The 110,460-nt window shown below is 43.5% G+C and overlaps 1 protein-coding gene across 5 annotated transcripts; it reads left to right on the top strand.

Moving 5' to 3' along the window:
* The first annotated feature begins 5,752 nt into the window (after positions 1-5,752).
* On the top strand, positions 5,753-108,967 carry GAREM1 (GRB2 associated regulator of MAPK1 subtype 1). 5 transcript variants are annotated; one of them, XM_040550300.1, is made up of 7 exons: positions 5,755-6,181; positions 14,928-15,111; positions 29,666-29,806; positions 84,485-84,615; positions 92,666-93,844; positions 99,304-99,470; positions 102,664-108,967. In XM_040550300.1, the coding sequence occupies exons 4-7, from the start codon at positions 84,589-84,591 to the stop codon at positions 103,577-103,579; spliced, it is 2,289 nt and encodes a 762-aa protein (XP_040406234.1). In that variant the 5' UTR covers positions 5,755-6,181; positions 14,928-15,111; positions 29,666-29,806; positions 84,485-84,588; the 3' UTR covers positions 103,580-108,967. The 5 variants fall into 5 exon arrangements, with proteins under 5 accessions (XP_040406235.1, XP_040406234.1, XP_040406232.1 ...); XM_040550301.1 differs by lacking the exon at positions 84,485-84,615 and having other exon boundaries at positions 5,753-6,181; XM_040550298.1 differs by lacking the exon at positions 14,928-15,111 and having other exon boundaries at positions 5,756-6,181.
* The last annotated feature ends 1,493 nt before the right edge of the window (positions 108,968-110,460 follow it).

Genomic DNA, 110,460 nt, shown 5'->3' with positions numbered 1-110,460 from the left:
TGGATCTGTTTTACACTGGCGTGTAATAGCTTTAATTTCAGGGGAGGATACCACATTTTAGTTAAATTTGAATGAGGGCAGAATCATGATGCCACTTTCTTTTTCTTTAATTAAAAGCAAACCGAACACAAATCAAACCTGCTGGAGACACACACACAAAGCATATGCAGGCTGGGAAATCTGAAGAATTGTTGTGATTATATTGTCTTTTTTTTTTTTTGGTCTGGGTGATGGGGCTCTTTTTCATTATTAAATGTAATTGTTCTACCACCATTTGTGAATGGATAATACTGCTGTGCAAGGTTGTGTGGTGAGCTATCCCAGTACATCCAGGATAACAAACTCCATCGGCTTACTGTTGTGGAATGCCACTACCCTGCTGAAATGGGCCTGCTTCTTTTTTGAGGGCTGTCTTCAGATTGTCTCTTCAATCAAATTTGGTATCGAGACAGGGAGCTTAACTGGAAATCGTTTTCTGAAGCACGTGGGATCTAGTATGCGTACTGTTAAGTTACTGTGCCACCAGGCAATTTAATATGCTTGCAGAAGGGGTGCGAAAGACAAGAAGGTTTACATATTTACACCTGCTCCTAAGACTACTCTTCATGGCCTGTCGCTAAACCTAGTATTTAGAGCAAAATCTGAAAACAAAGAACAAAGGATAATCCCTGCCTTAGTTACAGCCGGGGCAGATGAAGAAAATAGTGCTGGAAGGGATTTTGAAAGGCTGTCTAGTTCCTCCTCTTATCACATGTTCGGATCAGCTGTCCCTGCTGTATTGCAGGAAGATGTTTAAAGACCTGCAGTGACGGGGATTTTGGTCCCTCTGAGTAATGTACAATCCTTACTGAACTGGTTTTGCAAGCAGGAAGTTTCCTAATACCTAACCTAACTGGTAGGCATGGAAAGCAGGTTCTCTCTTTCCTCTTTATGTACGTGAAATACCTCTGCCTGCCCTCTCTCTCCTCTTCAGGCCAGCGAACACCAGTCCCTTGACCTTTCTTTGTAGGTTGGGTTTTCTAAATCTTTTGCCATTTTTGTTGCTCTCCTCATTATTTTTGAGTTGGTTCTCAACTATCCTGGAGTGTAGGACTGAAAACTGAGCAGACTATTCCAGTTTAAGTAACAATGGCTGGAGAGATCAAAATGATTTTATCTTTGATACTCCTACTTCTGCATTCCAGCATCAGCATAATGTAAGACAGCCTAACGTTGCTAACTGTTCAGCTTGTGATCCGTAATCTCGGAAGAACTGCTTTTCTATCCTGGTATTTGTGCGGTTGATTATTCCTCTGTATGTGTAGAACCTTCTGTTTCTCCGTATTCAGTGGCATTTCAGCTTCTCTAATTTGCCAGCATCCGTCTGAATTGTAATGCTGTACGCCAGCATAGCTGGAGCCTCTTCCTGTAGATACAGTCTTTGCATGTGAATAAGTATATTCTGTTTAGTCATCCGAGATATTGATGAAAATGCCGAGTAGCTCTGGATTCAAGATGGATCTCAGTGAAATCCCATTCAATACATCCTTTCAGCTTGGGAGTACCAATTATTTCCAAATCATTTTGCACTCAAATGATGTATCTCTCTAAACCATTTTTTTTTCCTTTCATTTAAGAGCAACTTATATGAAACCCTATGATGCTCACTTTTTCTAGGCTATCCATGGAGCCCGTTACCATCTGGTAGAAGTGGGCAAGATTGATCTGCTGTTGCTTGTTACTGACAAACCCATGCTGTTACTTCTCATATCTTTACTTTCAGTATGCTTAAAAATGGTTGGATTGCCGATCCAAATCATTTTTGTTTGTTTGTTTCTGGAACCTCACTCATTCTGTCTTTATTCTTGGAGATAAAGTGAGCTGCAGCTCTAACACTGCTTGAAACCTAAGAGAGTTTCATCAGGTCAAGTCTATCCAAAAATCTTTAACTTAACTAAGTATTTTCCAAGTAGTTTCTTCATTATTTTTTCCTAAGCTTTTAGTCCTTTGTCAATGGTGCTAGTAGTGAAATCACACCTGCTTTCTTAAATTGAAGACCAAGGTTAGAAAAGACATTAAGAATACCAGTGTCTCAGCATCATCAGTGATCAGGTGATGATGATTAAATAGATTTCCCCCTCTGTGGAATAACAGAACAGTTTTTTCCTTGGTCTTCTCACTATGCCATTTTCCAGCTTCCTTGCTATCTTTTAATTCCAGTTGTTTAACATTTTGGGACTTTATCTTTCTGTGTTGTCCGTACATGTTCTATATGTAATTTGACCTACTTTTTACTTCTTTCATGTCATTGAAGATTGTATGATTCAGCCAAGCTAGTCTGTTATTTCACTTCCTCTCCTTCCTCTGTGTTTACCAAATTCTGCAGTTTTGCCTTCAGCAGTGGACCTTTGAAAAAACTCTAAGCTGTCTTGAACTCACACAAAATTTGCTACTGGTTCTCTCAGTTTAGGTCTCTAGTTAATTCCTCCTCCTCTTCCTAGCAATGCAAACATATATATAGAAGGGGGTCAGATTGATCTGTAGAATTTTGTTTGTTTTTCTGTGTAATAGGAATTTCTTCTATACATTACTCCTTCTTACAGTGTTTTCTATTGCTCGTGGCTTAGGTACTATCCAGTCACTGGCCCACCTTAGGGAAGTGCAAATAGTTAGGTTCCCAGGCAACAAAAATGTTTCCAGGATGCTCAGATCTCCTTACTATACCCCGCACAAGCGAAGATTGTTTGGATGTTACCAGTAAGGCAGGAATTGCATTCTCTTTGAAAACATGAGATGCACAAATGTCAACTGTATCAAACATACTCTTCTCTTTCAACTTCCCCTCTCACCCCAGATAAAGGTGGATATTTAGGATCTGATTCTGAAATGATCACTGCATCTCCTGTTGTTTTCCACTGGACTTGTAAATATTTATTCTGAAAATTAAACCTTTCATATAAAGGCAAGTCACATGTGGGAAGAAGGAATGCCAATTCATGGGGGAGTTTAAAGAAATGCTGACTAAAATGGCTTCACACGAAGCTTACTGTATAAGGCTCCGAATTTTACTTGGTGTACGCATCCTGCAGTGTAAAGCAAACTAGCAGATTCATACTAAAATCAGTCTTTTTTTCATACAGATCCAATTCAAATGTTAGCATAGATATGAACTGATGATGATCTGAAATGCTTTAAAAATCATTTTATTAGCAATGCAATAAATATACTGGGGATTTTGCAGCCTGCTGCATAAATGTGTTGTTAAACCAACATGAGACCCAATCAATTCAAAATGCATTTAAGACTAGTTTTAGGAATTATTTCGAGTCCCCCTGACAATGCTTATGGTTTTATGGCTACAATTTCCTGTAGATATTAAAAAAAAATTGAATGCCACCTGAAACGCCCATGCAGAAAAATTATGATATTGCATAACTGAGGCCCTGATCCTGAAGCAGAGTTGCTAACATTAATTTCTCTAGAGGTCTGATGGCTTCATTAGTGTTTTGCACAGGAGGAGACTTTAGTAAGAGATCATACTAAAGGACTGAGGCAATGCTAAACATCAGAGAAATTATTATATCTAAAGTGTTAATTATACATAAGGTACAGTTAAAGTACGAAATAGTCTCAGATTCACATGTTCTTGTGATTTGAATACTGTGTGTGCAATAATATATTTCAAGAAGGTTCAGCTATGGTACAGATAGGACACATTACAAAGTCAATTTAAGAGCTCAAGTGAGACATTTAAATAATAATAGGCTTTGTGATGTCTCTTTGCCTGGAAATAACTAAATGAAATTTAGATAGTGTCTAGAAGTTGCACTTAAAAAAATGTATCCTGTTCCAGTGGAATGGGTTAGAGGGAGTTAGACTTCCACTGGTGAGGGAGAACACAAACAGGGTTATATTTGAAGACAGGCTTAAAAGACATGTGACTAAAGCGAAGAAGGAACGATTTTTTAATGAAAAATCAGTAATAACTGTTTCAGGTGTGAAAGACATATTTCTTCCCAGATAGCAGAATTGTATGATGCCTGGGAGCAGCATACGCCACGAGGCCGTATCTGTCCTGAAATTAATGCTGGCTAAGATTGCATTTAAAAACACATCTCGACAGACTAGTGCTCCAAGTCCTGGTGAATCCCAGTCTGATCTGATCTGCTTTACCGTACACACTGCGTCCAGTAACCTCATCAAACCTGAACAAGTTAAAACCATTCTTTGGCTTTCCATATTTCAACAGCAATGCTTTTAGCTATTATATCACTTTGCACTTCAATAGCTCAATTCACTGAAGTAGTTCAAAGCATTCTGCAAACTTCATAAAGAGGAATCGACTTTGAAAAAAAAATCCACATTGTCTTTTAAAGCTAGCAATTCTGGTAAGTAGGATCTAACAGCACCATGACTGAGTTCAGAGAATGAAGGTTTTTCATGGGGCTGGGAAATCCCAGAGCCAGACTGCGTAGCCGAAGTACGGGCCCACATCAGCATGCAGTTCAAAGCAACCCAGACCCATTTAAAGCAAGCTAACTTGGGCTTGTGTCATCCTCTCTGGCTTCCACTGTCTTTGTTTCATCCCACAAAGTGTGGATGAGGCCCGTTTGCAGCAGACCAGAACAAGAGCGGATCTGTCTCGGCCCTCCTCATGCCGGCACCAGCAGCCACAAAGCAGGCAGCGGCGGTTGGCCCCTCGCTAAGGAGCACGAGGAGGCACGGGCGGCTGGAGGGCTGCTTGCCACGGCTCCTCACGAGCTCACCCAGCCATCCCGGAGAGAGGTGCCACGGGAGATGGATCCCAGAGAAGACCTCAGCTGGGGATGCCTGCCGTCGTTTTGCAAATCACTGGGAGGTACTGTTTCTGGTCAACGGTACAGCCTTACCTAGAGCCATTAAATGTATACGTATATATAGTCTTAAATACAGTGTTTTACTGCAATGAAATAGCTTTGACACAAAAGTGAACAAAGTAAACTTGAACACAATGCCACGCAGCCACCTGTGAGTTATTTGCTCCTGTTGAAGTTCCCCTGGTTTCTGCTGGGGATCCTGGATGGCAATAAAAAATGGTGACAGAGAGCACTTTGTGAGACCTCCTCACGTAACCCATCTTGAAAGGAGAACCAGCAGCTGGTTTTCAGTTCTCCTGTGGCCTGAAGAGCATCAAATAGGGAATATATTTAATACTTGCACGCACAGCAATAGTGGTAAAGAGAAACCAAAGATCTCCCTTCCACTGCTCTTCATATTTGAAATATCCATTTGGTTCATGGGTGAGAACTACAACAACAATCAAAGTTGGCCTGTAATTTGATTTTTCTGAACATAGGATGAATCTCACAGGTAAACTTCTTGCGCCAGGCAGGAATTTCACAGGTAAATTTCCTTGGCAGCCAGGCGATGTGGGGCAGCGATCCGCACTGCCCGGATGAAATGAACTTTATCTGCTAACTGCGAGCGCACAGGGGGCTTTCTGTCAGCCCCTGTGCTCCAAGGAGGCCACAACCTGCACTCGGGGCGCCCTAGAACACCCCAAAAACACCCCAAAACCACCTCCCCACACACTCCCCGGGCTGCAGCGCCCGGTGCCCAACCCGGGCCCGGCGTGAGGCGTCCCCACCACCGGTGGCGGTGCGGGTCCCCACCCCCCCCCCGGCTGCGCGTCGGGGGAGCGCCCGGAGGGTGGAGCGAGAGGGCCGGGCTCGGCTTCGGCGGCGGCGATCCGCGCTCCCCGCCGTGCGGGCGGGCGGGCAGGCGAGCGGGCGGCCCGGCACTTTCCTTTTCGGAGCGGGGAGGAGCGGCAGCTGCGCAGGCGTTGCTCGCACCCTGTTGATTAGTCAGTGCTGGGATGGCGCTTCCTGGGCCAGGCGCGGCGGCGGCGGGCGGCCCCAGCCGGTGCCGAGGGGCGGCGGGAGCAGCGGCAGCCGCCCGGCGGGCCTCCCCCTCCGCCTAGCCCGGCATGTCCCGCGGCGGCCGGCGCTGAGCGAGGCGAGCTCCGTCCTTCCCTCCTTCCCTCCCTCCCTCCCTCCCTCCTTCCCGTCCCGCCGGCGCTGCCCGCCCTGCCCGGGTGGGAAGATGGACCCCGGCCCCTGTCCGGGCTTCAGCCTGAAGGACGTCAAGTGGAGCGCGGTGGCCGTGCCCCTGGACCTGCTCGTCAGCACCTACCGCCTCCCGCAGCTCGCCCGGCTGGACAGCGGTGCGTGGGGCGGCGGGGGGCGGCGGCGCGGGGCTGGGGCCGGGCACCGAAATGGCCGGGGGGCAGCGGTGCCCGGCAGCCGGTGTGCGGTGGGAGATGCTGCTTCAAGGCCGGGGTAGAGGAGGGAGAGGGAGGCAGCACGCCGGGCTACCCCGCAAATCCCCCTCTTCCCTCCTTCTAGGAAGGCTGTTAAAAAGCAGGGGTGGCGTGAGGAGCCCGCGCCGTCCCCCGATAACTTTTTGTTGCTGTTGGCGTGGGTGCCCACCTGCAGTTGCTAAGTGTGCGTGTGTCTCTCTACTCCAGGACGTAAGCGAGCAGCCCGGCAGGATAGCTGTGGAGCAGTGCTTCGCCGTGCCTGGATGCTTGCCTTAGGAAGTAACCTGCCGGCACAGACAGCCGGGGGACGGGGGCACTTTTTCCAAAAACTCGCGCGGCCGCTTCGCGGTAGCGTTGCGTGGTAGCTCCCTGAAACCCGTCCAGCCCTCCCGTCTCTGAGGGAATGCAGAGGACAACTCAAAATCGGGATTTTTGCCCGGGTTTTATAATTCGTTACCCGGTGAGGTGGCCCTGTAGGTGTGTGATGCCGTAGGTCGGTTCTCTGGCAAAGTTTCCTGTTTGTTTGCAAAGTGAAAAACGAGCATGGGCATTGTCCTCTGTCGCTCCCCGGTGTGCCAGCGAGACCAGGGCTGGTTTATTGCTTAACTGCAGCTCCCGTCATCCGGTGGCGATTCGAGCCAGGGCTTTCGTGACTTTGTCCCTGGGTTGTGCAGTACTAGTGTTTCCTCAGAGCTAGTGCTCAGGAGCAGGTTAAAGGAAAGCTTCTTTGCCATTTTAACTGCAGCCGGCTATTTTTCTTGCCGGTGAATGTGTATTGTCCTGTGATAATGGCCAAGCTGCTGTATCAAGGAGTTCCTCGTGGTAATACCTTCTGTCACGGGCAGCAGCTAAGATGGCCTCCAGTCACTGCACTTAAGGCTGTCAATTTGCTTGAGATTCCTGGCAGTGATTCAGGCTTTAACAGGGTATATATATTGATGACTTATTAATTTCCCTCTCTGTGTGTTAGACTTCTTCCCAGTCTCCCCACTCCTCTCGAATTGCTTCACTGGAAGGGACCTGAAAGAGCTTTGTGTGGGTTTTGAGGCAAGGAATTTTTCCCCTCCACCCATTTCACGGACTTTTTTTTTTCTGGGGTGGGGGGGCGGGTCTTGGGTCAGACCCAGTGAGAGGAATATCCCTGAACTGAGACAAGATGCTGCTGAGCTTGTGCATGGGCTGTTTGCTTCTGGTGTGCCACACTTAAAGCACGCTGAGCTCTCTTTGATCGTGTCCTGGGGTGGCCAGACGGGTGGCAGCTGTCGGTGTAGCCATCCTGTGAATAAAGTTTGACCCCATGCTAAGCCCTGCTAGGATAGAGCATGGAGCTAACATGGCAAAGGGGCTTTGGGCTGGAGCTGGCTGGGGTGCGGCCAGTTCAGAGCGCGGGCAGAGGCTCTCGGGTCTGCTTTTACCTCCTTGTACAGACATACCTTTTAACCCAAGGGACTACAGATGGCAGACAAATCAATACTTTGTAGAGAACATAGGCGCCGTGGTCTCGGTGGTGCGAAGGGGATGCTTTTCCCATTTCCAAAGGAGGTTGTCTTGCAATACAAGGAAGCAGCCACGAGTCAGCGCATAGTCTCCGAAAGGAGACAAGTGCGGTGTGCGTGCAAATGATGGGAGCACCTCCTGGCCCAGGGTGGATGCTCTGCATCTCCCGCCTTGCCTTGCAAAGCTGCTGAGTGGAGCTCTGTCAGGGAATTGCTTGGTGCAGTACTGAAGGAAATAAACATAAAATCCATTCCAGGTGCGTGTCATCCAATGCTTAGGCAGTTTAGGGCTACCCCTGTTAACAAAGTAGAGTCTTCTGCCGGTTTTATTGGGGTACAGCTCTGGTCTCCACACTGCTGAAGGCACAGCTTGCAGATAACCAACATGTCCAAGTTTTAGTTGTGTGGAAGTGGCCTTGTCTGTTCTTTAAGCATTGAATTCCTGCGGAGACCAGTGGAAACTGCAAGCATTCGGTGCTGTTGGAAGTCAAACCACCTGTAGATGTCTGTCTTCAGTCACCTTTCGGTTGCGTGGTTGGCTATGCTGTCTGCAGCAGCGGGTTGTTTTAAGACTGGTTGTTTCAGTCATGGTAAGGTTTTGTGACAGTCAGAACTCATTTCTTGTGGAGGACCAGGGTGTAATGGGGGACTGAAAAACTGGAGACTTACTTTCTTCGGAAGAGGGGCCAGCCTTACTGTGTTGTTTCCATGTTTCTTAATGGAATTTAGCACTGTATGCGTAATGTTCTTGTATGATATGCACACAATATCTCCATTTTTTCACTGTTGCCTCACCTTCAGGCCTTTCAGCTTGAAGGGGGAGGATGGGTGTGATGAATGCAGTTTCATACTTTGAGTCTGGATGTGCAGCTCCTGGAAGAATGCCCTTAAGTAGTTCAGTTTGGTTTCTTGACAGAATGAAGTTATGAAATATTTATGTGCACTAAATTTGGTCCTCTGCTAAGAAGGGAGGATTTTTCTTGATGATATGGGATAAGGGAGGAATGGGAGGAAGTAGTCTCTTGTGCTACATGAAGGTACAGTTGGAAGTAATTAGGCAGCAGTGCCTACCTTATCTGTCTATAAATGATAAATATGTGAACTGCTTTTCAGGTGAAATTTTAAGACTGTTTAGTTGGGTTCCAGGTTATGCTCTTGGATGCCAAGATAAGTTTTTAAGATGGCCATTTTGAAGGTGGCCTGACCCTCCAGGTTTGTTTTAATTGGCTTTGTGTTTCACTATTTTTCTGGTGAATATCGTTACGTTAATTGGGCAAATAGAGTGCAGAATAAAGATTCTGTCACTCCAGAGAGGAAACAAATGTTTTTCCAGCACATAAACTTAAATATTTCCAGAGGACAACTCAAATGCAAAGCTGCTGAAAGAGTACTAAGCACCATCCCAAAGAAAATGAATGAACTTTATGTAACACTGCATAATTCAGAGTGGGCTGTCGCAGATGAAAAGAAGCAAGATCCAAAGAGTGAGAGGCGAGCGAGCTTTGTGCTGTGTTTTTCCTGCCCTCTTCCCCCGGCCGCCCCAAGTTGCATTGTCACAGCAGAGTCCCACCCCAGTGACACAGAGGCTTGTGTCTGGGGTCAGCGGGAAAAGGATTTCACTCTAGGATCCCGCAGCAAAAAGAGCTCTTGTCCGAGCTCTTGGCCATTGCCATAGGGCAGAAGGTGCGCGTAGCTGGTCCCTTGCACATGCGTGCAAGCTTGGGCTGGCTGTCTTCAGGTTATCAGCAGGAAAGGCAAAAAGTGAAAACATGACTGTTTTTTGCTAATTTGTAATGCTGAAATGATGCTGGGTATGATTATCTCAAGGCTTTAAATTTCTGACGATTATTTTTCTAAGGATAATTTTGGAGGGTAAAAGAGAAATGCTATCAAAGATAAGATCTGGAAAAATGTCGTTTGCATAGAGCTGACCTTCAGGCCAAACTTTTCTTTGTAAGCTCACTGCTTCAGGCTCCAAAAGTCTGTTTTCTTGTACTTGGTGGGACTCCCCTTCACCCTGCCAACGCTGCTGTTTCCGCAAGCAGCTGAGAAGCAGACTTTGCTAGAAGCTAGTTTTGACCCACAGATTGGCTATGAAGAGTTCAGGCCTTGTGTATGAAGACTAAAGTTTATGGGATTAAGAGGTTATCCTCCGGTATTTTATTTTTTTCACAAAGAATAAACATATTTGTACATGCCCTAAAAACGTGTTTGGGAAACCAATGCTGTAAGGATCAAACATGGTACTTGGCCAGCTGGGGGAAGACCTCAGCTCATGGAGAAGCGATTCCCTGCTGTGCGCTATGAAAAAATGGTGGTGAATTTTTCCAGAAGGGAGTCTGAGGATCACTACGAGCCATTAAGACTCAGAAGGAAATTCTTTTCTCTGCGGCATACGTGTGTGGTTGCTTTAAGACGAGACGACAGAACTAGTGGCTAGAAAAAAAAAAAAAAAAGGAAAAATCTATACAATAGGTAACAATCTGTTTTTAAAAAGGCGGTTTCTTTTTCTTACCCCTCACTAAACTCTTGCGAAGAGCAGTGCTGGGGTGAATAGTGAGTTCGTGCTGCTTGGCACAAAGACATTTTATTTACCGTAGGTATTCGGGTTCCCTTTTTCTCCCTTTTCACGACCTTTCACTGTGACGTCTGTCTACTCCAGGCACCTTCAGTGTCCCGTTGTTCCCTGCAGCACGTTATTGTGGGGCTTATTCCAGTTCTAACTATCTCGAAAGTGAGCACCCTCGCAGCTTATCAAAGAACATCGTACTACAGAGAACAGCTTGGCCGCGCACATAATGAAAATTTCATATTGCGTCACTCCACAAACGCGGGTTATCAGCGCGGCTGAACAATGCTTGGAAACTACAAAGAATCTTATTCTTTTAAGGTCTGGGTGCTGCTGTCCGTGCTTTAATTGTCTTGAATGACCTCCTTCTTTCGAGAAGCTGTTGCCGAGTGTCTCAGTAAGCCTGCTGTTGATCCAAGGGGGTACGAATCACGCGGGGGTGGGACAAGGCTTTCGAGTAGACCAAAAGGAGGTTTCAGATATGCTCAGACTCGGGGCAAATGCCACGGTCTGACTTCGTGCTCCGGGTATGGTTGTCTGTTGCGCTTCATCTTGGTAGGTGACACTTCTCATATACTGTGCAGATAGGCAAAATACCCGTGTGGTGGTTTTTTGTTGGTGTTGTTTGGTTTTTTAACTTTCCAATCTCAGGGTATGTTTTATCCATAAGGCTCAATTTCATCCTTTTGTGCTGAGCAGCTTTGAAACTCCACCTGCTTGCACTGTATGTTCTGCCTTTAAAGCATCGTCTCAGACTCATCTTGCTTTCTCTTCTTTCCTACTTTACCTTGTTGTCTGCTGTGTCGCCGTCAGGACAATTGAATGAAAAAAACAATTGACAGGTTGCCACTAACCACTGCTACTGTTTTTTTGTTGTGTGTTTTTTTTTCTTCCCTTTTCCCCGGTTGGCAGAGATGTGTTCCAGAAACATTTTAGTGAAAAAGCTTTTAATTCATTTAAAATCTGCAGCTACCGAATGGTGTCTGTGAAAATTACAGTGCCCTCCTGGAGACGGAGTCCAGTAACTTGGCAACACCCATTCCCAGGAGTAACACTGGCTTCCAAATGAGGCAAACAACAGTTCAGCAGCATACCTGTTTTACACCTAAAAATCTGTGGGTTGTTTTTGAGATGCTTTCGTGTTTGGCAGTGGTTTCACGTGTACTCTATGCTCTCCAGCCAGTGTGCCATTTGCAGTACGCTGGATCTTTGGTTGTGCTGTAGGGCTGCTGAGATGCGAATAGTTGCCTTCCTCGTGTGGCAGACTTAATAAATGTTCAGATTTCTTGCTGATGTGCATGATGATCATGATTTTGGCTTCTAAATTTGTGACTCTATTAGACAAAGCCGCTGTGTATGTACCAGAGCAAACTCTTCCTGGACAGTTAAGTAGTTCAGGTATTGGATGGTGAAGTGTTATTCTTCTTTTCTTAACTAGAGTTCAAGACCTGTATCTTTAAATCCTTGGATAAAGTCCTAGGGGAAGCTTAGTGTCTTGGCTTTTTTTTTTTTTTTTTTTCAATTTAAATTACGTGTAGCTTTTAGATAAGGCACAAGATGTACATAAAATGAAAAGAATTAAAGTGTCCTAAATGGTTAGTAAAACCCTTAATCTTAAAACAAATGTGGTGCGATGAATCATACGCTGTTGTTACAAAATATGGAAGTGAGGAATGGTACACGTCTAGTGCAGGAGAGGAGGGCTTTGTTGGTTTTTTTTGCTTATGCTTTGTCTGTAAATGCTGTTCTGGGACTAGGTGTTCCTGCTTCAGTGATTACACAGGTTGGCACTCCCTGTAATGGCCCAGTGAAGGCAACCCGAGGGAGTATGCCAAGAAGCAGTGCTAGAGGATACTGGACAACGTGGGCTGGTGCTCCAGGATTCGATGCAAGCTGTGAGAAGAGCTGCGCCGTGTTCCAGTCATTCCTGCAGTGGTTTGTCAGCAGCAAAGGGCATGGGTGTTGCTGCATTTCCTCTTGGCATTAGGAGCAGTAAGTCGGCTGGATTAGGGAAGCTTAAGTCTCTCCCCTATAGGAAAATATTCATCATCGTAGTGTGCGTTGCATATGAGTCAAAAGCCAACCTGCATAAAACGCAGTGAGGCAATATTTCACGTCTGAAATTTGGGCTTGGAATGGTGCTCTCCTTTGGAATGAATTTTAGGTGGTGCGTTCAGCCTGCGTTCTTCATACCGTTTATAGTGGGAAAAGCCCGGGGAGCTGACTAGCTGACTTCGCTGCACCTTCACCTGTAAGCCAAGTCTGCTCCTTAGAACAGCTGATGCTGGGATTTGAAGGCCCGGTGCAGGAGCGTGAAATCGAGCTGGATGAGCAGATCGAAGAGTGCCTCTCTGCTGAGGACCAGCGCCACGTCTGCCTTGCAGTCTTTGTGGCGGTGCGTGCATGTCAGCATAAAACTTACAATGCCACAGCTCTGCCGGAGCGCCAGCATTCTTGGCTGAGGCGCGGCATCGGCCAGAAGAGCTGCTCTGCCTCCAGACCTGCGGCACCCCGCGAGTGGAGGTGTTACAGAGGCTGCAGGTGGCGGGGAAGAAATGCCGTATCCTACAGGATTTGGTTCTGGACTAGGTCCATTGGCTGAAAAGGGATGCTTCCAAGCCTTGCAAAACACGCTCAGCATCTTGACCGGGCCGCGGCACGGACCTGATGTGAGCCCCAAGAGCTGCTGCTGGGCAGTCTGGAGCTGCGTGCCGCTCTTAGGCAGCGTGCACACGCCCACCTGAGAGCTGCTCTGCTCTCAGCAAGAAACCCGTGGTGATTTCCCTGTGGAAAGCAGCAAGGCCTGCTGTCCTGGCAGGGAAGGTCAGGCACAAATTCCTGTGAAGAGTTTTGGTGTGGCAAGGTGTGTAGCAAAGACCTGTGCTCTTTGCTCTCCGGGTTTTCTGGTGTGGAAAGGCGTGTGCCGATTGCTCTTGTGGGGCTGCCTCTGCTCCCTTTTTTATTCCCCTGCACCCAGACCTTGCTTCTGGGTACGTAACCAAAAAGGGCGGGTTTGTTCTTGGAAGAACGGTAGGGAAGGTACTCTGATGGTAGCGTAGGGTTGCTTGGAGCCTCCTCAAAGTGCTCATCTTCAGGAAATGCAAAATAGGTTTAAAAGTGATTTTTGTTTGTTGGGTTTATCCTTCCTGTTCTAATTTGTGCAAGTTGTAATCACGAAGAACTTGGACTTGTGCGAGTTTCCTTGGCCCACGAACATGTCATTTGGGCTCCTAAAGAGAACCGAGGATTCGGTTCTGTTCTTGGAGAAGATTTAAACGCTGTCTCAGAGGCTGGAAGATGCCCGAGAGCTCACTTGGTTGCTGAAGTTGATCCTGGAATTGCCTCATGCCGGGGCTGAATCTCAGTGACACGAACGTAGATGCTATCTAAAACACAGCATGCTGCAAGAATATCTGCAAAGCGAGCGGGGGAAGCCTTAGTGGCTGCCGCGAGGAAGCTGGGGGTTTTTCTTTGCAGCCCAAATGGGGGAACCCAAGCGAAGCCAGGGACCGAGATCCCTCGTTGATGGGGCAGCCTGCACCACGTACTGCTCCGCTTTGTGTCTGCGCAGTCATGACAAAACTTGCACCTGGTTTGGGTGAGGAAATAACTCACTAGGCTGCAATTCTTCCAAAAAGGACCCCAGGGCTGCGGCTGCTTGCTGGCTGGACAGCGGTCGCCTGCGCCAAGGTGCTGTGCAAGGGCATGCGGTGCTGGGTCGTGGCTCCGCTCTGCAACTCAGGCAACTGGGATATTTCGGGGAGGATGGGGGCTGATCGGAGAGCAGTGGGCTGGTCAGACAACCGGGGGAGTAACAACCCTGAGCTGTTCATTCACAAGATGTTTTCTGCACTGCTGGTACAGGAAAAAATGAATAAACTGGTCATTGTAGGATGGCGCGGGGAACTGGGAGGGCTTTAGCTATATTCAGGTTTAGGTTGAACGTTAACCACTTCCAGAAATTCTTTCGAAGTGCTAAAAGGCTGAGTCCTGCCGTGCTGGGATGGTGCTCAGAGCACACATGGCGTGCCTCTCCTCCCTCTTCCACGGAGGGGCCGAGCGCCCAGGTTGAGTCTCTGGGTGCGCCCTGGGGTCCTGCTCTCCCCTGGCCTCTGCCTCGGTGTTGTGAGGCCTTGAGAGTCCCCAAAAGAGAAAAGAACGTGTTCGACCACATTGGGTTTTGTTTCTTTTTTAGGGTTTTAGGTCGCTGTTCGAGCAGCGCGTGATAGGTACCTCTCAAATATGTGACATTTAAAGGGTCATCTGCCAAACTAAGCGGGTGAGAAAGTTGCCTGTGGCTTTCTGGACAAGTTCTCTGCTTTAAAAAAAAATAATATTAATAAAAAAAAAAAGAAAAAAAATAAGACACTCCATAACTGCACAATAGTTCTCATCCTTCAGGGCAGTTCAAGAACACTTTCTCAAGGAGAGTGGAAAGTGACTGGCTAAGTGACTGGCTTCCCTGGATAATGAGTACAGTAAATTAAACTATGCTCGTTGTGGGTCATTGTGGTCCCGGATCAGATCTTTTTTTTTTTTTTTTTGTTGATGTGCCATAGTTTAGCATGTGCTGGCCTCTTTACAGGATGGTATGTCCAGAGCTCACTGGGAATGGAATGAAGAAGTGTTCAGCCTCCGTGAACTGGAAAATCTCCTTGAAGTATGAGTCCGCCTTTCAAGAACAATTGCTTTGAAACTTTATTGGCCTCTTTCCTGAGGAGAAAGACCGTGCGTGCCCAAAACTGACCTGAGAGTACAAGTGGAGAAAGGTAGCTGTGTGTACCTTAGGCAGTCATTTCCAAGTTGTGCCTGCTGGCCTTGTCTGAGAGTCTGTGCCCCTCACTCGGTTACTGAGTCTGGTGCTGGGCTGTTGGACCCAAACAGAGCGTGGTCTCCTTACGTCTAGGTTTGTAAAAATCATACAGTCTAAATACTTAATTACAAATTGCTTCCAGGAACTACTTTAAAGTAATCCGTAAGTCCTCAGATATCCCGTGCCATGCATTTGTTTTTCTGTTTAGCAGCTTTTTTTTTTTTTTTTTGCTTTTTTCCCCCCCAATGGCAATTTTTACATAATCGTCCCAATAAAAGCAAGCACTGAATATTTGTGTTGCTTTCTGGCACTTCACCATTTTGAGGATGAAAGAGGGAAGGTTGTGTTTGTGGGAAGATGCATAAAGGAAACCTTTTATCTGCAAGCAAGAACTTTTTTTCCTTAATATATATAAAATAAAATAATAATAAAAAAAAAAAAAAAGCCACGTGCGCAGATCGTTCCTTCTTGTCCAGAAATCCTGTTGCCTCTTCTGATGGCTCCCTCTCAGGGCATGGTTGGGTTCCAGGAGCTGTTGGCTTTCCCATCAGCACCATTCAGCCTATGCCCCGCACTCCTGTCCTGCACTGGTGGGCTTCCAGTAGGTGTTAGGAGTTATCCGCAGGCATTTCCAGGGTTGCTGCAAGACAAAACATCCAGTACAGTGTAGCAGTAGCAGAATGGAGCAGTGCAAGGAGCTTCTGTAGGTTTTCTGTTGTCCTCTCTTGCTTTCAGATAGGACATTCCTCCTTTTCACCTCTTCCAGCATTACTGGTACGTTGCTGTTGGTCCTGTCCTGTCCTCCAGCTTCTTACAGCTCCTGTGCAAACTCTGCTTCTTATTCCCTCCGTGCCTTCTTCTCTTCCCTCAGCTTGTTAAAATCAGGGATGGGAATCCAGGACTTGTTTCTTGGCCCAGACGGCAGCGTGGTGTTTGGCTGTGGGTGTACCAGGAGCGATAGCTGTGCCTGTGCTACCACAAGTGAGAAAGCGTGCAGGGAAAGTCCTTTCAGACATTGCTAGAGACTTGAAGGTTTCTAGTCACTCTGACCAGAAATTCAACCTTCAACTAGTTGCTGTGGGAAGGAAACAAGTATTCTGGACTTTGCAGCAGAGAGGTGGTATATATCAGTGCAGATAACGTGGGATCTCCCTCGGCTTCTACTCTTTTTCATATGTTGACCTGCTGTTTGGTGTAACGTAGTAAAGACGGTTTTGCTGGCAGGACTCAAGCACAAATTGGAAGGTTTTGCATGTTGTGTTTCCTTTTCTCAGCCAGCACTGGCCGCTTGCTTGACCTGCAGCGAGCGAGTGGAGATAACTGTGTGTTTGTAAGAGCAGTAATAATCCCTGTCCATTTGTTATGTGGTGCAACTGACTGGAAGGAGAATTTGGTGTGTGTAAGCCACCGCTTGTCGTTGCTGAGAGGCCTGTTACTAAAACATGAGATTATTCCTGCTTCTTTCTTAACAGTTCTGCTCAGGCATCTATTTAGCAAAAGGTCAAAACGCCCCTTTTGCTCTCTGCAAGAGGCTATCAACACACAGACTGGCGAATTCCCGTGCTCCTATCTGAGATGTTTATGTCATTTTTTTTTATGGTCAGATTATTTCTGCCCTAGTCTCCAAATAAGGATCTGCATTATACTGATGCTTCCTGTATTTTCCTACTGTATTTGTGAATCGGAGAGGTGTCAGGGCTATGTATGAAAATACAAAACGTGACCGGTTACGTATGCATGTTGTTGCAGTCAGTGAACCCAGGATGCGGCTGCAGATGAATAGCAAAGCTGCAATACCACTGCAGCTGAATGTAGGGCAATCCAGAGGAAAAGATCATCTTTGTTGTGTGCTTTATGGGTTGTATTGTCAAATATCATTTGTGTTCCTGTCAATACGTAACGAAATATCTTAAGACCGAATAGCCTGTGGGCAAAGATAAATTTATCCTCAAGGGGAAAGCGAGGCATGATGGGGTTTTCTTTGCTGTCATTTCTGTATGCTGCTCGCCAAACCTAGAAGCTTTCCCTCTTCACGGGAGGTGCATTTTTTCTTTTCGTGCATTGTGAAAACGATAAAGGTATTACCAAAGGGACCGCGTTCTCTTATCTCTTATGTTTTATTAAAAACAAAGCCATTCTTTTTATACCTTAGAGTTGGTGTAGATTTCTCTGAAACAATAAGAATTAATCGTGCTTGGGATTAGGACCGCTCTTGACCAGGAAAGAGCGAGGTGCAGCTCTGGCTGCGTTTCTCACGTTAGTGTTCCCATCTTGCTGAGATACTCCTCCTGTACCCGCACGTAACGAAAGCGAGCGGGTACCTAATTACCCTTGAACACCTACAATCTCCGCACACGTATGCGGTCAGTCCAGATTTGAAGAGGAGGCATTGCCCTGCCATTTCTGACGCTTGTGTTTTACCAGGAGGAGCGGGACTGATGGAGCTGAAGCATGGAGAGACGGAGAGCAGCCCCCAGCAAGCAGGCGCCACGTCCGTGCCCTCGATCGATGCCCGCGCCGTCCCTGGCAGCCCGGGCAGACGGGGTGGGCGGCTTGGAGAGCAGCCAGCGGGCAGCCCGGCTTCGGCACGGAGCTGAACTTCTCCTTGCTTTCTTCCAGCTGGTTTTATTCCCGTCCCTAGCCCGGCTGCAGAAATCGGAGGCAAATTGAAGATGAGTTCTTTCAAAGCCAAAGCAAACTACGCTTGAGCAGCTCCTGCGTTTTGGCTATTTTATTTTTAATTGGGAGTTTGTCCAAGATGCCCGAAGTTCAAACAGGGATCACTGCCGTGCAGCACAAAGAAGCACAGTGTCTCTTTAGGACTTGGATAGATAATGAGAGGACTGAGCATGCTTACTTGGCTAGTATTTTAAAATATCATCTAATTATAAATAACTGACAATAGGCAGCTCCCCGGCTCTCATGCTGTGCCCAGGAAAAGCCTGAATGAATAGGCTGCTTTTCTGTCTGCCAGGGCAATCTAGAATCGTATTCTAGATCTTAAAGCCATGAGGTTGGCAGGGTTAAAGGTTTCTTCCTGGGTACCCTGAATCTAGGGAGCTCTAGCCAGACTTCCCTGACCAGGCTCCAACCATCCCACCTGGGGAGAGACAGCTTCTGCAGCCGCAAAGTTGTGCAGCTGCCGTCGGTTTCTCAATTAAAGCAACCATTTTGTTGCTGTACTCAGAAGTAAATAGGAAGCCAATGAAAGCACGTAGTGCAATGCTAAATGCTGACCTCCCACCTCTAAGTATTAAGCTTCTCCAACTCGGCAGCCGATGTTAAACAGGCACTTGGAAGTGTATCCTCCAGTGGCCCTCACAATATTTATAGATGCTTCTGAGCAGGAGCTTTCTAGCATGAGGAATGCTTGCCTCTAGTAAAGGAAAACCTCAGCTCTCTTAATGAGGTATTTAAAAGAGCTGCTTTGGATGGCAGCATGCTGCTCAGAAGTCCCATTACTGCCATACTTTGCTTTTGGTAAGGTAGTTCTGTCATTCTCTTAACCATGCTGATCAGATTGCTTGTGAAAGTTACTGGTTGGGGTCTTAGTTTCTAGATGTGGTGCCCTGGTTGCAAGGCAAATGTTTTAAATCTCCTTTCCTTGCCTTTGCCAATGAGAATTAAAAATGGAAAATAAACTAAACATTAGATCTACATTTAAATTCCTGTCTCCCTCTCTCTACACTAGCACTAAACTAGGCTGGAGGCTGCCTTGCATGCAATGAAAAGTTGTTCAGCTTTTTTGTTCTATTAACCTGTGAACATTTTAAATGTAGTTGATACGGGATTCTCTGCTCTTACTCTTACAGCTTCAGATTTATCTTAGGTAACTTCAGAAACAGAAAACTTTCTTCGATAAGAATCTTAGTTTTCAATTAATTGGGTAATTCTCAGATCATTTTTTCCCTTCAAGTCTAAAGTACAATGATAAATAGTTAGCACTATTCCCCATGTTGTGGAGCATTAGAGTATTTTAAAGAATTGCTGAGACTTTCTTCGGTAGTTTGTAAGTAACCAGGGTAATGGACTGCTCCGTTGGATCAATCTTACAGCTAAATCTGTAATGCAGATACAACAAACATACAGTTACGTTTGATGTTCAGCATTAATAAGAGTAATTACGATAGTGACAGAAAGTTACTGTGTTTTGGAATGCACATGTTAAGAAGCTGTTGTTCTGAGTGTTGTTTTGTTGTTATTTTTTTTTCCCCCGTGTGGGGGTGGAGAGCAGGCTGTGTTGAAAGATGTGCTTTGGCTTGCTTGGCTGGAGTTCATACAAAGTAAGGTTTCTCATTCTGGGATGTTTGCTCTGAAGGCTTGAAACAAACGCAAACAAAACTCAGTGCAATCTGTGGTGTTACCCTTACTCTTTTTTTCCACTGGTTCTTTATGAACACAAAGAAAGCAAGATGCCAAGGTTCAATCTGTGGGAGTGATGAAGGCGGTGGAGCATTCCCAACCGATGGCAGTGCCACCAGCATTCAGCTTTGGGTTTATTTGAAGTATTTGTGCTCCTCTTCCCCACAGTAGGTCGAACAGGTTTTTGGAGACTCTCTGAGATGATGTCTCTCTGCATTCGCAGCTAGAGGAAAGCTTGTATTGGAACAAACTGGATTTTTCAGTGGATTAATCTGTCCCATAGCCTTATAACAAGATTATGGTTTATGCTGATTTGTTGCAACAGTACTGGTATATCTAGTTGTTCCAGTAGCAAAATGGTAATCCTGAAGAAATAAATCTGTCTTCTTGCTGGCAGGCATAAAAAGAATAGGGGGATGGGAGTCTCTGCTCTCTTTTTGGGTATTAGTGGATGATAGCCCGAGTTCAGCATCAGTTGGATTGAAGCAATTTGATTGTATCTGTCTTTTGAAGAGGGATTGGAAATTGCAGAAGCAAAGCCTTATCTCCTTTCTCTTGATTGTGAAATATTTAATGGTCACCCAAAGCAGTGTTTGATCACAGTGCTGTGAGGCTGAGGGATTACAGAAGCGCAGGAAGCGCTGCAAGAAGTGGTCGGGCAGTCTGAGGGCAAGGCTCTCCTTGCCCCTAGCTTGCAGGTAGGGTCAGTGAGGCAAACTGGATGCCCTGTGGTTGGGACACCACTGAAAATTGTTGCAATGTGGCCAGCTGTAGCCAGCAACAGTTGTTCCAGCCAAAGCAAAACTCTTGGGGAGCTTGTCCTGAAGATGCAGGAAGATGCGGCAGGAAGAGAAGCGGTGCTGTGCGGTGTGCGTTCAGCTTGATGCTGTGTGCTGTGGTGCTTGAAGCTGGGTTGATCCAGCATTAAGAGAGAGATGGAGTGACTTTTGTGGCCTGTTCCCAGCCGTGCTGGGGGTGCAGCCTGCCATGGACAGCTTCGGAGCTGTCTGACCATGCCGCAGGGGATCAGTGTGCTGGGAGCACTGACTGACTGCAGGCCGGGCCTTGGCCTGCTGCGCCCCCTCCATTGCCTTCCTGGCAGCGAGCGCAGTGTTTGAGCTTTGTGGCCTTTGCTAAAATCAGGTTTGGGATTATGGATACTGGGCACTGCTTAGCATTCGGCTTGTTGAGCTCTTGGCTTATTTGTGCCTTGCCTGTGAAACTAACACGGGTTCCCTCCCTCCGCCACCCGAGGCTGAGGGAAGCGTGATTGCCGGTACCGGGCCGTGCTGCGGAAGAGCAGTTTGGGTGCTGCTCGTGTGCTGTCAGACGAGGCCTTTCATCTGCTGGAAGATGTGGATCTGTTCAGTTGATGACACTTCAAATCAGCATTGTATTTCTTTTGAGAGAGAGGGGTTTGTTAGGAATTTGAATCATGACAAATACTGCTTGATCCAGGTAATAGGAACCAGCACAAACGAATGTGCTGCTGGAATGAAACAGTTAAACAGAGACATATTTAAAACTACTCTGCAAATTAAGAAAGGAAGCTGAAAAGTGAGGTTGATTATCAACAGTCCTTGATAAAACTGCAATTTTTATTCCAGATCTTTGTGTTGCTAGCTCAGAAGGTTGTGCAGCTGGGGACAGAGACCTCTACTCCCATCCACTGTGCTCAGACACAGATGAGACCACAGTCAGGCTTTCCTAATGAATTGGCCCTCTTTAAATTAAAAATTTAGTATACTACGCTTTATATCCCAGAGATGATTAAATGTTAATTTTTTTTTTCCACCTTGCTCCCAGAATCACAGAATTGGAGGGGTTGGAAGGGACCTCGGAAGATCATTGGGTCCAACCCCCCTGTCAAAGCAGGCTCCTTAGAGCAGGCTGCCCAGGTAGGCGTCCAGACGGGCCTTGAATATCTCCAGAGAGGGAGACTCCACCACCTCCCTGGGCAGCCTGTTCCAGTGCTCTGTCGCCCTCACTGTGAAGAAGTTCTTTCGCATGCTGGTGCGGAACTTCCTGTGCTCTATCTTGTGGCCATTGCCCCTTGTCCTATCCCCACAAACCACTGAGAAGAGGTTGGCCAAATCCCTCTGTTTCCCACACCTCAGGTATTTATACAGATTGATAAGATCCCCTCTCAGTCTTCTCTTCTCCAGGCTGAACAGACCCAGGTCTCGCAGCCTTTCCTCATAGGGAAGATGCTCCAGGCCCCGTATCATCTTTGTGGCCCTCCGCTGAAACTACAATATTTACCCATCTAGCTCACTGGCAGTCTGCATTTAGATTACACATGATCCACCCCCATGCACATTGTTTTGCTTTTCTTTAAACAAAGAAGTTTATCTGATCAGCTAGATAATTCTTACCTTTTTTTTTTTTGTTGTTTTTAATGTCTGTATGGAATGACAAAGTGAGACTGATAACATGGAGAGGCTTTCAAGGAAGGTGTGTTTTGTTTTGTTTTTCCCCAGCAGTAGTGTTTTCTACAATTTAGTGCTCTTTTACTTCTCTTCCATTATACATTTTATGCAACAGTAACTCTTCCAAGCTTCTGTTCAGTCATAGTGACAAAAAAAGTAACGTTTTCAATCCTTGTAGATTTCCTGTTCGCTACTGTTGTTAAAAGTGGGGTTCTTCATGTACCAAAATAGCTGTGAGGTTTTCTTTCATTCCTTTGTTAAGAAAAATTACAAGGATGTGAAATTTTTCCATACAAAACCCTATTGCTACTTCAAAATGGAAAGTTCAGACGTTGTTCTCATCCTATTGAACTTTTTTCTCTGACCTACATTTCGACAAGTTTTATGTTTGCGGAAAGAATAGCACTGGCAGGCTGAACAGCTCATTGAGATTTGACTCAGTAACCAAATACACTGCCAAAGTTAAAGCAAGCAAACCACCCTAACTTAACACTTACTGCTCTTTGACATTGAGATATGTCCCTATAGGAGTATTCCCAACAGATACACTGGAGTATGATGCAGCATGCGGAAAACAAAATGTTTGATTTCCTTCCTCCACCCTCCTTTAGAGTTCAGATAGAAGTTATTTGCCATGAGGAGTACTTTGGTGAGCAGGTTGCATGATCTAGTATTTAAAATAAATAGATATATATATGTCATTATCCTAATTTGAATATTCAGAGTTAACAAGAAGTCTCTGTTTCTTCCCCATAAATGTAAAGTCCAAACTCAGCATTATAAAAGAAGAGAGCCTTAACTGTAGGAAAAGAGATGCTTGTTCTGCTAAGGTAATATGACTGAGAGTTGGGGATGAACGATTATATGCTGTGATAGCATTGTGGTAGGTTGCAGGTTGGATGAATCTGTCCCATGTGCTGGTACAGCTTCAGCCTGTCTAAAACAGCATGACCATGAGATGACTTTAGGTGAAGTCAGTGCTTCTGAAGGAAAGAGGGTATTTGCTCATTTGTTTCTTTCCTTACTTTGATGGTCTGATGACCAGCTGCCTTCAGATGGTCACATACCACAGCACTGCAGGTATTTGAATAACCAGTAGCGTGTAGTCCAGTTCATCTTCCGAGTTGCCATGTCTCATTTCTTTTATTTTTCCTCTACTACATGTATTTAAACCATCTTTGGAACGGGAAACGCTGTGCTTGTGTGCTGGGAGGAGCTGCAGCTTTTACTTGCTGTGAATCTGCCAATGACTTAAAAAGAAACCAAGTTCATCTTAGGATGATACATCTGTGGGAGCTATGTGACTAGCAAATACTTGCAGTAACACAAGTTGGCCTTTTCAAAAAACAAGACAACTTTTACTAGTTGACTGCCGTACAGTATTGTAGATTCTTTCTTTTGGAGTGGAAAAGCAGGGCTGGCATTTCTATTTGTGCTAGCAGTGTGACCTCCCTCTGACCTGAAACATCTCTGCACAGAGCCATGAAGTCAATAATGGTCTTTTTTTTTTTTTTTTAATAACAATGGATTATAATTTCATTTCATCCTGGCTGGAGCTATGCTTTGTGTTTTTGTGGTGCTGTAGGATAATGTTGAGGTGTATATTAACACATGGCTTGTTTGGCGCTCAGCCAGGGAAGGAGTCCCTTCTGCTTGTCCAGTGCAGCAGATACCGTGCAAGTAAGGCTCCTCAGTGCTATAATAGCATGATAAATAAATAAGCACCTGACTTCTTTCTTCTTTTTTTTTTTTTCCAGTTTCTAATCATTCTGTTTTCTGTTAGCTTCCAATTATTGCAAAATAAACCTTATTTTCTAGTCTCTCATGAAATTAGCCACGTGCTGACAGGTATTCCTAGTGATTTCATGGAATCATTTGGGTTGGAAAAGACCTCTAAGATCATCGAGTCCAAACGTTAACCACATTTCACAGTGGAAGTGCTCATCTGACCAGGCAGCCACCTCTTTGCTTTCTTCAGATTAACCCTTCAGTCCTAGCAAGTGCTGGTACAAGCTCCAGCGGGGGACAGTTGAAGCTACTCATCTGCTTGTCTTTTTGTAGTTACCTGGCTGAGCACCCACTGAAGTGATTTTTAATGTTGCTGAGGTTTTCCTGTATAATGTTATGTTATGTGATTGTGGAACATTAGATGGGGTAATTAAAACCCACCACCTACTTAACTGACCAAGGCAGCCTGGGTGATGCACTTAATTGTACAGCAGCTGTTACCTGGATGCAGATGGAGTTCAGACTTAATGAAAACACATGGCACAAAGTCTTGATGAATTTTCCCTGGGGTTTAGCAGGCATCTTCTTCACCAGCTATTTCACAGAAGTGATCTTAAGATTGTCACGAGCTATTTTCTGTAAGCCTTTTTGTTCTAGGAAGAGCAAATTCTGCATGCTTGAACTAATGTGCAAGGGGCAGCATTAAGCTTGCTTTACAGTCCTCTGTGATGAATGAGATGAGAGGAATGTCTCTGTAACCATCTTCCTGGCAGGAGCTGACAGTATCCAGTTCATCTGGCACGTGTAAATGCTATCTGTTAGGTTGCTGGAACCTTGCATGGACTTCCTCTTTCTTTGAATTGCTCTTTACCTACTATTCTCATGTCTCCAGACGAAAAGCTTGTGTGTTAAAGGGAGTGATGTCAACTCTCAGCCAGGATGGCAGCATGTGGCATTATAAAAATGTTTATATTCGTGTAGATTTCTGCTTATTTTTAGAAGTGTAGTTTCTGTGAGTGAATGAGTCATGTTATTCTGCACATTCTGCAGTGACTTGAATATCAGCTTCTCAATACTAGAATGAGAACCCTAAAAGGTGTTTTTTTCTGATGTTTTTTGTTTGATGTTTTTCATTTGATGTTTTTCATTTGTTTCATTATTTTTCTTTAGTGGTTAGTGTTGAAAAGTCACTGCTATCTTTGGCAAATGAGCATATGTGAAACGAGGGTGAATTTTCTTTCATGGGACTTGGCCCATTGTTGATCCAGAGGGAGGTGAAGAAGAGATGGAGATGCTCAGACTCTTCAAAACTGAAAGGTCTTCAGCTCTACCTCAGAGTCTTTACCCTAAACATTTAGAAATTGGGAAATGCCAAAGGAAATAAAAGTACACATCCTCAGAAAGTAAGTGGTTGCTACAGCTTGCAGGGAGGTCAGTGCTTCCTTCAAAAGAGACGTGCTTCCGTGTGTGCCGCAGCATTGCCGTGTATAAGGTCAGGCCCGACACGTAGCCAGGTACTGTTTCCTCATCTGGTTCTGAAAAACTGCAGGTGAGAACAGAAATTCGTCTCTGAACTTGTAGATTGATCTATCCTGCTCCCAGTCTTGCTACAGTTTTTAACTGTTGATCTGAGATCGGAGTGTTTACGGTGACAGAGCCAAGGTTTGGCAAACGCGGGTGATACCGTTTTGGAACTGGAAAGAATTATGAAAGATGTATTGGCATTTAATGTAGGTGGTATTTAATAAGCATGGGAATCTAGATTAAGCAATTATCTTTTTTTTTATTTTGTTTTTTTAACTGTACCAACATGTGAACAATTTTCCTTTCGTGGTCAGCATTCCCTCTGCAATAGCCTTTGAACAGCAGCGTGCTTTGCAATATTTATGGTTTTTAGGAATTGTGTGGAAATGAAGTTTTGCCAATTATATAACTAAAAATGGCAATACGTCTGATTCAGAATGAATAAACGAGCAGCTGTTACGATGCTGCTTAGGTGATCTGTGATGAAATAGCCCACATCCTGGTCTTGGTCACAGTGCTTATAGGATGACAGCTTGTTTAGGAACACCGGCTAACTTCTCAGCTCAGAGGTGTGAGGCTTTTATTGCGAGGCACGGTTGGGTGTCGATGCTTTATTTAGGATTTACACGCTGTTAGCGAATCATGAGTTTCTTAGTCTCGGGCATTATTATGAATAAAGTTGATTCATGTTTTGGAAAGGTAGGGAACTTGAGGAGGGGTGGGGAAATGCATGTGATAATTCATTGCTTCTGACTTTTATTTAGGAGAAAAAAAGCACTTAGGTATTTGCCTGTAGATTCTTTGTAGTGGTTTAATTATATTGCAGGCATTCAGGGTGGGGAGGAGAGGATGAGGAGATACAGCTAATCCATATTCGATCATAAGAGACAAAACTGTTACTAAAGATGAGTGGCCTGTGCTCTGTTTTCTCACGGCGTCTGGCTTTATGTAAGCAGTCGTGTAGGAGTATGTTGAATAGGTGAGAACCGAGTTGCATAGTTTGTGGATGTGAAGGCTGCTGACTTCTCTCCCACATAGCTGAAATGTGATTAATGAAAGGCTTGCATAACCTGTGTTACTGAGACGGGGGAAAATCAGATTGGATGCGTGTGGCTGTTTTGCAAGGTACGGTTTGCTGAGAGAAGTGTAAAGGGCGAAGCCTGGGCTGTGCTTGGGCCGGGACCTGAGCAGTACAGCCTGCTTCAGAGATGTCTCCTGCCTGAAAGGTTCATCTCTCCAGGAGGAGACTGCTCTAAAGGCACTGAGCAAGTCAACGGAAGAAAACAGAAGAGCGTGCACCACCATGTTCTGTTGTCTCATTCATGTTTGACTCTTCCTTGTACTTGTGTTTTTGCTAGTCCATTAAGGCCTACAAGGAGCATCTTCCTATAAAGCCACAGCAGGCAGCCGGTCCACCCACAACGACAGGAGACCAGGACATGGTACCGACAGACCTGCCCTTGTGCAGGAGGCTTACATCCACCTCTCTCTGCTCCAGCTCCATGGAGAAGTGCAGAATTCGTTTCCGACTTAATCAGCGTGAGCGAATGATTGTTGTAACAGGAATTGTGGTTTCCAAGGTTCAAACAGGAAAAAAAAAATGCAGCTACTTCCAGCTGCAGACTTAATTGGGTAGTCACTCTTGGGCCTGCCTTGGTAATATCTTTTTACACTCACCTGTCCCACCCAGTTTTAAGAGTAACCACTTAAACAGATCATGGCTTGTGAGCCGCGGCTGGAAGCTCCTTTTCATAATGGGTATTTTTTTGTTGTTGTTTTTCCTGAGAACGTCTTTCTCAGACTCTCGGAGGATGACCCATACTATAATTATTTCCCTGCAATCCTGGCTGGTACAATTCAGCCTTTCTTTAGGTAATGGCCTGAAATTATAACTACAAATTGTAAGGCGTAGAAAAGCATACCAGAGATGCTTTGTATTTTCTTCAAAATTTGTTTACCATTGTCAGTGAAACTAGTAAAATACTAGTTCTTCCCTTAGGTGTCATTGTTTTTGTTTTGTTGTGGGATGGAATAATTACTTGTTGCCATGGATTATAGAAAGCAGGACTGTAAGTCTCTGAACTGAAACAGGAGTTTCAAGTAACACCGTATATTATTATCATTGTGTTTTCCCTGAAAATTTCAACTGTCTGCTGCAGTAAGATGAGGAGACTTTTTATATCTATTAGGAGTTGCCTTGTAAGCAGAGAGCAGAAGATCACAGAATTGTAGGGGTTGGAAGGGACCTCAAGAGATCATCGGGTCCAACCCCCCTGCCAAAGCAGGCTCCTTAGAGCAGGTTGCCCAGGTAGGCGCCCAGATGGGCCTTGAATATCTCCAGAGAAGGAGATGTGTGCAAGATGCTCAAAGGCAGATGATTTGGTGAAATATAGTGGGTGCATGACTCCTCTAACAAATACCTGAAGGTCCTTCAAGATACGGAAGGGACTGCAGAGCTTTCCCGTGCTGCTTGGCCCTTTTGTCACTCTGCCCTAGGCCTTCTGAGGTCCCTTCTCCTGTGCTCCCAGTGCATTGAGGGTGCAGGTGTGGAGACACAGTCCAAGTAGCTCTTGGAAACCATCTCTTGAAATACTGTGCTTGCATGGTTGGAAGCTGCTCTCTCCGCTGTCAAAAAGGAGTAAAACTGGAAATGGGACCTCCACAGGGCAGAGTAACTGGTACTGATGAGCTCCATATGCCTTGGGGTTGCCCACCCACTCCTTTAAGTTGAAGCCCCGCATGTGCAAAATCGGAACTTGTTTTAAGGTGTAGCAGAGCCTGGGAAGCCCTGGGACATGTCTGCCCCTTGATGAGCCACATCCACGTTGCTGTAGAGATCAGCCAGAGTCCGTCGGTCCGCGGGTGGCAGAGCAGTCGGTGGCAGTGGTCTCTCCTGACTTAAAATCCAGCAGTTCTCACACCCGCCAGTTGCTGTATTTTGATTCGTGTAGGAGGGTGATTCTTGATAGAATGAGAGCATGAAATCAGGCAGGAATGGAGTGTGCAGTAAGCACTGTACGCCGTGGAAAAGATTGCCTGGCGTGGGCAGAAGGAGCACAATGGGAAGTCTCTCTCCTTTGTCGAGCCTGAGCAGGGAAACGTCTGCTGCTTGAGACAGAAAGTCTGATGCTTCCTCTGCCTTAAAAACATGGGAAGACAGTGAGGAGGAAGTGTAGTTTGCTGTAGTAGCTGAAGGGAATGGGTTTCGTCCAAATGTGATTCCAGGGCTAAACTGCTTGCTTTATTTCTGGCTGCAACAGCAGAGGGTGGGAGGGAGAGAGCAAAATGAAACTTAAAGCTTTGTTATTCTTGGTCTGTGGTTAGCGTCTACTAAGTGTTTCTGAAAGTTCATGTGACTGCTTCCAAGACACCTTGAGAAAGGTGTCTTGTAGTCTGTATGTGTAAGACCAGGAATGTAGGAGAGCATTATGCTATGGTATCCCCTGCTGTATAAAATCTTGTTCATATGTCATCCTTGGTATGGATATCTAGTACTTTGAGTAGTCTAATGTGGCTCTTGCAATCACTGGAAAACCAAGCGAAGCGGTGTTGTCCAGGTCAGGCACTGCAGTCAGTGGAGGAGGAGGGAAGGGTGCTTGTGGAAATGCAAAAGATTTGGGACAGATGGGAATAAAGGAGAGCCCTCTGTCTGGTGGTACTTGGGATGAACTTGGCAGGCACCAGAGCATGAGAAAGGGCATTGCAGAGGTGGGGTAGACATGATCTGTGGGGGCTTCGGGTTGCATTTCTCTCTCAGAGAAGACTTTGGTGCATGTTAACATTTCCCCCTCTGCCCCTCCTTGTCCTATCATTATCTGACAGAGCAAAAAGTTGCCTTCCATCTTTTTTATAAGCCCTCCTAATTAATTTTAGATATCTAGGAACGGCTGACTACCTAGTGACTTGCAAAGGGATAGAGTGACAGAGCTGAGATCTCTGTATCTGCAAGTGAGGTACCCAGTTACTTAATAGCGATGAACAAGGTTTGGCTTCAGGTGACTACAGATTATTGTGGTGCTGATCTTTTAACATATGAAAATGTACTTTTCTCTTGATACCTCCAAAACCTCATAACTGACATGTTTATTTATTTATATATATTTATATTTCCTTTGTTTAAAAGTTAAGAAGTCTCAAGCATACGTATTAAGCGAGATAGGCAGACATAAACAGGGATATGAAGTCTGTTCATGCAGAAAACTGAAAAAGTAGCCTGAGAGCCACTGCTGAGTAATCTAGAGTACATCTCTGTGGTACTTGTAGGCAGGCACTGTGTTGTTTTATGTTTGTTTCCTTGAAGATAAAGTGCTTACATTGCAAAATGAATACTGTTTAGAATTAAAACTTAATTGGATTTTTAAATATCAAAACGTCTGAAAAATATGCAGTAATAAGAATAAAATGCTTATTGTGAAGTTTTCCTAATTCTATATGCAATTAATTAAAAAAAATACATTTGTTTTGCAGGAGAAACTGTAGAAGGCCTTCGAGAGAGTGATTACCTTCTGATTCATTCATGTCGGCAGTGGACAACAATTACAGCTCACAGTCTGGAGGAGGGCCACTACGTCATAGGGCCAAAGATAGAAATCCCTGTACATTATGCAGGTAAAGTTGTTGTTAACCTGAAATACAAATTCAAAGAGGATGAATCACCTACCACTTACATTGGTGACTTTAATTGATGGAGTGAAGCTAAGTCACTGATGTTGGTGACCATGACCTTTTGATAATGCTACCAAGTGCAAGAAAAACTGATGTACTCCCAGGGGTACTAAATAGATGATTGGGTAGCATGCTTAGAGAACACACAGTGATGTAGAGGAATCGGGTTTAATTTGAGCTTAATGAATTGCCAGCCTTTTTCACCTGTGAACATGGTAGCAAAAGTATGGAAGTTTGAAAATGCCCTGAAATGATCAAAGATGGAATGGGGTTTACTTAAATAAATGGGGTTTATTTAAAAATATTTTCAAAATATTTCTGTGTTAAAAGCTAGGGAGCATTCATAACAATACTGAGGTTTTACACTGCTGCTCCTTGACATTTCTTTGTTGCTGCCTGCCTCTTTGGATGATGCAGTAATACCGTTGTTCCCAGTAGGTAGGTATGGCACAACTAATCAATATTTATTTTACAATTGCAAATTAGTTTTGCTTTCCTAAGAAATTATTTTACTAACTTCCCACTGCTTAATGTCCTTATTGACAAGCTGAATAGAGCAGTATTGTCTGATTAAGATGCAAAAATGTAGAAGGCTGGGAAGTGTAAACTCAAAGAGCTATGGCTACAGAGCAAAGGTGTGTGCTTAGTACTGTGCTTTCTCTTTGTCTTTCATATAGTCAGTCGTCGATTGATTAATCAATTCAGCTGTCTTACTGCCTCTTTTTTTAAATGTTGGTGTAATGAGGGTGGGATGAGTTGTACGAGAGCTGACTGAGATTTGCTTTAATCGCACCAGTGCTGCCACTGCAGTGATGCACTGCATTTCAGTGATGGAACTTAAGCTGTTTCTCCTTGGAGCTGGCTTCTGGCAGGTTAATTTTTTTTAAGACATGTTTAAAAGCTTCGGTCTGTTAGCACATAGTATCATAATACACATGGCATTAAAATTCTTTGAATTTAACTTTTTTAGTATAAGCAGTTTCTAGTGCATGTGCTTAATAACCGTTCTTTTTTCACACCTCCTGACTCCATAAGCTTCAGTGCCGTGGCCAGATAAACACTTCACTTCTTTCAGGCTGAATGGTGCATTTTAAAATTCTCACTGATTCCTGGAAGAACAGAAAATAAACTGTTTATTGGTGTAAAAGAAGTTCGGACTCCTAAGGGGTTTACTAAAGCTTGGTTCTTAATTTGTAAAGAACATAACAAAGATCTGCGAGGCAGGGTTTCCTGGTTCTTCATGTTTCGTTCATGCTTGGCTTGATTTTGCTGATATCTATGTAAACTCAAAGTCTGTTCCCTAGGATATTGCAAAAACCATTGATGTGGTTTTCTTCCTGGCTTGTGTTAATGCAGGAAGAGTGTGTTTAGTTGACAGAACACATTTTGCTGTCAAACAACCTCCAGAAAGTTCCCTGCTGTAAACTCCTCATTTATGAGACAAAAATACAGGAAAGTTCAGAAATTGCCACATAGTAAAGGCACATGCTAAACAAGTGGTGCGATCCAGTGCTGCCAAGGAACCTCACAGAAATGGTCAGCGCTAACTTGCGGTATCAGATTGTGCAATGTAAGTTTGCCTCTGAGAAAGGAGAGGTGTGTCTAAGGACGTGAAGGCGTAGCTAGAAAAGCACTGCAACCAGGTGCTTGGGTGCTAACCTCCAAAAGCATTTAGAGATATCTTCTATACCCTAAAAATAAATTTGTGCTGCCATGGAATATGATACAGGGCTCTGTAAGGTAACACTAAGTGAGTTGTCAGGGCTGCATTGTACAGTGCATGGGATCCAGAACCCCACGTGAAAGTGGCTGTGCTTAATGTTGCTGCTGCAGAAGGCTTGTTGGGCTGGGTACTGCCCTGATGCATTTATGCTTCTAGCTCAAGAGCCAGGTTGGGTATCTGCTCTGTGGTAAGCCATGAGAAGGCTGGGCAGTGGGAGTGCTCCAGAATCATGAACTTCTCTGAGCAGGATGTGTTGCTACCAAAAGGTAGGGTGTTCAGCTGGCCTTGTGAGCTTGCTTGTACAGCTCTCCATTTACATGCAAGAACTTCCCATCTTTGCAGAAAACACAACTGGAACAGGTGGCAGGCTGTTTTTATGGGGTTCAGCCATTAGTTTTTGGTTTTAGAGGTGGGATTTTGTCTTCATACAACAATACAGTTCACGTACGTTTGCCTGTAAGTTTTGGGTTATGACTGCTGATTTTTTTTTTGCACGCTTTCACTTTAAACTTCTGTCAAGTAAGACATCAACTACAAATATGCAGTTGGCATGGTTGCTTATACTGCCTACCAGAAAGGCCCTTAGACATTGAATATAAACATTTATTAAAATGACCTTCCAGATTTCTTTCATATTTAATGCTATAATTTCATTCTTCTCCCCTCCCCCCCCCCCCCCCCCAAGGGAAGTTGAAATTGATTTTATTCCCCTGAGATTATGGGTTTAAGTACCACAAAGTCATTGCTCGCATATATAAATACTAGTATAACGTAAATCTTATTTTGTTATTTGCTAAATCAGGTTTTGATACACTTATTAGACCTAAATGTAATAAAGCCTTGTTAAAGAAAGAAAATCTGTATTTTACATTTATGTGAAATTTCGTTAACAGATCCTCTGTTCTGCAGTCCTGTTACTGGGAAGCTACTACCCCAGTTGTTTTGTTTGGGGGTGTCTGACATAGTTAATTGTTGCTGTTGCTGTCAGAGAAGACTCATATATGACAGCTGTTAGTCTAAGCATTCCCTCTTGAATACTCTTTCCAGTCTGCTTCTCTTTAGAGTAGAAGCTAAAATTAATGTAGCGTCAAGTTCGATTCTCATGTAATTAAAAACAAATGGCCAATGTGTTTCTGACTCCTAAAACAAAGGAGGTCTTCACGTGCGTGTAGAATGAAGAGTGGATCAAAATTACTGTCCTGGTAGTCTCCTGTCTTGCTGTAAGAGAGCAGACTTCACAGGACTCCTGGGCAAACCACTGCAGCATACAGGCATTGCTTGGGTGTCCTTTCCCCTCCTCAAGTTCCCATAATTCACACTTGATACTTCTAACAAGGCCTTACCTGCTCTCTGTTTGAGCTAGCTTTATACTGTTCCTGCTACTATATCCCTAATATTAAATTTCTACTCCAGAAATGAATGTGCATCACCTATACCCTACAGCTGACAACAAATGTTACCCCTAGTTCAGGCTGAGGCAGCGCTGTGTATCTTCACCTTGATAAACGTCTCCAGTAGTAACCTCTGAAAAATGCTGTTGTACGATCTGAATTTGGTATCCTGCAGAATTAAACTTCGCTGTGCTGCTTCTTGTCAAGACACATGCCTCTTGTTCTCTGTTCAGAGGTAGCTCTGTGGGGAGCTGCAGGCGTTCGTGGCTGCTTCTTGCACGTATTCTGTGATAACTGAAAGTGATCGAAGCCACGGTCAGAGGGCTTGAACACCATGGGCCTCAGATGATGTCTGATCCTTCTTGTGTCAGGTTCTGGGGCTATAGAGGTCAAACCAAAAGCGCTATTGAGGTTTTATCAGCTCAAGACCCAGAGGTACCCTGCTCTGACTCTAACGAGCCCGGGTTCAGGCTGTTGTACATGCCTGCGCTACGTGGCCATGGTTTGTTCTGGGTGCAGATCGCTGCTTCGGAGTTGGATGGAGCTGGATGTGGTTACCTAAACTTGCTGTACAGGTAAAGCAGCACGGAGGGCCGTGGAACGAGACACGAGTGTGTGCGTACTCTTGCCTACACAGCACGGCCTTTTCTTTCAGAGGCCAGAGTAGTATTGGTGAGCATACGCAGTGAAAGAAGAAATACTGTGGGATGAGCCGGCGGCATCGAGGTTACTTTGCCCCAGATACTCCCTCCCATGTTTAATCAAATCGTAACAGGGCCTTTACTGTTGTTTTCTAGTGCCTTATCTCTGTTGTTGTAACTGATGGTTCATTTGCTCCCTTGTCCTGTCTGTTAGTGGGTTTTCCCTTCTGACAGCAAAGATGTTCCCTCAAAATGATGACTTTATTTAAAAAATCAGCCTTCCTACCACTTATTTTTCTTCTAATCAGCTTTGTCCAGAGGTTGGAGGGAAATAGCTCTTGCATCAGTGCTGCCATCTGTGTGTTCGTACAAGGCAAGTAATAAAGAAAATACTTCTATTAAGACACTAGAAAGTAACACCCTATTCCAGGGTGTGCCGTGTTGTAACATATCCGGGGTGTTGGAAATACTCTTCCTGTGACCTCATGCCTCCCAGCCACAAAGTGAAGGTGTACAATTACTAATACAGAGTAATCACTTGTGCCCTGTCCGGCTGCTTACCTAAGAATACCGATAGCTTTCTTAATGTCTTTTACATGAAGAAATACACAGCCTCATCGTGTGAGCCTTCCCCAGGTGGGGCAGCTGGTGGGAATGAGTCAGAAATCCCTTCTCTGGTTTTTGAACCAGTGTAAATGAACATCCTACTGAAACCTGTTTCTACTAGTTTGATTTGTTAATCATGGCCGTGCCTCACTGCATCCTGTTAACACGGAGGAAGGCTCTCTCTGCAGGTCTTCTCAGGAGTGAACTTGCCTTTGCAGCTGCGGAGCTGGAGAACTCCCTGAGACGCTGCAACGTGCAGCAGCAGTTCCTGTCTCCTGTCCGAAGGAAGGCACGCCCGCCTCTAAGGCAGTTGTGCAGTGCCACCAAGCCTCCTGCTGCCCGCTCTGGGATGGTCAGGATGTGGACACAGAGAGGAGAGTGCTGAAGTGTGGTGTGAGTTAGGCATCTCCTAGTTGTCTCGAGATGTTGACAACAGGTCAACCCTTGAATCTCTTCAATCCCAGATGTGAAAGTGTGGTGATGCCAAACACTGTTAGGTGTTTAGTGGCAGGTTAGCTCTGTTGTAAGTGTGCTCTGTGGCTCTCTTCATGGCTTTGGAGAGAAGAGCAGACTCTAGACTGCTGAATGTTCGTCGATTAATGACTTTTAGGGCAGCTATTGCCAGCCTGAATCACTCTGGGGATAGATGGGGAGCTTTGCTGGCCTAAGTTCAGTTCAGGTAGTGGTGGACAAAGGGCCCTTTTACTCACCCTTGCCTCACTGCAAACAGAAGATGGTGTCAGGAAGAGGTAAGCTTGTTCTTTTGTGTAAGTGGGGGAGTACAGCTCTGATGGAGTAACTTTTAAGTTCAAAGAAGTGGGTGAGATCTGGAACAGGGAGGGACACTGCTTTGGAGTAGGGAACTTACTTAGGTGAGTCCTCTCCAGCAAACAGGTACACCACTCCCTGATACGAAATGTGTTTTGCAGTTTAATTTGTGTTTTGCTTTGAACTTAACCTGGCACCCAACTATCACATAGTTCTGGGGCTTTTATGCTGTACAACTGCATACAGCTTCTAGAGAACAGGGCTTGAATTCAGTGGTTCTGAAAGAGGCTGTCATGTGTGTATGGGCTGGTAAATGATTAATGAGCATATGTCCTCAGAAGAAAACCAAGACAAAAAAACAACCCCCACGTTTAACCCCCCGGTACTCAAGTTTTGTTTTCGTTTTGTTTTCGTTTTGTTTTCTTCAAAAAGGTTGTTTGATCTTAAAAGCAGTCAGAGGTATGAAAGCTTTTTTCACAGGTACTGCTAATAAAAACACTGCCACCAGCATATGGTCTTCATGGGTTTAAAACAGAAATAGGAGGCTTGTAACACTAAATATTTGATTTTTGTGAACTTTTCCTGAGAACTGCAACCCTTTTCTCCCCATAACTGAAGAGAAAAATGTATCTTCAGTATTCATTTATAAGTGTCATTGTAGAACAGTGCCTGGGTATTGCAGAGTTTGTATCTTCAGTTGGGAAGTCTGAGAACAGCAATCTCCAAAACACATCACATTGCTCACAGAGCACCATTCCATGTTTTCTCTGTCAGGACAATAACTGTCTTAATCTGTATTTATCTACTTAGTTTTCTTGTTTGGTTTTTCTCTTCTTTTTCCTTGCCAAAGACTCTGTTTTTCTATTCTAGGGAATCGAGGCCCTGTGGTCTGTCAACTGTCTTCATATTCCTGGATTTTATAAATCTGTCATTGAGGAATAATGGGTGAATTGCTCTTCCATACATGAACAAATCTCTATATTCTTAATTTTTATGGTGTTATTTTTTTCTTCCATAGACTTACCATAAAGTTAAGCTGATGTCAGACTTGCCATGATTCACCACGGCCCTATCTGTTTGTTATTCCACATTTCTGTGCCTTTTAGCCTTTGGCAGATGTCTCTCCATTGACCAGCAGTGCAATGTCAAGTCACCGGATAAAAAATGCAGGCACAGAAAATGCTGGCAAAAATTTCCCATTTCTTTCACACCTCCAGGATCATATTCTTCCTGTTCTTTCATCCTTCCCGGGCCCACCAAGCACCCAGTCAGATGAAGTAGCAGTATTTTACATAAGTTTTAATGAAACATTCCACTTTTGTCTGACCACCTGTATTGGAGAATCTCTTCTACTTTGTGTTGTTAGTTTTTTTAACCTATTAAGGAATATGTGCATGTACATATTAAGGAATATGTACAGTACTAGCTTTCTAGTATTGTGTGCTGGCAGCTTCCCAGGATGCACGCTATGGATCAGAAATACCTCTTCTGTGTGGGGAGATGATTCAAATGCAGCTTCTGGTGAAACAGCAGTGTACCATTCTTCATCAGGCTGAACTGCTGATAATCTTTTGAAGTACTTTCAACTTTGTATCTCTGAAATCAGCCAGCCTTTTTTTGCAGCGTCCCGTTTCTTTGAAATTATCATCCTTATTAAAATCAGCAGACCGTGAGACAGACTGCTTTTCTCTTTGTATATATACGATCTTATGTCTATGAGAGACTTGTGGAGTCTCCCATCTACGGAATTTGTAGAATTTACTTGAATTCCAGGGTGGTTGATGGAAGCATCAATGTTCATAGTCAGCATACCGGTGAAACCCCATTCAACTCTGTCTGAGCTCCCATCTACCTCCAGTCCTGCTGCCTGGCCTGGCTGAAACATCTGAAACTGATGTGGAGTCTGCAGCCATCACAGCCTGCTGCTCTGCGGTGCAGTCGGAAAGGTAGGGTTAGTTCACAGGGTGGGATTTCTGCCAGGGATAGAGGAAGAGAGATTATGTCCCAGAAGCTCACAGAGAGAGAACACCTGATTTTTCTGTCTTCCTTTCCAACCTGGGAGAAGAGTTTGTGATTTGTAGACTCAAGTTTGTATCAAATTTGATTTGTTTCAAGGGATTTGCTTGGTGCCTTGAAAGAAACAAAAACTTGTGACAATAGAGATATTTTTCTATACTGTTTCAGTGACATGTTAGTCAGAAAGAGGTGTTTGTCTTTAGATGCAGCCGTTTTCCTTTTCTCTACTTTGTCTTCTGAGTGCAACCTTACCCTTGTTAAAAAGCCTAAGGTTTGCCTCAGCACTGAACTTCATGTTTTCTTGGTGAGAGGGAAAGGGAGTAGGAGGAGAGAGGAAAACTTGCAGCTTTTACAACTGCTGATTTGAAGTATCACATGTTCTTCTCAGACTTCCACACTTCTTGGCTGTTACTCCAAGTCTGCAAACTTGCAGCTTGCTGAAATTCAGCTGTGACCTTAGAAGCATTCACTGTAAGGTTTTTGTTTGTTTGCTTCAGATCTCTGGGGGCAGCGAAGAAGCTGATAGGAGCTGCATCAATTAGGAGAGAACTCTAGAGGCTTATACAAAAGAAATTAACTGGGGAGGATGACTTCTTAAAAGATTGCAATTGAGGGAAGGTTAGAACAGCAGCCGGGAAACTGGTTCCCAGAAGGCAGTGAGATGGGCGAAGTCACACAGGATTTGCTCAGCATTGCTTGAATTACTTTGCCCTAGCTCTTGGCTGGTACGGTGGAGCACTGGGCTCATCTGCATGACAGCAGAAAGGCTGAAGTGCTCTTAAAAGTTGCCTAACACAACTGCTAGGAAGCTCAGGGGAAAAGGCTAATCCACCCTGGAATTTGGCGTATATTTAGGGCTACGCTCGAGGTTCCGGTCTGCTCCCACGTTTCCAGCCGCTTGAGACTGCCCTAAGTACTGGCTACGAGGAAGCTGGGAATGTGGCTCCTGAGTTCCCAAGAGGAAGCCGTTCTCTTCTTCCTTGAGCTGTAAATTAAGGCTTTAAAAGGGAGGAGGTACATGAGCACTGCAGCATACCTGGTTGTTAACCTCCTGCCGGTTAAGCTGGGGAGGGACAAGCATTTCTGTACGTGCATAGGTTTCCAGATAGGACAGCTGGAGATGGAGATACACCTGCAAAGCAGGACCATATGTTCTTTGCCATAATACCTCCCTCCTGCATGCTGGGAGTGGGATAGGTGGAAAAACTGCCTGTTTTAGGCATCATTTGGGAACTAGAAGTGAACTAAGTGTGAAGCTGTTTCATCCTTTCCTACCCTGAAGTAGATGTTTAGCCAGGTTTAACCATGCTGTTAGAAAACGTGAAGCATAATTAGAAGCTCAAAGAGAGAAGCTCTGTTAGCCCGTAGTCTGTAATTGCAAGTCTGTAATTCACACCTGTTTTCCTGAAGTAGAAGCGTGTGTGTGCATGTGTACATGCATATATATCACAGAATCACAGAGTGGTTGAGGTTGGAAGGGACCCCTGGAGACCACCCAGTCCAACCCCCCTGCTGAAGCAGGGTCATCTAGAGCACATTTCACAGGATCACGCCCAGGCGGCAGACTTTGAATATCTCCATTGAAAGAGGCTCCACAACCTCTCTGGGCAACCTGTGCCAGTGCCCTGTCACCCTCGCAGTGAAGTTTTTCCTCATGCCCGGCTGGAACTTCTCATGTTTCAGTTTGTGCCCATTGCCTCTTGTCCTGTCGCTGGGCACCACTGAAAAGAGTCTGGCCCCATCCCCTTGATACAATTCCTTAAGATATTTATATACATCAGTAAGACCCCCTCTCAGTCTACTCTTCTCCAGGCTAAACAGGCCCAGATTCCTCAGCATTTCCTCACGAGAGAGATGCTCCACTCCGCTGATCATCTTCGTAGCCTTCCGCTGGGCTCACTCCCGTAGCTCCACATCCCTCCTGTACTGGGGAGCCCAGAACTGGACACCTCACTCCAGGTGAGGCCTCACCAGGGCTGAGTGGAGGGGCAGGATCACCTGCCTCGACCTGCTGGCAACACTCTTCTGAATGCATCCCAGGATACTGTTGGCTGTCTTGGCCACAAGGGCACCTTTCTGACTCATATAACCACCTGACTTTTCTAGGTTTAATACCATCTATCTGGCCTCAAAGTCGGCCCTTGATCAGAGAAGACAGTAAAGAAAAGTCTGTTGTAAAGGCACAGTCACAGTTTAATCTGTAAAATAATTTGCCTTCTCTTCTGTGAAAAACTTGAACTTTTGTTTTAAAAAAAAGACTGTTTCAGCTGGAAACTGGTATGTTTCGAGTTGATAGTTCATCTCGATAATGATGTCTTTTGCTAATCTCTTAGCTCCAGTGCATGAAGTTGGGTTTTGTGCTTTTGTATGAATAGAGCAGCAGGTGCAGAATGAAGAAATAAAGCATATGTGACCGCTATAAAATCCTTGCAAAGACTGTTGCGGTCACCAATTCGACTGTCCCATGACTCTTAATCTTACCTGGATCGTAGTGCGTGCTGGTAGCAGATGAAGATTTTTGCAGGGAAGTACAATCCTGAGTGTTTAGGGGATTGCAATATGGTTTATTGCATACTCTTTTTTTAAACAAACATAAAAAACTTTATTTGGCTGTCTCTTCTGCATATAGTTTTACTTTGCCTCAGGTTTGTCCCCTCTTTTTCTTTTGCTGATATTCTGACTTGTTGCACAGTCTAAATCTGCGTGGGAATTTGGGATGGAAGAAATTGCCATGAGGTTTTACGATTAGTCTAGGAGATCCTATAGACTGAGCGTCCCTTTGCTCCTCAGGCTTGGAGAGGAACTGTTGTAGCTGAGCTAACATGGCAAACGAGCAAGCCAGAAATTATGAATGTCTTTCCCTTCCTTAAATACACAACCCAGCTGGCAGGAATCTGCAGCAGGGTTCTCGATAGGTTGTGTGCACTTGGGGGGGAGCAGCAGAGAAATCTGCTGCGCAGGATGATGTCATCTCGTGAATTTTGGGATGCCAGAACAGACTTTTTTTCCCTGGAGCCAGTATTTGCCGCTCAAAACAACTGATAGGAAGTGTGGTAGGAATTCTTCAGTCAGCATCCTCCCCATGGAAACCAGCACACTTCACGTCTGGGAACGAAAGCCGGTCGCGTCAGCGCTGCCTATTAAAGCAACTGACATCACGGACGGCTTGGGCTTCGGCTGAACTACTGTACCTATTGGTGCCAACAGTAAAATAAAACCGTGCTATTTAAGCCCTGTATAACTCTGTTTATATGGAGAATGTAATTTGTGTGTTTAATTTAGCCTGTGATCCAAGACGGTGATTCTGCTGTGTCAGGGAAAGGCACTTCTGTGAGCTTTGAAACTTCGAGGAGTGGAAGAGCTGGCTTTTTTCTCTGCCGTGAACTGTTGTGCAGAGACTCGCTCTTCTCAGGTGGCAGAGATGAACTTGTTCCAGTGTGTGCTGGGAGGGGGGAAGCTGTTAAAGCTAATAGTAAGGGTGACCATTTTTACCCGACTGGGAGCAGCAGAGGTAATTATCTTCTCCTTCTGAAGGACCTAAGCAACAGATGGAAACTGAAGCCTGTGCCTTATTTCCTCTGCAATGAGACTCAACTTTTCTTGTGAACCAGAGTGTGCGGTTTGATCCCAAAGGAAGGCAAAGCCAGGGCAAAGAAGGAAAGGCAGAGCACTTGTGTATACTGTATAATGCGGGCTTTCATGAGGGTCCTCTAACTCGGAACGATTGCCTGGTGAGCCTACATGGACTAAGAAGGGCCTTTTAAATCCAACTACCAGGAAGGTTACGTTTACAGGGGAGTCACCTTCACAGCAGTCTCTTTGTCACTGGCTCAACCTTTTCTGGTCCATCTCACATGAATTTCATACTGCAGTAGACTGGGAATAGCCAGCCAGGGCTGGCTGCCTTTGGGTGGCTGGAACAATTTGAGCCGGCCGTGGCTGTTCGCTGTTGCCTTGTAGCACTATGCTCACCTGATCCCTCTCCTAGCAGGTGTGTGGACCAGCTCACCACGTGAAAGGGCCCGTTTTTGTCACAGTGGCTGCACACGTGCAGAAGAAAGGAAGAGGAACAGGCCATTAGGATGCACGGTCATGCCTGAAGGTTTCTGAAGGTCTTCATCAACCTGATAGGAGCCACGGTTGTCATCTTCTGCCAGAAGAGAATTTTTTTTTACTTTATTTTTGCATTAATAAACTTTTAAGCAGAAGCGAGTACGGGATGTGTATCTGTGGGGGAGAAAGGGAGTGCAGGAGGAAGTAGCAACTGGGGAAACCATCTCTGATAAAATACCAACCATCTCTGATAAAATACTGCACAGGCCTCTGCTATGTAAATAAGGGCTGTGTAGGATCAGTGGGACTTCTGTGAAGCTGGATAGGAAAAATGAAATGTTGGTGAGACGGGTGTGCAGGGTAGCTTGCATAATCCAGTTCTGTAGCTGCTATGTTCCTGTTCATTGCTGGGGTTCAAAGGGGAGGGTGGGTGGGGAATTACGACACTGTGACGCTTGCTGTACAAATGGCATCACCAAAGAAAAATGAAGCAGTGCTTCGCTTGACCTTTGTGTCTGAGTTGAGAGATTCTTAGGAGTGTGACATAGAAACCCAAACCCAGATCCAGATACTAGGAAGGATGTGCTCCTCACACAGAGGAGGGGAAGGAGTACAGCATATCCTGTGGTGTGCGATGAGGAATACTATGAATTAAAGTCTCGGTGTGACAATAAATCAGCTCTCATCTTCTCTAGACATTGCTGAGATGTTAGATGGGTGAAGTGATGGTTTCTTGTAACTGTGCAGGGTATTGGTTTTCTTGTGAAGCGCTTTCAGATCCTCCAGGAGGACAGTTGCTATAGAAACATACCGGGAATTTAGACAAACTTGCTAACTGAAAATTGATGGAGAACCCGAATTTGACTTCAGACTGGCAGTGTCTTAAAACAGTATGTAAATAGAAGAGACTGACATTTATAATAAGATCTAGTGTGCATATGTTCCCATCTGAAAAACTGCCTTATCTTAATCTAAAAAAGAAGCTTAGAGATGTATTTGAAATCTTAGGGCGGATTTTCTCTGGTGTTTCTGTTGTTATTTCATTTTTTGACTTTTCTTTTTGACACTTATTTTTGTCAATTGACCGTTGCAGGAATCCTATGGGTGCCTCTGAGTTACTTCTGTTTCCCTGCTGGTGTGGTGTGCTGCTGAAGATGCACAGTGTGGACCTGAAGGCCCACCGGAGCTGCTCCGGGGGCACGGTTGGGAGCAGATGTGTTTGTGCTGCCTTCCCAAGCCGGGAGCACAGTGTGCAGGCTGCTCGGTGGCAGACAAGCTCAGCTGATCTCGTCGCCTTACCCTGCTGCAGTCGTCGTGCTGGGTGTGGGAAAGAGCAGGGGAAATGCTACAGCGGTACCGGGGAGGGAGAGGAATGAAAGGGAGGTGGTGGTGGTGGTGGAAAGAGACAATAGCAGCAGTCTGGGTGGCGATGGAGGACAGGAGCAGGAAGAGGTGGTGGGGCTGAAGCTCTTTTCTGGTACCGTTTTAACAAAAAGTGGCTTTGCTAATCTCTATTTCTGGTTGGAGCTCTAATGACTAGAATTAGTCTCGTCTAGAAGAAAGAGACATATGGCAAGCAAATGGCCCTTTTTAATGAGCCTCCCACTCAGCAGTTGGCTGCTCATCCAGTTTGTGTGTGGCACTGTTAGAGCAGCGTCTTATTGCCAGGAAAAAAAATCCTGCAACCTTTTGGTGGGTTTTCTTTTGGGAAGGGGGGGAACAGATCATAATACGTGTGTTAGAGAGAAACAAAGCCTCATACTAGCTTCTTCCACAATTTGTTACCCAAACTATAAAAAAAAAAAGACACAGCGTAGTTTAGAGAGCTGAAAAGCACCCATTCTTTACCTCTTACTGCTGGTTAGGTACCATATGTACCTTTTTACAGCACGTGGGGTTTTCTAATGACAAATAAGTAACATAATGCCTGACTTCTGAAAGTCACAGTAGTCCAAAAGGCCGTGTGATTGCAGCTGGTGTATCGAATCATACTAAATCAGTTCATGAAATACTTAATGGGAAATATGGTATTTGGTAGACAGCAGTGGGTGTGGAAGATTGATGGGACCATTGTTCCTAAACTGTAGGTGCCACCACTATGGGAGAATGAGATTTATGATGACCATTCTTTGCTTTTGGTAATAGCTGTGTGACTGAGCTAAGAGCAATCCACTGCCAAGGTGTAGCTGCATAAGGAGTCATGCGAGTACCAATGTATTTATTTATTTATGCCAAACTTCCTCATGCAGCCTTATGACTTCATCTGAACTTGTAGCAAGGTTAGGCTGTCCTTCAACGCTTAACCTTGCCTGGCGAGGAATATTCAGTAAGCCATACGCTATGGCAATGACTTTTAGTGTTAGGTCTGATGTTTGTTCTCCAAGTGCAGCAGGTTTTTGTGGAGCAAATGAGGAATGCTGTGCTCTGTCATTCTGCTGCTCACCTCCGAAGCACTGCTTCATCTGAGGTGCAGCAGTGCCCCTTTTCCTTCTGGTTGTGCTTTCCAACACATCTCCCTGCCACTCAGGGATTGCGTTGAAAGTGCAAAGTACTTTGCCACCTTCTGCTTGCAGCTGGGGGCTTCCCAGCCCTTGGCTACAGAGGGAGGGCTTGTTTTGCAGGCTGCGGCTTTGAGCAGTGCCACCACACGGCGGTTCTGTTGGGTCCTTTGTCACTGCTAGGCAGAGCCTGGGTGGGTATTTCTACAAGAAAACGAGAGTTATGGTTCAAACCTGTGTCAGTGGGACTGCCTGTGAGAAGAAGGGGAGGTATGGGAGGTATGGGTGACTGCGGAGTACGCGCCCTGCTTCCCTGGGTGCTGTTTGCTCTGTCATTTGGTGCCATGAGTAAAATTCTTTCTGTTCCTTCACGAGAAGATGTGAAGCAAGTAACAGCAGTGATTGTGCTCATCCAGCTCTCGATAAGATAGGCGCTAGCTGTTGCAACTCAAAATAACTTCTCCGAGTCCATCTTGTTAGCCGTGCGGTTGTTATCTGAGCAGCCTGCAAACGGAGCCATGCCGCTGGCCTCAGATGCTGCCAGGTCTAGCATCTGACAGACCGCTTGCAAAGCTGAGGACGAGATTTCAGCTGGCCAACACCGTCTGGGTATGTTTTGTTTTTTTTTTTTTTCTTGGAGGCTGTTAATCTGCAGTCTCGCGGGCTTTTCTTCTGGCTGCGTGTGACTCCTGCTCAGCTCTGCCTCCCCAGACCTTGCCTGGCCGCGGGCCAGCTGCGCGCGGTACTTGCAGCCCTCGCTGCTTCAAACTTCTGGGGACCGATTCCAGCAGGGCAGCAGGGAGGGGAGGGGGGGGGAAGGCATTTGACTCCGTCTATTTGCCAAGTCACATTATCATAGTAAGGTGTGAGTAATAGCCACTATATATACACACACACACAAATGCCAGATCGTGCTGTGATTTGATTTCCAAGGTATCTGTATGCCAGAAGGCGAACTGCTTCCAGATACCTTTTCTTCATGCATGAGCAGTAAAAACCATTCAGTGTCAGTGGGTTGAGTTCTGGGGGACTGAGGGGGGAGAGGTGTTTATAAAAAAAAAAAATAAATAATAATTTTGCTTTTAAGGAGGTTATGCACTTCCTTCATAGGGAAAATAACTGAAAAAGCAATACATAATTTTGCCAGTGTGGCTGAGGTGAACTGTGTTGTTTTTGCTGGGATGCATGTAAGGATTTTTTTAAATTTATTATTAAAAAAATGCTTCTTGTTCCATTGTAAAGCATAAAGGGAATGTACGCTTTGATAGCAAGATAAGTTAAGTAAGATCAAGGAGGAGTTGCTACATCCTTACTGTAGACTAAGTGGTAGAAAGTTTTAGTAGTGACTGATTCTTTCCTCTGTGGAATAAACTAATCAGGGAGCTAGTTTATTTCCACTGTCCTAAATTAATCTGAAAAGGGCAGGATAAACTTAATGCAACACAAAAACAGGCTTTTAAATTTTCTGTATCTGTGGTTACTCAAAAATAACCAAAAGAAATCTCTTTGATATCCAGTTTTCAATAAAACTACAGTTCCTCAGACTCTTGGAGCTAAATGAAATCCTAAAATACATTAATGTAAAAAAACCTTTAAGAACTTAATTGCTATGTTTGGGGGCTATGGGCATCATAGGAATCAAGTGTGTGCTGTCTGATACTCACTGTTGTCTGTGCTGATGATTAGTACTGATTGTTTGTAATAGTTCAACATACTGGATAATGTGGAGGAGAAAAATTACAAGTACTGATTGGGGTCTTACCTTGGAAAAAAAAGTCTTCAAAATCTGAATTGCAAGTTTCAGCTATTGCGTTTGGAAAGGCAGCACTAGAGTAATACTTGATCATGGTCACAGTTTAGTTGGATCAGGTTAAAGCAAACTTTTTAAAGGTGGATTTAGGTGTTTTCAAAGCTCAAAATCTTGCCTGGATAGCTGTTTGGAAGACTAAAATGTGGGATCTGATTGGTTAATGTTTGCCTTAGGCTGCAGCGTCATCGACTTCAAAAGAAATCAACAATAGAAATGACTTGGGCTGGTTTTGGCAGATGAAGTTTTTGTTTGTTGTTTTCCTTGGTTGGAGGGCTGATCTTGGGAGCTGAGAACAGTTTTGACTAGTGTTGCTCTAAGCGGTAGTCTCCCCTCCAGGAATTCTCTGTACCAAACAAACAAAAATGTTTTTTAAAGAAATGTGTCCTTTTATGTGAGGAACCATTAAAATGAATACAAACGTACGTTGTTACCTCTGTCCTCAAATGTTTTTGTTTGTGTTTTTTTTTGAGACTGATTTTAAAATAACCTTGTGTGCTGATTTCTTTTATTTGGGGTTTGTTCTCTGTGTGCAGCCACAGCCCTGTGTTATTGCATGATAGCACATGCCATATCGTGGTTCCTTAGACTAGACAAGTTTCACGAATGAATTGTGTCTACAATTAACAAATGCTGTAACTCAGAAATTGAATGATTGTTTTTGTACTTCTAGGGCTTACTAACCCTCATTGGGTAAGTCCTCATGAAGTATAGTCTTCATTTGAACAGTTCATATGGCTTTTATCCTGGTCATTCCTCTCTGGAGGAGAAAATCCTTCTTTTTTCTTTTATAGGAGGAGAGTGGTTATGGTTCATGCTTCATATCAGAACTTTTGGATAATATTCAGAGTAAGTGAAAAAATAAGCAGCATCAGGGAGTGATTAGATGAAGCTGGCTTCTCAGGTCAGAGGAAAGCTCTCTCTGTACTCTCTCTCTCGTAAGTAATTTTACAGAAGTATGTTATGTTTCCTGAGTTGAGCCATGGGTAATTTTTTTTTCAATAGGGTAATAAAAGTCCCTCTATTTTCCCTGGGAGCAGAGCTAGGTTACTGGTAAGGGCTCTCAAGACGAACCTGTTTCTGAGTATTTGAAAATACTTGAATTCTCTGGCATTCTGGTGATACTACTATAGTTCGGAAAGTGAGAAATATAAGGAAGCAATGTGGATGCCTTTCAGTTATTTGAATATGCTGCCCTGGATCTGGGGGCTCATTGCCATGAGAGAGGGGCAGAGGTTATGAATGGGAAGGTTTTCAAATCTTTTTGAGAAGCTGTTAAGATTTGAAACTTAATTGAAGTTTCAAATTAAACTGTCCTAAACTTTGAAATAGTAATCTAGGAGCTATAAAAGGATGTCCATCTGTATCTATGTAGAAATAAATTGTAGCTAATCAGCTTAATGCATAAGGATGGATGTAGCAAATACACGTATCCTTCAGCTGATTCCATGCTAAACGCATTTCAGATATAATGGCAACAACAAAAACGTGTACCTACAAACTCAGGACATATAAGTACAATTATTCATTTGAAATGCACTGAATCAGTCACTCCCCACAACCGCCAGTCACGGATTTGTGGGTGTTGCGTTCTGGAGCACCAAATCTAGGTTCCTTACTCTTAGCTCCTGCAGCTTGGAAATGCCTTAGGAGTGAAGAATAAATGTGTTTTCCACGGAAAAGAGCAGGTGCAACAGCATGTATAAAGGACTTGTATTATTTAATAAGAGCACCTCTTCTCATAAGGGTTGGGCTGCAGACTAAACCATATCCAATCAAATATTTAGAAACAGATGCACTCTCCTGTTGTGGCTCCTCTCTTCCAGTTGATGCAATTGCACTTATTAAAATGAGTTTATAACGATTAATTCTATGTATCTTTTTACCTGGGGGGGAGGGCCACACCTAGGCTGTTGTTTTACATAAGTAGTCAAATCTGTTTGTTTTCATGGCCATGTAAATTAATAAAAGTTTTTATCATGAATTGAATGTTTGATACAGAAGTCATTAGACAGTACATGTAAAATCCCACAGTACTGTTTCCATAGACCTCTTTCAATCTGATGATAGATCTTTGGATGGAGATTTTGGGTTTATATTTTCAGTTTCATTTATGAACTTTTATTATATTGGAAGCATTTTTTGGAGTTTCAATTTGTGGACACCTCATAAATACAATGCTTGACTATTCCAGAATGTCTGACTAATAAAGATGACAAATTTGTCTGCAAACAGTCGCAGATGCAGGGGTTCACACTAACATGGAAATCAAACTTTGGATGTCGACACCAGTATTCTTTTAAATAGTGTAAACAACCAGACAGATTATTCTTTGTAGTGATTTACAATCCCACCAGAAATTTGATTGCATCCAGATTATAATGCAACATACCCCCTTGAGCTGCAAAGTCAGAATTATTGTGTTGGTAGAGGTTGTTAAACTATCACTAATTTTTTACTGTCTTTTGAGCATGTGTGGTAGCATGTGAATGTTTTTGCCTGCACAACAAGCTCATGTTGACTAGCATAAAACTAAAGATGTGAAGAATGGCTAGAAGATTGCTAGGCTTTGTATAGAAATTTGGTAAAATATCTCAAAAGAAAGAAATAAAGCATTTCTTTTGTGTTTAGCAGACCCTTTTATTAGAATTTTTCCACCTTATGCTATCAGACTGATTTTTTTCATTTTTCTTCCTTTTTTTTTTTTTTTTCCTGCAGTTGTATTGCCTTCAGGCATCAGCGACTGACCCGAGTTATATTTGGGGAGTTGATGTCTGTATTGTATCGATTGTGCTACTCCTAAATATAGCAAAGTCACTTTTAGACTGTTCTCTCCCATTTGTTTTGAAATTATTCATGGATGTGTGTTCTGCTGTGATCTCTTAAGCACCACCATCCTGCACGTTCAATACGTTACTGGTTAGGTTTTAAGTAAAGGTATTGCTTACCTTGAGAACTGTGAAAGGTCATGGTTTAAAGAATATCTTTATGCTGTGGTTGATTAGAGAAAACTTTAATGATCTTTTTGAATAGCCATTAAACGTGAGAGTGGTTTCTAGGCCACTAGGCTTTATGTTTAAAAAGATTAAACACTTCCCCCTTTCACTGTGCAATTAACATGACCTGTAGGTTATTTGGGCAAAGGTCATTATTACTTCACTAATAAAAGTAAATAAATAAATAATACAGGGATATGGTCTTAAAGGCTGCTTTGTGTTAGAATAAAACCTGCTCAGGTCCAAAATGCTGTCAGTAGGTTTCCTGTGCCTTCTTCAGCTTTGTCAGGCTTTCCAGTAAGAGACTATTTGTTGGTGCAGCCTTGCAGGGATGGGACGGGGCAGTTCTCGATGCTCTTCGTCGGGTGCATTGCTTCCCTGACGGGGAGCCTGCCTTGGAGGTTTGGACATGGATGTTTCTCAACCATTAGGCCCAGTGGGAGGGGATGGAGAACTTCCGAGGGGAAGCAGGAGGGTGGACGAAACTGAAATCCCTCAAGGCTGGACTTGTAGCAAGGGAGGGTCATAGCCCACATCTAGTGATGAGGCTTCTTGAGGCTGAGAGGCTCTGTATTTTTGTACAGCAGGTGGGGGAAGACGAGAAGGAATTTCTGACTTCAAAGTGGAGTATTCATGGGCGCTTGTGCTGGAGAGACCCTGAATTAAGGACAGCAACTAAACTAGCCTGATCTGAATGGAGACCTGCTGTAAAAGTGCTTAGTCTAGAGGGGGGTATTTGTGAGAGCAGTTACAGTCTGGCACCGAGTCACAGAGCATTCATGGACACAGACGCAAAACTAGAAGAGCATCACGTAGCTGCGAAGGAAAATGTCTGTCCAGCCACCAACATCCTAACAGCAGCAGCAGCTTTTGGCTGCGCAGCCCCAGGGTCTAAATCTGAGCTCCGTTGGCGCGCCTCACCTCCATCGGCATCCTGCAGCAACTGGTCGGCAGAGGTGCCCGGAATAGGACACCTGTTACAAAACCTTCGTGTGCTATTTCTGCTTGGTAAACAGCATGTAAATCACTAGAGGAAGTAGTAAAGACAATAATTTATAATCTCGAATTCATGATGTAATCAGGACGCTTACAAGAGGGGATTTTGTAACCGTGCTTCCTGTTTTATTAGTATTATCTTGTATTGCAAAACTGTTCCTATTACAGCATCTGTTTGTAGGTGTGTTTATTCTTAAGGGTTGGAACTTTTCTTTCATCCACAAATTAAACTGTTAATGTCTGGTGTGTTTAGGTTACACCCATTTTGCCATTTCTGAGTTCTTGGAGGATTCCAGTCTGCTTTTTAACATTGTCCACCGACCATGTAGTGTCAGAACTGGTTTGAGTTTGATAGATACGACATTCTGCTTTCAGAATAACAAATAATCTGGACAGTCAATTTCCTCTAAAAATACTTAATTCCAGGCCCTTTTCCATCCCTTTCTTCCTCCTGCTGAAGCTGGCCGGTAAAAAGCCTTTGGGTCTGTATGGACCACTTGCAAAAATAATAAAAAACATAGGTTTGACTTAGCAGTTAGTTACAGCCTGCCTTATGCCAAACATGTTGACAGAGTTTTTAAGCAGTACTAAAATCTGGCCAACAAGGGCTTAAATCATACAGCTAAAGTATACAAATGTACAAGTTGTCAAGTTGTAGTCATAATTTCTAAATGGCCCTTTAAAAAATGTTGGTGATTTGATTGCAGGTTTTTCTTGAGGAACTTCTTACTCCTACAACAGAAAGTTCAGGATTTCTTTAACGGGAAAGTTGTTCGGGCTGGATTTTATTCCCCCCAGCTTGGAACCTAATACACCCAGAAGTACAAAAGTGTAATTCCAGCAACTGGTCTTCAAAAATATAATTTTTAAAACATTCTAACCTCGTGCTGCAGAAAATTAAGGCTACATGGAAAAATATGGTTATGTACCTTTAAAAACCTCTTTAATTAAACTGAGTGGTCTTAATTTATATGTAGTGGCAGCTTCCAAATTAAAATAGTACTTGCATGAGTGAGTTAGAAGATGGAGCTATGAAACCATTTTTAATGACATGTACGGACCCTTCGTGCTGTAATATGTAGTTATTCTTTTCAAAGAAAAGTGAGCATCTGTATCACATTCGATTTCAAACTGGATTTTAGTAGAGAGTTGGACAGTGCTTTATTATTTGTCTTCTCAGAGCAGTCATAACATCCTAAGGACCATTTGGATACATGGGCAAATAGTCCTTGTAGAGCAGCCGTATCTTGAGCACCACTCAGATACAGAGGCAAATAGTCCTTGTGAGAAATGTTCACCCTACTAAAGGCACATGACAGGGAAGAGGAGGTGGCAACAGAGCACATAAATGTAGTGCTCCGCGTGCTGCACAGATCTTGTTTGAGTGCCTGTATGATTTGATTAAAAAAAAAAAAAAATCTTTTTTTTTTTTTTTAAAGCTGGCAACCTCTTCAACAACTGAGTGATGCTTCCTGCCTCCCTTTCTTGGTAGGGAATCTGTGTGTTCTGCCAGAAAGCAGCTGTCATTTGACACAATCTGTTCTGTGCTCTGGCGTAGGCTGGGCGCTCAAAGGGGAGCTCTGTTGATTCTTACACATTAGGAGATTAGAGAGTGACTTCAACCTCCCTTGGTTATTAGGGCTTAACGACCAGCTGCAGAGTGAAATATTTGGAGCCTGTTTCACTAGCTTTCTGCAGTGAAGTGGGTCAGGGTTATGTGTTGAAGGAGGGAGGGATATGCTATTCCGACATCTACAGATGCGTTAAGTGTATCGCGGTGGGTGTGGAGGTGGGAAAAATTGGGGGGATTTTTTTTTAAGGGGTTTATGAAGTGGGATTATTAGTTGAAGGGCTAGGTCCGTGTTTTTTTAATATGTATATATAATATATGTATGTGTATATGCTTGTGCATATATAAAAATGTGTATGTGTATATATATATGCAGCTATGATTACTAATTACTGCCACCTCTTCTAGTGATCCTTAGCAGTTTGCAGTTGTGTGATGCTGCCACTGAAGACCAATTTTTTGTTACAGAGAACTGACAAATAACAGGGTAGCGATACCAAGCTTCCTTAATAATAACAAGTGAAGGAAAAAAGTATTTCTGTAGAACAATTAAAGCTGTTGGGAAGGTAATCAGCACCAGAATCACATGCTAAAGCCTCGTTGCAGGGAGTTTGAGTTATAAAAGACTCTTGTATATGAGCTTAATTCTCTAAAGCCTCAATTAATAATTAGCAGTATGCAGAATTTTGCCACCTACCAGAACTTCTGAGCGTTCTGTCTAAAGTGTTTTTTCAGCACTACTTTGGGAGAGCCATTAGTGCTTGCCCTATTTGTACATAATTAATTTAGTTAAAGGTTAAAGGCTGTACTTCTGTGACTCCTAGAAGAGTCACACCTACAAACAGATTTTCAAGTCTGATATGAAAGTAGCAATTTGGGGGTATATTAGCTACATTTCACTGAAAGGCAGCATAGCTGAATGATATAATGAGAACTGATTATTCTTTGGCACTTTTTCACTTCCACAGCTGACTGAAGAGGAATTATTTTTTGTAGTCTTTAGGCACCCTTACGTGTGCAGTGTATGTGGTCTTAAATTGAGGAAGTCTTGTGATGAAGACACCCTTTTATGCTTAACATTTATTTTTCTGTGCAGAGAGAACATAGGTTAAGTGTACTAGTTAAACTGAAGTGATTTGAGAAAGTAATGTGAAAAATCAAATGTTAGATTGTTTCAAGTTCTCCACCGGTCTTATAAGAAAGATGACTGTATAAAATTTGTCCATTTATTCCATTAGGAAAACTATAAAAGACAGTGAGTGAATGACTTTTAACTTGGAAAAAGATGGAAAATATGCCGAAGAATGCAAACAGCTTAACAAAATACAAGTGTTATCTTCATTGACATCCTCATGCCTAAATGACAAACTGTGGCACTTGCTTGATTTCTTTCAAAAGAAAAAAAAATCTTGGTAGTCTTCATCTCCAAGTTGTGAAATTGAAGTTTGTCACAATAATTCGGAAAACTCGTGAGTTCCACAGACATTGTCTGTGAATGGCTCAGCTGTTCAGCTTTGTTAGAGATCACGAGATCAAATCCTTCTTGCCTCTCTCCCACCCCCTTCCTTCTCTTCTGTCTGTAAAGACTGTTTTGTTTGTATAGTTTCTTGGAACAAAATCCACTGACAGCAGTCTATGCAGTAGATTTATTAAGCAAATACAGTAGCTCCTTCTGTAGCTTCCTTTCCTGTATCACGCCTGTGACCCTTGGAGTTTCTCCAAGATAATGTCAGTCCTAAGCATGATAGTTGGATACATTAATTATGCTTATGTGGAACCGGGTGTCTTAGACTTCATTCATTCATTGCTACTCTTCACAAATCTACCAAGTTAACTAGTTCTGGGAGGTGTTGGTTCCAGAGCAAAAGCTTTTTAAGTTACAGCCTGTGGGACCACTTACTTTGTGGTCTCTGGAGAATTACCAGGTTGGTGACACCATCCTGTTCCTCATTTCCAATCTTTACCTAACATTTGAAGGTTAATAGCAGTGCTATTGCCTTATTACCTGTAAGTGGCAGCTATGCTTGCTGTGTTCTACGAGGTAGCAATAGGAAACTGGTCTGGGATAATTTTCTTCATTCAGCAATTAACTGTTCTGTGTCATTGGCCTGTTTTACTGTTGTAAGACCATTTTGCACCATTGGCCCATGCAGCTATCGAATTGTTTGACTTTTTTGTACATAATTTTAATCCTGTGAATGGTAGTGCCTTCATGGATGGCCAGTCTTCCCTTCTAAGGAAAAGCATCTTTCATCAAACCCATGAGGGCCACCCAGGAGGCTGTCTCAGTACAGCAAACTCATTAAGTTGGCAGGCAGACATGTGGAGTTGGATATGGTTATTGTAACTTCACCAGCGTGGCCTGACCACTTACCTGCTGCTGAAGTTGTACAGGGTTCTCCCCTTAATGTTGTGTCTTTGTCGACCTACCTGAATATTTTTCAGCGGAGATCCTGGTATTTCTGTGGATAGTTTAGGCCTAATGACACTAAGAAACTGCTTTTCACAGTTGTGTTAAATGTAGTCGATGAACCAGTAAAAACCTTTGTTGCAAACAGTACAAACTTGGAAATCTTCCCCTTTCCTTGGAACTCGCTTGTGTATTGAACTGTTCATGCTCCCTTGAAGCATCTTCCCTACACCCCTGCAGCAGAATATAGGTAATTGGTAGAAAATTAAATACATAGCAAAAATTAAGGGTCACACCTCACTGATTAAGCATACTTGAAACAAGTACTTTATCTTTAAGGAACATGATACTCATCAGCCCATCCTCAAGCCAGTTGAGTAGGGTATTTCTACCCCCTGTTCTCCTGTAGTAGGTGTGAGCTATTTAGTGTTAGACAGTCCTGAAAATCATCCCCAGCTGTGTCCGTTGGGTATATTTTCACTACAGTACTGTAGCAAAGTGAGAATTTAAATGAAAATCGAGTTGAGATAGCGATGGAGATGGAGAAAACCTGGCAATACTAAATGTTAACATGGTGAGAATAGGAAGCCCGGCAGAGTAGGAGGACAGAACCAGGTTTCAGTTGCTAAATATGTTGTTTGCTGTCAAGTTCTCTGCTAGTCTGATTCTTCGTTTCTATGTGAGTAGGATTTAGAGTTCATTCTTCTTTAGAGTATTTAATATATTAAAACTGTAGCTGCTATACAGGCTGAAGTGTGCTTGCATCGAGAAAAGGATTACGCTAGTCTTGGATCATGAAACTTTTGTTTATGAGTATTCTTGATTGCATATTGACTCAGTTATGCCTAGCTGATTGAGATGACACTATACCAAATTAAAGTATTTGCATATTACTTCCGGACTAATCAAGAATAGCTTTAACTACCAAGTACTTGATTTTTGTCATGTCAGTACTCTGAAGCATAAAGTTTTTGTAGCGTGTGTGTTAGCTTTTACTTAACAAGAATGGAGAAGGGTACATTTCCTAGCTCAGAGTTTTTTCCGGAAAAATCGTTTGAGAGGGGTTTTAGCTGAAGGTGGTGCTTGTGGATACTGGATTGGCTTTATGACTTTCAAGGTGTAGTTGACAAGGCAGTCTGTGGTGTATGGTTATTGCTGCCAGTAAAAGGAATTGTTGGGGGCCAGCCAAAACACTGTTATCTAGCTTTTACCAGGTGTGTTGTTGTTTGTGAGTTCTCTTACTTTACTGAATGCTTGCTAAGGGCTTTGCTGGAGATTGAAATGGTGTCTGTAGTCTTATAAATCAGTTTATAAACACGTTTAATTAAAATCTGTCTAAGGACCTAAGGTTTGTGGATAATTACAACTGTTTTGCAGCAAATAAGAAAGATGTCTAACAATTTTGCATGGGTGGATAAATATAAGTAGGCTTGTTAGAGCATCCAAAAGAAGCTTAAATTCACTGATTGTCCTCAGTCTGAATTGAAACTAGGCGGTCATGGCTTGCAAGTGATGCATTGGTTCATGCACTTAGGCTGGAAATCCTGTCCAGGTGAGCCAGATTGAGGAATATGTGCCATAGTGTATGTTATTAACAGAAAAACTAGCTTTTGAGGGGTGGCCGCTACCTTGTTGGAAGAGGTGAGGTGGTCTTGGCCTGCTGTGGTCACAGGAGAGCCCTATGCGTAGGGCTGAGACTTCAGGATGGTGACAGACTACTCTTACTTGGCCTAGCTGTAGAACAAAAGTGATGGCAGTGTGAAAATAAGTCTCGGGGAAGTACATCTGGTCTGGCAGCAGTGGTAGACACCCTACTGTAAGGACCCAATAAACCTGGTCGGCTCCCCCTTCTGAAGGGTCACACAGTTTGGGTTGGCAGGCAGTCTGCTTGATGCACTGCACAGGTAGGCCGTGAAATCACTGAGGCTCTGCAGGGAGGGTGCTCCTCCTCTCTGGGAAGCAAAGAGATTCCTTGGGAGAACGTGGGGGAATACACTTCTGAAATTTGGATGCATAAACCTGAGCCACTTGCTTCCCTGCCAAGACTGTCCGAGACCTACATCCCTTAATTACCTTTGGAAAACAGAGGTTGGTAATGCTTTGCAATGAAATGAGCTCCTTTGTAGGAGAATCATTTGGGTCCTTCTGTAAACTATAGGGTAGTTCTCTGCTGGTCTCAGAGAAGCAGGTGCTCTGATGCTCTGCAGTTGCTGAAAGATCTGAACTTTTAGTGGCTCAGAGGTGACTCTTCCCAGTCCCGTGTTTCTGTGGATGCTGCGTCTAGCTGATGGATGCCTGAGGTAACAGCTGCCAGAAGACCTTTGGGTAGTGCTCTGAGCAGGTTTGGTCCATTCTCTCTAGTCAAATAACTGACAGATTTTTGCATAGCAGTCTGAGCCCTAATAAAGTTAGAACATGGATACCCTGGAACAACTTATTTCTTCTTTCTCTGTGGAAAGAGTGAGAAGGAAGGAAAAATTCAAGCAGGAGAGGGCTGGTAGCTGTAGTGTTTGTAGGTACGTTGTTTCTCTGCAATAACAAGTTATATAGTGAGGCAAAATATTTTTGTTAGGCCAGCTGGAATTGCATAAGATACAGTTGGAAAAAGCAGGCAGATTTTTGGGCACACAGTCCTTGGGGAGGAACAGCTATTTTTGCTGTGCATGGGTGGGATGAGGCACACAGAGTCCTTGGTGGAAGGAAGAAATGGAGGACGGAAGCATCGAAGTAGGCAGAAAAAGAGGTGCTTGTATGTAGCCTCTGATACATAGGGAAAAGGAGGGGTTAGGAAGATTAAGAGCTCCTTACAGCCTCTACTGCTTGGTGGGGGAGATGAGGAGTACATGGGGAACTCTGGAAATCTGGCAATGTGCATACAGAGAGCTGGTGTCAGATAGTGGAGGAATGCATGGTGGTGCCAGTGGGTACGTACAGCTTGCAGAGGCAATGAAACACATCTGCTGCCAATTCAGATACTTAAATTAAATCTCCATCTTAAAGGGTAAAACCTGACACTGTTTCTGTGTAACTGGTCATTGTTGTTACTCAACAGATAGCAGTTTGGAAAGAGCCCAGTTCAGTGCTCTGCACACCCCATTATTTTTGTAGCAGTGCTTTCTGCTACAAATTTCTCTGACTCTTGGTGCTCTGACCCCTGGGAATTTTTTCTTTTGTGGGAGGGGGCAAGAGAGAAGGGGAGGCTTCCTTTTTGTTATGGGCAGGAAAAAAAAGCCCTGTTAGAGACCTTCTTAGAGAGTAGCCAGCAGTGCTCACCTGAGCACAAGTCATCTCCGCTACAGTCCATGTTCTGGCAGGCTGGAAAAGTAGACCGCTTGTATTGCAGGTGTGCCTATTGACTGCCTGGTTTTTGAGGCATGGAAGAGGGACATAGCCTGTCGTCCCAAATCTAAGTACTGCGAGGAATGATGTGATAGGATCTGGGACCCAGTGGCTGCAGTAAAAACATCCAGTGAAGATTTCTTAGAAATAACCACGTTATCTTTTGGTTTTGAAGTTAGAGATATTTTTTTTAATGAATTCCAATAGTATTTGGGGGGGGAAAAAAACAACCATTAATGTATCTCTGTACTGTAATATGTCCCTGTCTAACTGGATGTGACTTCCTAACCTCTAATCTAAACCAGTTCCTGCTTCAGAAGACTGAAGATGGTTGTTTACAATGTAATTTTACACTTAACTGATTGAGAATGGGCTAAAGAGGACTTTTGTTCTGCAAGGACTTCTCAAAAGCATTCATTTACTAGCTACCAGTGAAAGAACGGTTCAGGGAGTGAGCTAGGTGCGTGATCTTACACTGCATGCATTCACCATCTCTTGATTAATCTGGATTAAAGAGGCCACAAATGCAAGATCTTAATTTAGGCACTTTAACCTTATGAAAAACCTTATTGGTGTCTTCTAATGAGTCTGAACTTAAATATACTGTAAGAAAATTTCAATTCTCTAAATAGCACCCTAGCACTGTTTTACTTGTGATTGAATTCAAATGCCAAACACTATAGTTGTGATAAGCATCAGGTGCAAGGGAATAGAGGAAAATATGATATATTGGGCATGCAGTAGAAGATGAGTGTGTAAAGATGCATTACAGGCGTATAGAGTTACTTAATGTATCCATACAGGGAAAAGCACAGCCATGAGTCTATTCCAGAAAGCAAGTATTTGACCTTTCTAGATTTCTTTCATTAGTCTTTACTGGGAGTCGTAGGTTTAGTCGTATTGAAGTTTAGGCAGCATCCTGAAACATAAGATGAGCCAAAAGCTTCTTAAAGATGCTTGTTGTTCATGGATTTTGAAGGGAAAGAAGGGGGGCTAATCGCTTGATTTACAAGAATATTGGCTAGTCATCTATAAATATTTATAACTCAGAGCACTTTATGTTGTTTCTAGAGAGGATTGCTGTTGAAATTAGTAAAGTGTTTCTCTTGGTATACTTAGTAAAATAACATTGCTTCCATGAAGGATTCTGAAACCTTAGCTAAAGTTAGGTCATTCCTGCCCTACAGCTGAGCATGGGAACACAAGAGGCAAACTGGAAAAATTATGTTTGTAGTAGAAAACGGTGTTTGGTAAAATGCAGAAAAAACATGTTTGAAGGAAAGGATAAACGATGTCCATTGACAGAAAGTGCAATTCATGTCTGCTGCTCTCACGGAAGATAGTAGCATCTTTCATTATGAATGAGTATGGTTTTAATGGGATTTACTACAGTTTAAAATTGCCCTTCCTTGCCCTGTCAGATTTGAATGCTGTTATGAAATACTCTATTTGGAGCTATTCAATAAAGTTTGCCTTAATTAGCCATTCAGAAATCAGCCGGGCTGAACTGTTTCTTAAATGCTGTACCTTTCTAGAATCAAGAGGACTACTACTCTAATTGCTAATATTTGAAAGCAGCTTTGAAGATGCAAGCTGTTTTAAGGATGGCCTCTGCGCTCAATGTGCCAAGTACAGGAGTTGGCTCACTTAAACTCCTTCCTGCTACTCTGGCTTACTGCTTTTAAAAGAGAAATCCAGGGATTTTATTTCTTTACAGAAAGAAGGCTACAGCGTGGCACAGAGCACCTTCCAAAACTTCTATAGATACATGAGGCAAGGAAGAGATTAATCATTACAGGGAGGCATCATTGAGATGTCACATTTTGCAGTTCTTAATTTTCTGGCTCATTTCTGCCTTTTATGGTATTACTTCAGTGTTTATTTCTATAAACTCTTACGTATTCTTAATGCTGCTTGTGACTTCTTCCCTTAGGAGGGGAAAAAAAAAACGTTTGCTTGACACCTTTCAGAAGGAGGATATTAACAGAGCCTTCTTTGTTTTCTTGATTTCTTCTATTAATTTACTTGGTGAAATTCAAGGCCTGTGTCAGACCTTTAAGTGTATCTTAGGAGGTGACAAGTAAAGACATATATTTCGTTACTTCAGGCAACAACAGATTGTCATTCGCTACCGGTCTGTCTGTCCAACTGCGTTCAGAAAAATCAGGAATCTTTTTATTAAAATTAAGATTTGCCTCCTAGATTTTGCTCATCTGTTCTTTAGGATTTTCAGGACCCTCGCACTTACATATGCATGATCTCTCTCCTGCCCAATTGCTTCACGTTTTTGGAACGTTTCCTCCTCAGCTCACTGCACATCTTGCGTTGCCCTCACTGCCCTTGCGTGTCGGCACCCCATTTGGAAAACTATTGTGCTGATATTCCTCAAGGACATCATCTATTCTACCAAATGGTTTTGGAGTGAATATTATTTATAAGTTTTTCTAAAAGATGGGCAGTATCTGTGTGATGAAGACAGTTGTTTTTCTATATAAGGAAGCTGTCTAAACTCAGGAATGTTTTAGAGTGTTGTAGTCTGAGTGCTCCCTGACTGGGTTTTTACAGTCTATTTTTGTATTGCTACAAAGATGGAAATCAGTGTGTGCAACTGAACCATTTGCTTGTTTACCAGAGCGATCATTGCAGGTGATTTTTTCCCAGTTATGGTCCAGTTCTCTAAAATGTTCGACCTCATTGAAACTTCAAAGAATAGGGCAAATAAAGAGCACGTTTCTTTTCCTGTTCCATACAGCAGTTGAGTTCATTTTCGTGTTTGTTTGTTTGTTTGTTTTAAGCTGTATTTGCCATCAGTTGCTGTGTTGTTGGGTTTGTTGGTTTTTTTTCCCCTCTTCTTTGGTGTTTTTTTTTTAATGGTAAATTTTCTTGTTTTTCTGAAGAAATGGCAAATAAAATGGCCATGCTGAGCTGGTTGGGGGTAACCAAAAATAAATCCTTCCCTTTCACCCATGCAGAGAATTGGGATTTGAGTAAGTACTATTAGTGGTGTGTGTCTACCACTATGCTATGCATTTATTCATTCAGAAAATGACCCTCTGATGTGTCTGAAAATCAGCCATTCCGGTCATTGATGGTTGCAGTTGGAACATTGTTGACAGCTGAAAGGGAATCCACTTTAGAACGAGAGCGTGAAAAAAGGTTGAAAGGCAGGCTTCAAGAACATTGCTGGCAGCAGACATCAAAGACCTTATTTTAAGCTGGATATTTAAGTACGGAAAACAAATTCAGTAATAGTTTACTTCTGTTTATAAATCTGAACATGAGTCAACAGTGTTGTGATGTTGCCTCAAGGAAAGGGGAGGGGTGACGTGTCTGAGATAAAACTTTTGGTTTGCGGGATGATATCATTCTTCTCTCTTTGCTCTTGGCAAGGCATCAGCTCAGTAGCGTGTTCACTGTCCACATTTAAGCTCCAGAAAAACTCAGAGAACTGAAAATCCAGAACACAGCAGCAAGGATAATCACAGACTAGGAAATGCAACCTCTGAAGGAGACTTTGGCTTGCCCCGTCTAGAGAAGGAGAAAGTTGTGAAGAGGTTTCAAGGATGTCAAAGGAATTACTCCCTCACCCCTCCCTTATGCTGTGTATAAGACAACACGGAGGACTTAAATTCTAGCAAGGGAGATGGAAGTGAGTTATTCCAGGTATTCCAAAAACTTTACCAAATGTGATGATGCAGCATACTGGCATGAATTGTCTAGACAGTTTGAGAAATGCTCCATACTGGATGTTTTTAAGAAGAGATCCAACATTTACTGGAATTAGTTTAGAGACAATAAATTCTGCATTGTAAGTGAGAGAAGGGAGGGAAATGAAAGGAGAGGGGAGAGAACCTGAAGACATCTGGTCTTGTGTTGTTTAAGAACTGGGGTTCTATACAGCTGCGTTTATATCCGTTCTTTCTCATCTTTGTGTTTTTAGTATTTTTTATGAATGAATTAAATGGCTGGGAAACAGGACGTCGGAAGTAAATGAAATCAGGTTACATATCGATCTGCACTCAAACAGTATTTATTTCAGTATAGACAAATATAAAAATTATATGTCCAGGAACAAAGAAATGCGAGTTATGCTTACACAATAGTGGAACGCTATTTTAAGAAGCACCAGTTCCAAAAATGGCTTGATTACCCACTGTGAGATTGTCTGATTTCTGTGGTAAGTGGCCCTAATGTAATCAATGGGTATATAAAACAGAGGCATACACAAATCTCCTTCTCTCTTTAGGACTGATGTGACTGCAACTGGAATACAATTTATGGCAGATTTTCACAGTGGAAGAGACACTGGGGGAAAAGCAGGGTTCCTAGAAGAGGCATAAACATGATAGGCTGGAAAATAATATATTGCTGGCAGGCTCCAGGGGGTTGGAAGGGAAGTTAGTTTTATTCAGCTGTGGTCTCCAAGTGCTTTCCCTTATCAAAGCTGTGAAATTAAGCTATGTAATGTAAGAGCTGAGTGCGCCTGTTAGACCAAGTCACGGCAGAACTAGTAGTGAAAGTGAACAAAATGTTAGCAACGACCTTGAAAAAAATGTGAATTTGAGGGTAGAACTTCCTTCCCTGGAAATATTTCAATCAGAATTGAAGAGGGAAATTTTTCTTCCCCTTGGAAAAAGAAAAAATCCATAAGCATTAACCCCAAAGAAATAATTCATTGCAATCCTATGGCTTCTGCTATCAAAGAGATTAGACTTAGATGATTACATTGGCTCCTTCTGGTTACATGATTTATTTTGCAAAATGGTGGGGGAGTTAAATGAGAGATTAGCAGCTCTCATGAGAGTAGAAAGAGGGTTTTCCCATGACTGGCATTCTGTAATGTCTCTCTACAAGTGTCTGTTTTAGTCTTTCTGCCTGTACTTTGAAGTTGTTGGTTTTTTTTTTTGATTGCGGTGTCAGAGGAACATCTTTAAGCTCTTTTCTTCTTAGAGCAAGGAGGGGATTGTTCAGCTACCATCAAAGAAATTCCTGTCAGCTCTTGTTTTATTTTTATTTTTGTTTTTATTTTTTTACTATTTTATTATTTTTATTATTTATTTTGTTTTTAATTTCAATAATTGTTTCATTTTTTGCTTTGTCTACCACCACAGTTTCTGGAGTCACATTACTACCAATACAAGTTTAAATCATTCTTAATGAAGAAAAGCAAGAAAATACTATACAAACGCATCCTGAAAGCTAAAAGAAAAAAAAAAAAAATTCTGTTGAGGAAAAACTGGAACCAAGCAGTTGGTGGTGTGGATATTTCTCATGTTAAATATATATCATGACTTATTTTGGGGTAGAGGAGGCTTGGCTTACATTTCCAGTGTTTGTTAGCCCTTTATAGATAGAAGCATGAAAGCATGTCCACTTCATCCTGAGGGAAATGGCAACAACATACTGTATAAAGGGAACCAGCTGATGTCAAGGAAGATTGTTGACTTCAAACCAATCTCGTTGGCAAACTTCTTTAGCCGTGAAGAGCTCTCCACAGATTTTAGTGTGCCTGGGATTAGTGACCTGGGATTAGTGACAGGAAATGGTCAGTCGGATAGCCAGGGGCTGTAGCTCATGATATTTGAGGAAAGCCAGAGGAAATTCAGCCTGGAGAAGAGGGACGTCGGGGGCGGTCTTCCACCAGCCAAAGGGGGGTTGTAGAGAAGCCAAGTCAGGCTCCTCTCAGAGGTGCGCAGTGAAGGGGCCGTGTATGAGAACGTGTCTGCATTCCGATTCGCTTTTTTTCTCTATTCCTGCTAGGAGCCTGGGGATTTGTGTGGGAGGTTTCTCTCCCCCTCCCTTCTTCTTCCTTGTATCCCTCCAAAATAGCGCTTTCTAAAGTTTACAAATGCTGCCAGGAGAAAATTTGGCATATGCGTATAATTTAACTGTTCACTTATTCCTAATTGACAGGAATATGCTTTTAAAAATACCAAGAATGTTCTCATTTTGCAGTTTGTTGTAAGGTTTATTTTGTATGTAATTTGTGACTAATTGGCTATTGCACATGGTGAAACTATTTTGAAATGAGATGCTTTGATTTTTAGTCACTTTTGTTGATGCAAAGGAATTTTTCTGCTTAGCTGTTGGTATTTTCCGGACATTTCTATTAATGTTTGAGCCTAGTATGGGCAGGTCTTGAGTTCATAGCTGAGGTTCACTCAACAGATGGCCTTCCTTGGCTAACTTCCTCTCCTCTCCTCTCCTCTCCGAATTTGGCGGTCTCAGTGCTCATGGCTGCTAACCTGTGAAAGCTGGATCCTGCTCCTTTACGTCCTCAGGCGCCCAAGTTGGGAACACTCACGCTCATCCGAGCGGTTGTCCCGATGCGCTCGATTTTCTTCCTCCTTCACCCTTCTTGTTTTCTTCCGTCCGGGAACTCTTCCCTGCCTCCGCGCTGGTTGCCTCTGAGGCTACTCAAACATCCGCTTGGTTTTTCAAGGGGTGACCAATTAAGAGGAGAAAGTAAGCTCTGTGGCCTAGGATTTTTTATAAATATCACCCTTTTGCCTATTTTTTATATCATCTCCCCCAAAATATCTGTGCACTCAAACTTTCCTGTCATCATATGTAGTAACCCTGATAAGTTTGAGCCACGTTGTGTCCTTTTCAGTATGTGCTGTTCTGTATTTCCCTTAAACAGGGACATTATGTCGTTCCTTGGGAGTCCGTCAGTGTGAGCTGCCAGACTTGGGGCTTCAGGCAGGCGTGGAAGGAGAAGGCTCAGTGGCCGCCTGGGGGAGATGCCAAATAGCGTCTTTCCTGAGTCCTCACCTCTCTTTTAGCCCCGTTCCTTGGAGTATGATAGATGTACTACCACCGGGCAGTGTAGACTTCCTTTTTGTAGCTAAAGGACTGTTATTTCGGAGCTTCATAGTAAAGGTTTTAGTTTGTGAACTTAATTCCTTGCTAGATATTACCAATAATACCCCCAATCTTCTTTTATCCCCTTTTTTATCTTCCACGAGTTCTTTGTTACAGTACTGGTAACACCACTTGCCAAAAGTTGTTAGAAAATGAAACAAAATCTCTCTGTGCAGAATTTCCCAGAAGAGTGAACTCTGGGTTGCTGCCCCATGTCTCGTGGCTATGGGGTCACTGAGACATACGTTCTCCTCGGAGGTGAGTGTGTGAAGTGCCAAAACCGTGCTCTGGCATATTTGAACTCTGAAACCTAGAGCTCACAAGTGCCACTTTAAGATGACAAGCTTCTTAAATGAAATCTTGGTGTTCTCGAGGCATTCATGGGACATTACTGCTTTAGCATGCTTGAACAGCTCTTCGCTGCGTCACACCTGCTTTTTGCACCAATATCCAGCTTTACAGCAAATGGCAAAACTTTTTTGTTGAGAAGGAGCTTCTGTCCTGTTTAATGAAGTACGAACAGAGATCTCCTGCTGATTATGGTTTTCTTTGCTTGAAATTAAGGTGTTCTTTTTTTTTTCCTGTTTACTGTATAGTACTTGAAAGCATTATCATTTTAGCGAGCTAGCAATCTAACAACTTTATCCTTTACCATCTAGAAGTGCTGTGAACTGTTTAATATTAACAGAACCATTTTACCAAAAGTCCCATCTCAAAACAGATTCAAATATAGCTTTACCCAGCAAAGCCATGGAAACATTTATTTTTTTGTTCTTCAGCTGGAGACAAATGTTCTGTTCTCATACCATGTGAAACTGGAATAGGTTCAGGTCAGGCAATGCATTTTCATTCTTGGAGGCTCCTTGACAATTTTAACTCCAGGCACTTCCCTCTCCAGCCCACTCCTTTCACTCCCAGCTCTGAGAATGAGAATTCCTTCATCATCTGGGAATTGCGTTCACATTTCTCTGGGCCTTGATGGATAAAAATCTGTTAAAACTTTATCGAAGTGGAACACATTTAGTATGTGAATTGTGTTCTTGGGCATTAGATATAAAACTATTGACGTGCACCAAAAATGGATTTTGGTGGGAATTTTCTTCTGGGATCCTGTGGGTGCTTTTACATTTCTGTCTGTATTACTGACTTTGTTATGGGAAATATTAATCTGTGTGAGTCATGGGAGATCAGCAAGTTTTCCTTGACTGTGATCTAAAAGGTCACTGATGAACCCTAAAACCTTGTGCTTAGACAAATGCAGCTATCCATTAGGTTGCAGTGGGTGCTAATGAGCCCTGTGAAGCAGACCCTTGGTGCCTTCCTCTCCAACCTTCACCCAACATCTGACTGGGAATCTGTTCGGTGTGCTGCTGTCTCTTTCCTGGAAAGCAAAGAAATACCCATACTGCACACTTGTATAAACTACCACGAGTAGAAAATATGACGTAAAAAGTTTTTACCATCCCTTAGCAGGGATGAGGCATTATGCCCCAATGGGACTAAAATCAGTTATTTGCTTTATTCATTTCAAAATTGTCCTTCCCTCGCCGGCGTACAACTTGACAGTTCAAGTGGCAGCGAAGGCCTCAGAAGGCTGTATTGTGCTGAACAAAATGAGGGCTGTTCTCCGGAGCCCGGTCCCTGCTACACAGGGTCCATCTATACTGAACGAAAAAGAATAAGTAACAACAGATTAGTTGTGCAGGGAACCACTAAATGCACTGCCTATATGGAAGATTTGGGCCTTTTCTCAACATTGAATTCATCCACTGCTGAAAAGCTCTCCCTTCCCCCTCCAGTAGTGCTCTGTGAACCCACACCTTATGTTTTCCCTTTATAATGTTTGTTACAGAGGCTTTCTGTGGTGGAGGTAGCTGGATATTTTTCTCATTAAAATTTATGTTTTGCATAGTTACCAGGTCAGCAAACGGGCTAAATAGAAGCAAGGAGGATTTAGCAGCGTCTGAGCCAGCCATTTACAAATAAATCTCTTGGGGTCTCTAATCGCTAGCAAATCTAGCCATCACTTTGATTTGAAGGGAGATTAAGGATTATAAATATTATATAAATCTATTTTTAGCTTCACTGCTATTACACAAAAGCGAAAGATTTGATGCTACTTTTTGGTCCTTTCCTACCTCCTGCAGCAAGGTAGGAAGATTCAGTCTGTAGCCCTGTGCTCTTCGGCAGGGGATGTTTGTTTGAGCAGCCTGATGTGAGTATTAACAGCCATCTTCTCCAAAGTCTCAACCTGCTGTTGTAAAGAAAATCACAAAATGAGGCAGTGGAAAGAGAGGGTTTGCCTGGTAAACTCTTAATTCATACAATTCCTGGATGGATATTTTCAACTTTCCTAGCTCTTTGTCTTAAAACAAGTCCACAGACTATTGAAAGCCCTTTACACATCTTTCTGGCTTGCTCTTGCACCTGGTATGGAAAAATGCCTTGCTGTGGTTTGTCATCATCTTCCTAGGCACAAGGCTTTCAAATGAGAATAGACATTGCCAGGGTGAGTTTATGTGGGAAGAATTAAGTGCTTGGATAAAAGGTGATGGACTTCATGGCTGGACATGCTTTCTCCTACTGGATGTGTTTTGCCTTTTGACAAATTGCGTGTAGCCTCTTCCTGGCAGCCAGGAACTTTGCAGGGACTCTGTGGAGCATTGTCACCCAGAAGCCCTGGGGATGCCCAGCAGCATCCTTTACTTCCACCTTTTACTCTGTTCCACTCTTCGTCTGTATTCCTGAATTGCTGCTTTTTTCCCTGCAGTTGGTATGCTCCCTGAACGTTTTTCCTCAACGTTTATTTACAAAAAGAAAAAAAAAAAAAAGAAAAAAAAAAGTGGCTCTCATTGTTTTGCTTTGCCAGGTAAATTTAATTCAGTCACAGAACAAAGTTGGCATGGGGGGGAACATAGCGGTCAGGCACAATGACCCGTGTTTCTCTGAAACCTTCATTATTTGGTGGTTTTAAATATCAGAAATAAAATTCTGAAAACGTATGTAAATGTTAATGAAACTTAGCTAGGGTAAAGGCATTGAGGTTTGCCTACAAATGCTCTCTGTCGGTGCAACGTTTGTTCTTTGTACTGTTCTTAGAGCCTGCTTTAAACTTTTTCAGTGGCTTCTGAATTTCCCCTTGATACACAAATAAATGTTCAGTGCCGATCCTCCCTTTGATTCTCCATATCAGTTCTGATGCCAAGTGAAAACAAAACTGGTGCGTGTAACAGCATAACTGTGTCTCTGCTCCTGCAGGACGAGTCCTGACAGGGTGGGAGATGCAGCCATAGCCCTCTCCTTGCCACCAGCCTTGGGGAGAGTTTGTCGTCCAGTCAGAAGAGCCCAGAAAGTCAAGGACGAGACCTGATCCTTGAAACCTGTCTCCAAGGCGTCAGCTCTGGCACCCAGGGCAAGGAGGAAGGCAGGGCTGAGGATGAATTGCAGCTTGCCCCTTCCACTGCTTTGTACAAGGCCTTTGAACCCTTGCCCCAAGGGGAGCCAGCGTGCCCCTGCGAGGCAGGGGGGTTCTAACAATGCACCCCTTGTGCTGGCTGCCTGCTCTTCACGCTGCAAAATCGAGGATTATCCTGTAAATTGCCTGGTGAGAAGGAACCCCCTTCTGGTTGAAGAGTGATCTCCTACTCAGGATGATGGATGGTGCTGGAATAAAGCAGTTTAATTTTTAGAAAACTGTCGACCCTGAAAGGATTGAGCTATTATTTTAATTACTGTAATGAGCAAACACTACTTGAAAGTCATTAAAAGAACATATACATAGCTCCAGATACTGCTGCCTGACATGTATTGATGAAACTTTTCTTTAACCAGAGGGATGCAGGTTAATTTTTTCTCTGCTAAATCGACAGCATGGTGGGTAAGACATTTTGCTGTTGCTTTGTTCTGCATTTCCATCACCAGGAAATTTGTAGTCAAATGCAGGCTATTAGTGTAAGTACGGGTGAACATTGCAAGTGAGCATACATAATGATCTCTTCATAGCAGTTTGAAATCGGAGTTGGCAGAATTAATTTCAGCCATACCATCTTTTTGGGGGCATGCTGACCTGTCCAAACTATTGCAGGAACATATTGAGTTCAATTTGAAGTTGGGTGTGGTTTTTTTTTTGTTGTTGATTTTTTTGTTTCCATTTTAATTGAAAGGCTTCTCGGATCCATAATGGAAATTCCACACAATAATCAGTGACTGCAAGCTGCATGTAACATGTAAGATGTCTATACTCAGGCATTTCCTGCCCTGCTGCGTTTGAAGCAGTGCCTTGAAATTTGCTTCCCACATTCATGGTTCCCTGGCCATAAGGTTGTGTAATCAGCTGCTCTGCCCCAAGGATCATTTGGAGCAGTTCTCCCTATTTCTGTATATACGGTTCTGACTGGGGCAGAAAGATCGGTTCTGTAGCTGGGATGGGAGAGACTGGATTCAAACCAGCTCAAAGGAAACAGTAGAGGTATAGTGCGAATGCAACTTGCTCGCCAGTTTTTAAGGTTATTTAGCCCGACTTGGGGCACCGAGCGCACGTGCAAGCGTGCATCTCTTCTGTGGGGACTGAGAAAGCATCTCAGAATAGTTCTGCTGGAGAAAACAAAGAAGTAACACTAAAACTTCACAGCTGTACGAGAGTCAGAAACATTTAACTGAGTTCCTGAATTTTGTGCCTTCACCAAAATATTTTTCATAGGAAGTTTAAGATCCTTTGCAAAGACACTGCTGTAAAAATGGACAAACAAATTGCCAGAGTAAAGTACAGATGAGATATGCAGGCTTGTTTTCTTCCTTCAGAAAAACACTGTTTTTATTGGTGTAGAAACTTTGTAAAAATAATACTTACAGAAAGAATTTTTTGGTTGAATCTGCTCATATGGTTCTCCTTAGTGTGGGTGTTCAGCTCATAGGAGCTGGCGTGCTGTGCATTGCCCAGACCTTCATGATGGGAAAGTTTCTAAAGCTGGTCAGTGACAGCAGACAACAGGTCTTGAGGATGATGGGTGAGCTGATCCAGCAGAAATTTTGTCTCTTTCTTGTCTTTACATTGCATATGTGCAGTCCTTCTACATGTTTTTCTCAAGGACGCAGCCCAAACTGATGAGCTAGCACTATATAGTGTTGGAGGAATTACTTAATGAGGAATGAGGTCCTAATTGTGAAGGAAGAAGCTGAAGAAAATTTAGGATATTGGGGGAAAGAAATTCAGATTATTCTTGCATCACCATAGTGCCTTCGCCTGTACAGAAAGAGTTGTCCTATTCTAACACATTTTTACTATTTAGAGGTTGAACTCTGCTGTAAGGATAGATCAAATGATCCAGCACTTGCTCATTTTCCCCCACGTAATTTCCATCAACACTGCCTGAGTTCAGCCGTGGAGGTGGAATCAGATTTCATAAGGGAAGTGAAAATCTCATTTTCGGACAGATGTTGGATATCAAAAGCAGAAACATCTTAGAAAGCTTGATCTTATGAGCTATACATATGGTTTAATTTTTCAGTAGAAAGTGTAATTAAATTATTTGGTGTTCCTGGATTAGCCCGTAGTGCTTCATGCTGTAATCTTGCATAAAGACTTTAATTGTGTGGTTTTGCTATTTCTGTTGTATGTAAGCTGCTAATTCTGTAGCTTTTCTGTTGTGAAGGATTAGTATCTGGCTTGGTTTATTTTTGTTGATCATTACGGGGTGATATGGTCATAGATAAACTCATGCTCTATTATTATCTGGGAACAATGCCTTTTAATTTTTATTGATCTCAATAGAAATAGTAACTCTAAAACTTTTTTAACAGTAGATGAGGAAAAAACATTTTAGTGGCATTGATTTGTTCACTGTAAGTTTCACACTTTTACTATGAAATTTTGGTCATACCAATTTCCAGGTATACTACTTTTAGAGGAGGATCACAGATGGTGTTTTCAACATATTCCTTTGTTTGCTTTTCATTTTCTTCAGAGGAAAATAATTCTGCAAGAGGGAGAGGGGGAACGGGGAATTGGGACATCCCATAATCTTTTTCAGGGAAGAAGTAGCATATAAAGGACGATGCTAAGCCTTTGGCTCCTCACAAAGATGTGTGCAGCTTTACAGATCAGCTTTCTGATGTGGCCTTAGACTTTCCCCCGGTAAATCCTGAAAGTGAGGTGTTTTGGGTCTGCCCACACAGCACAATGAACGTTTAAGATCACAGCATGTCCTGGCTTGCCTGGTTCACAATAGTGGGGAAGCAGGAGCAGCTCAGCGTGTGGTAGCAACCAAGGTTTGCGTGCCTGGAGTCCCTGGAAGACTGACTGCACTGCTGAGGATTAAAGCCCGTGCTGCTGTATCTGCGTTGCTGCTGTCAGGCATGCTCGTTCAAGGAAGCAGATGTCTGTGATAGCGTATGTGACGCTTATATGCCTTCAGTCTGTTGAGATACACCAGTCATCTCTGCTGTGGAAAATGGAAAATAGCCACCTTCCTATCACATTGCAGACGTTTGTCACTTTGTGGTGTTGGGCTATCATAAGGCTCGTTTAATGTGAATCAGATGGAAAGTACATAGAGTGGTTTCCTAACTCCTGTCCAAGACAAATCTTGGGTCAGCTGGCATGCAGCTTTGTGAAAGTTGGCTCAGCTGAGCCTTCTTGGAGCTGCCAACTGAGATGCATGGTCAGCCATGAAGAGCTTGTAGCCGGCAGGAGCACAGCACTAGGCTATGATGAAGAATAACCCATAAGTAAGATGTTAAGTAACTTCATAGGTATTTAGGCTCCCGATGATTTGGGCAATTCAGACTGAAGAGTCGCTGGGGAAGCTTACGTATTGTGCACAAAGAGCAAGCAATTGCGAGGAAGAAAGGTGAGGACCCTGGAATTACCCCCTTTGACTTCGCTTAGCCAGAAAGCATCCTGCTGGTAAGGTGACACGGGTCTGACTGTACCTGACTTAGCTGAGCTGGTCACTGTCTGTCCAGCGACTGACCTAAACGTGCTGTGTATCAGTTTAGTTAAATGGACATTGAAACTGCATGTCGATAATAAGCTTGTTAGTCATGGGTACAGGCAGAGCAATCCATGCCTCTGACTACTTTCTGTGAACCCAGCAGGTACAGTTGGCCAAGTTTACAGGTGGTAGAGTCACTTTCAATGGCAGGGTTTGGTGCCCTCAAGGCTACTCCGTGTGGTAGACTGCATCCAGCTCTGGGGCCCTGAGTACAAGACCGACATACATGTATTAGAGTGGGTCCAGAGGAAGGCCACAAAAAGGATGTGAGGACTGGAGCACTTCTCCCACTAAGAAAGGCTGAGAGAGCTGGATTTGGTAGTCTGGAGAAGAGAAAGCTCCGAGGAGACCTCACTGCAGCCTTTCAATGCTTAAAGGGGGCTTATATGAAAGATGGAGACGCTTTTTACAAGGGCATGTAGCAATAGGACAAAGAGTAACAGTTTTAAGATGACAGAGGGTAGATTTAGATTAGACATAAGGAAGAAATTCTTCAGTAAGAGGCTGGTGAGACACTGGAACAGGTTGCCCGGAGAAGTTGTAGATGCCCCATCCCTGGATCCCTGGTGTTCAAGGCCAAGTTGAAAGGGGCAAAAAGCCCCATCCTGATCTAGTGGAAGGCGTCCCAGCCCATGGCAGGGGGGTGAACTAGATGGTTTTTGAAGGTTCCTTCCAACCCAAACCACTCTGTGATTCTATTAAAGTGTGAGAAAAGTGTCGGGGTGCTTTCTTGAAGCAGGTGATCCTTTTCCAAATGATTTTCAGCATGGTAATTTCTGTACTGCTGCATGTCTGTGGAGGCTCAGTGTGTGGGAGGCCATGTGTGTTGTTGGGCTTTGCTCTTGCTGGGTGTGCAGTAGCGTATTTGAAAAAGAAGGGACGTTTTTATGAAATTACTGCTTCAAGGAGTGCAATTCATGTCATTTGAAAGATACGGTTTCTTACTGTGTCATTGCAGCTCTGCTCCCTATGTTCAGAAAACTAAACGGAAATAGTCATTTTCCTGAAAGGAGCGTTAAGCTGGTGAGGAAACTACAATACTCTGTGATAACACTAGCAAAGACTGCTCTTTTGACAGTTTTGTGTTTTGAGTTGCTTTTAGCTTGATGTACCAGTCTTTCTGGTCTCTAAGCATAGCCTGTTCTCTCTTTCTCTCTCATAACACATACAGTAACCAATTCTAAGTGTCTGAAACCCTACTCTTTTTTTTTTCCTACTGTGTTCATGGCTTCTTCACCACCTTAAATCTGTGTGCTCACACAAACTGCCTAGTGTTGGTTTAGTTTCATTATTCAGTGACTAACTTTTTTTGCAGTCCAAAGATATTAATAGTATTTCTCAAAGTCCAAGAGGTAGCTTTAGGATCACCTTGTTTTAAAGGAAAAGTTCTTTCATAGAAATTTAATGCACAGAATTTCTGTAGAGCATTTGCAGCTGCTAATGTTAGCTTGTGTACTTAGAAATTAGTATGTAATAACATATCTCATGATAATCTAGCAGCTGGGGAAGTCCATGTGCATTCAAAGACAAATAGGGGACCAGCCACTTTGATAATTACCGCTTCACAGCCCTTTCTGGGAAAGGCTACAAAATGGAATTGGTGCAAAAATGGCTTTCAGACAGAGATGCCCCAAGCCAGTATTAATGAAAAGGTTTCATTGGAAACACAGACAAGATAAATATTCAATATAATTTCAGAAAGCATTAGCAAGGCATAGTACAAGTCTTAAATCATGAATTATCATTTACATGGAAAAAAAACAAAATCACCTGAGTGCTCTTCTAGAAACACTTGTAAAAATTAAAGCACCCAGTGTGTAGTCTGTAGCATTTATTTTCTGTCAAGCAGTTTTAGGCCAGGCTGACTATACTAACTGGTTTCATTTGGCTCTCAGCAAGTTGGCAGACAGCTTACAAGAGGGAAAAATTTGCTGGGCATCCTGTTTGTTTACACTTTTTGGGTTCAGCTATAATCATGTGAACTGCAAAAGAGAGCTTTAGATGGTAACCAATTTATTTAAGAAATGTTACTGAACCAAGTAATGAACTAAAATGTGTGTGACAGAATGCATTCAGAAGAGCTGTGGCAGATGCAAGTCTTGCTTAGATCTGAATTTTAGATTTATTGTCTTCATCACTTTTTTGAGGAGAAATGGAAATTAAGTGAGGTAACAGTGCTGAAGCAGTATGCTCTTATTCACCATCTCTACACACATTTTTTCAGCCCATCTGATTTATTTTTTTTAGTGACACGTTCATACATGCTGTGAACATACACCAAAATCTTCATTCTTAAAAGCTGCCTTCATTCATCTCGAGCTGCTATTGAGAGCTTTCTTGACTTCGTATATAAATTGCACAACCCTGAATCTGTGTTATCTTATACTGGAAACCAGACAAACGATTCTGACAGACTCGACAGCGTTTATACAGTGATTGAAAAGATGGCTTACCACATGCAGAATACAGGTGGCGAAGCACCTTCTGCTTTTCAGCTGAGGTGATGAAGTAAATGTGGCTGCTGATTGTAAATAAAAACGTTGGAAATGTTTGCTGTAAGTTCCTTTGCATGCTCAATAAATGATATTCCAGTTTATGGATAACAAAATATTGGGGGCATAATTTATTACATGTATTTCATTACAGTGATTTTCAGATTGTCTATTATTTTGGCTTTACACTTGTTTAAATTCACTGTAATATAATTCTAGCTGTAGCATTAATATATTTAACACTGAATATTCTCTTTGACAAAAGACTTCAGCTGAGTAAACCGGATCTATTGTGTAAATAAGGAGTTTCTTTGGAAATTGGCTCCCTTTCAGTTTGAAATATTTTGTCTAATTTGTTCCAGAAGTAAAGTGAACTTGTTTTTCAGAGTTTGCTCATGATTTCTGGAGGTCAGAACTATAATAAATTGCATTCTCTCCTATTTTATACACTTTGTAAATATGTAAGCTAAGATACAGGCTGTGCTGGGCATTGAAAAATAAAAAGGGATAGTGCCTTTCATAGGAAAACTGAAAATTGCCTAGAAAAACAAAATTGCCTCCCTTCTGTTGTTGATACCCAAATGTCGGGAACTGTTTGAGCAACAGGTTCTCCAGTAATTTATGTAAAATATTTCAGTAGGTTTAAGTTGGGGGGCGGTTGGAAGGGGGGAATGCAGAGACTCTGCTAGGGATTGTAAACCACATGTGTATTCAGCGAGTAAATGAGATACGAGCTTTGAAACAATAAGCTGCTCTATAATGCACAGACGTTCTTTCAGGCTACCAAGCCCAAGCTCTGAAGTCTCTCTCCACATTGATAAAAAATGTCTTAACTCTGAATGAAATATGTTTATTCTGCCTCATAAAAAGCCCTGTAATACTAAGAGCTGGAGCTGCTGACTCAGTCATTGTTCCTGGTTTTTAAAACTCCTCCCATTCAGTTAATTAAAAAACCTGTTCCTGAACATGAAACAAAAGCACTTTTTATACGGTACTGGGCTATGTACATTTTCAAGATTTCTGCTCCGTGAATGCAGTTTTTCTTTAGCTTTGTGTCTCGCACTGAACGTGCCTGCCAGAGGCCGGGCTGTTTACATGGCTGTCCTTGTCAGCCGGGAGGCCTTGCTGCGCACCGGCCTACACTTGCGCCACGGCCTGTATAGAGGGGGACGGGGTCAAAACCTGAAGGGCACAAAAGTCTGCTCAGCAAGCGAGATAGCAATGAATGAAGTTAAAGTCAGGCCATAGAAATGGAGATCCTGGTGTGGGAGTAGCAGGAGGAAAAAGTTTTGTCAGCAAGAGAGCGGAAAGAGAAGGTGGTGGGCTGGTGACTGCAGGCAGTGTCTTTGCACCAGGGCAGAAACACTCGTAGCAGTGTAGCTGCATGTTGGTGAGCATTAGCTTTGTAAAATAAATAAAAACTGTTCTTGAGTAACACGAAGTTAATGATTAAGCTTAGCAGTTGCTGCTGTTACTTTAGGAAAAGCTTTGACTTCCCAAGAAGAAGAATGCGTATGAAGTTGTTTGGAAAAGTGCTTCAGTTCTGTCAAATGTACAGAGATGGCTACCACATCCTGAAACTCATGGCTGATGTAAATCCACAGGTTGCTTGTTTAGAATATCTGAAATCCGTGTTGTGACCAAAAATGTGCTTCTTCATTTCAGCACATCTTAATTTCTTCCTTATAACTGCAACCATGATACAATTCTGAGCAGGCCTCACACAACGATTGGGACCTGATACTTTCTGAATTGCAAAAGTTTGCTTTCTTCAGTGCAATAAACTTTTGGTCATCTAAAATGAGTAGCCCTCTTTCCAAACTCAGTTGTTCTTCTGGTAATGATGTCTCTTCCATCTATCCGTATAAGATTTCTTCATGGCCAGTGGTGGACAAAATTCTTTTTGAATGCTGTCTTTTCTCTTAGCCTCAAATAAAAGTTCTCACTTACTTGTGTCCATTAGTAATAAGGATATATATTAAACTATTTGTAAGCACAGTCTGTGTTTAAAATACTCTATTCACCATCAGTACAAAATTCCTCTTTACCTTTTTGAACAAATTGAGATACCAAAAGTAGAAGAATACTAAACTGAGCTCAGGTTGTGAAATACTGCTACTTTTAAAAACCACTCTAGTTTCTCTTCTTGACGATTCAGTTCCATAAGAAACTGAAGTTCACTATACCAACCAAGATGGTAAGAGTGGAAGGGAAGAAAGTCTTCTTCCCCTGTGGATTTCCCATGAGAAGGTATCCTCTGAAGGGAAGGAGGGAGGTGGGTTTCTGCACTCATTTGGGGTTTGGAGTCACACAGATTATGAACTACAGCTGCACCATTGCTGGTGGCAACATCAGCTCAAATCAGTGTTAATGAGGAAATCTGTGATAAAGGTAGAATTTTTTTTTTTTTGATGCAGCTGTGATACAAAATCTCCAGTATGCCTGGCTAACTTGTAACAGGTATTCTAATATGGCCTGTTGAAGCCTGCTTGAAACTAGTAATATTCATTTCAAATGTTAACCAGGAGTTTATTCTGTTACTCTCATTTTAGCTTTCTTCTCTGCATTAATTAAATGTTAATCTGTTGTAGACAGCCCTGTTCTTTTAATGAATGACTTGAGACTGGTGTCTACTGATGACTGGGGAGGAGATCACCTAGCTAAGAACAAGTCTAAAGGGAGATTAAGTCTGTGCTGCCCTTTATCTTTAAATGTAGGTAACGTATTTCACTAAAATTGGAAAATCTACTTGGGCAGAATAATGCAAAAAATAGTTTCTGAATTTACATTTTCAAAAATCATCCATATTTTCCAATAAATATTAATACAGGGTTTTGGTGGTTTTGTTTTGTTTTTTTGTGTGTGTGTGTTTTGGTGATTTATCTTCTCTTTCCATTCAGTGTCATATCTGTCACGTTCAATTTCTTGGGCCAAGTAAGATTCTGTTAAGGGACTTGTCTGCCATCCAAGGCAAGGTTCGATCCTAAACTTCGACTTGACATATGTGAGCTGAGTCACCACTCGTTAGGACTGATCTTTAGCCCTGAGTCAGTGTTAATGTATAAATGAAGGTGACGTATTTGCTAAGTAAGACAAGTGATTCAAAGTACAGTAAGAACTATTCTCACATACTTTTTCACCTTTGGTTCTAAGTCCTTTTCCAGCCTTTCGTATAGAAAAAAGCAATTCTTGGTGGAGGCTTCTGTTAAGTGAGGGACACATTGTCTTTACCTTCATTTCAGATCTTCTCTGGTGGCAGGCAGTTCCAGCAGACATTTGCATAAAGATTCTGGATGCTGCTACAGTAATCAGAGCTGTTAGCTTTTGGTGACTTACCATTTTCATAACTGAGGTGTAGGTGGGCCTCCACTGCAGCGTGGAAGGAGCAGCACCAACAGTCATGTAAGAAAAGCTTTTGTCAACAGACATCTGCTTGTAAATAAAGTCATCTCAACACTGTGTCACATAAGCTCTGGGTTGTTTTAGTCGGGCTTTCTGTACCTTTTTCTCTCGATGCCTTGTGCTGCAATCTGAATTAGCCCTGCTGTTCACTAGGAGAGCATGCCATCTTTGTGTGTGTGTGTGTGTGTGTGTGTATGATCTTACTTTTCAACAGGAAACCAGCAACAGCTTCTGTTAGTAATAATTAAGAAAGTCAGACAGTGCAGTAGTCACCAGACTGCTCTGCATGACCACTGGAGTGTGTGAACTCACACGCAGACAGAAAGCTGCCTATGGAGCATTCATGGTGTCTGTTGGCAGCACGTGGGAAAGGAATGAAATGATGTTAATTACAAGTTAGATCAATGTTAACCCAGTGAGTAACTTGAATTTAGTTAACTTCTTACAGTCCAGACACTCCAACATGTGGCCTCACAAAATGGAACGTTTCATTGTGGTAATCTAGTATTTGTGATGATAATAACTTACGAAAGAAAGGTTAGAGGTTAGACTTGTTTTCCCTGTCTGTCTTTTTACATAATCAGTAACCTAAATTTCCCTCTCATGCAGTATCTGTTAGTTAAATCTACTTTAAACTATCATCAGTCATCATTTGAACTGATTTTTCTTTGTTATGCTGCCAATAGAATCAGATTTTTTTTTGTTGTTATTCCACTTAAGAGTCATAGAAGTAAGATTTGGAAAAGAAAACGCTGGACTGTATCATCTCCTTCACTTTAGCAGCACGGGATTAGAGGTTTTGATGAGAAATGCAAGCATTGTGTTGCTGTGTGGGAAACTTGGTTGGATTCCCTTCCTCGATCTCTCAAACGGTGTGCGTACGTGCAGGCGCTGTGTCAGTGTGCTGATGCTCTGCTTCGACATGTCTCACTAGGTTGTGATGCTTGACTCATTCTGCCATGGTTGAATGTGTATTTGTACAGCAGACATAACACAGAGAGGAATAAAGGCATTTAAGGCTTCCAAATCTCGGTAATACTTCCAAGAAGTAAAACTATTCATCCGATGGTCTCCTTCCCCATAAAGCGTTGCACAATCTCTGACTGAATGTGCCATTGTGCCTTGCCCTCTGCTTTGCAGGGCCATAAGTTTAGCTCCAGTACTCTTGATGAATTCTAATTGTATTGTGTTTACTTAGATATGTCCCTAGTTCATGTTTCATCTGTGTTGTTTGGTTTTTTTTTTTAGTCCATTCCCAACATTTCCAAAAGACTGGGGACAGATGGGGACACAGCAAGTCCTTTTCTACCCCCTCCTCCCCTCAAGAAAAAGTACAGACAGGCAGCTCTTGAAGAACAGAGGCAGTACTTCAAAGCCTGTTGGATAGCTATTTTATGGTGATTACAATGTAAGAATCAATTGTAGCTTTGCTGGTTTGTGGCCCAGTTGTTACTCCTTGGAAGCTGTGTACCTGAGACTCTTGGTTTGTATTTTCCCACTGTACTCTCTACCCTTTCATAGCCTCCTGCATGCTTTCAGCAGGCTGCAATACACAAAGAAATTCTTATGAATAACTCAGAAAAACTTCTTCCCTCTTTGCACCCTCCCTTCCTGCCTTTTTTTTGTATAGCTCTCAGAAGCTGTCAGTCTGGCAGATCGGGATGAATCCGTACCATTGGGTTGTCTTCCTTCTTATTTGACTGAGGCTGTTAACTTACCATAGCATCATATCCATGTTAGTTTGCTGGCAGGTCCCAGTCTGAGGTGAAGCTGGTAGCTCCTTTGATGGGGAACCCCGGGTGAGGCAGCAGGGGATTAGCTTTCCTGTCCTCTCCATAGGCACTAAGCTTCGAGCCTGTCTGAACAAGTTGACTTGAGGACTACTGTCTGCTCCCGTTGTCGAACAAAGTGTTCTGTAATTTCATTTATACTTGGGGTTCCTCTCCATAATGAATCTTTTCTCCCTCCGCTGTCTCCTCTGCAGTGGGGTCTGGGAGCTCTTCTGCTCCACAGCACCTGAACCCAATGGTAATTTTCTGTCCTGTGGAGAGCTGTGAACAAGCTCTGGATTACAGCAAGCTGGAAGATGATAAAAGCAAAGGAAGGCATTAATTTCCCACTCACTTCTGCATGTCTGCCAAACCGTTTCTCATTTATTTAGTAATACATCCCCAAAAGAGCTACAGTATTAATGTTACACCATGGTTCCAATCCGTCACACAATAGCTGCATCAAAGATCAAGACAGGTTCTTTTTTGTTCTCCCTTTTCTCAGGTCTAGACACCTACAAGCACTGTCACACCAACGCTCCTTGAAACGACAAAATGTAGGCTCTGTGCAGAAGCATTTGGGCAAATGTCAATTTAAATTAAAAAAAAAAAAAGATTAAAAAAAAAATATATAAGGAGGCTGCAGTGGCTGAAATTGGGACTGTGTTCCATATATTATTTTAGAGTCTTGGTTCACCATGCTCATTCTTCACCAGCTGCCTTGTCTGAGGATTAGGTAGGGACAAATAACTCTAGCATGTGACAGCTGATGGGGTGAAAAGTGAGTAAATAAGCTGACGTTCTCCCTGGCATCTAGTGAGCCACCTCTGTGTGCCCTCCTTTACCACGTCTTATGTACTCTCTAGCTTTATCCTATTCATCTCTGCTGAGTTCTGTCAAAGATCACCCTTTTGCAGTGGAAGACGGTTATTTCCTATTATCATGATGCATGGGAATGCTAAAAGATGTAGACAGAAACTGTCTTTTTTCCAAAATGGTGGTATTCTGGCAGGTAGAGAGCCTTTTCTCTTTGAATCAAGTCTGCTGTTCTTTGAAATACTGAAACGCAGTCACAAAATAGTATGAAACATAAACCTCTGCAGTACTTTGGCTACCCTGCTGTGCTGTCTGCACATTCTTGGGAAGCACGGGGCTTCGCATGTAGGCTCGCATAGAGAGATGTGAGACGTGCTAAATAACCAAAGCTGCTGAAAGACAATACAACTCCTGCCTCCTTAGAGAAACATTTACCCGTGAACACAGCTGAACAGATGTTTTGGTGACCTTCCATGTTTTCTGCTGATGACATGCAGCTACTTTTTTTTCTTATTATTTACAGAACGGGGAGATTTTCTTTTTGGATATACAAGTGAGAGCATGTAAAACAGCTGGACTATTTGGGTGTGAAGAGTAGATTGGGGCTAAAGCCAGTGGACCTTACAGAAATACCCGAATGAGATGGGTTGCAAGAGCCTAAGCAGTGGAAGTGGCAGAAGCAAACGAAAGTCTGGAAGAGGCTAGTTAATGACCCAGGGCAGATCCTGCTCACTAATGTCTGACTTCTGGCGAGAAGGAAGATGGACTGGTCTCCTTACTCATTTTTAATAAATGCTTCCATAAACTGGGGGATAAGCCCCTGGTTTAGATCTTTACCCACATTTTATCTTTCCATATTCATTTCTATCAGTAGTGGATTTACCATCTCTGCTGTAAGTACCTTCACACGGAAATAAGATTTCATCATCTGTGCAGATAATATATACTAGAATGAAACTGTTCCAATAACCTGTCTGCCAGAGGCCAGACTGAAAGATAAAGAGATATAAAGCTTGCAGTAGTAGTTCATTACTCCCTTGCACTTGGCTGCAAAGGGGTAACCATACCTGCTCAGTGGACCATGCAGATATAACAAATCTTTGATCTCTCTGAACCTGCCCTGATTTACTAGAGGAACATTTCATTACTTTTTTTCTACCAGTAAGAGGGAGGAGGGGTGCTTCTATAATTGTATAGCTTTAGCTTTAGATTTTCTTTTTTTTTTTTTTTTTGTTAAATTCCAAATTAACACGGTTAAATTGTACCGTGATTTGTGTAAGTTTGCTGTCAGTCCTGTAAAGTCTCTTGATGAAACCTTGTCTTTGGTGAAGGATGATAAAATTTCACTTCAACTTGGAATCGAGACAGACTTATGTCCATTTGACTTGTATTTCAAACTGTTTTATGGCACTTTGAGTAGAGGCTGGGGAGGAACATAATAAGAAATTGTCTCCTTCCTCCCCATTAGTTAGTTGCTTGACATCTGGCTTAAGAGTGTATTGCAGGCCCCTCTTCTGCCCTTCTCTCTCTCCTTCCAATAAAAAAGTCTGCCTTTTTCAATGAAGATATAAATTTTAAAAAAGCATCTATAGAAAATGTGGAGTTATAAATGATCTTTTCCAAAGGCGAAGCATTTCAACATCCAGTCCTGACAGCTTCCATGCACAGAATGCTTCTTGATTTCATAACAGGAGGAGATTAATGCTGCCCTTCTATTATGTGCTTTGGGATCTGTATGTACTCCTCTGTAGTCAACCCCCTCGTGAACTGCTGCTTATTAGCAGCGAAGGCACAGACAGCTTTGTGTTTGTGCGGCTCAGCTGAACGAAGGGGAGGATGACACAGATAGCTACATAGATGGTTCTGAGCATCTCTTTGTACCGAAGCAAAGCTCCAGATGATTTCTTTATTTTTTTTTACGAGGACATGTGCAAGTCTGCAGTAGCTAGCAGACCCTGCTCCCAGTTGCTCACAGCTTTAAAGAGTTTGTTCTGTGGTGAGGAATTTGGGACCGTTCTGTAGAGAAGTTTGGGTTGTGATGGGTGACTGGCTTTTTCTTTTTGCCACCAGACTATCTATTGTTAAATATGTCACAGTTGTAGTAAAATAATATTGGTATGCTTCCAGACTGAGGAACTAGAGGACCTAGCATTAAAGACCTCATTCAAAGTGCTGGATGAATGTTGTTCGGATAGTGCTATTATGCAAGATGATGTTTTCCTCCATTTTTCATGCGAATTCATGCCTTCTTGCTACACCCAACTCAATTCCAACTTTCAAGTGAGACTTCCTAATTTATTTCTGGACTAGCAAAATGTTATCACTGCAACACCTCACAGTTTCAGAAACTTGTGGAGCTTCCATGCAGTGTTGTATTCAACTCAACTCTGTCTGTAAGGGTGTTAAATCAGAGGTAACCCCACCGGGTTTAGATCTGTCTGAGGTGACTAAAACTTGCAGTGGTGGTGTTTGTGTTTTTCCTCAGGGGACTTTAAGTATAAAACGCCATTATAAATTGTAATCACGGCTTGCCTTGAATAGTGGCTACAGCTGAGAATCCTGAAAATCAGGCTCCCAGATCCCAAATTGGGCAGTCAATTAGGGTCACAGCCAGGTTGTTAGCTGAAGAGGACAACAGTGCTCCCTGAAGAGCAATTCAGAAGCAAGCAGGAAAGAGCAACAGCTCTGGTCAGCCCATGGAGACGACGATGTGACGACCTCTGTAACACTTAAGAATGTCTTGCCCTTAATTTCTATTTGTGAAACGTGGGCTTGGGCTCTGTGCTCCGGTGTGGTCATTTCTCTGCGCTATCAGGCGCTCCCTGGTGCAACTCACAGCCCCTCTGCTGCGTGATATCCTGGATCCACGTAGGTAAAGGTCTGCCTGCACTCGGTTCCCCCACACATCTGAATTTCTTTTGTAGGAAATTCTTCTCCCTCCTGGAGGGAGGAGGACCTGCAGAGCTGGAAAAAGCATCTTCCTCCTAGCTAGGATGTGGCTGACAGGGAAATCCCCAAACCAGGACTGCACCGTCTGTATGGTGGCCTGGGGATTAAACGGTGTGGTTCTTCTCTCTTCATCTCTCCCTCTCCACACCTCGTGCATCAGTCACACCACAACTTCAGCTTCTTTTGCCAGAGCACCTCCCTGCTTGTTGTCCAGGGGTGCAGTCTGTACGGCCCCTTGATTGCTTTGCACCAGAACGGGCTCAGAGCAGAGTGCTGAGGAATTCAGCTGGAGGATGCTGACACGTTTCTGCTGAGCATGTGAAGCATTTTTTTCAAATGCCCATCTGCTATGGATTTCCTCAGGCTATCTGGAGTGTCTGCCAGGCAGAATAGCTTTGGCTCTCCTGAAGTTTCTGCTCTCTGTGTTGGAGGCACTGTAAAGCCTGTGGAAGAAGAGTTTGCAATAATATTTTCAGGTAGAGGGCCTGTGTACTGTGAAAGTTTTAGATACCTTCAGTAAGCAATTAAGCTTACAGGGAAGAAATTTGGAGCTACTAAGCCCAAAGGTAACTCTTCCCTGCTCTGGGCATCCTTGAGCCACAGGTGCTTCGTAGAGGCACGGGAGAGGGACTGAAGGATTGCTGTAATTGTTCTCAGAGCCCTCCTTGCACATCTGCCGATGACCTCTGTCAAAGGCAGAACCTTGCACAAGGCAAACCTTCGGTCTGACCTGGTGAAGCCATTCCTGCACTGTATTACAGCAATGTAGTTCGCTACAGGAATGGCTTCACCAGGTCAGACCAAAGGTCTGCCAATTCCTGCTACAGGAGCATTAGCGTTGGTCTTTGAAGTACTTCAGTTGTCTTGGCTGAACTTCAAATAAAAGCGTGTCCCGAAGCAGACACGGAGTTAGTTAGGAAAACTCCAAGGCAACTGATTTTTGAAGTGCGGTGAAGTTTATTAAACAATTGCAAAACAGCAAGCGGGAGATGTCAGCGTCTTTAGCTGCTCTATACAGCACCCCAAGCCCTGCTAATAATACTTTAAAGTTACTGTGGTCACTTCAGAAAGAAATAATGTAGAGAAGGGAATTAAAGGAAGTCTTTTGGCTTAAAAGCTGATATTCAGGCTACAACCACAGCATTCAAGCATACCAGTTAAGTGTGCCTCGGCCTGCAAGGTGCTGGGGCTGGGTGAGGAGCAGGGAACTCCTGGTCTCTCCGGGTGCGTGCCTGTGCCCACGCCTGGCAGGGGCTGGGATGAGCCTTTCTTAATGGGGCCTGCCGAGCTCCCGAAATCCTTGGGTGTGGGCGAGTCCTCAGGACAGATGGCAAAAGCCTCAGGTCTGATGGGGGTACGTAGGAGCAGCAGAGTGTGGTGCACAAAAATGCTGAAGGAGCGAGAAGCTATTTCTGTAGGTGGCTGGCGTCCTGACGTATCGGGTGAATTTTCATGAAGTCGAGCGCTGTGAATAATAATCCAGTGGCTGGGTGCCTTGCTAATTTTAAAACATGGTTTACAGAAGATGTGCAAACCGAAGATTTCAGTCAGACTTTTCCTCATTTTCTCAAGTTGTTTCTTACAAGCAGACCTGCTGTGCTGTTCTCTCACTGAGATCATCCTTCAGCTTAGTGCTAGTTAATGTTTCTGAACTTCGGAAGATCCCTCCGCTGATTTGTGTCATATAAACAGCAAATGTATCTGTCTGAGCTTTCCATTAACACTGTATTTATAAAAGAAAGCTTTTAAACTCTATGTTCATGACGTGCAGGAGTGATCGAAGTGCCTGGCTGTACTGAGCCCACGGCGCTTCCCTCCCTGCTGGTTCTTGCCTCTCCCAACACTGAGCATATGGCCTTGCTGGGGGGGAAAGGTGGTGAGGAACGCTTCTTCCTAATGCTTTTCCAAAGGTGACCACCTGCAAAAGAGTTTTAAGCGTGTATGGTTTCATTTCTTGCCATGTTAAAAGTTCTCAAAGGGCTTAGCTTGTGATTAAGGAAAGCTAGGTGCTGTTCCACTGTTAGGGAAGCCTAGGGGAAAAGGGCTGTAGCCCCACATTTTTTCATAGCTGTTTGATGATGCTAAAATATGTATAAAAAAAAGAAAAAAGAAATATGTTTACTGTTTTGAGGTTTTACTGTAATGGGTGTGTTTTCTTTCTGTAAAGCTTCTAATGTTTGGGGCCAAAAATGCTATCTGTATAGATACTGTTAGAGGGAATTAAGTACACAAACACAGACGCCTCAATAGTTATTTACTATTTCTAGACAGCATGTGATAGAAGGATCTTTTTAAATTTGACTTCAACTCCCACACGTTCTTCTCGTCCTGCCCTGGTGGAACTGGGTGCCTTTCATGGCAGGTTCAGAAGGCTCTTTGCAATCTTTCATTTTGTATTTTGGTTGCTAATAACCGGAAAAATTGACCGAGCAAAATAGTGAAGAAGTTGAGCCAGCAGTTGCCACAGTGACAGTTGTCCAATGTAAATATCTTACAACTCTTCTGTTTATCATCTGTTTTCAGGGCAGTTTAAGTTGCTGGAACAAGACCGAGATATTAAGGAGCCAGTGCAGTATTTTAACAGTGTGGAGGAGGTGGCTAAAGCATTTCCTGAACGAGTTTACGTCATGGAGGAAATAACATTCAACGTTAAGGTAGTCCCTGAATAAATATTTATCTCTGTCTAAATGATTAACTGTTACAACCTTTATATACATGGCAAGTGAGCAACGGCACTGTGTGGGAAGTGTGATTTTTAAGACAAACGAGTCTTCAGTTCTGCCTTCTGCGGTGGTGCTCTTCAGGATCATTTTTGCAGTGCTAAATCAACACGTCCTCTAAGGGCTCTCCTGTCCTATGGCACTTTGGGGAGCAGTCCTGATGATCTATCCAATAATTCATCTAATCGGGATGCTGCTGCCAGATTTTAAACAAATGTTGCTTGTTGCCCCTTTTCTCCTCCCCCCTCCAGCAGTCTGAATTTTATTCTCTGCTAAGCAGCAGCTGCTGAAATCCCTGTCCAGAAAGCCTTATTCTCAGATAGCCTGCAGAGTGAGATGATGGGGTTGCTCCTCTCAAAATCACTGCAGCTAAGTGACATTGCGAATAAAACCGACAACTACAAAAAAGACAGGCTTGTTCTGTGTGTGTGTGTTCGTGCACGCACATCTCTTGGGCTCATCATAGGGTCAGCAAGCCCACGAGAGGGCTTCCCATCACCAAACATTGTCATGTGGTGGCACAAGACAATGACAACATGCTCCTCACCCTTGCCTTACCTATATTTCTAGTAAGACACCACACAAGGTAGGTCAGCTCTGCGAACAGAGCAGAGCAGCCTTCAAACTCACCTGTTTTGCTTCTGTTGTTACACCACCTGAGGCTGGTTGAACAGTGTCTTAGAGCTGGGGTGCACTGGTGCATATCCACATTGTGTACTCCGTGAGGGAAAATGGCTGATGCTGCTGGTGCCAAACCAGTACAGAGTTCCCTGTTCCTGTGTAGTGGTGTGGGGTTTTTATAACAATCTTTTTTATAACAATCTTTTTCTTGCACTGCTAGAGCTGGGGGACATCAGCTAGTCTGCAGTTTTTATAGGTGTGAAACAAGATTGCTGAAGACTGCTGTAACTGTAAAAGCTCATTAGTTAATTCATTTAGTGACACAGACTCGTGCCTTTCAAGACAGGAGGTTGTTTTCATTTATGCTGTCAATTAACCTGGAGCCATGTAACGGAGCCTTTCACAAATGAAGACTCTAGGAGAAAGTTAAAATTATTTTTGTATTTTAGGATATAATTAGCCAAATCAAGGCAACAAGAAAATTTCATTTCTACCCAGGAAATCAGTGTTATCTTGGAGCTACTAGCTTTATCCAGTGTTGTGCCAATATTTCTCAGTTGATCTATGACCAAATCAAGAGTGTGGCACAATAAAATATGCAGCTAAGATTTTATAAGAAGGCTTTTAAAACTTTAAAACATGGTGTCTTGAGTTTAGCACAAGTGTTCTTAAATCTCTGTCATTTAGCAAGCTCAGAATTAAGCATAGCCTCCTGTTAGATATCAAATCCATTTTAAAAGATACTATAGTCATACTCTTTCATGTAAATAACAGTAATAATAATCCAGGTTTAACCTAGTTCAACAGTTATCTTGGCAGTATTTCTCCTGGCAATTTTTCCTGTTTCACAGAAGTCTGTTCCAAGGTTGTCATCTTCCAAAAAAATGAATGGACTTAACTGGACTTGTTAAGTGTTTAATAACTCCTTATATGCAACAGAATGACATACACTAAAATTTTAGTATAAGGGAGATGGTGTCAAACTGATTTGAGCCAAGGGAAGAATACTAAGTGCAGTTGATTTCTGTCCAATGCAGTGTACAGTTTAAATTCAGAGAAGTGTGTCAGAAGGTAGCTAATCTGATGCAAAAAGCAAAAATGTCTACAATGTCTAATGAAGCATTTAAGGTGAGGAGGAATCCTGAAGTCTGGGAATTCTTTCTTGTTCTAAAACACTCAGGACTTCCACAGATAGTTTTTGAAGGAAGAGCCTGTAGAGTTACAGGATGCCACCGGACAGTCACTGTGTAATTTTGTCTGTGCTTGTTGAGGTCTGCCTGAGCATGGCAATGTGCCACTGCTGTGGTTGACTCTGTGCGAACCTTGCTCCTCCTTGTAAATCCTTTGCTGCTTAGGCAGGATTTTGCAGCAAGCTCTGTAGTTTAGAGACCTACCTTCTCATTATGCTGTGCCATGGCATCTTCTCTACGGGGGTGGTTTTATTTTAATTTGTATATTCATTGTTAAAGGGAAGAACGAACCACCTTACCCCGGGGGAGGCAGAGGAGATGAATCTCCTATCCCTCCTTGCTGTTTCCCAGCTGGGCAGGCTTTCTGGGAAGTGTGCTGGGGCAGGACGTTTAGGACCTGTGCTATTTGTGAAGGAGTGCTGTAATGGATGATCAAGGAGAGCTGGGAGTAGAAGGTGGACTCCCAAGTACTTTTCACAGAATAACAAACTAGAATTTTAAATTAAACCAACTTTTTATAATGGCTAGAACTACTTCTGTTAGTTCCTTTGGACGTGCATACGTATCGGTACTGTGCTTGTATACGCAAATGGTTGCCTCAGGTGCCTGGTAGCCAGCGGCATCTACGAGCACAGTAATTCAGAGTGATCTGGGGATAAGCTAATGGCGCTCAGTCAATAGGTATTTAATCTATTCCTAAATGAAAATTAGAGGCATTCTGTCAATCCTTCACTGAACAGATAGCTGATGGCCTTTTTTGTGTTAATAGTCAATGCATAATTGCAGAGAATTTTGTTTACATGACAGCATTACACTACAAAGATGAGGTTTTTCTAGCTCTTTATGCTTGGAAGAAAAATATTACTAAGAAAGTTGAGCTATCCCAGGGCTCTAGCTTTTGCTGAACCAACAACAGTAGGTTTCTGTAGCTGGATGCTGAGGTCCCATATAGATAGCAGTCTATGCAGATACCCAGGAAGCTATTTGCATTAAGACTGGTGGAGAACAAAACCTGCAAATCATGCTGAGGTAATTCACAAAAAGTTCTCCTAAAAAGGAACGATAGGTCTGACAGAACATCGGACAAGCCATGAATTCCTGCACTCTAAAAAACAGCCCACTCGGTGTTCCAGGATCCTTTAAATTTCTGGGATATCATTTTTGTCCTGAAGATATCACTCCATCTCCTTAGAGAGGCTGTGAAACTGTTTGCAGATAATTTCCAGGATGAAAAAGGTACGTGAGTTTCAGTTAACTAGCCTCATGATTCTTTTCTTTCCTATCAAAGACGTGTTTTGGTTGGTGTGAACTTTGATAGCTGATTTGTTTGATGTAATCCTCTTTTCACAATGGTTTAACTGCGCTGGTCCGTACAGTATATAGTTGATCTCCTGATTTGGTTGCAGTCCTGTTGGCCCTAATAAACTTTCCCTGAGCTTCCAAAGAGCACATGCTTAGAAGGCTGTAACCCACGCTGGCGTTTTGAAATGCTGCAACAGTGACTCGATGAAATCAGCCTGTGTGCAGGTTTGCAGGCAGTTCATAGTACTGCATCTTGGGAATGAGTGCTTCGGTCCCCTCACCACCCTGCGGCTTCATGTCAGCATCACAAGCCTGCCAACCTCTCTCCTCCAGGGTCTGGTGAATAGTTTGGGCTGAGAGAGAAGCAGAGCTGCTGCTTCCATTGCCTTGTGGTAACTTGTGCTGGCCTTCCTGACATCCCACATCAAGAGGGGTGTCATGTCACAGCTCTGCAGTATTACCTGTCACATTTCAGGTCATTATTTTGGAACATCGATTTATTTGAGACATCCTTAAAACAACACCAAAGCCAGCTTTTAACGTAGTAACCAGGGCAAAGTCCCTGCCAGCTGAGAGGGAAGCACACGTACACTACCACAATAGTTGTGCTTGCTGGTTCTGTCTTGTGAGACAAACATTTATAAAAGAAAGGAAAATGGGATGCTGTCACAGAGAATTTAATCAACCTCCTTGAAAAGGTTTGCTTATTTCTTCTGTTTATAGGTCTTCTGGACACTGTCTATTTTATATTAAATAAAAATAAAAATCTGTATCCACTTCTTATGCCCTGTAAAAAAAAAATATGCTCTGATTGGTCCCTTGGCTTTAATAGTAAAAACTGTATGCAGTAACTGTGCAACAGAGGCCTCATAGTTTAAAAAAAGAAAAAAAAAAAAGCTCTAGGAAAAAGTCCTAACCGTGAATTTTTACTGGCAATGTGATGCTTGTGTTGCTCTAATAAGATCTAGCAGGTATAACAAGCTATATAAAACTACAAATCATTTTTATAAGGAGTTCTTACATGCCCAAATGATTAAAGACTTCTGCTTCAAACTATAACAAATTAGAACAATTGGAGCTCAAGACAGGATATTGACTCAGGTGTTATCAAAATCTATTTCTGAGTTAACCTTTCCTTAAGCAAAAGAAACAGTATGCTTGAGCTTTCCCAAAAGAACATGTTGCCTAAACGATCGTTCATCATTTTGCTGATGCCTGTCTTCTGCAGTAGATATAATTGGCTTCTGAATGGTTATTGAATTGCAAGTTTAGAGCATTATAGTGACTGAACCCGCTGCTGCTTTGTAATGTGTTTGACAAGACGTCTGTCTGTAAGCCAGCAGCCTTTCTGGTCATCCTCCTGGCATCAGAACTGAACCATTAGTATGGATCAGCATCTGGAAGGTGGAGGGTATACGTGGTATGGAGTAGGCTGCTTCTGGTTGTGTGGGTCCCCTCTTCGATTCGGAGTTGTTCGATCAGAGCATCTAGTGGTTTCTAAATGGCTTTGCAGGGCAATGTGGCAGACACTGCCTCAGAGCTAGGAGCACTGATTGCTCTCACCTATTACATGAAAATGAAGATCAGCTGGGAAGGGCAAAAGAGGGGTGAGGGAGGAGTAAAACTAAAAGACTCACTGGTTTAATGTGTAAAGCAGCACTTGCAGAGAGAACAACCAGAAAGAGAAATGTGTTTGGGGAAGGGTTTATTCCAGGATGCTCCCAAGGCTAAGAATTGGAGAAGACTTTGTGTGTAACACAGCATCCAGAGGTATGGTAGTTACAGCTTCAGGCTGTCCAGGCTCTCTGAGCGGTGACATGAAGGTGTGTAGGGGTGCCTGAAGGTACAGGTCCCGTTGGGTTGGTGCTGGAAGCTTAGACGGCAGAGGGAGCCGAGCCCAGTGTGGTGTTGTCCATTGTGCCTTCTGTAGTAGTTTTTAACATCAGGGTGGTCAAACACAGGAAGAGGTTGCCCAGAGAAGATGTGGATTCTCCATCTTTGGAGAAACTGAACATTTAACTGGACGTGGCCCTGATCAGCCCGCTGTAACTACACCTGCTTTGAGGAGCAGGTTGGACTAGATGACCTCTGGAGGTCCTGTCTGGCCTAGAGGGTTCTACAAGTCTTACCCGATAACCTGTGCTGAAGTCCATGGCCCTATTTTTGATGGTCTTGAAAGTTTTGTGGCCACCGATAAAGTAAAATGTTAGAGTGAGCAAGACAGAGCAAGTTTGATTTTCATAGGTCTCTGCTGCAGGGATGAAGTAGAGGTCATTTAGCTGTGTAATTTGGGGATTAAAAACTGAGAGATATCTGTGCGTGTGTTTCTAGATGATTTTAGAGGGTTTGCTATGTATGGTATGAAGGAGGGATGTGTTTGTTGCTAACGTACTGCAACAAATATTTACCTACCGTGTATGGTTTATAGATGCTAACTAGCATGTGGTAAATATAAAAATAAAAAATGAAGTAACCTCACACAAGAAGAGAGGAGTTAGCTTGCTGGACTTTCAGGACTTACATTTTAAAATTTCCTTGGCCTGCTGAGGTGTACCTGCAGCCTTAATTTCAGCAGAGTGAGGTTTTGGGAATCGATACGAAATCAGAGTTATGCACTCGTAGACTTTTGGTTTCACTTTTTCAGTTCTTTGTTACAGTTTTGGGCAGCAGCTGGCGCCTAACAGATTTTTGTTTGTTAAGAAGAGTGCACAGCAGTATTTTTCTCAGAGTGCCAAACTAGAACAGTGGCACGATTCTTCTTCTGCTCCAGCACGGCAACATTCAACCACATTTGTTTATTATTACCCTGTGATTGCATTGCAAAAAAGGAAATAATATCTTCCAGATTTGGGGATTTAGAGTAATTTTGTCTTTAAACATGTCCAACACAAAAATCCTCGTGCTATCAGCTGGTAGAAGTGGATGCCTCTAAGAAGCCAGCGCTTGAGGAGCCCTTCGAGGTGAAGCTCTGCCAGTCGATCCGCTCAGTGTCTGCACAGCGCCGTCCTTGTGCAGGGGCTGTTTGTTTGGGACTTGCTAGGGAACCGCCGGTCGGCAGAGCAGCAGAGCAGCAAAACCGTAGGTGGTGACACCTCCCTCGCTCCTGCCGTGCAGGGGGTGAGAAGAAGCCGGGACGCTGCCGGCTCACGTTAAAATTACGGACGGCGCTGCCCGGAGAAGCCACCCATGGGGATCTGTAGTTACTAGAAAACACTATTCTGACAGAACATGCCCTTTCAAGAGGAGAAGGGGGGACTGAACAGGATGTGCACAGAGCCCTGTGTGTCCTCAGCCCCCCGAGGTCAGGGCCGCCTCGCCGGCAGCAGCGCTCGGTCGCGGTTTTGAGGAGAAAACAGCAATAAGCGTCATCCCGCTGTTATTGGCGAAAACAGCCGAGCGCTTTCCTTTCATGTCGCCGCGTTTCAATATATTGTCTGGCCGGTGGTGTAAGCTGTGAATGGGTATTATGTACGATAAAATCCTAGTGGTTTCCTGGATTAGACCAATTAGTGTTTGTTTAGATAATTCAGGGCTTGAATGGCTTCCTGTCAGGAAGCGCTGAAGCTGAACTGCTCGGGAGGCACACCTCTTTTGAGCCGCCTGGTCATTTGCTCTGCGAGGCTTCCAGAAGGTAATCATGACTTTACAAATATGGGTGAGCTGCAGATCGTGTCTTACAAGGGGAAGATTATTTACAGCACTTCTCAATTATTAAGTAATTGGAATTACAGCCCCGATTTCATGCAGTGGCTGTGCTGTGATGACATCCAATTCTGAAGGCTGGAATTTGAACTTCACGCAGCTACATCAAGTCTCTAGTGGCTGTGTAGATGAGGAAGGAATATGTTATCTTATTTACCTATGTTACCTTATTTTTCTACCTTGTTTTTTTGCATTTGCATTTTTTTTAATATGGTCAGTATTCCTGAATTAAACAGTCTGTAACAGGCCAGTAGTACTTATCTGATGCACCTTCCTTTATGATCAGGCATCTGCTGCTGCTGAGGAAGAGCTGGGCGAGTTCTGTTAGGTCCCTGAAAAAGGCCTTTCACATTAAGCCACTCAAATAGGAAGCAGAGCAATCTTGTGCATAAAGAGTTATTCCAGTGTTAAGGAAATAACTTCAGGAGCAAATGAGCCTTGGACATCTGTTTTGCTTTTTTTTTATTTTTTTTTCTTTCCAGTACAATTTCCATAGTAGAAATGCACACACATGGCTGTGCATATGTTGTTTAATCTCTTAAATTGTAATTATGATCAAAAAATGAGGAAGGAAGTGTATGACTGGAAGAGCAAGGCAGAGGGGGAGTTAGCCTGTGGGATAGAACCAATATCTTTCACTTCTCCTTCAGGGACTAGATGTCATCTGTCATTCGCCCTAGCCTGGAAGAGATTATATCAAAGGGATATGCTTCATCCGTAATGATGAGATCACCTTCTCTGCTCCTCAGGGAGCTGAAGATGGTGGAAGAAAAATGTTTGTTTCCCTCAAGAGCCTGGCAAATAAGTTACAGCAAAAACAAGGGGGGTGGAAAAAGATAGGCAAGTGAATCCAGACAGGGTCTCTCAAAGCCGTGTGACACAAATGAATTTGAATTGCTGGGATTCGTCTTTTCTTTAGAAGTTGGTTGTGTTTGGTCTCATGCCTTCTTTGACAGTTCCAGGTGGCTGCTTCTCCTCAACTAAGATGGAAGAACGTGTAAAACAATAAAAAAGTTACTTGGCCAAGCTTTGGGTTAAACACCTCACACTTGACTACTCAGCTGTTCAAATGAAATTAGTTTCTCCTAAGTCCAGTCTTAATAGGTTTGATATGATTTGGAATATTGTCTTCAGTGAGGGAAAAACAATTTTTTATTGCTATTTTGCAGGTGGCTTCGGGTGAATGCAATGAAGACACTGAAGTTTACAACATTACCCTTAGTACTGGGGATGAGCTGACTTTAATGGGGCAAGCAGAAATCCTTTATGCAAAATCTTCTAAGGAGAAGTCCCGACTCAACACCATCTTCAAAAAAATTGGGAAACTTAATTCAATTAGCAAGCTCGGCAGAGGCAAAATGCCCTGCCTCATCTGCATGAACCACAGGACCAATGAAAGCATCAGTCTCCCGTTCCAGTGTAAGGGCAAGTTCAGCACCCGCAGCCCGCTGGAGGTGCAGATGCAAGAAGGTGAGCACACAATTCGCAATATAGTGGAAAAAACCAGGCTGCCTGTTAACGTGACTGTGCCGAGTCCTACACCGAGAAACCCTTACGACCTGCATTTTATCCGTGAAGGGCACAGGTACAAGTTTGTCAACATTCAGACCAAGACTGTGGTGGTTTGTTGCGTGCTTCGTGGCAACAAAATTATTCCCATGCATTTTCCCTTGCACTTGACGCTTCCAAAATTTACCCTACCTGACAGTCTTGTGAAGGGAGAGCTGTGGCACGAATCCCTCATCCAGCACTGGTTTAATATATGCCAGGAACAGTTTGACATAGACGAGTATTCCCGTGCCGTGCGCGATGTGAAAGCTGACTGGAACGAAGACTGCAAGAGCCCGAAGAAAAGCCGGTGCAGCGGGCACGCTCACGTGCCCAACTCCCTCAGCTACGCGCGGGATGAGCTCACGCAGTCCTTCCACCGGCTGTCGGTGTGCGTCTACGGAAACAACCTGCACGGCAACAGCGAGGTAAACCTGCACGGCTGCAGGGATCTGTGTAACGAATGGGCCCTCTTTTCTCACGATGCTCTTCAGTACCAGGATTCTGGGGACAGTAGCAGCGACTATCTTTTTCCTGAGGTTAGCGAGGAATCGATGTTTCTGCCTACGAAACCAGAACTTCCTTACGAAGAGCTGTGGTTGGACCAAGGCTCTGGAAAGCCTGGAGAGCAGCCTCTCATTCGCTCGCTAAGTGAGAAGAGCAAATGTGACAATTACAGAGGGTCTTTCCGATCAAAGTGTGGTACTGCATCTCTTCCTGTGCCTGGGACCGTCGGAGCAACAACAAAGTCTTCGGATGTTTCCCTACCTCCACCTCCAGTGCCTCCCAAATCTGAAGCAGTAAGTCAGGGTGGTTTATGTCGGTTTGTTTCTTTTCCAGCAGATAAATGTTTGCTTGGGAATTCTTTAGGGAAGACTTCAATGGGGTGGGGGGCACATGCAGGGCAAGGAAATGGTAAGAGGTGTGCAATCTCCAACCAACTGTAAGTCCTAAAAAACATCAGATTATATTTAATATAAGTGATCTTGTAGCTTAATCCTGATACTTCCAGGTGATATTTACTGCTTTTTTGCTCCTACAAACGGGATCTAAGATTTCTTAGGTCACTTCCTTCCCTTGTTTTCAACATCATCTCTCCACATGTGTTCTGTGTTTTCTCATATTTTCCATGGCTGAAGTGTGGGACATGAACATGTGTGTGGGACATGAACCCACTTGGAACTGCCACAGGTTACCTTAGTGTGTCCATCTTTGATTAACAGGCTGTAGTGACAGCTCGAATTTTTACAGATTTGCAATGTTTGTTAATGAGAGATTGTCTTCCCTGCTAAAGTCGAGGGAATATTAAGTGTCATTATCCTCAACCACACTTTACCAAACAGAGCTAACGTAATCACTCTGTAGTTTATTGAAGGAAAATATGTTTAAATAGGAACTCTGCGGAGTTCAGAAATTAGCCTTATAGAAGACTCAATTTTAAACAGAACGCATTTCCTGACCAAGGGTTCCTAATGAAAACGTGGGAGAAATCACTTTTCCAAACCTGAAACGTTTTGGAGTGGCAAAAATAAAAAAAAAAAATGTTGTACCTACAGGAGCTTTTGTGGGCTTGGTGGAAAATCCACCCGTTGCATGGTCCCTTGATATAGTCCTACACATTATTTTAAAAGAAAAAAAAAAAAAAGGGAAGAAAACTTCACCCGGAAAAGAGTGTCTAGGGATCTTTAGCAAGATTAAATGATACACACCTAGATCAAGTGAATCTTGACAGATACTATTATTTGACAAATCAGTAAATCGATTTTGCAGTTTTTTTGATGGAGTTTAAATAAAGAAAAAATCCCACTTGCAAATTTCACAGTATTTCCAAACCTATGGCTGCACAATAAGCTGGGCCTCACCACACTGCAGCACACCGTGGTGACCCCATCCCTCTGCCGTTGCAATCTCACAGTCTCGGCAGTGCTGGCAGCAGCCTTTTCATCGTGAGGCAGGTCACAGCCCGGCTGAAAACCTGATCTGGTTGAAAATTGTGTTTTATTTCTTTGTGCTGGGTTAGCTTTCAGTGAACGAACATGCTGCTCCCACCACCAGGCTATGCAGCCGCTGGGGAGGCGCGTTGAGGAGAGGGGAGGCACAACTGCTAGCACAGGTGGGGAAAGCACAGCTGCAGCCCTTCAGAACTTCCCCAAAAAGCAACCGCAGCAGCTTCAGCAAAGACAGGGAAGTCGAGACACTACGTCTCCTTAGCACAAAGAGCATTTAGGTGTTATATCTGAGTGCTGGAGCCCAAGGGCGCTTCCTTGCCTTCGAGGTCAGGTATGAGCCGAGGCTTTGTCCGGACGGTTTTGGAGAAGCGCCCACTCGCACCGTTTCGGGACGAGGTTCCCCGGCAGCCTGCGCTGACGTGAACCACCACGGGGCTGATCCCAGCCTCCTCCTCTTCCTCCTTTCCCAGCCTCACGGTCCTGGCTTCTGTTTTGCGCTGGCTCTGGCACTCCTGCGCCTGGGCAGGGAGCCAGGTCTGGATCTGGAAAACAATTAGTTCCCCGCTGGTTTCTGCGAGCTGTCCCACTTCAGCGCGGGGCCGCAGGAGCGACGGGGCCAGGGCCGAGGAGCAGAGAGGAGGGCATGGAGGAAGGCCGGCGGCTCACAGCACAGCGAGCTCTTCTGGGGACACGGGGTGGCATTTGGGGTACACGCCTGTCTCATGCGTTTTTGTCATATCTGTCTTACCAAAGCTGAGGTGATGGGCGTGAGCGCTGTCAGCAATTTCTGCACAGCTCCCTAGCCATGCGGGAGAACTGATTTCTGCTAACGCTATTAAATGGCATTTAGAGGTGGGCAGGGGCGTAACCTCATAAAATAAAATAAGAATCGCGCCTCTGTAGATGGGATGATAATTTAGAATCAGTTCTGTGGCTTCCTGGGACAGCGTTGGAGTGAGTATCAGTGACAGACCGAGTTCATCAGGGGGCTGGGGCCAACAAGATGCTTGCACGCTTTCCTTGCAGGGTATTTATAGATTAAGTAGATCTCGGTAGCTGCTGGTGAACATGAGGTTTAGTCATCACTCCCTCCAGAATGATATTCCATAGCGTTTCTCTATAAAGGTTGGCAGGCAATTGTATTTTTGCAATGCACTAAATTTAAAATATGTGAGCAGGAGCTGTTTGTAGGAGAAAAGGAGGTTCAGGTGTTTCAGGAGCCCTTCGGTCTTTCTCCTCACCTGCAGGGTGAGGCGGTCTGATATAATGTGTATTTCCGAAATACCTTTCAGAAAATCAAAGCGGCATGAAGGGGGAAGAGAGAACGAAAATGCCCTCTGAATTCAGGCCTGTAAATCATCAATTGCTGCAGTCCCGGAGCACTAATCTGCATAAAACCAGAGGCTGTTTTCCTGATGGATTTACGGCGTGTCCGGGCTGGAGCGTGCCGGAGGTTCACGCTCCTGCAGGCGAGGCACGCTGCGCTGCGTCGCGGCGGTGCCAGCAGCGGGGGGGGGGGTCACCCGGGCTGCTCCCTTGGGGCTTGTGGCACCCAGGAGGATGAGACGAGCTGCAGTGCTGCCTAAAATCCTTGCGGCACCTTGCACCGTCGGGATGGGTCACCATCACCGGGACCTCCGCCGAAAGCAGCGTTGGAGGCTGGGAGCGAAAGTCCCGGGGCTCTCGTTGCACATGCACTTTATCTGTATCTGGCAGCTGCGTGGCATCGAGTGCTGCTGGGTGAAAGAGTTTTTCTGTGTAGTAACAGCAGTCACCCAGGCAGTCGTCGTGTCACCCCGACGCTCTTCCCCTCCTCTCCCTCCTCGGTGTCCTTACTTCTCGTTTGGACCCTGCAAGCGCGGATCTCCTGCGAAGCTTCCCCTTGCTCTTGTCGGTTTAATCTGCAAAATCTCCTTTTCATTCCTCTGCTGCCTTTCCCGAGAGCTGTGCCTGGCAGCCGTAATCGCAGTCTTGTGACAGGGACCAACTGGGACTGCAAACTGGTATTATTTACGGCCCAGTTCTGATCTGCAATCTAGGTCAGCAGAGGAGCTTGGCATAGTTCGCTCTGCCTCTGAATGCCAGTAGTCTTCCCAGGAGAGAATTTCTTTAACCTCTTGACCATCCGCTGTGCTCTGAGAGCTCCCCTGAATGGTCTCTGTAACCCCATGGGCACATATTCGATAGCATGCAGTATTAATTTTGCCTAGTCTGACTTAGGGAAAAAAAAAAAATGTCCTTAGGCATCCTTGGGGCACAGCACTAAAATGGTTGAAGAGTTTTATGCCTGAATTCAATAACAAACATGAATAAAATTGATTCTTTTTCTTTTTTCTTGAAAGAGCAAATAAGAACCCTTAGAGCAAGATTTATTTCAGTATTTTTTGTTGTCAGGCAATTCCTCTAATTTTGTCTTGCTCTGAATTAGGGAAAAATGTACTACAGTGTCCCAGTCCCCGATTTTCCATTTTACTTAAGTACTAAACGGGTTGTTGCATTCTGAAAGCACTGAAGTGGATTGCAAAAGGTTCCGCATTTATTTTGTTTTTAAATAAATTAAATCACTTTAATTGCTAATTATGTGTTGCAGAACTGCTAAGATAACTTTTAGTTCTGCAGCGTTGTTAAATTTAAAAATAAACTTTAACTGTCCAACACAAAGAGAATTTCCCCATTCTGGGGCATCTGAGATGATGTCAACCAAGGAGACCGTGGAGATCTGCTGCTGCCTGGGGGAGGCGGTGGGTCCTCAAAATGCTGGCCTGGCAGCCTAATTCTCAGTACCCTCACGCACCTCTAGCCCTGCTAAGTAAAGTCGCTGATGCGTCCTGATGAGATTAAGGCCTTCATCGTTTCTATTGTGGGGATAGATCCTGGCATTTTGCTCCTCCCTATGCAGGACCAAACTAAATTTTATATAAACGCTGCTCTGGTCATGTGTTTTGAGCTGAAAAGTTAGCTGGCTACAATAAGTAGACCTGTTGGCTCTGTTCCTAGTGTTTAATATTAGTCATTTCTGAAGAAATGTAGACTGAAGACCTGCTGTATTTTCATAATGCAACTCATGAGTAGTTTTTGCTTTATACAGCTTTTCAGCAAAAGTCCTTGTAGTCCCTAATCCGTTTTGTTTGCTTTACCAAAGCTGTCCACTGCTACCCTGATCCTAGAAGCAAGGTTCGTGTGATCTGGAAATGTGGCTGGCAACAAGAGGTCCTTCTGCTTGAAATCCTTTCAGCTGCCTTATTTGAGCAGCCTTTTCCACTCCACACCTTTTACCTTGTACAGTTTGTAGTTAACCTTACCCTGGACCTCTTTGGCAGCGGCAGAAGGACTGAAGCTCCAGATTTGAATCCCAGCATCCAAATAACTGGAACATTGCAGTCTCCCAGTTTGAACTCATCATTTATACACACAGAGGAGGGCGAAGGAAAAGGGACTTTTTTGTTGTTTTTGTTGCGTGGTGTGGTTTTTATATATCTATATATATATGTATATATAATTTACATAGTGAAAAGCAGCTCCACACACCTGCTACATCAGGTCTGGCATTAGAAGTATGCAATGAAAGTATGCCAGGGACAGGGAGCACAACTGGTGGTGCTGTGGCCTCTGCTGGGCAGCGCATGGGAAGGGAGGAGCAGCCCAACCACAGCAGCACTCTCACAAGGAGCAAAGGGCAAGTAGCAGCAGCAAGAAGTGAGAATGGCCACCAAGAACAAGTCTGTCTTAGTGCTCTCCTGCAGATAAATGTGTCCTGGGCGCATCTGTTAAATACATGATGCGTGTGCTAGTCCTTGGGGAGGGATGCAGGGAGTTGTCCCAGAGCTGGATGGCTGGGTATCGCTGGTGAAATAAGTCAGGAAACATCAGAGTCTGCTGAGATCTTTTCATTACGTAAGCTTGGTTTATTACATCTAAATAAACAACACTAACAGAATTTAAGCTTAATGAATTGCTTCTTACAGAATGTAAAATATCTGGAACAGTCTGTCTGGTTTGGTATGTTACTGGAAGGTTTTTTTATATAGTTTCATTGCTGCTGCTTTTTAAATGAGTGGATATCAAGCTACTTCAAAGTACCCCAAAAGGATTGTTAATAGCTCTACTGGTAATAAGGCATTCTTTTGGTCTTCCTTATGACAGCCACATACTGTTGCAAATGTATATACTTAGCATCATTTTTCTTTTCCCCTCCCTTCTTAATTATTTCCTTTCTTGGAATAAGCCTGAACCAGATGTGTTTCATCTGGTTGAGAGTGCTGTTGCCCAGATTTTCTAGCTGCTTACTTACGTGTTCTTCTTTTGTACAGGTGAAGGAGGAATGCAGGCTCCTGAATGCTCCCCCTGTCCCACCACGGAGTTCAAAGCCATCCTCCACCAGCCCTTCCATCCCTCCTCGCACAGTCAAACCTGCACGACAACAGACCCGCTCTCCCAGCCCTACTCTGTCCTACTATTCTTCAGGACTGCACAACATGTATGTGTGTGAGCCATGAGAGCCCCATGCTAGCACTTGGCATTGTGAGAAAGTTACATGTAGCAGTATTGAAACTGGTGTAATCTTCTTGAAGGCACTTGTTTCTAAAGGCACTGAGTCAGAGTTGCTGACTTTTCTTGAAATGGGTTAACCTATCGCATTACTTCTAAAGAATGGAGAGGAAGCAGAGCTCCAGCAGAAACTATGTTTTATTACGTACGACGTAGCAATTTATATTAAATGCCTGCACATGCTGCTATAGGTAATCTCACCATACGACGGTAGAGACTATTTGAGTAGAAAATACTTTACAGTTATGTATATTTCTTGAGTGGCATGAATCTTGCAACCAGATTAACTCAAAGGTAGTTTTCAGGAGGAAATTCAGTCCTATATGCATCCAGTGCAACCAGCTCTTGCGAACTGGGGACACACAGGGGCGTGGTAATCAGGAAATGTTTTGTGCCAACTCTATGTGAACCTACAGGTGGGTGTGATGGAGAACAGAGAGGTCAGCAGACACCACTGACTGCAAAGTGAGGTAATGCAAAACGCAGCCAGGCAGCCTGTAGATCAAACCCACTTCAGCACAAACTTAAACCACAGACTGGAAAATCCACTCAGGCTAGTCAAAAATTGAGGGTGGATTTTGGATTACATGGCATATCTTTTTTAGCAGTGCAGTGTTCTTCCTTTGCCTTGAGAAAGCGTGTGTGCCTTTTGAAGCCTTACCTCCTTTTTGACTTGAATGTGTTGCTGCCATTAGTTTTGGTACTTCTTCAGTTTTGTTTCTAAGAGAGTACGAAGATAATGCCTCTCTGGGTATTATGAATTGATCAGAAATGCCACTGCAATCGTTTTAGTCTAGATGCAATTGGTATAACAACTTATACTGGAATTGCCTTTCTAAGCCATACTGCATATTTGCAGCTTAGTGTTGTGTATCTGGCAACGATCACTCTAGATCAAGGCTAATCATTTATTTTTATGAAAGCCTGTTGGGTAGTTCTGTCAAGGTCTCCTCCACAGGAGGTTGAGCACAAGACCTCCCAGAATTTGGGGCCCACCAAATGCTGTTTTCTCTCCTCATAGCTAACAATACGTCTGCCTCCCAAGAAACCAGGAAAACAGTGAGAAGTGTAGTTTCACAGGAACGCAGGTGATATTATTTGCCTGGGATTTCACAAAATTTGTATTAAGTTCATCTGCAGCTTGGGTCCAGTCCAGATATCTCCACTTCGGTGGCATTGACCTAGTGCTGCAGAGGAAGCTGCTAGAAAATAGGCACCGTGTGGAGAAACCAGATTGCTGGTGAAGTTGCTTTTCAAGTCTTGCCATTTTGATCAATGATCTTATTCTCTAGATCATGAAGGGTTGCAACCAATATTTTCAACAAACAAAAGCAATATGATTTCTCCTTATTGACCTGTTAAAAGGCCTGTAAATTTGATGTTTCTCTTGCATCCTTTGGCACTGAGTCCCAGTGGGTTGATTCTGGTAGAGGATGAGTAAGGAAGCACTTTGAAAATGTTACTTCATCAGTTTTCCATAATTCCATTAATCTTTTAAATCATTAAATGTTCCAATTTCTAAGATCGGATTAGAGAACAGAAGCAGGATCAATCATTTTAATTCCTCTGCATGGTTAGTTGTTTATAACACCTCATTGACTGTCTACTCTGAATTGAACAGCCCAATACCTACATCTGTGAAGAAATGCCTTTGAATGTGTATGTTACACCAACTGGCCTTTAAATGCCAGATATGACCAGTGGATGGCGTATCCTTGTTAAGAGTTTTTAAAAAGGTCTATTCTTAATGTTCAACTGCTTTAACTGGCAGCCTTGTGCAGGAAAAAGGGAAAAGTTTGGAGAGCATGCAGTGGAGAACAGGTGGTTAGAGAGGGAAACTGCCTATGGTAGAGCTGAGTTTAATGACTAATTTTCCAGTGATGAAGATTAGATCTGCTTTTATGCGTCTGTCCTTTGCATTTGAGCTGGGCAAGTCCAGGTTGGCTTCCTCTTTCACCCTCTGAAAGCTGTGGCAATCTATTCAAAACCATGCTCCTTTTTGAAAGCTGCTGCCCTCTTCAAGCAGTTTTCATTGAGCTGTCACAGAATAGCTGCCTAGTTTATTTCTCAAGTAATTAGTTTCCAGGAGAGAGAGGTGAGTACTTAAAACAATTATTTCAACTGTTGTTTTCCCTCTGTTGTGTTAGGTAAGGATTTTATAAGTCTGTTAATTGGTTTTGTGGTGTTCTTGGCTTAATCGGCCAGAATTCCAAAGATCAACCAGATCCTTCAGACTCTCTTTTAGAAAGTGGCATAAAAGCAGCAAACATTCGCTTTTGGTTACGGATTGCATGCTTCTGTTAGCATCTAAGTCTTTGGGGAAAACTTGGATATAAACCATCAGTTTCCTTGGACAGGCTGAGCTTAATTTACCGCCTGGAAGTAGGTCAGGCTGACTTTCTTTAGGTGCCTTTGAAAAGCAAGTGTTTCTTTGTCGTGACTTTTTAAGGATGAGGACAAACGAGTTACTGTAGGTTAAGCTTAAAGACTGGTATTTCAACAAATGCAGCTAGGTCTACTTAGCCTTCCAGGTAAAAGTCTTCCTTTGGCAATAAACAATTATGTACTCTGCGTTACTGTACTGTAGCTGGTGCAGTTCCAAATGAAAATACTGGCCCCAAAACACTGGTCATCTCTTATGTCAATCAAGCTTGTGTCTAGCGCAATGGTAACCTGCCCCTATTGTGAACTTTTGCCTACTGCGACACATCTGCAGTGTATAAATACAAAATGCAGGATTAGAAAATCTTCCAGTATACATGAGGCTGTTCCTTTACCGTGGTGACATCCCTCAGGAGTTCAGCAGTGGAAAAACTGAATATTTGGGAGATGACATAAAACTGAATTGAGACATCTTTTTTTTTTCTGAGCTTGAAGAAGCAAGACGTGAGTCTTCCTCATGAGGCTTTTGGGTACATCAGCATCTTGTCAGGCTTGTAGGAAGAGTAAAAGAACTGTCAGCGTGGAATTCAAATTTCAAAATCTGAAACATTTTGCCAGAGGAAAAAAGACTCTTTCCTTGTGACAGCCACCCTCTGATTTTGTCAGATGATTTATAAATTTGTTCAAATGCCACTTTTTTTTTTTGTACTAACTACATCCTTTCTGCTTTGTTCCTTAAGCAATGTCACAGAGAGCGACAACGCGAACCCAGCCGAGAGCAGCACACCTGTTTCCTGCTACCCTTGTACCATGATGAAAACCGAATCCAAAGAGCCTGAGAACACGATGCCTTTTGGAAGCCCTTCAACTGAAGCTCTGCCTTCTAGGTTATCTTGGCCAAACCATTTTTCGGGAACTGCGGAGGGCCTGAATAGGAGCGATTTCCTGCTCGATCCCAGCAGGAGCTACAGTTACCCCAGACAGAAGACTCCAGGCACGCCAAAGAGAAACTGTCCAGCACCTTTGACTTTTGACTTCGATGGGTGTGAGCTCCCTGCGGGGTACTCCCAGCTGACCCCAGCAGAGCTCACTAACACCATCTCCAGCTGTCCAAAGTCAGCAAGTTACTCTCTAGACTGCACTGATGAGAAAACTCTGGGAGTCAGCAACACAAAGCAGAGTCACTCATGTCCTGCCTTACCTCCTCGGGCACCGAAGCCGAGCGAAGAGAAACCAGTTACAGACATGGGTCCCTTGCCACTAAAAATAGATGGTGCCGAGGAGGAATCGAAAACTGGTTCTCCGGACCTCTTGGAAGATCAGTATCTCGTTAAAAAGGGCATGCAGGATACATTCTCTGTGTCCTATCCCTTCTCGTCTCCCCTCCACCTCCAGTTAGCACCAAGGTCTTGCGGGGATGGTTCTCCCTGGCAGCCACCCACAGACCTTTCTGGACTCTCGATAGAGGAAGTGTCTAAATCGCTGAGGTTCATTGGTCTGTCAGAAGATGTCATATCATTTTTTGTTACAGAGAAGATTGATGGCAATTTACTGGTTCAGCTTACAGAAGAAATCCTGTCAGAAGACTTTAAACTAAGCAAATTGCAGGTGAAGAAAATACTGCAGTTCATTAACGGCTGGCGGCCCAAGATGTGATGCTGACTAGTTTTTAGTGGAACTGTACGAGATGTGCTAGATGCACTTCAGCTCATACATCACTTCCTGTTTTTTGCACTAAAAGCCCTTCCTGTAAATAGTAGTGGAAAAATTCTTACTATGCAGATAAAAGTTTTTGAGTGGTGAACGGATTTTTTTTTTTTGTATGTCAATAATAAAGGTAGAGAATCTGCAGAGGTGTGCCTTGTGCATCCCTGAACATTCAACAGCTGCTAAAAACTGGACACTAAGGGAACTTACTCTGTAGTCTGTTAAGACTTACTCGTATTTATTACTGAACAATATGATGCTGAAAGACACATACCAATCCAGTTTACAGCTTTGTGTTAACTGCAAAAAAATGTATTTTTTACGGGATTATTTCTGTTCAAATAATATTTGGCAACATGCTGTGACTTTTTTCCTTTTCTGTTAACAAAAAGCATGTTCAGATATACAAAAACATGGTTTTGACAGTACATCTGAAAATGTTAAGAATTGCTGTGAAGTGCCACTAATACACTACTCTTGCAGCATATTTTTATTAACAGTATCTTCCTGACTACCTGTAATGTGGGTATGTTTTATATGTTACTTTGAACAAAAAGAGTTAAATGTTTAAAAAGAAAAGTCTTGTTTAGCTCAGTGCCCAAAGGGGAGGGAGAAGGGGGATTTTCCTACTGAGCCACTCTGCCCTGGCCAATTAAAAGTTTATGACCTGTGGATTTCAAAAGTTGCTTTTGTAGTCAGATGGCTGCAGTCAGCAGCACGACTTCGGGTCGTGCAGCTTTCTCATGGGAAAGGCAGTCCCCTGCACAGACCCTTCCCAGCAGATCCTGCCCCTCGCAGCTGCCAGCACATCCATCAGAGGAGCCTGTTAGCGCGGCCCTTCCATTTGTCTTGCTCTGGCCAAAGGAAACCTGTTACGTTTCCTCTGCTGCTGTTACGACCATCTGAAAATGTGCTCCATGTGCCGTGCTATTCCTGGAGTCGGATCTGTGTGGGAAGGTGATAGTACTCCTGTAGGATGCCTTTGAAATAAAACGTTGGTGAGGTAGGAAGGAACAGAAGCAGTACATGCCACGCTGATAAGAGGGGGCCAAGTGAGAGCTTGGGCCATGCCTCGGGAAATGCTTGTGATGTTCACCTGTCTTACTTGCAGTGGACTGGGAGAACATGGGTGTCAAAGGACTGTAGCATCATTAAGACGTGCTAACTCAATTGCCCAGGTGCAAAAATTTGTCTGTTGGTGCCACACAGAAGCAGCAGTCAGAAGTGAGGGCAGACATGGAAAGGGGGTATGAGGCTGCCCCTGGAGACCTTCTGAATTTACGTGCAGAAGGCTAGAAATAGGATTGACTTTTGATAATCTGTTGCTGACATCCTGTGGTTGGCAAAGCTCTCAGAAACATGTCTAAATAACCTCAGAACCCCAGGATCCCCTGCGGATCCCCTGCCTTTGTAGTACTGAAGGCAAGGATTTGTGGAGGCCCTCAGGAAAGTCTGCAGAGTCCGTCTTCTGCAGCTGCATGTCCCGGGTCCTCAGGGGTCAGAGCCAGGGAAGCTGGAGCAGCTTCACCTTGCTCTGGCTCCTTCACCCGCTGCAGATCAGAGCCCTGACTGGGGTGACATCATCACCTGCCTTTCTTGTTTGGAAGGACAAAGAATCTCTCTTCCTTCCAGGGCACGTAGTGGGAGCGTCAAGAGAAAATAGAGTACAGGGACAAAAAAGTCTCATTTTGCCTGTTTTCTCAATTATATGGACTCATTAAAACAAATGTGGAGCAAGTGGAGCTTTCTGTTGCCTGGGCAAATTTCATGTCATGTCTCCATGCCAAAGCCAAGATGCATCATTTGTCTTGCAATAATGCAAACCGCCAGTTCCCAAGCAGAGAATAAAGCGCAACTGGATGTGGGTACTAGGAGGCAGTGAGCCAAAATCTATCCCAATAGAAAAACCCCAAGAGTTCATAATCTTAATCTTTTTGTTAATGTATTGACTTTTAGCAACGGATCGATAGCTTTTTCTGGATGCTTTTTAATTAGTGTCCTAAAATATTTTAACTGCAATTAAGACTAAGTCAAATTCAAGTACTGTTCTGTTGTGTGTGCTTGTTGGTAGGCACACGCAAGTTAAAGTCGATTGTTTTTTTAACCCTCACTATGTCAAATGAACATTCAAATCCAAAGGGGCCAGATTTTAAATACCAGGTACCTCTGTTTTCCTTGGCTTGTTAATTCTGGGTAAAAAAGTAAAAGCTCTCTCCGGGATTGTAGTCTTGATAATATTAAATACTTCAAATGGCCTCAGGAAATTGTCATCCCTGAGAAAACAATGATCCTTGGCTACAGATGGTTACCTATCATTATCTGTGCTTGCCTGCTTAGGATGTTTTTTTCTTGAGAAAAAAAAAAAAAAAGCCTGGTGGAATCCGCATTCATGAGTTTGCTGCATTGACATCCTGTATCCATAGACCAAAATAAAGCTGGCCTGTAGAAAGGCACAGAAGTGTACCACGATTTCAGAAGCAGATGCAAGGTACACAACTACAGCTGAAACCTCTAATTGCACACTTGCTATCGATGTCCTCCCAGCAGTCTTGTTCTGGCTTGGCACTGCATACTTACTTTTATGCATAGTGTGTTAGCATTTGACCTTTACTGTGGCCCTGAGCAGCCCATCACCTTAACTTTCCAAACCTTTTAAAGCGATTTAGGTGTTCCCAACCTAATTGTGTTGTGTGAATGATGGGACTGCAGCATCGAGCCACCTGCACAAATGCCCAGGCAGGACTGAAGCTTCTGTTCTGGTGCCTTTGGTACTGTAAAAGGTAGCCTGAATACAGCAGACCGATGTAACCACATCAGTCCCACAGCAAGTCCCTGGCATTAAGGAGAAGGTGACATTTGTGAAATGGGAGAGGAGTGAAGGAGTCCTTCAGGCCGTGGCAGAGAAGCACGCAGTCTCTTTATAGAGGTGGGGTGTAAAACCTGGAGACCTCAACCTATAAAAGGTACAAAATGCTGCACTACTTACGGTACTTCAAGATGGAAAGGCACTTCAGTGTTCCCACTGTGGTTAGAAAGATCTGCAGGCTCTGAGGAGTATCCCTGTGGTACGGACTTTCCACCAGCTGATGCGAGTAGAGGAGACAGCACTCCATCGGACTTGCCTTCACTGATTTTAGTGTTGGTCGCATTGTGTTGGTTGTAGCTGGTCTGCTTCCTAGTTCCCCACGTGCCTTTAAGGGCGCTCGTTGTGATTTTAGAGACATTTAACGATTTGTGCACTCATGCAAGTTACTGACGCGTTTTGAGCCTAAACAAGATGCAGGTTGTGGCCCCATTGGTGTTTAACCTGAATAACGCACTCAGCCAGGTCTGTGCTCTGAACACAAGTTCGTAACTGTATTAAAGACTCCAGTTTGTCACTGGCAAGTGGTACAAGCTCTGTCCCTAGCCATCCAAGTGGTCTGTGACTCACCTCAAAGACCAGCAGTGCTTCTGGCTTACATCTGTGCCAATAACCCGAGCGGTACCCTCGTGGCAGCCGCTCACTGTTGAGGTGCTGACGTGGGCTCCTGCACGGCTTTGGTGCGAGCCAACCAGCCCACACACGGGGTGATCCTGGGCAGCACAGCCCCGGGGCAGTCACTGGTCCCTGGGGGCAAGTCCTGTTGTGGAGAGTGGGGAGTTCAACCAGGTTGTTGGGAGCTGTGCTGGGTGTCCTCGGGGTCCAAAAGTGGGCTCTGGCCTGTTTTGTCTGCTAGTAGAGGTGTAGCCATTGTGTTCAGAGAAAGCTTGTCATGCCACAGTGGGCTGAAAAACCCTTATGTTTTAGAGACACCCTGCTAAAATAGGCCAGTCCTAACTTTGGATTGCTTTCCTCCTTTTAAATAAATGGAAGGCCTCTGGTGCTTATTTCGTTAGTGGTGTCTGAAGTTGTGTGTTACTGTCAGGGTACTTGTTTGTCTGGGGGTTTTGGTCGCAAAAATTCTGGCCTGTTGTTATGTAAGGAGATGTCTCTTTATCTCACACCAGGAAACACATCCTTTCTATGCAACATTCTTGTGGCACAAGTACTGATGTTGCCTTCGGCTGCAAAAGCTAGATTCTAGCAAAGGGGCTTTTCTGGAGTGGAAACAGAATGGGCAAGGGAAGGGACGGGGAGAAAATTTGAGGGGAAATGCTTGTTTCCTTTAAACACTCGTGCCTAGGATTAAGATTCTTCGTATTGCTGCCTGTCTGGCTAACCAAAGTTATATTGACATCAACTCAAAATGCCTATTTGCATTCTTGCTGTATTGTGCAAATTGCCTACGGCTAGAAATTTAGAGACAGAAAACATTTGGTCCATCAAAATTAGAAGGAAAATGTATTTTGAGGTGTTCTTGCAGCTAGAAGCAAGGGTTTGAAATAAATGTGTATCACACTTTTTTTTTTTGCAAAACAACAGTTTTATTTGCCATTTTAATTGACTTTATTCCACAACAGTTTCAAGAAAAACAGTGTAAATAGCAATACTGTTTCAAAACAGCATATTTCCATTCTGTCTGTAAATACTTGAAGTGTTTTCTCCTCTGTCTTCTTGAATCAACTCCTCGACTGCCTCCCCGCTACACAAAGCCTGCTGGCACCAGTTCCTTGCGTGCAGGGGGAGAGCAGAGGCTGTATGTGCTCGGTGGGTGCCTGTGGGCCAGGCTGCCTAAAATCCAAGCACCAGCCACCTGGGGAAGGACAAGGGCTTAGCCCTGCTCTCCTGGCTTGTCTCTTTGATGCTCTGCAAGCTGCAGCGTTCCCACGTGCGAACTGGAAGGTACCAATGAAATCTTAATCGAAGCAAGGGATTGTCCATTTTATTTGCAGTGTTAGGGATGTCAGGGCAGTAAGGAAATTCAGGCCCCTTGTCGAGACCTAGCAATAAATGACTCTTTCTTTGTTATGTCTTAAGCTTCTAATAATCTGGAAGTTGCTCAGACTTTACTGTTTCTGTGCATAATAACCAAATTTTCAGAGCAAAAATCTGCAGAGTGATTCTCTTGACTTGGACAATCTTCTGAATTATATTAAAATTATCTGTTAGTTCTTAGTTCTTTAGATTCACTTTGGGTAGGTCAAAAAAAGTAACATTTGGGAAAGAAAAAAAAAAAAAAGGAACAAAAAGAAAAGAGAGAGAAAGCCCCAAAACTTCAGCTTAGTACATTTCCGTTATAAAACAAAGCATGGTTTTTGTGGAATTCTGTGCTGTTTTGGGCTTTTGTGTAAAAGGCTGAAGGCAGATTATTATTTAAACCAGGTGCAAATAAATATCCCTGTAATGTATATGAACAAATTTAAACCGTGTATTGTAAGTATATAAACTGTATATTAAAGACGCTATTTTCATGATACTTTAAACGTGTATTGAGTTTGTTGTACTAAATCATTTGGGTTGCACATGCTACATAAAGTGGTTGTTTTTCATTCAGTAATTTGACTGACTTATCCTCCTGCTCATCTCAGTACAAGTCAGAAATAACCACTTCTCAAACACTGAGTTCACAAAGTAGGATGGGGGCAACTGAGAAGAGCAGTCAGGCTTCTGCGTTTAACCTCTCAAGATGCATCGCTGGTTTTCCCTGTCTTGTAATTTCGCTTGATCCCCTGTGCATCAAGAAGAGCTGTGCGTTTCCCAAAGAATTTGTTGCCACACAGCTTTCCTGTTTCCAGCAGACATTCACCTAAAACCGTATTTTCCTGAGCCCTCAGTCTATTATCTGTATTTTAGAAAATGTATTCATTTGTGGTTTGGATATGCTTTTAAGCACAAGACCATGCGCAAGTATTTCTGATTTGCAAGAAGTCTCTAAACCATGTATTGGCTGGGGAGAGAATTAGAGAAAAAGCAATGTTCTCCTCTAGGTTGCCTGTTTACGTTTCCTCCAATATCAGTAACAGGGGAAAACGTCAATTCCACAGCCATCCATGTGTCGTGCGGATAAGCTGCTTGTCGTGCCAAATTCCCCTTCGGCACAAACCTCACTGATGCTAAGCCAAGAGAAAAGTTTTCTCCAGCACAGCAGTAGTTGTGGAGGGTTTTATGGTGGGACTCGTTAATATATGTTTATGAGAAATAAAGCAGGGCAGGATCTGCCACAGTGGTTGCCCTCGGATTTGAGACAGATGGGTCTGCTTGCCTCCAACCTTCACATCTGGGATAGGCGAGCAGCATGTGTGGAGGCAGGATGCACACAGTGCGGGGGCAGGAGGCAGAATTGCTTTTGGAAGTCAACTGAAATCTCTTTGCTCACCAAGAGCAGAGCTGTCTAGGACACATCTCCGAAGAGGGGGAAGGAAAATATTTAGCTTTTTTAATGCTGCCATCGGTTTGCTCCAGGCTTGTGCAAAAGGGTCTGATGGGAAGTGTTCGGTGCGTGAAGTGGAAAGGTTCTACCCGCTGCAAGATGTGGCCATCTCCCTGTCAGGAAAGTGCTGTTCGAAGGGAGGCATTTTCTGTGTACATGTTATAGCTGTCATCAGCCCTGACACCAATCTCCTATCTGCCTCTAGTCACCGCGGCTACCTGTAAATGCCAGTTGGGATTGCAGGCCGGGGAGCAGCCTGAAAACGCGGCCCTCTTCCTTTGGGGAAGTGCAAGATTAACACCCGTGGGCATGCCTCCCCTCTTGGTACGGCACACTCACCAAGAAAACCTCCTGTAGGTCTTTCAGGCGAGCAGTTTCCCCTTGTCCCTCTCACAGGGGCTCCTGTCCTTGAGCTGAGATGCTGTGGCCTTCAGGATGTGTCAGGAGCCAGCCGTCCCATCCTGCCATGCTGTGACTAGTGGCCCAAGTGCTTAGCTGTGGCTGACTGTGCTCACTCGGGTTATCAACAGCCTGGGA

This window comes from Cygnus olor, chromosome 2, assembly GCF_009769625.2.
Source record: "Cygnus olor isolate bCygOlo1 chromosome 2, bCygOlo1.pri.v2, whole genome shotgun sequence".
NCBI lineage: Eukaryota > Metazoa > Chordata > Aves > Anseriformes > Anatidae > Cygnus > Cygnus olor.
This window is presented reverse-complemented; position numbering and strand designations above follow the sequence as displayed.

Bases quoted from the DNA above. Each gene is read 5' to 3' on its own strand.
- GAREM1 (XM_040550298.1), top strand. From the start codon at position 6,061: ATGGACCCCGGCCCCTGTCCGGGCTTCAGCCTGAAGGACGTCAAGTGG. The intron at 84,616-92,665 runs GTAGTCCCTGAA...GCTATTTTGCAG, and splicing joins AAATAACATTCAACGTTAAG to GTGGCTTCGGGTGAATGCAA. The intron at 93,845-99,303 runs GTAAGTCAGGGT...TCTTTTGTACAG, and splicing joins TGCCTCCCAAATCTGAAGCA to GTGAAGGAGGAATGCAGGCT.